Source organism: Phyllostomus hastatus, unplaced genomic scaffold, assembly GCF_019186645.2.
Source record: "Phyllostomus hastatus isolate PE091 unplaced genomic scaffold, TTU_PhHast_1.1 phas_contig_40, whole genome shotgun sequence".
NCBI classification, from domain to species: Eukaryota; Metazoa; Chordata; class Mammalia; order Chiroptera; family Phyllostomidae; genus Phyllostomus; species Phyllostomus hastatus.
In genome coordinates this window covers 45,294,942-45,439,120 of record NW_025333872.1, presented here as the reverse complement: position 1 = coordinate 45,439,120, position 144,179 = coordinate 45,294,942, and the positions used below count along the sequence as shown (strand labels likewise).

Below are 144,179 nucleotides of genomic sequence, written 5' to 3'. Positions count from 1 at the left end.
GAGCCTAGGTGGACAAGGTGAAGGGAGCCCTGGCTCAGTTGATTGGGTGTCATTCCGCAAACCAAAGGGCTGTGGAGTCATTCCCTTAGGTATGTGCCTGGGTTACGGGTTCAGTCCTTGGTTGGGGTACATTGAGGGAGGCAGCCAGTCAATGCTTCTCTCTCACATTGATGTTCCTCTCCCTCTCTTTCTTTTTCCTGTCCCCCTCTCTCTAAATGCTCTCTCTCTAAAAGCAATAAAAAATGTCTTTGAGTGAGGATTTTTTTTTTAAAGTAAAGGGATTAATTGAAAACAAAAAAGAAAACACAGACAACAGCATGGTGATTACCATGGGCAAGGAAGATGGGAGTAGGTAGAAGAGGGAAAAGGGGGCTGAATGGTGATGGAAGAAGGCTTAATGTGAGGTGGTGAACATGCAACATGATATATAGATGAAGTATTATGGTATACGGAAACTTATATAATTCTATTAACCAATGTCACCACAATAAATATAATTTTAAAAATCTGGAAAATTAAAAAAATAAAAATAGAAATAAAAATTAAAATAATTTAGTAATTTATGGATATAAAAAAGAGTATACATACCCTGAATTATTTACCATAGCCAAAATTTGTAAAGAAGTCACATGCCATGAATAGATGAGTGACTAAACAACCTCGATTACATATATACAGTGTAATATTACTTGACCATGAAAAGGAATGAAATCTTACTGTCTGTGTCAGTATGGAAGGACCTGGAGAGCATTATGCTAAGTGAAATAAGTCAGTCAGAGAAAGACAAATGCCATATGATTTCACTCATGTGTGAAATATAAAGAACAAAATAAACAAACAAACAAAAATAAAACACATTCAGACAGGTTGCCAAATGGGAGGGGTTTTAGAGAACGGGGGGGAGGTGAAGGGATTAAGAAGTATAAGTTGGTAGTTATAAAATAATCCCTAGATATAAATGACAGCATGGGGAATACATAGGGATTATATAAAATAATCCCTAGATATAAATGACAGCATGGGGAATACAGTCAATAATATTGTGACAGCTATGTGTGGTAACAGGTGGGTACTGGAAATATCAGGGGAAACACTTTGTAAAATATATGATTATCTAACAACCACGCTATCCACATGAAACTAATGCAAAATAATACTAAATGCAAACAGCAATTGGAATATAAAAATTTAAAGTATGCAAAAAACCCCCAGAAACTCCCAATAACTATAAAAAATAGACAACACAAATAACATCCTGATCTGTTTCTCAACAACGAGTCTGAATTACTTTCACATACATACAAAAGAAATAGAAAGAAGAAATGAAAATTAGTAAGTAAGTTTGAAGGAAAATGTATTTTTTGATCTTACTGTGGTAAAATTTCTTCAAAATTCTGCTCTTACTTCAGGATAATCAAAATCCTTGTAAATAGTATGACTATCTGACTAAAATGCAACACAATAAATTTAGTGAAAAAACTCAACTTTTCATACTCTATGTGAAATATGATTCCTCTAGTTTCTTTTTGTTTGTTGATTTATTCAAGGAAAAAAATAAATTGGGTTAACCAAATGGGCTACTTGCCCTGGCATTGTATAACAACGGCCAGAAATATTGAATAAATAATAAATCAATATGATGGAGCTGTACATTAGAAACAACAGCAGCATTTGTCCTAAACACTTGCCCCATGGCTAGGTTTACTTTGAGTCAGCATATGAAAGATTTTGTGATTAAGCCCCAAAGCACAAAAATACCAATTAATTATGATGATTAGATATGTCTTCATTAGTGGTCTATAAATAAATCATGGTCAACATTGTGCAGTCAGCTATCCTAGAAATGTATTCTTCTAGAGGGCTGTGAAAACAACTTAATTAATTATAAATGTTCTGCAACTTATCACATGTTATATTTTGAAATGTTAAAGCATATACATGTGTTATATGTGTGTGGAGATATTTGTAAAACTGTTCAGTGTTTCTTTATACTTCTTAGCACTAAAATGTGTTCCTCAATCAAGATGGAAATTTGTTAAAAATCTGTATTTATTGTTAAAAATAAAAATGTTACTTAGAGCACTCACATTTTCAGTTTCTTTCATGTTTTCAGATGACAGTTTCTCTTTGTTATTTAACCTCTGTGTTTCCAGAAATGTTTCTAAATGTTCTCCTCTCACCTTCCCACCTCACCCGCTCCCTGCAGTAAGTGTATTTTCTTCATTGATTCTAAAGAAATTTTTCCTGGATGTGATGCTGTTACTAAAAACATTTTAATCACATTTGCAATTATCCCATTTATGTGAGATTACCCCCATTCACTCCTTCAGATTCTCTGTTTTCCCCTCTCTACTGTGCTAGACCCCCAGGAGGCTGGCCTCTGTGAACTGCATCAAGCAGTTCTCTGGGCCTCTGGTTCCCAGTTGTGCTTGGCTAATGGAGATTCCTGGCAGGAGATCAGAGATAAGCAGAGGAATTTATTTTCCTACCTTCTTCTCTTCAGATCGACTGTGTATCTCAGCCTAAGGTCACATCTCATGACAGGTGATTCTTTTTTTTTTCTGTATTTTTTTTATTGTTATTCTATTACAGTCATCCCAATTTATTCCTGTTTGCCCTCCTCCACCCAGCCTATCCCCACCCCCTGAAGTCAATGCCCACATTATTGTCCATGCCCATGGGTCATTCATACATGTTCTTTAACTAGTCCTTCCCCTTCTTTCTGACAGATTTCTCTAAGGGTTTTAGTCCTTTCAGATCTAAGGGTGGAAACAGGTCTCTCCAAGTAACTCAGCCTGAGGTACTGCATTCTCTCCCTTGGTTTCTCTATACCCTGCCCTAGCTTTTGTAAACAGTTCTTTTATTAAATTCATTTTAAATTACCCAATTTGAATATGTAATCCATTTTCAGCAGGACCTTGATTGATACATGATTCTTCTTGTAAATTATTCAAACAATACAAAACTAGAGAATAAAACATGAACATCCTCATTAACTTTTTTGATTGTTAATACTGAAAATACAATTCAAATTGGCTTTAGCACTTGGAGTTTTCTAGGACTCTGAGTCAATATATCACATGCAGAAGCATAAGCAGATAAATGCACTTTTCAGGGCCTGGTAGGATTTCAAGTGGTCAGAGCAGTTCAGGGTACCATCGAGCACGCTTTTACATCTCCTACTATGGGAAAGAATTTGTCCCAGGCAGGCTCCAGTCAGGAAACTAAATCAATTCAATTATTTTAACAGAAACAATTTTATGTAAAAATTCTTAATTAGGTATTAGAGAATTTAAAAGGCAAAAGAAAAATTAAGTTGTTATAGGAGTGTCTACAGGCTGTAGCTCCCATTCTGGGTCTGAGGGTGCAATTGTACAAACTTGGAGGAGGAGCCCTGCTGGGGTGAAACTCAGACCTTGGAGAAGGGTGCTGCTGGACATAGGCTGGTGTCTCTTAGCTTGGAGGAGAAACTATGTGGAACTAGGACTCACAACTCTAGTGTGAGATACTGAGCCGTAGCAGCAGGTACTAGGGTTTCTGCAGGAGCACATTGATACTGGTTCTGCAAGAGCTGAAAAACTGAAAACCCAATTCAACATTTTACTGAAACAAATTTCTGCTGCCAAGGGGAAGAGGTGAGATGAGGCTAAGCGCAATGCTGGAGGAGGCAGTAAGCAAGCAGGAAGCCAAGAGCACACAAAGAAGATGGATGAAGTCCCTCTTCCTCCTCCATCCTTATGGCTCTTTCTAATGGTTTCTACTGGCTAAGACTCAGAGTGGAAACTGGCCAAGTAGACATGTAGTTTGCAGATTTCCAGCACCAGCATCATAGGGCAAACTCTAGAAGAGTTTGAGCTGAGAGGCGATGAGTTAATGACTGGCATAGGGTAATGGCCAGAAAATCAAGGACACTCATTTAATGGAAACAGAGTTTTGTAGTTCTTACCCTGCACTAGGCCCTGAGTGAGCCTAGACTGTCTTAACCACAGAAAGTTTTAATCCTGTTCCCAATAGGGAAGTTAATATGATAAAGAAAACAATTATAAATTAATGAGGTATACCATGACAGAGGGAATAATATAAACTTTTGGAGTGGCATATAAAGAGTTATGAGGAGTCGGAGAGAGTGTTCCATTGGAGGAAATTTTGATGTTGAAGTTGAATCAAATTGGGGAATCATATTTTTGGAAAACAGGATGGTTGTGCATCAGGAACCACAAGTAGGATTCATCAGAGGAATCCCTTATTGCCACTCACTCTGCTCTCCCTGGATACCTCTGTACTAGTCCTGCTGACACTGGGCACTGCTGCCATGGAAACAACGGCAGTCAATCGATTTTTAACAAATCTTAATTTGTTTCACGTCCTCAAAATTAAAAATTGGGCATCCAGATGGTGGAACTTAGGTCAGTAGCCTGCTCTAGGTGCCTAGGGATTCTGAGCCAATGCTAGTTTTACCTGTATACAGTCTCAGTCATTCAGAACTAGAAATGATTGTATGATTTTCCCCAGTAGGCAGTCGGGTACCCATCCTCTTTGATGCATTATCAACCCTCTTCTCTCTTGATTTCCAAGATCTATTATCTCATCCAATATGATACCCTCCTCCCTTTTTGATCTACTGATACATTGTTATGAGACTCTAAATTATCTTGATAGCATTGTTTATTTCCATATAACTATTGCTTAATCCCCTAGAACATTTTTTTTTGTTTATTACTAATTTCAAAACCAGTAGTTCTCATAATTTCAGTGGTGGGATTTTTTTAATGGCATGATTGATTAGGTCTAGGTGGGAGAAGTGCTAATTCCAATTCTATCCCTTAGTTTTTGGACACATGCATACTGACTATAAAAGAAATAGTACCATATACCAATCAATGTTTCAAATCACTAGTAGCATCTTAGGATCTGGTGCCACACTGATTCTTTAATAAGATATCTGTTAAAACTTAACTAACCTAAGGGCATTATCCCATTCTCTTGTATTTTTTCCCCATGGGAAGTTAAGTTTTTCACTTGGAAGAAGTTATGATAGATATCATGGTGTCAAATAAGGTATTCAGTTGTCTAAGACATTCATGGCAATGCTGACTTGAGGCATGCTGAATGGAAAAATCAAATATAAATCTAAGTCCAGAATAAGGATCTAATCCACATTACAGAAACTATCCCTGACAAAAGTAATAAAAAATAAAAGTAACGGGCATGTAAACATATAGTACAATATTGTAGTTCAGATATACTACTTCTGGAAATCCATTCTCATATACTGGCAAACGGAGTCCTGTGTCATTGTACTTGCAGATAGCACCCATCTTTATCACCATAGTCATGGCATCCATTACATAGATTCTGAAGCTGCTACAGAAGGGAGATAATTGATATGGAGAGATCAGGTTCTCTTGTCCACCTAATCATTATGAGTGAAAATGCTTTTGAGTCAACATGTAACAGGGGTATTCTTTATGTTTGAAATCCATTTCAAGAAATTCTTCCCTGCTTCTCCCCTCTCCCCCAACTCCTTGTTTGTAATCCCCAAGTTCAGTTTCTGTGAGATTCCTTATTATCTAGGAAAATTAATATCCACTTCCCATACATTCTGGTAGTTCTTTTTCTGAGACAATGTGAAACAATTGTCAAGCTTTACATAATACATGAGCATCAGAGAAAACTGGACTTCATATGACATTATTTTAGTTCATGAGCTTTACATGTGGCCTTGTAGGTCATAGAAAAAGAAAATCTTCCCAATAGGCACAATGGATTAATATACAATTGAAATCTGTGTATAAGCATCTCCCAACAGTTTGTACATATCTCTATAGCCAGAGAACCCTCAGCCTGCCAAGTGGTCACAGGTGCCTTTCGGGAGAAGCATAAGGAGATTCTCTGCATGTTCTTCAGTGACAATGGTCCACTGGCAGAAGTTAATGTTTAGGGTGCCATGCCAACATACTCTTTTCCTACCAATCTCTAATTTTCACAGAAGAATGACAAGAAAGCTCTGAATTCCACCCATAGTTTAATTTGACTGTCTCTAAGACCACGTTTTGTTTTTCACCCAGATCAGTCCCTCCAGTAACAAAAGATAAGAGATTCTTTTATCTTGATCCCAGAAACTCCCTGGATTTTGGTCAGTGCTCTGAGCCTAGAATTCAAGGATTTTAACTTGTCATTCTCTTTCTTTAAGCTGCCTATTGATGTTCAAAGCTGCTGCCCCTTTTCTAAGTTCATAAATTCCTTATGTGCATTCTACTGTTCTGGGGTTGGAGCAACTCAATTCCCAAAAGTGATGTCTGCAATGAGCACTTGATGCCAGGTGACCAGAGGCAATGATTTGATTAGCTTTTTTACTGCTGCTGAATTCCCGTCTTGGCATTTAAGCAAGATTTTGACTAGTTTCTGACCCAGCTATGCCAGATAAACAATTGATGATCCCCAAAATCCCTTGTGGTGAGCAAATGTACCTTGTTTCCTGGTAACAATTGCTCAGTTAGGGATCATAGTTGTGAGGAGCAAAAGCAGTTCTAGCTAATAAAAGGAGAAAATAAATGCATTGAAAGAATGTTGGGTAGCTCACAAAATTACTGGGCAGGATGAAGGATCTGCTAGAAAAATGATAGAAAACAATAGAAGTTTTGTAAGAAGACCCACAGCCAACATTATGTTGAAGAAATACACTTGTCTGCATGTTCCATTGGTACCTCTGGTGACAACAGACAGATCCTTTCCTGGGTACCACCACTGTTGCTCACACCAGAGAATGACAGGTGATAAGTCTAAAAGATATAGATCCAATTACAAATCACTGGTAAGCATGAGAAAGAATAAAAAGTAAACAGAAAAGAAGAAATATGTTAATATCTATCACAGATAAAGAGGAATATAACACAGACATTCATTCTCTGAGATTATATGGGAAGGGATATTAAGAGACAGTTGATTGATATACTGTTTTCATCCAGTATCTTCCATGACAGGCAACTATCAGTTGTATGGCCTTGAGAAAGTCACTTATCCTTCCTGTGACTGGTTCATTTTCTCTACAATGAAGATAGTAATAATATATATCTCATCAGAATGTCATAAGGCAAAAGTGAGTAATATATGCACTTAGAGTATTATCAAGCACATAGTGGTATATTTTATAGGTGTTCGTTAACTAGTAGTAATATTCAGGAAAGAGAAACATTAGAGCCACTTAAAACTTGAAGAAAATAATTACGAATATATAAATTCAAAAAGAAGGGAGCATTTGGGCAATTTTTACTGTAATTAATTTTAAAACTTCATTGGAAATTGTTCAATTAGGTGACTCCTTCTATTTATCAGAATATATTATGTACATATATTTATACTTATAAATATATATATTATACTTATAAATATGTATATTTATCCCTACTCCTCACATTCCACCCTTTTGGCAACCATCCACTTGTCCTCTATATCTATGGGTCTGTTTCTGTATTGTTTTATTAACTTGCTCCGTGTTTTAAGATTCACGTATAACTGAAATCATGCAGTATCTGTCTTTGTGACTTATTTCACTTGGCATAATACCTGCAATATCTATGTTGTTGCAAATCACATGATTTTATTTTTTGTTGCTGAATAAATATTCCATTGTATGCATGTACTACACATTCTTTATTCATCTATTGATGCACATCTCGGTTGCTCCATTATCATAATAATTCAATGAGTGTTTTTCTTAGAGCTGATATACTTGTTTTCAGATTGAAGATTCTTTGTAAAAATAGTTAACATGCTGGAAGTAGAGAGAAAACTTTGTTAAGCTTATATAAGAACGGTGCCATCAATATACTTTATGACAGAATATTAATGGCACTCCCATTGAACTGAGGAACAAAATGCTGCCCTCACTACTGCTTGGCTTCTTAGTTCATGTAATTATACAAAGTAATACATACATAAGATATTAGAATGGTAAAAATATTGCTCTTTAAAAATACATGGAAACAAGGAACAAACTGCCAGGGACCAGAGTGGGGAGGAGAAAGAAGGACAATCAGGGAGGAAAGAAGGGAAAGGGCCTAAAGAGCAATGGACAGGGACAACTGCGGTGGGGGGGGGGGGGAGACTGACTGTGGTGAGGGAGGGTCAGGGGAGAACAACTGTGATAAAACAATAAAATAAATAAATAAAATATGAAATAAATAAGCTAATAAAAAACATAATTGTTTATCTCAAAAAATCCAAGAAAATTAATGGAACAAACACAATTTTAAAATTAGGCCTAAAAAACAGTTCTAAAAAAGTGATTGAGTGCATCAGCAAAAACTTAACAGCCTTCCTATTCATATACACAAAAATATAACTACTAGAAAATAAAATGTAAATATATAATTAAAATAGTATGTAAAATAAAAGACAAATTCAATTCACAGTAGTAGCAAAACCTGCAAGATTCCTGCGGATTAACCTGACAATGATGTATAAATCTAAGTGGAGGAAAAATATAAAATTCCCCTTAGGAAATAAAATACATGAAGAATGTTTTTTCCTGCATGATCAGCTTCAATTTTAATTCTTCATTTTCCTTAATTGTCAAGTCTCCACTACATCAGTTAAAGAGGTTTACAAGAATTCCAAGCTATATCCAGTTTTTGAAATTGTACCCAACCAACTGATTGTAAACTGTTTTTTATTTGAGATTTTTTTTGTTTGAGGGGCATTTTTTGCTTTGTTTTTATTTTTGTTTTTCTTGAACAAGGTTTCTCAAATAGAGATATTGTTGACATTTTGGTTAAAATAATTTATTCTTAGGTGGCACTCTTATTGAAATATGAAAACATCTGGCCTTCATTTAGTAATTACTAGTGGCACATCCTCAGTCACTATGACACCCTAAATTACCCCCACATTTTCAAAATATTTCCTAATGATATGGAGCAACATAATATTGAAAATTAGTAGTCTGGAAAATATCAAGTCATACTACAAAGACAAACAAGCAAACAATTGTAGTGTATATAAAGAAATAGAAAAATAAGTAGGTAAACAGAATAGGAAGCATAAAATAGATTTATATATATACAAATTTTGCTTAAAGCAAGCATGATCTTTACAACCATTTAGGGAAAGATTGACCATATATTGAGTAGTGTCAAAAGCACTATCAAGTTAGAGACATTCCTCACACCAATCACACACTCACACACACACACACACCACTGTCCAGATAAGTTAATACAGTAAGCAATAAAAATAAGTAAATAAATTGTGGGAAAAAGTACTAGAAAATAGCTATATAATCTTGTCAGGGACAATATCTTTCCTAGGAAGAAAAAATTATAAAACAATAATAGTTTTGTGTACTAAAACATTTAAAACCTCTACATAATAACAAATATCATAAAACATTAAAAAGATAAGTGGCATGAAGATAAAGAAGAAAAAATTGGCAAGCAATTAATACCTATAACATAAATTGCTTTTGTACAATGATCAAAAAGAAGAGAAAGTCAATAGAAAAGATATAATAACCAACAAATCAATAAAGAAAATTTAGAGTCCATTGACAAATATTTATCATACATACAGTATACTAGGATTTAATTTAGATATATTTAAATAAGTTAATTTGATATGAAATGACATCTTTGCAATATTGAACTTTCAATTCCTTGTATAATTTTACCGAAAAATATTTTACATACATTAAAATCCACAATTTACCTCAACAAAAGGCTAATTCTAATTATTAAAAATGTTCCTTTGGTATTAGACAAAAAGTAATTAGAGAGAGAGGAACAGAGAAAGGGAGGGAAGAAGGAAGGGAGGAACAGAGGAAGGAAGGAAAAGTATTTAGTCATAATCTGGTGAAATATGTGAATTTCAATAATTAAAAAAATATTTGAAGCTATCAGAAATTAACAGATCTAGCAAACTACAAGTCAGTAAGGAAGAACACAGCTGATTTCAACACCATCAGTCTACTGGATATAATTGACTGCTTTGACCAAGAACAAGTAGAATACAAGTTTTTCTTAAGCTCACATGGAACATCAACAAGATAGATCACATTCTGGGCAATTAAACACACTTTAACAAATTTAAAAGAAATCATACATGGTCTGTTCTCAAACCATAATGGAATTAAAGTATAAATCAATAAAAAATGGGAAATTCCCAAAATATGTGGAGATTAAACAATAAATTCTCAGTATTAGATGGATCTAATTAAAAATCTCAAGAGGAATGTTAAAATATGTTTATCTAAATGAAAGCACAATGTAAAAATCTGGTAGAAGCTGTGAAAGACTACTTAAAGGGAAGTACACAGCGTGGGGCAAAAGTAGGTTTACAGTTGTGAATATGTAAGACAGTTTATTCTGGTATTATTATTTATTAATTAGTGTATTATTTTCTGTACAAACAACTGTAAACCTACTTTTGCTCCATCCTGTATATTATTGAATGAATATGTTAGAAAAGAGGAAGTTCTAAATCAATATTCTACATTTCCACTTCAAGAAAGTAGAACAACAAAAGAAATCCAAAGTAGGCAGAAGAAGTTGTAAGATCTAGAGTAGAACTCAAAAAAATTTTAAAGGAAATCAATAGAGAAAAGCAATGAAAACAAAAGCGGCTCCTTGGCAAAAAGACTAGTATAATTAATATGCCTCTAGAAGCTAAAGAAAAAGAAAGGACACAAATTACTAATACCGGAAATGAAAGTGAAAACATCACTAAAGATCTTATGTACATTAAAAAGATAATAAAGGAATACTATGAAACATTCTATGCCCACAAGTTTGATAACCTAGATTAAATTTATTAAAGATCCAATCTGACAAACTGACAGAAGAAATCTATAGTTTGGACTATATCTATTAACAGAATTGAATCAATAATTAATATCCTTTCAAAACAGAAAGCACCAGGCCAGTGAATTCTACCAAACATTTAAAGAAAAATTTATACCAATTCTCTATTTTTTTCCTGAGGATAGACCCAGAGACAATACAACCTAACTCGTTCTATAAGGCCAGAATTACCGTAACACCAAAACCAGTTAAACATATTACAAGAAAAGAAAACATAAAACCAACATTCCTTACAAACATAGATGCAAAAATGCTTAACAAATTATTGGCAAAATGAATCCCATAACATATAAAGAGCATTATATGTGAGATTTATCCCAGGTATGCAAGGCTGGTTCAACATTCAAAAATCAATTAATGTAGTCTATCACATCAGGAAGCTAAAAAAGAAAAAAATCACATGATTATATTAATAGGTGTGGAAAGATATTTGGCAGAATCCCGTAGTCATTCATGATAAAAACTCTGATATTAGAAACAGAAGATGATCTCAACTTGATAAAAAAAAATCTACAAAACTCTTAAGAGCTAACACCAAAGATTCCCAAGAAAAGATACAAGGCAAGGAGGTCCTCTTCCCACTCCTTTTAAACATCGTACTGAAAGTTTTTAGCAAATGCAAGATGAGAAGAAAAGGAAATAAAAAGAATACAGATGAGGAAAGAAGGAATAAAACTGACTTTGTTCAGAGACCACATGATTGCTTCTGCTCTGGCCTTTAGGAGTGGTTGGAATTATGCTGAAAACAGGCCTCTGTGAAATTTGGAATCCACTGTCCAGTGCAGCCTGGGTCCCTGTGAGCTGGCTGGATTCAGGGAGGGAGTCAGAAGCACAGGAGCTTTCCCAGTCATGAATGCTTACACAGACATATACTTTAAGAATATAAGAAATTCTGGAAGGGCTATTTCCATTAATTGACCAAAGAAGTTTATAAGAGTCATGGGTGGATCATTCCTGGACATTGATGGTTCACCTCAGAGACCATCTGGTTTTGTTCATGATCCCTGTGAGCACTCTAAACTGGTCCCCACATTCAAGGCAACCCCTTCACCTCATTTCTTACAGAACCTCTGACTGAGCTACTCCCGGTCTGGCCTTTTATGTGATTATTTCCAACCACTGAGAAGCACCCGACCTGTCTCTGTAGAGACTAAGATTTCATGGCCATGCTGGAATTCTGAAGAACAACTAAGGGCTTCATTTTATAGCTATTTATAAGCTTTCTTCACAGTGCATGAAGGTGAGAGTGAGGTTTGTTAAAGATCAATAGGATCTTACAAACAAGGCCCACGCTAATAGTAGCAGACGTGCTAGGAGCGCAGCTCGGGTTTCTTGTTTCCAAGGCCAGTCTGTGGTGTCATTTTCGAATCTTTTCCTCTTTGAAGCTAATATACAGGGTGGGGCAAAGGTAGATTTACAGTCATTTGTATGGAAAATAATACAATAATTAATAAATAAAAATACAAGAATAAACCCTTTTGCATTCTCAAAACCTAGTTTTTACAGAATAAAAGAATGAAGGGATTGTATTAAAAAATGTCAGTATAAAATTTTAAGGATTTTATAATGAATAAGCTTTTTCCTCTCTGGGTCGAATTTCAAAATGTAAACAAAATGTCTAGTGTTAATAAAACAACAAACACTGTGCTTAATGATTTTCCTGCCCTTTTAGCAGAACACTTTGGAGACGTAGTTGTGGTTCTTTTCAAGTAAAGTTAAGGAGAAGTCAGATAGAACTTCTTTATCAAAACAAAGAAAAACATCTTTTAGAGAAAAAAGTATTTTTTGTTTTATTTTGTTTTGTTTAAGAAAGGAATAGTGTCAACTTACTAATTATTGGTTTTTTCTCTTTTTTATTGTTGTTCAAATACAGTTGTCTCCATTTACCCCCACCACTTCCCCCTTCTCCAACCATCCCCATTTCCCACCCTAGATCCTAACTCCCTTTGGTTTTGTCCATGTGTCTTTTATAGTTGTTCCTGAAAACCCTTCCCCTTTTACCCTCCCATTATCCCCTCCCACCTCCCCTCTGGTTACTGACACTTTGTTTTTAATTTCAATGTCTCAGTTATATTTTGCTTGTTTGTTTGTTTTGTTGGTTAGGCTCCACTTATAGGTGAGATCATATGCTATTTGTCTTTCACCACCTGGCTTATTTCATTTAGCATAATGGTCTCTGGTTCCATCCACATTGTCGCAAAGGGTAGGCGTTCCTTCTTTCTTCTGCCACATAGTATTCCATTGTGTAAGATATACCATAGTTTTTTGATCCATTCATTTATTGATGGGCACCTAGGTTGCTTCCAGCACTTGGCTATTGTGAATTGTACTACTATGAACGTTGGGGTGCATAGGTTCTTTTGACTTGATGTTTCAGGATTCTTAGGATATAATCCCAGCCATGGTGAAAGGCAGTTCCATGTTTACTTTTCTGAGGAAATTCCACACTGTTTTCCACAGTGGCTGTACCAGTCTGCATTCCCACCAACAGTGTACCAGGGTTCCCTTTTCTCCACATCCTCTCCAACACTTGTTGTTTGTTTATTTGTTTATAATGGCCATTTTCACTGGTGTGAAATGATATTTCATTGTGGTTTTAATTTGTATCTCTTCGATGGCTACTGATGATGAGTATCTTTTCATATGTCTCAGGGCCCTTATATGTCCTCCTTGGAGGAGTGTCTGTTTAGGTCCTTTACCCATTTTTTAATTGGGTTGTTTGTCTTTCTGGAGTGGAATCATGTAAGTTCTTTATATATTTTGGATAACAAACCCTTGCCTGAGGTATCATTGGCAAATATGTTTTCCCATATGGTTGGTTCTCTTTTCATTAATGCTATTTTCTTTAGCCATGCAGAAGCTTTTTATTTTCTAAATTAAAACTAATGCTGAAACTAAGTTTGCTAGGACAAACTTTGGCTTGGGGAACTTGAATTATCTGCAGGCAGGGACTCAGTCTACTCCCAGCAGACCATCTATGGGAAGTATGGTTAATACCTAGTTTTAGCTTGCTTGCTGCTTTTAACCCAATGGAGAGTTTAGTCATAGTAAAGATTCAAACAATGCTTTAAATCTTGTATTAAATTCATGGATTTCATCCTATTTAAATTGAGTTTTTGGTTTCCTTTTTTAAGTAATAATAGAAAAGAGGTAAACTTGACACTTTTTCACTTACACAAAGTAATGTCCTCATAAAATCTTCTAACTAATTCAACCATTCAGGGTGGTCAGCTACAGTAAATCTTTTATTTCTTCAAAATGCTGCTTCTGTCAACATAACTTTAAATTCTCTTCTTTGCAAAAAGGAATGCCTTTATATTTCAATGGTAGTTTTGTTTGCACTGGAGTAGGCAAAAATATCAGTACAGCTGTTGCATAGTGTTCTTCCGACCAGCTCCTACAGCTCAATCTGTTTATTTGTTAAAAAATCTATTTATTCATTGGTGATGTTCTTGTCAAACATTTGTAATTTTATTCCCCTTTCAGCTTTTAATACAACATTCTGTACTATATATTTAGAACATTTTGTCATATCTTTCATAGTAAAGATGCTCTACAGCTGCCTCAAGCAGTCCTGCCATGTGCAGTGACACGGTGGGAATTCTTAAGCCCAATGCCACTAGAGATGAGGCTTGTAAGGTATTATTATTCAGTTTCCTTTTAACAGTCTGTTTCTGGGTTGCTATTGCTTTCATTGGTAAAGCATTCCCATTGTAAATTTTGTCTTAAGTGCCATCAGGAAATCTCCAAGGGCCTGCCTGACCTTCGTGATGCCTGTAGTTTTATATAAGATCGTTCAATATATCCCCATTTTTATTTTGTCTTTGGCTCTTATTACAGTCTGTGTCTTAAAGTCAATTTTGTCTAATATAACTATAGTTAACCCTGGACTATTTGGGTTTTCATTTGCATAGAATAACCTTTGCTTTTAGTCTGTGATGTCCTTAAAGTTGAAGTTAGCCTCCTCAGCATATAGTTGCTGTTTTTTTTTATTCATTCACCACTCTATATGTCTTAGAATTGGAAAATTTAGTCCATTTTCAGTTAAAGTAAGTATTGGTACATTTGGACTTACTATCACCATGTTGTTAGTGTTTTTGTGGATGTTTTGCAATTCCTTTGTATCTTTTTCCTTCTTTTGGTCTCCTCCTTTGTTATATGATAATTTTTTCTGTAGTGGTATGCTTAGATTCCCTTTTATTTATCTTTTGTGTATCTACTAGAGGTTTTTGCTTTGGGGTTATTATGAGACTTATAAAAACCATAACTATAACGGTCTATTTTAAGCTGATAACAACTTAACACATACTAAAGTTCTACATTTTTACTCTTCAACCCTCCACACACATATTTTATTTTTTAATTTTATAATTTACATATTTTACCATGTTAACAAATTATTATAGTTATAGTTATCTTTAATACTTTTGTCTTTTAGCTATCAGACAAAGTGTGATTAATTTATTTCAGTACACATTTAGTCAAAGTTCATTTTATTTTCACAAGAAAATAATCAAGCACAATTAGACAATATAATTGTTCGGTTTTTATCTGCATGTATATAGATAATTTAAACATTTTACTGAGTACAATTAAAAATCATTATTTCTCATCTATATATTGAATTCATATGTATGACTACTCTGTACTCAATGGCATACCTAAACATGAACTCTATAATTAACTTGAAATCTTTTTAAGGTATTTTGTTAATTTTTTTAATAAAAAACTATGGTTTAGCCCTGGCTGGTGTAGCTCAGTGGATTGAGCGCGGGCTGTGAACCAAAGCATCGCAGGTTCGATTCCCAGCCAGGGCACATTCCTAGGTTGCAGGCCATGACCCCCCAGCAACCGCACATTGATGTTTCCCTCTCTGTCTATCTCCCTCCCTTCCCTCTTTAAAAATAAATAAATAAACTCTTAAAAAAAAAACTATGGTTGAGATCCTCAGCTATAAGTTTGAGATATTGAAGTTACCACTGGAGTTACAATTAGGACTGAGTATGAGACTCAGAAAATGGTAATGCTCCGATATGAACCACCCACTATGATGCTAAGTCCCACTTGAAAGCAGAAGCATGTATTTACAGGGCACTCTTCCAGGATTTGCACTCAGTGACTCAGGGTTCTTAATAAAGATAACTTCCCAATATGGGAGAATATAAAAGAAAACATTTTTAAATAATACTTTCTAAAAAATTAAGTTAATTGAAGTACATGGTTCATCTTTATTTTTCTAATCAATTTTAGATTTATTTCTTTGCAGAATCCTAGATTGTATTTAGGTACCTCTATGCAAAGATTTTGATGAAGAACTTGACCTCTAAAGTCATAGAGAACTTGGCCTAAGTACTGATAACATATGAGTTTAGTAAAACTATGTAACCATCTAAACCTGGATTTTCTCATTTGTGTATAATAAAGATAATAAATAATAGTATCTGCCTCATAGAATTGTGGTTAGAATTAAAAAAAGAAATTGTATATAAATGTTTATTTTATGCTCAATTCATAGAAATAATATAATAGTATCTATTATATTATTTATTTAACAATGCAACATCCTTCAGTGGTTTCACTAGAAATGTAGAAATTAAAATAAAACTGAACCCATATTTTTAGAATTAAGTCAATTTCACCATATGCTTGTGTCTACACACACCTACTGATAGAACTGGATTCCTAAGTTGCAATTCAAAACATATCTGCTTTGTGCGTACATAACCATGTACACAAAAGTCTGTTCACAGACCTATCATTCAGATGTGTTTATCTTTAGTAATACAGATACAAATTACATTTCATTGCAAGAGAGACTGCACAGGCAGCATGATTAGAGGCAATTGCAGTAGGTGGCTTCTGAGATAGATAACCACACATGAAATGTATTTCATTATGGAATTATGCATGCAATGTAAAATACATTTGAGGAAGATTAAGTCTTGATGTATTAACTTTTCCATTTTCCCTTTTTAGTTCTCAGTTTCAAGGCAGACCTGGATAGAAATATTAGAAAAGAAGTACTCATCTTATGTGTACACCCTATGTAAAGCCCTTGACCATATGAACGCATTCATTCTTGAAAGAATAATTAAACTGGCCTTGTTCAATGTCTCTTGCACCTTGAAAGTGTATTTTTAAAAAAGAAAATCAAAACCTGACTGCAACGCATAATTGTAAGTAGCAATAGTTGCATTTCATATTTATGCAATAAATAAGTATCAAAACTAGAGTTTGGAACTTTTAGTGTATTTCCCTACTGTACAAATGTAATTTATTTTGCTCCTTTACTAATGAGACTGCAAAGATAGCTCTAGATAGCCATGAGTATCAGGCTCAAACAAAAATTAAAAATCAGTATTTACATTTCTTTTTCTGCTCCTTGTGCATATTGCATTGTTCCATAAGCTCACTGATGCTGGAATTCTATTTCTCCTTTGGCACAATTTTCCTCTGTGGTATGATGCTATGAATATTTATGGCACAATAAAAATAATATAATAATAGACATTCCTAAACTTGTGCTTCATATATCTTCACACGGGAGCTAGGAGGGCTTTATCTGTTACCTCTCACTAGAAAATATCTTTATGCCCTGTGAAGTACCAGGCTGTCCAAAAGACCTTATTTCCATGTGAGTTAAATAACTTCTGTACTGAAAAATTCTGAGAAATTTTCTCTTCCACATATAGTTTTCACTACCATCATCTCTGAAACATTGCCAGGTTTTTCTAACATTGAGTAGGCTTCAGTGGATCTCCTTATTCATCCATCCTATGTCAACTACTACAATTCATTCTTTTATAGCCCCCTTAAATCTTTAGTCTCTAAAATTCCAGGGTCCAGCATTCAGTGAGCGAACTTATTATCTTGCTCAGTGAAGCGGGACTTCTTTACCCTCACTCCTCCTCCATCACCTTAACTGACTGGATTTCTTTTCATTTAGAAATGTAACTCAAATTGTTTTCTTTTTCAAATGTTTGCCATACTTTCTCATTCTGGCCCATTTCCCCAGCCTGATATCTGCTTAGTGATGCACAATGTTCCTAATTTTGTGACTTTCAATATCATCACCACATGCCAGTCTCCCATTTGTTCTATATAGTTGTTCTTCTCAGTTCTTTTATTAATATGATTGGAATTCATTCTATTTCCCACTTAATAATTACTGAAAAGCTGAGATTATTTTTTATCCCAACAACTACTAAAGAAATGCTTAGGTTCACATGAAATGAACTTTCTGATATTTATCTTTCTGATATTTATTGTAAAACTTTTAGGATAGCTTTAAAGGTGTGAAGCATCCCCAAAACGTTTCTTCAACATTTGCTCTGTGTTTACGTGTGCACCCGCGAGAGAGAGAGGGAGAGGGAGAGGGAGAGGGAGAGGGAGAGGGAGAGGGAGAGGGAGAGGGAGAGGGAGAGGGAAAGAGACTGATAAGAGACTGATGATTTTGCTCATTGGAGCTTCTGGTAAGGGAGGCACCCTACATCTAGAGATGCCCCTTAAGGTTTTGGATTTGTTGTTTCCATGACACAGTTACTAGGTATACCCCTTAAAAAACAATAATCAGTTTTCTTTGAGACATTAATCGAAAATGAATACCTGACCCATGAAGGTTTTGAGACTTTCCAACTTAAAACCACCATCTGGGGCTCAATTGACTTAGATTCAGTGGCTAACAATAGCTGAAAAGAATGGGTTTAACAATCCTAGAGATCTTCACTTTTCAAGTCAAAATGGTGTATTTGGTAATGCTGCTGGTCTGAGCCACATAACATTTTTGCTTTATGTGAAAAGAAAAAAAATGTAATCATCTCATTGGAGAAATCTTTGGCCTCTGTTCTGCCAAGTGAAGCAAAGCTGCTGGCACAATAGGGTCCTTGATTCACAGAGGTTGCCCTAAATGCCCAGGGTTGATTCACTGATGACTCATCTGGACTGAAACCTGAGGTGTCCACTGGACCACACAACTGTTTAACCACAGCACCAACTATGCAGAACTGAGTACGGACATGGTTGTTCAACTCAGTAGAGCAATGCTTTCCTTGATGAGACTTATTTTATATTTACTGTCTCTTGAGCTGTTTCCAATAGCCTATCAGGGGTGTCCAACCTGTGGCCCACAGGCCACGTGCAGCCCAGGATGGCTGTGAATACAGTCCAATACAAAATCATAAATTTACTTAAACCATTATGAAATTTTAAGTGATTATGAGTCACAATATACTTAATGTGTGGCCCAAGACAACTCCCATTCTTCCAGTGTGGCACAGAGATACCAAAGGTTGGACACAGCACTCTAAACTATTTATTCTGCTACATTGTCAACTACCGACCAACAGATTAAAGACATCTCTCTTTAGGACCACAAACTGTGGAAACAAGCATGTTGATTGAACTATCCAGATCAATCATGTAGATGCACAACTAAAATTTTAAGGTAAGACCAGATTGTTTATGAGATTTGCTTAGCTGGTGGATGTTACGACTGTATAACTCCTCATGCTGCTGCTCAGAGTCCTGTTGATGGTGACTTTACTAAATGTAGTATGAGACAAATGGAACAGATTTAGTTCTAATCTCTACCAGTCAGTTTTATCAACATGGCTGACAAAGTGGTATATTCATAATAATATTTTCCAGAAGACAGCAGTGTTAAATTGAGGAATATGTATTGTTAGAAGACAGTTCTCCATAGGTCTTGCATGTTTATTGTTCAGTATGACAAAAATATTTCCCTTTGGGGCAAAAATTAGGTAGTTTACTGCACATTATAAAAGATCTAATTTTCCTAAATTTGGAATTCCACTCCTGAAATACAAATGATTGTGTGTAAACAGCCACTTGGCCAGTTAGAATTGCCCTGCAGAACACCAGCATAAATGCTGATGACTGCTAGTGATGAATAAAGTCTCTTGTTTCTGATTCAGACTTGTGTCTTCTCTGAGGCCCCGTGAAACTATGGCAAGCTAACTTGATACACAGGTAGAAGGAAGTTTCAGACCATTCTAAGTTTTTGGTGTGTGTAATATTACTAATACACACTAATTATGATTTCAGTTACATTAAGGAGAAATAGAGAAAAAATCTTGTAGCTATCATTTTTAAAGGATACTGGATTTAAAATAAGTAAATGAATGAATGTGATTATAGTGAAGGGAATTCTGTACTGTTCTGAAGAGAACTTCTGATTTCCATTAAGGGGTTTATTTTAAAGTGTTGGATAAACTAATGAAAGGTAGAGAAAATGCCCAAATGACACAAATCTTGCTTTAACATTTGCAGACAGTTTGAAGTCTATAAATTGTTTAATTGAAAACACTTGCTCTCAGTGAACTTGTTCCTCCTCTGGACTAGAGGGTGAGAATGTTGTTCCCAGGCCAAACTTCTAGCACTTCCTAGGAATTACCTAAATAGGTTACAATACCCTTTCACTGAATTCTACAAAATACAACATATTGGTAAGCAGAACACTAGAAGGAAATCTATTGCTGAGTAGGTGGGTATATTTTCATGCATGACTCAGATAAATTTCTAAACTAATTTTGACTTTATACATTAGAAATGGAAAGAAAAGCATATTCCAAAGTTTAAAAGTATGTACAATATCCAACTGACAGGTTTACTAGTAGTTGTTCTCTGTCTTTGGGCATTAATGCAACATTTTATATGTCATTCACATGAATTTCAAAATTCAGGTATCCAATAAATAGAAAAATCATTATCCATTTGGAGTTGGTTATATAGGCATTTCTTTAACATGAGTCATTTTAATGAAAAAAAGCAAAGAATGTTTGGCCAAATTTTTAACATCTTTCAACAATGCCTTGTTCTTACCTCAGAATGGATCAGCATGCAGTTCTAAAGTTCTTTTCAGAAATGTGTGTGGGGAAAATGTAGCTGGGAAAAATATTCAAAATTTTCTTCTTTGCTGGTATTAGAAAAAAGGTACTAGAGTAGAGAAAGGCTATCAGTTTGCTATTACTTGGTCCCTGCTGAGCACAATAGAACATAAAATAGGAATTAAATAGGAAGTCAGCTCTCTAATCCCAGCTGCAGGCTGATGAATCAGTTAGTGATTAATTGTTGCTACAAGTAATTCAAATAACCACATTTTGGTGAGAGGGAAGAAAAAGCATTTGGTCTCTAAAATGTTTTTGCTTAAAGTTGTAATTACTGCAATATTACAGACTTTTAAAAAGCAGATATAAAGATTTTAATGTAAAACTTAAATGAATATGATTTCCAAGGTTGATGGAACATCTAGCATTAGGTTTTGAAAACTTTGCTATGGCTTTCAAATTCAGTAGTGTTCACAAACTTCTTACTTTCTTATATACTTTTCTTTTTAAAATAAAGTTTGCTTTATACAGAATACAGCATAATGTAGAGTGCAAAATAACAAAACAACAACATAACTATTAAATATACTTTCCTTTATTTTCAATAAAGCCAGTAAGTTTACCTTTACACAACCTACATTGATATTTAAACTTTTTAATTCATGTTAATGTCAGTTAACCAACATACTTCATCAGGTTCTAGATTCTAAAAGTGTGAAAGCATATGGTCCTTTTCCAAGGATTTTGGGAATTAAGAGAAAAAATGTCTTGGGAAGAGAGATGAGTTAATTTGTTATATATTGTTTCTGAAGTGATACTAGGTCATATAAGAAGAAATGTCCATTAAACAAATAGACATAAAGATTTCAGTTAAAAAATAAAACAAAGCAGGATTATAGGTATGGGTATGGTACTCAGTGGTGTTCCAATGTAGACATAATGAGAAAAAATGAGCAACTACATTCTTGGTTCTACCCAACTATGTGATTCCAACAACTTCAAATTCTAGAAGATGTGATAGATAATATGGAAAGGGGGCTATAATATTTCCATCTGAGCCTGTATGTCCATGCAATTCCTCAAGTTAAAACAATGGAAATCTGTTGCTTCTCCCCTTGTACCTGTGTTGGTGTTAGAATGGATTGGACCACCAGATTTGGTAGAGGTGGTGTTGTACTAGTTCAGAGCCGTGCCTTTATGAGATGAGGTAGCTGCTGTTTTCCTTCTTTTGCTATCCTGAGGTTCCTAGTAGAGAGGTCCAGACTGTGCTTCTGGAGGGAGCATTCATGTGGACATAGGTGCCCCAGCCTAGAGCCGGGCACTAAGGTGCCTGAAATGTGAGTAAGGCCACTTTTGTTCCTGCAACCAGCCACCACCTGAATGAATGAGACCAGCTGCCCAACACAGATGATACAACACAAGATAAATCATCTGTGTGAGCCCTGCTCAAATTCCTGAACCACAGAACCATTATTAATAAACTCATTGCTAGGGTAGTATGTTGCACAGTACTGCTAAAAGAGAAGAGACTGACAATAAGTAATTAAAGAAATAGTTGTTATTTCTTTCTGGCAGTTAGTAAAACATTCAATTAAGAAATATTAAACGAGATTTAAAAATAGAGAGTTACAATGTGCTGATAGAGAAGTGTTTGTACTCAGGGATCAGAGAAGGCTCCCTGAGGAGGTGACATTTGCGCAGTAAAGGAAGCTAGAGAACTGAACAGGTAACAATGATGGGTCATGAACACCAAGGAAAAAAAGAATTGCCAAATATTTGCATGATGTGTGATAAGCAACATATCCGAAATCAAATTCACTATCTTCCTTCTATTGGCATCAATATAGACAGTCCTTCCCACCCACTCTTCTTTTATCTATATTACCATATATCTTTAAAAATCAATTCAAATGCCATCTTTTCCAAAAAGACCGACCTGACTTTTCTAATCTAAGCTCGTGGTCTCCTCTGTGTCACCATAGCCACCTGCATTTTCTTCTATGAGAGTATGGAACACATTATGCAGCTTTTTTTTAACCCAAACCTCACACCATTAAAATTAAAGCTTGTTTTGACTCTTTTAACCTTGCACTGTGTACATTGAGGTGGTATGGTAGTGCTTCCTTGCTTCTACTTGCATTGTGTTTACTATTTTCTCTTTCATTCTTCTATTTTGTCTCCCATTAGATCCCAGCTTAAGCAGTCACAGAAATTTAGATTAAACCAAGAAAATGTTTTTGACCAAAGGCTGCGTAATCTGCCACTGAAGAGTAGCAACAAAACAAAGTTTTTTTTATCAACCAGAAAACACACTGTGCTTCCTTTGGGAAAGAAACAGACAGCAGATCTAGAAGCCTCATTCAAAGGGAGGAAAAGAAGTGAGAGATTTCAAGAGTAACACCTGTCAAATGGAACAGTGATGTGGACTGTTTGACAAAATAGGCTGGTGACTGTCAAAATAAATAATAAACCTCCCAGCTCTGACTAATGACTGAACTACACAGAAGTACTTGAGGGAAGCATCCAACAAAATGCAAAATTGAAAGGAAAATTGGAATGATCCGCACAGCCTCCTACCAGGTAAATTTCAAGCAATTTTGGAAAAACTCAAACCATTCAGCAGGTTTCACAGCAGAGGGAAAGCTTCCAGAAACTCTTCTGATTGAGCATTTCACCTTTGTCAGGAAATCCCCTCTCTTCTGATGGAGTGCCACAAAGTCCGTGTCTGCCTTTTCAACACAGGGACAATCCTGCCATGACTGTGGCATTCTCCTTGCAGACACATAGCTGGCTGCCAACAACCTCATTGGGAAGGAAAGCCAGACCGGGACCCCTTGTGCTGCAGAATGGAGTGAATGGAAGAAAAATGCAGAGATCCAGAGGGGCTTATTTAGGAGACCTTATTACTTCCGTGTCTTCTCAGTTGAGACACCTGTTTTCCTTTTCCCATAGCTCCTTTGAGGATCATCTTATTTTCCCTCTCCAGCAAGCAAGGTTTTCTAACAAGATTACAAAGAAAATTACCCAAAGGTCTGCCAATAATGTTATGACCATTTCCAGGAGCAGTTTCATTTAAACAAATTTTTTTTTGGAGGCCCCAGAGCCCTGATAAACTCCCACTCTAAAATTTAATAATACATCTCAAGTGGAAGAATACATTGTCAGTGGAAGAAATTTCAGCATTTCAAAAACACAGTTCTGCAAAAGCCATCTTCAGGAGTTATCTACTTATATCTTTAGTTCTAAGTAGCAGAGATGCTACCAGGTTGTCCCTCTGCCTGACTCCTGTAATTGTGTTCTTGCTCCCAGGTGAAGCTATTTTCTGGACTTCCTCAGTCAAAGGGAAAGAGTGAGACAGAATATCTGCTCCTAAGGAGGAGCCACATCTAGATATTATTTAGCCTGCAGTAACAGAGCTTTCTTTCTCATTTAATTTATTTATTTATATTCTTCCATTATTTATTTCTCTGTTTTATGTATTAGATTAGGTTGACTCCAGTTCTAAATATGGTTTTCATACAGATTTGATTCTAAGTAAACAGTTTTGTGATGTGATATGAGCAAAATATCAAATCTAAAAACATATTTAATATTTGTTCCTTTCTAACAATAAGTATTTACTAAAAGCTGTCATTAAAAATATATCCTGATTCTTTTGTTTTAAGCATTACTTTAGAGGGTAATAAAAGTCTAAAAACTGCATTCTGTATTATTTTGGTAGCCATGTTTACTGAAGCAAAAATCAAGACATATTAATATTGCAGAATAAATACCTTAACTCAGTATCATCCCAGAATATGGATAACAAGCACCTTTCCATATTTGTCATGCATGAAGTGACAGGTTGGTTCCCTCAAATATCTACATCTCATGAATAGAAAGGAATCAAGGTGCCTTTGCTCCTGACTCAGTGATTTCAACATTCCAGGATGGTTTGATTCCCCAATGCATTTAGTTGATTGATCCTACTCTGATAGAGGGAGACCCAACCCAGTCATCATCACGTCCAAGGAATCCTGCATTTCCTGCAACAGTTACTCTGCTTGGCAAAACTCTCTTTCTAAAACCTTCTCTGCTCATTTTTCTTGCTGCCTCTGCAGGGTCAGTAATGTGTCTGCCAGTAAAGCGTTGTCTCCTTCCATTTCCTCTTCCCATAACCACAAGGAATAGAAGCCATCCCCTGGTTGAGGAAAGAGCATTTGTCCATTAATAACCCACTAGTCTAGCAGCCAAATCCCTTGTTGATGCTCTGGTCATTTTTAACGTGGACTATTATAACCACATTCTGTGCTGTCTCCAAGGCTTTATTCTTCTTTCCAGTTTCAAATGATCTGCATTCTGCAGATCAAATAATTTTCTAGATGGATTTAAGTTATGCCCATGGGAAGGAAGAGCCTGAGCTTGGCAATGTTGCAAATAGGGAGTGTGGTGTAGAATGGGGATATGTGTGTCTAAAAGAGTCTTTAAATGCAGCATATGATGAGAGAGACTGACCTTAGTAGTTTTTTTGCATTCCAGGAATCAGGATATCTCAAGATTGTGTTGTAATTATAAGGCAGCATTTGACAAATTGTGGGAATTTGCTCTGCCTCTGTCCTACCATATTACAATGTATTTAAAAAAAATACTTTGTGCAACCTTTGCAAACTGAAAAGGTCACCAAGAAGTAAGTCATGCCGTTGTTTACTAACTTCATTAATGCAGCCAAATCAGCAAAGATAATTTTTAGAAAGCTCCTTGAGCAGTAGGTATGTTGTCCACCAAAATCTGCAGATAAGAAAAAAGTAAAAGGAATGTGAGACAGTGATAGAAAAAGAGCAATTGTCTGCTACCCATGGAAACTCTGTTTAATTTCCTGGCATCTGAGACATTTTTTCTGGCTTCTATTTTGGAATTACTATAGCCCTCTGTAAAAGAGTTAAGTCATTACCAAAGGTGAGCCATTTCCTGTCTACTCAATTGTAGAATCAGGCTACGTACTGTTTTATCAAAATAACATTGGCTGTCACCCAGCGTTAATCATTTTCAGAACAATTATTATTTACTTCAGACATGGGCTGATGGATCCCTACTTCTAGATTCCGTTTTGGCAACTTTGAGCCTTACCTCATGAGTAAGATTATTGCTGAAAACAGTGCTTCTCCAAATTGTCTTCCTTTAATTCTTGTCTCTCCCTCAAAAAAAAAATTAATTACACTCAAGCTAGTGAGTCTATGTGACTGCCAATGCTAGCTCAAATATTGTTTGCATATAATCCTACACAGATGTGGAGCCAATAGGGAGCTCAGCGACTGTGTGCTTTTACACATCTTTTAGTTAAATTAAAAATTCAAAAGCAAAATCTTGTGTTCTGGGAGAGTATATGACCTTGACATTTCCTGGAGGCTATTAGACCCATAAACCAATGCATAGACTATGTTCATCCATTTAAGTGGTTTGTGACTGTGAAAGACTAAATATTTATAATGTCTTTTATCCTTGGATGCAATATAATGATTTCATCATTTTAATAGTTCTTCACTCAAATGCGGCTGCATCCCACTTAGATTTCAGAGACATGCATTTCAAATAGTTTGGGTCTCATTAACCATTTGACCAAGGCCCAAGAATGACAAAATGTATAGCAAGAGTTCAAGGCATTGAAATCAAGATTTTAGTTTTGATTTATGTCTTCCCTCCTGAATCTTGCACTATTTACCAAACTTTGCTTCAAATGTTCAGAGGAGAAGAGAGATGTGTACACACACACGTTGGTCAGAAGGTCATTTGCTTATAAATTAGGGCCATGCACACAAATGGTGACTGAGCGACTAAATGTGAACGAACCAGAACAAAACCGCGGCAGCCGCTACAGAAGCATTAGAACAATGTGCCCGTGGAAGGCTGACTGAAGGATATTGTTCTGTATCGGAAAGCATGGTGTTAGCCCATAAAACCCGATATCTAGTCACTTGCTTTCTTCTTATTAAGTCCTAAAAAATGCCTGAATTTCCTTCCTTTCATTTATTTTCCCTATCTCTGCTCTTAAATCTTGCTGTTTCTGAAAAATGAGTCAGTGTATTTGGCTAATATTATTCTTTTCCCGTCCCTCTCATGTAGGATGAAAACTAAAATCTGGTTTATATTCAATGCAGAAGTATAAGGACAACATTACCTAGTTCCTTCTTTATTTGGCTCTAATATTCACAGGTTTTCATTTATATTGTCTTTTGCATAAAATAAAAATAAATCATATTGACTGACAGACATTATTAAAATAAATTTATGGTTACCTCCCCTAAAATTCACGAAGGATCTGCTCTATTAGAACTGTTATATTATGACTGTTGGAATGTTCTGCTCATAGTACTTGACCTCAGTGCTTGTTTTATAAATCGTTATCCTAAAGCACCTACCTAGCATGTTTTTTAATACCTTTGTTGGATCATCTGTCAAGTCGTAATTTGTCATGATGAGGTTAAAGTCACAATGAAAGATATAAAGACTAAGGGATCTTTTGGTTTGTAATGTACTGATCCTTTGTGAATGTTCAAACAGAGTCATGTAAATACAGAGGGATAATTTTTCTTTCTACACACACATGCACACACACATGTGGGATTGAATATAGTGTTTATATAACAAAGTCTATGATATACTAGAAAGACATTAAGCTATAAACAAAACAAAGCTAATATTTAAACTAAAACTCTTAGTTATTTCTTGGCTTTAATATTCAATTTTCTTACCAGTATGTGGAAACAATATCAACTGTGTAATACTTTAAAACTTATTGTAAGTATAAAATGAAACTATATGCTTGAGAGAGCCATAAATCACAATCAACATGTAGTGAGTAGATGGTATTAATTCACTAACTTCACTGGTAAGGAGGGCTCTGTGAACAAGACTATGTGTCTACCTTTTAAGAGAACATGACGGGTGTGGCTCAGTGAATTGGGCCTTGTCCTGCAAACTAAAAGGTCACTGGTTCGATTCCCATTCAGGGCACATGCTTGGCTTGCCAGCCAATTGATGCTTCTCCAGCACATCGAGGTTTCTATCATCTTTTTCTCCCTCCCTTCTCCTCCCTCTAAAATATAAATAAATAAAATGGAGGTAAATTAAGGGCTGTTCAAATAAAGAAGGAAGAAAACCACATTCTGAACAGAGAAAAAATATAATAAGTGGTACCCCCAAAACTACAATTTACTTATAAAAATTGTGCACTTATTCTTACATGTTTAAACTTTAGTCACCTTCAAAATACTCTCCATTTTATGCAATTCACCTATTGAAATGTGTTTCAAATGTCTTTTTTTTTCGAAACAGTTTTTGAATTTGTCAGTTGTAATGGCTTTTAGTGCTCCTGCCTCTTTTGTTTCACCTCTTCCACATCAGCAAAGCATTTCCCTTTGAGAAATTTTTTCATCCATGGGAACAAACAAAAATGTCCCTGAAGGTGAGATGGGGTAAATAGGGATGGTGGGACATGGGGGTCATGCCAATTTTGGTCAAAAACTGCTGAACACTCAGTGTGGTATGGGCAGGTGCACTCATAAATCACCCATCATGAAATCATGGGCAAACATGTGGAAAGTCTTCAAAAACGTACTTCATTGAAACTGAATGGAGCCTCTCACAACAATGTCAGCTGGTACACTGATACAGATGGGTTCCTAGAACACTCACCTAGCAGGGGATGCCTGTGCTACAAGGGATTTGCCCTCAGGAAAATAATTCTGTTTTTGGGGGGTATCCCTCATATACATAAACAGATATGCATGAAAAATCATGGTAACTTCAGCAAACTTGTGGTTGAGATGGGGGAATAGTAAGGTAGCAAAAAAGAGGTGGCTAAAGAAAAATCTGATGAGTAGAGATTTCATTGCCTAATTGATGCAAAGCTCTTGGATTTTCAAAGTGAAAACGGCATGTTATGTATATTTTTTTAAAAATACCAAGTTAGCAGTGTGGACTTACTATGGATAAAGAGAATAGAGATCAAGGGGAAAAAATGGCTAGGAAGCTGTAACAGTTATCCAGAAAGAAAAAGATTAACAATCTATGTCAATTTCGTTTTCCTGAAAAAAGATGAAAAGATGAGTTTGAGAGGTTTGGTAGAATTAATAAGATCTGTTAACCACTTAAAGTTGGGAGTAAAGGAGAGGGAGTAATATGTCGCTCTACTAGAGATGTTTGATATATAAAATGGGTATAATTTTCTAAGCATGTACTTAAACCTCTATCAGTATGAAAGGCATCTTCTGCTTTTGTGCATTTCTCTGTGGTATTTGCCAATAGCTAGTTCATTTCTCATTTGACCCCTCATTCCCAAAGCACATAGAGCATTTTACTACTATGCAGAGAAGATGGAAGTTGGTAATCCCTTCTGTTTAGTAATTTCTGAGAGATTGAAGATTTAGAAAAAAAAATCCACCACTCCCACCCCTTCTTACCATGTTCTCATTTTAACAGCAGTAACTCAGGTGAAGATTTCTGCAGGAGTCCTTCCCACGTGATTGCTGGAGTGCTCGTGAATCACCATGACATGCATTTCACAAGGGTCTCCTTTTTCACCCACATTGCTGATATCCTTTGCACAAGGGTGCAAATGTTTATGGAAAAACTAATGCATAACCTTAAAATGCTTGCATCATTGCTCTGTAGACATGTCACACTTTGACCTCCAACCAGGCAGGAAGTGAGCCTAATTAATTCCCACTGATAATTCTCAACACTGCCTCCCCAAAATATGGACATTTAATAAATGTTTTGGTGATAACAAAATAATTTATCTTTTCTGTGGTTCATCCCTTTCAACTGAACCATGAACAGCGTATACTGTACTGATTTAAGGAGGATAAATGTAATCAGGACAATTAAAAATGATGGGAGGAGTAAAAACCCATCCATCTGCCTATGACTACACTTCAGTGGTGAAGATCTGATAATTCTAGTGGAATTTGTTAGTGGAAGAGCCTTTTATTTTAATGCATTTTAAAAATTCAGGGGCATCAGTGAACTCAAGAAAAGGACAAGATCTGTATTTTCACTTTAGAACAAAAGAAAACAAGATTTTTCTGGTTTAAATTTGTTCAAATTTTGTTTATGTTATTTCTAATATAGAACATAAGTTATAGAATTTAAGCCACACATACATAGTTACATATGTGTATATATGCATGTGTATATTAAATCATGTGTAGTATACATTTGACTATTATAAGACATATATGCATATCTTCCCCCTTGAAAAAAGAATTATTTTTCTTTATGACTTATTACTGGAAAGATTAGTATATTTGACTTTCTGAATCTAAAAGCTGCTTACTGACTGAAGTGGGTATATAGATCAATTAAAATAAGTACTTATTGAATACAAACTTAAAAAATGGATCATCTTTATTGATGTGGTAGTTTGTGTATGGGATAGTGTTCCTTTAATACCTATGCAAATTGAACCATGCAGGTCCTAGAAACTACTTGCTGAAAACTTGGCTGATTGGTTAAGACTTCTTTTGACAGTCACTTAATCAAAACTGCGAGCTTGGAATAAAGAAAAAAATCTCAAAGTGAAGCAAAAGGACATTTCTCATTCTTACTAGAATATACTTTAAAATCTGTTCTATTTAGGTTAATATACCTTGTCAAATAACAGGAAAATTAAAGGTACAGTAAAACTCTATGTTCTAAGCTATTGGATAATTTCTTGTTCAGTTCCCAGAGCAAGGAAGTTGCATTGGTTATTTCAATGACTTAAGAAAAGCCTTACTTGCATATTTTCAAATCAAGCCTTTTAAAAGCACATTATTTCAAGCCAAGTCTACTAAAGCTACTATTGTAATTGCACTATATTCATTACCAACATATAATCCAAATTCAATTTACTTCTTTTGCTGCAGCTATTGTTGTGGTAGATAGTGATTTCTAAGAAATAGTGAATATACTCAAGTGACTACTTTATAGTATATATCAGAAACAGGACATTTAGAATTTTATTTATAGGATTTTAAAACTTAGTGTTTATTTTTTAGATACTACTGAAATATTATTTAAGGGACACATTCTTATTTTAGATAATGTAGTTCTCATTTTATCATATATATTTATATTCCAGTAAACTTGATTTCCCCTTTGATTTAATTTTATCCACTGAAAAATTGCCTCTGATGTGTTTTGCATTTCCCTCATCCTTTCCGATCTGTCCTTACATGTTTCACAAGCAGCAGATTTACTCTGGTGCTGTTAGCAATTTCTGCCACCAGAGAAGGTTTATATATATCTTCCCCCTATGCTTCTATTGCTAAGGTTTGAGAGAAATTGAGCTATATTTCAGTTCAAATGGAACTTTCTGTCTAGTTTTTAAAATCTAATTTTTGTGCCTAAAAATAAATAACAATTGTTAGTCTACATTGACATTTTGAGACAAACTTTATTATTCCTACAGAATTTTACTGAACATTTTTAATTTGTGTGCTTGATTTTCAAGGGTTTTCTGTTTTCATAATTAGATTTATTATGTTTTCTAGCCAAATGATTTTGAAGATGCATGTATCTAGTTTTGTATTGCTAATCAATAGAAACATGCATTTACAGCATACAGTTTAACTTTCTCTGTCAGGGGACCTCTGTGGAAAAAAGTACGACCACTCTTCCATCTCTGACAGGACATTTGAATTACTTGGAATTTACTTTTCTTATTTGTTGAGGATGGATCAAAATATTTGCATTTGAATGCCTTAAATGAGACCCTATTACATGAGAAAGATAGTGAATCCCTATTATGTTTCTACATTGGCAATATAAATGCTACTATAATACAATTAATAATAATGATAATAAGAATTTACCAAATGCTTTACAGAAACACAGTGGGATGAGGCCTGCTTCAGTAAGTTAGGGTGGGCTATATGCTCTAGTAAAGCAACCCCCAAATCACAGCTGTCATCCAGCATGGGTCAACATGAGGGCTAACCTGAAGGAGCTCCTGTTCTATGAACATTTCCATAATAAGTCCAGCAGTGGAAAGGAGATGTGGTCATCCTTCACTGGCTCTTCTTAAAGCTTCTGGGTGCAATTCTCTTCTCTCCAGCTTTCAAGAGCCAAAGCAAGTCACTAGGCCATGGCTCACTACAGGAAAAACATTATGTGTGTACAGCCCTAAAAATCTGAGGGGCATCTTTAATCCTCAAATCAGCAACTATAATGAATTCAAAACTTTTGACCCAGTCAGTAAAATTCTATTCCCTTACCTTGCTTTATTTACCTTAAATTACCTATAAATATATAAACTCATTTCAATTGTTCGAGAGATAAGGGTATGGGTGATATGGATACATCCAGAGCAAGACTGTGCTCTCTGTCAGGGCAAGGACTTGGTCCACCTTACCCTTCCTTCTTCCCTCCTGCTCTCTCTGCTGTCCCGTTCTTTCTTATTTCTTTTATCTTAACTCTATAGCCAGTATGTACGTTAGATTAGTACCTGGTATGTAATAAACACATGAATAATTAATAAATACATGAATGAGTGAATTACAACCAGTCTACAAATAAGGAAACAATCATTGAGATATTAAGTAACTAAAGTAAGATAATATAGCTATGAAGGAGCAGGGCTGGGATTCAGAGTGGAAGGTTTAAGCACTGAGCTTTATAGCTACAGTGCTTGCTAGTTACATAGGCTCATGGAAAAGACATATAATTGTGAGTTAGCAGGAAAAATGCTATGAGAGAAGCATATATAAATTACTGTGGACATACACAGGGAGTAAAACCTAACTATCAGGTATAGCATGTTTGAAGGTAGTGAAAAATGGTAGGGAGGAAGGTCTCATGAATTGCTGCGCTAGATTTTGAGTCATATCTTGAAGATGTGTTTAAAACGTTGTTTGAAATGACTTCTTTCTCTTTCTACTATGAGCCAGACATGTGCTAACCACTAAGGATTCAAAAATTCTCAAGACAAGTCTTGGCCCTTCCAGTGCCCTGAATCTCATGAGATATGTGACAGTCAGACACAGACAGAGAAAATCACTCCTCAGTGTGAGGCTGACAGTCTTCTCCACAGCTTTTGGACAGATAGACATGAATGAGGCAGAGCAGTTTTCACTCTGGTCAAGTGAGCAGATGTTGACAGGACCACGACCTGCAGAAAGGTCTTTGGGAGCTATTGACTTCCAAGGCTGCCCAGCACGTGATCACAGAGCAAGATGAAACAGGGCACAGTCTCTGACCTACCCCTTATTCTCTCTCACTGCAGTATCCTCCAGTGGTATCATTCCACATCATTTTTCAGGCAGAGTCAGGAAATAAGAAAATCAGCTTGTCATAAGAGATACTAATGGCAAGAACTCAGAAAGGACATATTTTAGTCTTCTGTACCTAGAAGCCTATAAAATTTGACTCTTTCTAAATAAATGGGGAAAGTACCATTCTTATAAATACATTCAGTGCATATTTGATACAGCTTTGTTAAGGGATAGTGGATAGTACCAGAATGGTAGACAATGACACATTTAGATGTTCTCAACCTGAAGGAAGCGGTAAAAACACGAAGCCTATTGACATTCAGACAAGGAGAGATATCCAAGGCATACAGTGGAGGCTGGAATGAGGCCAATAAAACCACACTTTCCAGAGAGTGGGAGAAGGAGCTATCAAAGGGAGGAGTTATATCTTTAAAGATTGTGATTGGCTGCCTCTAATAGAAAACTCCAAAATAACAGCATCTATAAAAGACATAGTTTTATTTATTTCTTACTAAAAAGTCCATCAATATGCAGCCCAATATGGCCTGATGTTTTCCCAGGATCATCCTTTTGTTCTATCATTAAACTGGGGGTGGGAAGGGAATGATTGTATGTTCAAAGAAATCATGGTTGAGAGTTAAATAAAGGACCTATTTATAGAGAGAAGGTTAACAGCAAGAAAAGAAGATATTGAAGATCCCAAGGGCTAGCAATTGGGGAAAGTCCACCCTGTACTTAGGCTGTCCCAGGAAGTTAGAGCTAGGGTCATAGGAAACGGAACTGTGGCCTTAGAGAGGGTCACACAACTGAACATCAGTTTGGCAAAGAGGAGGTACAGGAGTGAATGAATAATTGATCTCCTACTGCCCTTCATTTCACTGCCTCCCGTTGGACGAAAACAGCTAGAAGCTATAGGGCATGGGAGCCCACAAGGTTATGTTAGCCTCTCAGAGAACAAAACTCAGAGAAGAGTGAAGAACTGAACTGGAAGAACAAACATAGAATAATCAGAGTTTACACCTCTGCATCATATCCCCTCAGCATCTGTTCTTTTCCTCCTTTTTTTCTTTTTTTCATATTGGGCAGCTTGAGTCAAAACATCATTTGGGGTCCATAGTTAAGCATTGAGAGTTTACCAAAACCCGCTTAAGTGATAGAAGCTACTTTGAAATGGATTATAGTTTTGGCAAAATAGAAGATGGATTTATTCATCTAAAACCCAAGTGATCTCTGCTGTTAGTCTCATGTTGGGATTTGCCAGAGACCTCACACAGTATCTCTGTGTACTACATTCCCTTTCAGGACCATTGCCTGCTGTGTCACATGGTCCATTTCAGGAAAACTTGCACTGTAGCTTTGACCTTCCGTGCAGCCTTCTCTTGCTTTGAGCCCCATTCAAAACTTCAGCCTTACAGGCTACCTGGTAAATATATCAAAACAACAGGCCAAACATTTTATGATTTGCTCCAAAATCTAAACTGGTTAATCAAGCATTATGCCTATTTCTTCTTGGAGGTTAGTGAAAAGTGCAACAACTTGTTTTTCACTTTGAGGGAGTATCCCCAAACATGTTTCACCTGAGGGGCCCCATTTCCTGCATTTCATGCAGGCCCAGCAAAGTCCAAAAACCTTATGGATTCTGCAGGGCCTGCATGTATCTTACTAAAAATCGTACCTGCTTCCATTAGTGTAATGCAATGGATCAACATGTAGGCCGTAGAATGCCACAAACAAATAAACAAAGATTGCTCCATACTTGATTATGACATAGCAAAAAATGCCATGGAAATGAAGAGAGGTGGTAAAGTGTGTCACTGTCTCTGATATGTGAAGATCCCCTGTTTCAGATTACATTGATTAGTAGACAGTCAAAGACAGTGTTTTTCAGGGTAATGGTGCACCAAGGTACAGGACATGTATTTGTTTTTTTCCAGTGATGTTTCCATGTGCAGAACAGCAGACACAATTGTGGCATCATCTGATTAAGGTTGTTATAATCCACAGTCACTCTCCAAGGTCCCAGTGACTTTGCAGTAGTCAAACAGAAAAGTTACATGGGGAAAAAAAAGAAATATCCATTCTGTTATCTCTTAAGTCCTTGAAGGTGACACATATCTGCAATACCCACCAGAAATGTGGAACTGCGTCTGATTTTGTATCTTTTGGTTTAGTATCTTGGGAGAAGACAACCATGAGAGGAAGATGTGTGACATATTTCTACAGAATATTCCTCATTCCACAGCAGAAAAACAGTGGGAGGACTATGCCAGTTTAGGGAAATTGGAGAAACCTGATAAATTTACTATAAGTCTGACTTTACCAAGACTTCATCTCTCACCTGATCCCCATTAGTCCCTAGTTAGACCACTGTAACAAATAGCTGTGTTCAGAACCAGTATTTAATGACCACGTAAGCCTGGTTATTTGCTTTTTTCTCAGTCACATTATCAAGGCATTGTTGTTTCCAGAGAAGACTTGGAGAATAATTCACTAACTAAAGAGTTGGGACCCATTTTGAGAGTCTTTCCCCAAATGGGTCTAGCCTCCCTGCCAATCAAGCTATTCTGTGTCTGTAAGATAATTTCAAGGGTGTCCCACCCACAGCCCACAGGCCGCATGTGGCCCAGGATGGCTATGAATGCAGCCAATGCAAACTTGTAAATTTACTTAAAGTATTATAGGACTTCTGTTTGTTTTTGTTAGTGTTTTTGTATTTAATGTGTGGCCCAAGACAACTCTTTTCCTTCAGGTGTGGCCCATAGACACCAAAAGTATGGATACCCTTGGTTAAGTTTTAGAATTGAGTAAGAGGCCATGAGCTTCACTACACTTCAGTTCTTCAAGTTTTGTTTATGCTCAGCAGATCTGGAATTTTTTTCTGCTTATATAAGTCAGATTATGATGCTGCCCAACGTTTTTTTTTTTTTTTAATCCCTAGAGCCCTGGGAATAATTAGCCACAGCTAAAGGTCTCTGTGGCTAATTACGGTAATTGTGCCCACTGTATCTCAAATGAATACATGCCAACACCTGACCTCTATCACTCAGGATCCCATTATTTCCACTACGGAACCTGAGTACATTGTTACCAGCTCATGTCTTCTCTAGCCTATGGAAAACAACCACTACAGCCTTTTGATGAATTCTGGTGATCCCCCCCAGCAATGTACCCCTTAATGCCCTGGATGTACTGGAAAAGTATGTGCTATAGCTTAAGAGATTTGAGGTCTAACCCTTCCTGTCAGAATTACTAGTTGGCTAACTATTTACTTAAACTCTCTGGATCTCATTTGTTTTGATGTTAAAATTCCAGCTCTGTTTTTGTGTTCATAGTACGTGTAAGGGGCTAATGAAAGGACATATGTTGTGTTCCTAGTGAAACATATTCTCACTATGAATTTCTGAACTCTCCCCTTTTCCATCTTTCCCTTTCATTTGCCTGTCCCAGTGTAATTTTACAGTACGTTATTGCTGTAGACCCCACTTCACCTCAGAATTGAAAATCTTCTACATCGCCTGCCTTTAAGAAAAATGCTGGATGCAACATTGTGTGTTCTTGTGATATTCCCAAACAGAGAAACAGTATTAATAAAGTGTTCTGAACATCTTGGGAAAACAATAATTCAAATATTTACACAAACTTTTGCAACATTAGCTACAGAAACAAAATAAAAACAACTTAGAGACTGTAAATATTGCATATTTCAATTTTGTTAATTTTATGGATTCTGTTCCCAAATATAAAATCAGATTTAAAAACTTCTTAGTGTTTTGACAATCAGGTTTCAGCTCTGTGCCCTTTGGGATCTAATGCTAATCTGATAGGTGGGTTATTTTTGACTTCCTGTTAATATTTCCCCATTAATCATTTGAAAAGAATTAATAGTGGCAGAAGAAAAGAGCTTTTTGCTTTTTCTTATTCTTATTTATTATAAAACAGACATTTGGATACTTGTTGAAACATCAGGAACTAATTCATATATTTGAGCTAAATAAATAAATTTAGTTGCATGTTTTTCCAGTCAAATTGATAACTGGCACTGTAGAGAGGTGCTTTGTATAAATTACCCTGGAAATGCCTGATAACCAAGTCTTCCTGATGCAAATAATATGTCAAAATGAGCCTAAATATCATGTGTTTTTGTCCACTATAAAGGGACTCTAAACCTGGCAACTCACATTCTGAAATTCTAGGGCAGCTCTGTTCGATCTGACAAGTCCCTATAATAGAGACCATTAGGGGCTTAGAGTCAAATCAGTCTTTTCCAAAGGGTTTCTTGTGTCTGAAGCACACCCACTCCCAATTCAAAAATTCTCTGAAGAGAAAGGATAGTTCTAGAATTTCACAAAATGATTCAATTGCCTTAATATAAAGAGGAGTTGAGGAAAATACTTAATGTTACCTTTGGAATAGACTGCCATAGGGCCTCTACTTCAAAGCTCATTTTGATTCCTTGGGGAACCCACACTTTTAGAAATTCATCTTTGAATTAGTTCCTAGGAAAAACATTTCTGAGAGTTTGCTCTTGGGAAATATGACCAGTATCTCATTTGGGATAAACTCATGTGACTCATACCCCAATACAGTCTTCTTGTCAGCTATTTATTTGCATGGGATCAGCAAAGTGTCTACATATTTACCCCACCAGGGTTTTGTATTGTAGCTTCATTTTATTATAGTTAGGAAAGTATGGAAAACCAAAAGTTAAGTTGCTTATCTTGATGTTTTACCAAATATCTCATAAGAAACACATTATGTAAATTAATTTTAATTATTAAAATTGGGTAGGGTATCCTTTAAAAATCAAGATTACAGCAGAGTCAAAACTAAAGGGAATAAGAAAGTGATATGTCACAAACCTCTTATGCAGAATTAAAAGAAAACTGAAGAAAGTGAAGACTATCTGTAAATAAGTTTAATGAGTCCAATAAAGACAGGGAATGATTCTCTGGGTTTCTGATTATTCTCTATTTACACTTGTCCAATAATCTCTTTATGTAACCCTCCTTCTTCAATATCCCTAATAGAGAGAACATATTTAAAGTGGATTTTTAAAAGTAGATTCTCATTTAATAATACTTTTGCCTAAATACTTTGTGTATTTGTTAAGGATAAAACAGTTCCTAATGTCAGAATGCAAACACAAAAACAGTAGAATAGAGTAAGAATACAAAACTGTACAGTACTCTTTTTAACATTATAAGAAATAAGTGCAAAGATTTTAAATTTGCAATATATATGTTGAAGAAAGCTGTAATATTCCTTTATTGCACATATGAATTTTCTAACATTACCAACAGTTTTTGCCTAAAATCTTGACTGAGCTTTTAAATTCCAATGGCCAATGTCAGCACTGTTATCACATTCCTGTGTTTATATGCAGAGTTAGTCCCAGTATCAGTTCATATGCAGAATGAGTCATTTGAAATGATGTGACTGGCCAGGTCATCCTGACCGCACTATGCAAATTCCCAGCTGGTGGACAATTAGTTACTAATTTGTTAAATATCTTTTAAGTTATTCAAATATAAAATGTTTCTTTAATATGTATTTGTGTGCAGAATCATTACCTTTTTTGGACATGATCTGAGAGGCTATCACACTATCTTTAATGTATGTCTTAACAATATGAATGATCCTGAAACAGTTGAATCAGAAAACATCAAAGTTTTTAAATGGAAAAGATGAATAAAAACAATATAAAAGTGTGTAAAAAGATAGAAAACCCTACAAGAAGAGGTTGAAATCTAAAATAAACATGTTTAAAAAGGATGACAGGTTACCGACTAGCAAATATATAGAGTTTCTGGTGTACACAGAGCACCATCTTAACATGGTCCTGACCATTTTGGGTAGATATGGCCAAGAGACAGCCATTTATCAATGCATCCACAGTTTATTGTTATTCTCTGAGGTTAGGAAGAGATGAAAATAAAACCACTTTTCACTTGATGTTCCAGATAATGAAAAGTTGGGAGAAAATGATCTCATCATGTGTCTTGTTGGTACAGCCCATGTCAGGACAGGACTCAGACAGACTCTGCATCACACGGTCTTTTTGCACTCACTGTGGGCTGAGAGCTGATCTGTGCTTTAAAATGGCTGCCATTAATTGAGAACCTACTATGTGAAGACACAGTGTTTAGTGCTCTATACATATATTAGCAATTCTAAAAGCCAGTTATAAATATCCCTATTTCACAACATATGACTCCAAAGTTCAGAAAATTAGCAAGTTACCTGAGCTCACACAGCTACTTAGGGGATAAGGCAAACAGGGACTCACCGTGGCCCCACAGTTAATACGTTTTCTGCCAAATTCCAAAGTCACCCTCAGAGGCCTTGTTGATGTTAGTAACTCACCAAAATTCACCATCCAGGTTTGGGTGAATCAATACTTGGAATCTCACCGTAATACTCAATAAACTCATCTACCTTTTCAGTTGACCAAGTACATTCCAACACATTGAAATGCTCTCCTTCTCATTTCTTCAAACATAAGTCATTATGTTAATGTAATAGGAAAACTGCTAATCCCTTTTTATCTGCAAAATACCTTTTCTATTTTTGAGGGATTTTAGAGCACCTCGAAAACGGTGATATGTGTCAGAGTAGAAATGGCTCTCACTTTGTTGTACTCCATAAATATTATTTCCTTCTTCTATTCCCATTTCAAAAAAGAGCTTATAAAAATTTAAAAATCTGGTTCACTCATGATACTTTAGGACAGGTTAAAATCATTTGGACTAAAGCTAGACAAGATAGTAGCAATGCTTCTGAAAATATAAATAAATAACTTCAAAGTGTTGACATTATACTTAAAAGGACATGATAGGCAGATATCAAATTGCTTTGAAAACAATATATGCTTACAGTTCATAAAAATAAGACCATACTTAACATTTTAATTCTCTGAAAATATGGAATGACTACTATGTGCCAAGCCCTGAGTAGATAGTAGTGAATAAATAAAATGAGTGTAGTCCCCAAACATAGAGCTTACAGACATGAAACAGATATACACATTTAAGTATATTCTTACAGAATATTATAATGCTAGGAAGATAAGGAGAGAATGCCAAAAATTATAACAATGAAGACGGTGAAGGGCTTTGCCAAAGAACATGTATGCATAACTCCTAGACACAGACAACAATGTGTGATGGCCAGAGGGAAGGGGGAGTTGGCGCAGGGGGAGAAAATGGGAACATCTGTAACAGTGTCAATGATAAAAGTAAAGAAACAATTACAATGATGAAGTCAGAACTGCTACAGATTGAGAATTATAAAAAATCTCATTGAATAGACAGTGAAAATGGGAAGGGGGTGCTCTAGGCAGCCCCTGTGTGGCAGTGTTTGGCACATTTAAAGAGCTGAAACATCTAGCAGAGCCTTGTGACCCAGGCAGGAACTGGAACAAGATGATATTGTTTACATAAGAAAAGGTCAGATTCTAGAGGCCTTAGACCAAGCATCTTAAAAGAGTTTGTATATTATACTAAGGGTTTGAAACATGGGGTTGAGATGATTTGATTTACATATAGCAAGATCACAGAATTTAATTAAAATGTCACAAATGTGCATACAAAAGCATGGATTATGTTGCTTGTCTGTAAGTTTTTCATATTTGTCTTTAACTTCCTCTTATTTCTAATCCATTGGTCAAAAGGAAAGGGAAATAATTCCTCATTCTGCATAAGGTTTCATCAGACCTGATAATTAAAGTTCTTTTGGTGATTAATCTCTCTTGAATAAAAACACTCTGCCTCTCATTAAACTTCCCTCCCCGCTGCCTGATTCTTTCCCTCAGGTGTCTTTTGAATATTTCCAAGGTACAGGCTAACTGGATAATCTCATAGGGATAGGAAATTTTCAGGGGGAGTGTGGTAGTTTTCTGATTCTTTTCTTCCTCTGGCTGTCTCCTCTCCCTGTTCCTCACACCCTACTCCCTATTCCTTAAATCAGGAAGGAGCAAGTTTTCAGGTTATGTCTGCTTTGTTATACCCTCCCAACTCCAGGAAGCATCACTCATTACCCCATGTGGAAGGAGGAGAACATTTGCAACAATAGGAAACATGGTGAAATCAATCTTAAGCCTGTGCCCCTTGTGAAGATGAAGGTATTCAGATCATTCTTTCTCCACAACATTCACCCCCATGCAGTCATCTCACTGCAAAACAACCTCATAAATATTGGAAGAGGAATATTATTTTCCACTTTTCTCAGTCTTCACTCTATAGCAGCTCCTAATTTACACAGCCACCTCCTAGATCCAAGAAAGGCTGGTGCTTCCAGAACACTAGGACAGAGTCAGGTAATCAGAAAGACAAAACAGGAAATCTAACAGTTCTTAAATTTTTAAATGAAGTTTGTATAATTTATAAAGACTGTCTAGAAAGAAGATGAGGGTGGGTTTCCCGATGTTGGTGGCAGAGAAGGTAACGAGAAAGAGTGGAATGAATGACAGTACACAGTAGTAACAAAAAGAGGAGACAGAGCAAGGAAGTTTCTTAATATTTCACCAAAAACCTTAATTACAAAGTTTAACATATTCCCCCAATTCTTCAAAATTTACATATATTTTAAATGTTGAAAAATACTTACATTCTAATCCACCATGTCAGGAAGAACAAACATCCTCTTACATTAAAGCATTTCTTATATATTTTGTAAGAGCTTTGAAAGAACCCTTTTCAATGCTTCTCTGGTTTTATTTTCTTAAACCTACGATATTTAGATTATACACTCTTCCATGGGCTGACAAGAATAAAAGAAATTGTCAATATCTGTGGCTCAATTACTACTAAGAACCAACATTTTAATGCTTACATTGTTGTATTTGTAATGTTTCCCCATTTCTGTTTATGTGGGCCATGTTATCAAAAATATACTTTTTGTCTTACATGTAGACTTCATCTGAGTTTGAAGAATTAAGCATGTTGCTTTCCATCACCTAATTATTCAGATTCTAAAAGAGAGAAATTATGTGAGTTATTTATATGAGGTCTGTCCAGAAGGTATCCAGCTATGTAATATGAAAAAATAGATACATTTATTGAAAAAGATTCAAGATGCAAAAAAGAAACATTGTATATAGGAAAATGATGCCTCAGTCCCTTTCAAAGTAGGTGCCTTGGGACCTCACACAGTTCTCCCAGTCACCATCAGCAATTGTATTTTTTTCTCAATCTCATCAATGGTATGAAATCTCTTCCCTCTCAAAGGTGATTTTAGTTTTGGGAAAAGCCGGAAGTCACAGGATACCAAATCTGGGCTATAGTGGGGCTGAGTCACCTGGGCAATTTGATGTTTTGCCTAAAAATTCTGCAGGAGAGATGATGCATGAAGAGGCAGGTTGTTGTGATGAAGCTGCCAATCACTGGCTGTCCACAGCTGTGGCCTACTGAATCATCCAAAGAGTTTCACAGAAGAATGTTCAAGCTTAATGCAAAATTTGATGCAGATTTGTTGCTCTACTCACTCAGTCATTTTGAATGTGACAGCCAAACAGTGCACATGCTCACTCAGTGATGTCTACTGCTCCCACTGACTAGTCCTGTGAAGTCATCATTTTCACACATGCACATTCCAGTCCTCTCTCCTGGCTGCCAGGTTACATTGATGTTGTGCAAACTGTTCTCATTATATTAACAATGGCTAGACTTTTTCTGGGCAGACTTCATCATATATATATTTAGATGAATTCAATAAGATGCCAAAACAGATAATGGAAGGTTAAAAATTTTCATATTAGGTTAGTCAGAAGTATTTATTGAGGTTTATGTGTTAAGTGTTATTGTAGACACAAACTATAAGCAGTGAAAAAAAACAACTAAAGCCCCTCTGTTACTGCATTTATGATCCAATTTTGGAATACATGTAATTAAATACACATATTATTGTTCGTGTTAGAAAGTAATAAGTGCTTTGGACAGAAATAAACCAAGGAAGATGAATAGAGAACTCTGGACAGGGATGTAGTAATTTTAAGCACATGAGCTTAAGAAAGTTCTGGTTAGGAAGTACAACATGAGCAAAGTTTGGCAGAGGTTAGAGAGCGAGCCTGTGAGTATCTAAGGGAGAAAACTCCAGGAAAACAGAGCAGCAAGTGCAAAAGTCCATAGTGGAGTGTGCCTTGTGTACGTGAGAGTGAGGCCTGTGGAGCTGGGCCTGAGTAGGAAAAGAGGAGGTCAGCACAGTGAGCAGGCACGTGTCATCAGAGAGAGCCATCTGCCCTGGACAGGGAGTCTGCCTGGCGATGCCTATCTGAGGTGCCACCTAAACCCGGTTGTTAAAACACCCTGAAACAGACATGCTAGAAGAGTAAATGGCAAAATCTAGCTATGCAATTTGTGATGAGTTTAGAAAAGGGACTTTCTTCCAGAAATTACAGAGGATTCCCCATCTAGCTTTTCCTTCAGATATCTTTGAGTGTCATTGATGCACCAGGCATTATATGAGTCTCCTTGTGAATGAAAAATGCCTAACCTGGCTTTCAAATGCAGGTACTCTCAAATTTCTGTAAAGTTTGCTAAGAATACATATTACATGGTTCCTTTCCCCAGAGATGCAGATTCAGAAGTTCTAAAGTGGGAATAAGTGTCTTCATTTTAATACACACTTTAGTTCACTTTGATTAAGGCAATCTAGGTGCAAAAGTTTACGAATCACTTACCCAGGTGGCGTGTTGTACCTTCAAAATAGTAACAGGTTACACATTCTCAAAATTGTGCTTCTGCCTGACAATACATGATTATAATTACGGAACATTTGGGCCTTTATTGTGTTAGTTTAGTACCTGTCCTCCCAACTAGCAGAAGTGAAAATGCTAGTGCTTACACCTGGTAGATACTTCTCTGTGATGAGGAAGGCAAAATGATTTGCTGAGAGTGAGAAGGAAAGAACTAAAAGACTGGAATGGTAAAACTTAGAAAATGTATGTGGCAATAATGCAAAAAGGAAAACTACAATAAAACCTTGTTGAACCAACCATCTGTGGTAGGTTCTGCTACACAGAATTCTGATAAAATTCTCTCTTATCTCACAAAGAAGAGTGTACAGTCCATTAATGAGTAACCAGAGTTTTAGACAAGGCAACATGTCACTAGTCATTCAGGTAGGACAAGGTATCATAAAGCTGAGCTTGAGCCCCACCTCCACCTCCTTCATGGCCATGTCCTATCCATGATACTTCTGGCTGGCCTCGGGATCAATAAAATAATTTTCAGATGAGAGAGTGACCCCAGCTATGTAAGAAAGTTTTTACAAGATTTTAAATTCTCCATCTTTCCTATATTGTCCTACTCTTTTCTAATCCCATTTTCACATGACAACACAGCAGTTACTTAAAGATAAGTTCCCTGGTCACTCACAGCTACAATGTCCAAGACCTGTTCTGACTCCAGCTGTCATTCAATCCTTGTAGAAACACCTAGGTCTTTAACATTGTTGGTACTCATTAGTGAGTGATCTTGGGCACATTAACTTCCTTGTGCCTTATTTTCCCCAACTGTAAAGTGAAAATATGCATGGTATTATTCATAATGCAGTGCATATATATGTGTGTGTGTGGTATGTAGTATGTGTGTGTACACATGTAAAGTGGGTTTTATATATACATTTATATGTGTGTGTGTATAGATTAAAATTGTGCATGATAAATAGTAAGTCCTGTGTAAGGTGTATGCTTTAGCTATCATCATAATCATCACCATCATCATCTGTAGTTATAATTATATTGTATTGACTCATCAGGATTTTTATTCTTATTTTTCAAATGACAATATACTGATATAAGAATTTATATATTCCTTAATTAAAATATAAACAAAGCCTATTTATACAACTCATACACTTACCAATTCATACACTTACCAAAAACAGCCAATTCCAAATATTCTTTATACTGGAATGAAAATGTTTCTACATGTCTAACTTAATATAGAAAAGTATTATTGTTTTTGTATTAATTTCTTTATAGAATGTAAAGTATAAAGAACTCAATAGGGACAAATTTTCTTTTTTAATAATGTATGGTGAGGCCTTTGAATCTGCCTTGCAAAGTTTTATAAAGATAAAATTTTACATTTAAAATAGAAATAAGCATAAGGACTTCTCTCAGGAATGCAGAGGAAAAGATTCCCTAGACCTAGGGAGCATCCCAGAGTGACAACCTTTCAGTTAGCCAAACAGTTCTAAGGATGTTTCCCAGCCAGGGCTAGTAAGTGAGGATTTCCTCCCTCTTGCATAGGTGACTGATCAAGTGGCCCATACAGGACAAAAAAATACTAATAGCTAGAGCTTACTCCAGTTAGAATAGGCTATTTGAAAAAGTAATGTGTTCAAGAACAGAGTGGATTTGTAAGAGTTCTGTGTAATAACAATTTTATATAAGAACTAAGCTCTAAAGCACAAGTGCAAGAAATATTTTCATAATAATTCAATAAAGAGGAAACATTACATGTTAATTTAATCTACATAACTATTTCTAGATTGACACTGATGCTGAACTTCTAGAATGTACACTAAACATTCAAATAATTTTTGAATTTTTAAATGCTTTCTAATGATAATGAATACTTTCAATCCAATGCAATATGTTTCTTTCCATGTTTAGAAGGTTATTATATGGCAAGGAAATCATATTCTACTATCTTTTCAGCTATTGAACTGAAGGGAATTAAGTTGTCTGAAAGTAATGGATTAAAATTTATATTCCCATAAATTATAAGGAGCAAAAATGAGCTACACTAGACTCTCTTTACTTCTAAGAAATTAAACCTGATTTACTTTCACATTTAGTTAATATATTGTACCAACTTATATTGGATTCAACTGGACAGACCTTGTACAAATCACATAATGATTCAATCAATTACTAGCTTTGTGGATGTAGGCAAGTCATTTCAATCTGTCTGAACAACAAATTCTGTGTCTATAAAGTAGGGATGGCAAAATTTCTTTCATCGGTGAATGTTTTAAGATTTAAATATGGTAATGCATATGATATGCTTATCATAACATTGAATATATATTTGTTAAAACATTAAACACTTTCTTACCATAGGTGGAAAATATTGAAAATATTATAATTAATAAAGCTAAAGTATATTTAGAACTATAACTTTAAACAGTAAAAATATCAGAATTAGTGTTTGATTTCTTTGAAAAACTTATAAAGAGTGATTTGAACAGTGATTGCCTTCTTCTCATTATATAATTTATTGTATGCAATAAGTATGCTTTGTATGTGTTGGTGAAATGTCATAGTCCTTTCTAAGTATGAGTCAACTTCCAACTCTTTAACCTTTGCACCATCAATATCATGAGATGTATCCAAGGGTTCCCCTAAAGTAAAGTGTTCCCCCAGTCTCCTCTTCTGGACATCTCCATCCAATTCATCACAACCACTGCCATCATTCACCTTCACTGAGCTCTTCAGAGTATATATCTAGAGGATAACCACACTGCAGCCCATGGGCTGCATGTTATGAATGAGGCCCAACACAAAATTATAAACTCACTTAAAGCCTTTTTTTGCTCATCAGTTTTCGTTAGTGTTTGCATGTTTTTATGTGTTGTATGTGTGGCCCAAGACAACTCTTCTTATTTCAGTGTGGCCCAGAGACACAAAAAGGTTGAACATTCCTAGACAACCATTTTGCCATTCTGTATCTTTCTTCATATAAGTTCTTATTAAGGGCTACTACATTCAAACAGTGACTTGTCTTATCAACATTAAACATGTGACAATCATAATAACCATATTAACCAATACTTGGACTCTGAGTGCAAATGTTATAGCTGCTTTTTCATTAGCTCTTTTAGCTTCACCAAATAGCTAATGTAAATCATTTATGCTACTTCTGAAACAATAAAACCAGCATTTATTGGCAGTAAAAATTATTGCCTCAATTGCTTTAATTTTTTTTCAAAGATGCAATTAATTCAATGCATTGGCTTGAATGCCAAACAAACTGATTGGAAGGTTTTTTTTTTAGTACAGTCTTTTATCCAAAATGGATATTAACACTCCATTCCTAGTATAATTTAACTAAAGATATTAAAACAATGATGCCTTTTTAAAATATGTTCATTGTACTTAAAAAAGTAAGTTGATGCAGGGAAAATCTTTTCCTAGTTTCACTTTTCTGTCCCATATTCAAATACTCTAGTCAAGTCCAATTTCAGTCCCAGTGTTTTCACTTTTCATCTCTTTGCTATACTTCTATCGTTCTTAGTGAATTTCTTCTATCAATTACCCATTTCTGTAAATTGCTACATGGTTTGTTTCAGGGAGGCAAGGAGACAGTACAACTCCCTGCTTTGCTATCTGTGCATGAAGAAAATGACAAATGTATTGTTAAATTACCAACAGACTTTGAAAGACTATCAGTGATTGGTCACTGATCATCATGTGTGCCTGTTATTTAAATAGTGATATGTAGACTGAAGACCTAGCAGCAAAATTTATATATTTTTTCAATTACTCACAGCTTATTTACAATGTTAACAGAAACTTGTATCATATAGTTGGGAGACTGGGGCTACTTACCTAAACCATGATAAATGGAATTTTTATACATATCAGAACTGGGCAAAGCAAAGACTGACTATATATTGTAACCTAATCATGAGTGACATTCCATTGCCACAGCCATGTTCTATTGGTTATACACAAGTGACAGATCCACTCTCATGCTCTAAGGCTCAAGGGAGGGAATTATACAAAACATAACCCAGCAAGAGGGTGCTGTGATCATGAGGGCCACCCTGCCTCGTTTTGCAGCCTTGTACACCCCCACTGGAAGAGGGTGAGGATTCCCGCCCACCACAGTTTCATGTATACTTGCTAGGAGGTATTTACTTTCGCTGATTCAATAGCTGAAACTACTGTCTTTGTCTGAAATTGCATTTCCTCAATATTAATTAAAATTTAGTTCATTCATGTCTTTAGGAAATCTGTTTCCTCATCTTAGAATTACCTATATTCATTACTTCTTATTGAATTGTTGATATCTTTTACATGTTTTGCTTCTTAGGAATAGTTGATATATTCTAGGTAGTAAATCTAAGTGTATAATATACACTAAAAATTTATCTTCTCAGTCTGTTCCCTATCTTTAATTAAATTAATAATATCTTTCCTTCCATGTAGTGTTTAATTTGAATGTAAAAATATTATCACTTTCCCTTTATGCTTTTTTAAAACTACTCCCCAAGCCCTAAACTAAGATCATTAATATTTTTCTTCCTGAAATTGCAGCAAACTATAGAATTAGGAGTTGATTGCTAAATCATGAAAATTATGAAAATTATTATATATCTGTTGCAATAACTAGTTTAGATTCTAAATAACCAAAGTTAAAAATTAATATCAAAGTAAACATAAAATTACAAAGAGTTAAAACAAATCATTGATGGTATATGAACAGCATCTCCAAAAGAACAAATAGTACATTCTGACAGCAATCTCTTCTAATAAGGTGATTTCAGATTAGAAAAAAAGAACTATGACTAAGATATCCTGGCAAATTTATATACAAAGTTCTATGAAAAGTGCTATTACTCACTTTTAAAATCTCAAATGCATTAAATTGGCAACATCATTATAAAAAGTGTCTATGCTACAAACTCAAAGCATCACCCTGAAGCTTCACCTCTTTTCTAGAATATGAGATCTGTTGTTTCTTCTTCTTTTCAGGTAGGTTAATCCAAAAGCACTTCAGTTAATAGGGAAGCCAAAGAACTGAGTCTTTTCATCAAAACATAAAATAGAAATGCTATGAAATTAAAGATAGAGATCTGTTTATTTGTATAGAGACAAATTAAAAATGCATCTGTAAAACAAATCTGTCAGCTTTTTTGTAGTTGGCTTTCATCTGAACTAATCTAATGCACACACAAAAACACACACACTAGAAAAATATGAAATCTTCCCATTAAAAAGTAATTAGAAATGACTTTTAAAAATAGTCTCCCAAGTGCCCATTATATAATTTCTGACAATTCCTTAATCTTATCGAGTTTTTGTTAAAACTCATTATACTGTGTTGTGATTCTTTTTTTGTTTTTACTAAGTGGTTTGTGAAAAAAATGTTTTCCTGTTTTTAAAAGGAGTTTAATTTTTTTAATACATAATGTTTCATGTGGAAAATATGCACAGCCTTGAAAATCATTTTGTTATCTATGTACTTAGTGTCAAAATGCAAAGAGAAAACTTGAATTCAGCAAGAATCTCCTCCAGGATCCTCTTAATAAATCCAAAGTCTAGATATCTGATCATGTAACCTGAGGCTGCAGAGTTCTGTAGTCAACCTACTGCCATGTGGATTGCAGTTTATTCCCTGTAGGCAATACATCAACTTCTGAAAACCTGAATGAAAGTTTTAAATGAAAAAGAGTTTTTAGACATACACACTTCTAAATCAGCCTCCAGATGGTTTCAATGCATTTTAAAATTTCAGCCTCAGAAATTCTGTTGGATTTTCTATCGTCCTAATTCTTTGGTCTGAGAATTGTTTACTAGAGTGTTTTTTTTTCTATTTTCTGTGTTGAATGTCTCTTATACTTTATACAAAGACAATCTATTTTTGAAATCTTATTAAATGTCATAAAAGTGAAGGTATAGGGTCTCTTTTCTAAGGCGTAGTCTTGCACAGCAGTGACAGACATAAATGCCTGAGGAGTGACAAATTGCCACAGAATTACAAGCTCATTGCACTTGGCCCTCCAAGTCCATTCCCCCTCTTATTCCGGGGGGCTAAACTAAACAAACTAAATAGGAGGACTTCTTTGCCCTTGGACTTCCAGTTTCGTTGGGCCAATGCAAATCCCAGTGGAAGATGTGAGGGAGAGGAAAATGTGTTTATGGCAAGGAAGCCAACTTATATTCTTTCCAGGCCCCAGGAACTGCCCTTCCCATCGCCATTCAGGCTGATGGGTGCTAACAGCTTGGCAGTTTCTACCTGGGTGTTACCCCACATTCCTTTATGGTTTCCCCACACACATACTTTTGAAGTAAAATGCTCTTTTGTAAATAAATTTGTTTCAAAGTATCCTACAATAATTATAGCATGTTTTTATTGGGACTCCTGGTGTACTTAACTATAACAAATTAATCATTAATTAAATTAATGAATGTGTAGACCAAATTACAAATACATTTTATACATACACATACATTTTCTAATTCAATCATTCAGTGGCCCCTAACATCGTGAAGCTATTCTCAGGCACTCTTGACATTTGTTTTCAGTGTCTGAAGAAAACTTGAAAGATTCGGATAGTGTCTATGCCAGGGTGTGCCAGGACCAGTCACATGAATTGAAGGGACTTGTGTTTTCTTATGCAGATTGTGGAGAGAAAATGGCATGCCACATGTTGGGAGTGAAATACAAGAGACCAGAAGAAATGTTTGAGATGTGCTTAAATCATTCACTAGAGAAGCCACGGGAAGGGGTAACCCTTTAAAAGAGCAACTGAGAGTATAGGAGGAGAAGGGAAAGGACAACTCTGAGACAGGAGGATTTTTATAGAGTCTTACTGGGATCCTGCTGGTGCAAAGCGCTAATGAGAGTTCCTTAAAAAGTCTGACCTGAGGGATTCAGATTGCTGTCTGAGAAATTTATGTGGGTTATGGATGTACTGCTCAAAAAATGTCCCAAAGGACTTACTGAGCTCTCCTAGTTCCGAGAGAACAAGGAGGAGGAAAATAAGGAGGTAACAAGCTTTCTACACAGAATAAGATCTGCTAGCTTGGCTGTGGTGGTGCAGACTTGGGGAACAAGAAGGGATGCTCACCCTTGAAGTTTGGTGTAGAATAAGTGGATACCTTCCCAACATTTGCTCATGGGCCTCATAATAGACTCAAGTCTTGTTGTAAAATGTGGACCCAGGTAGAAAGCTAATGACATTCCTCAGGCCCCATACTTCATTAATTCTATTTATAATATTCTTGTCCCAATAGAGCTGACCAAGAGAATCAAATGTACGCTGGTTCTTACTGAGGAAATAACTGGAAGGAGCAGGGAATGTGAACCCTCTCCAGGTAGAAACTGCTAACCCAAGAGAAAAACTGTCCCCCAAATGGCCTCATAGTTGGACTGGCCCACCCTCCTAGGGAAGGAAATTAGAGTTTGGATTAGGGGAAGAGCCTTTGCTTGTTGAGTTGCCAGAAAACTGGATACTACTGGTAAATACCATGTTAAGCTTCTGAACTCCTTTAAAAATGAACTCACTATGTAGCCACTCACTGAACAAATTAAAATATCACATAAAATGAACCACATGAACAAATTAAAATATCACATAAAATGAGCCAAGCACTGCTTTTGACACTGGGGTCCAGCACTGTGCAATACTGACCAAGAAAACCTGAGTCATGGCACTCACATTCTAGTATGGAAAGTTTGGACTCGCACATTCTGGCTATTATGTTGAAAACTGACTGAAGGAGAGCAAGAGCTGTAGCAGGAGACCAATTAGAAGCCCACTAAAAGAGCACAGACAGAGAGTCAGTGGCTTGGACAAGGGGACAGCACTGGAGGCGATGAGATCCAGACCAGTTCTGGCAGTTTGGGTTGTCGAGACCGCAGGCTGTGATGACTCGACCTCTCTTACACTTCCTCCTATGCCAGAGGGAGTCTCTCCACAATGTCTGACCCATATCTCATGGGAAAGCAGCCTGTGGAGATTTGCTGAGAGTAGCAAATGTTTACTGGTTGAGGAAGAGGTTTTTAATATGAGGCAAACCTTTTTTCTTAGAGGTAGCATCCTCTCATACATGAAAACAAAATGTATGTATATATGTGCAAGCATGTGTACACACACAAGTGTAGCTTTCAAAGGGGCTGGGGACTGCTGGTTAATAAGCTTTTGTTTTTCTGAGTACATCATGCTAGTTGAGGACCAGGTGTGGACATTATGTACACTAGCATAGCACTCAAAGTCATAATGCAGAGGCTCTGCAGATCTACAGGTCAGACCTGAGAGAAGCGTTGGCATAAAACACAGAAAAAAACTATAGAGAAAAATAAGTATTTAAATTGATATTTAATCACATTTTTACTTCAATGTCCACAAATTCATAACCTTATATAAAATTCATAATTTTTAAAATTTCAATTCTAAAAAAAAAAACATGATATACAAGAACAATTTTTGGTTACATTTCCTCCCTTTGCCAGAATCCATGTGTTATCATGATTTATACAGTGCAATTAGAACCAATTGTAACTTTATTGTAAGTCACTTCTAGATAAATAACTTCAAAAGCAAAGCTATAACAATTCTTTCAAAATCGTTTACTGCAAAAAAAGTCATTTGATGTGTTATTTGGGCACCCCATTATGTCTGAGAAAGGGAAGATAAAGTGTCTAATATAAATCACAGGAGATCTTTTGGGGAAACAAAGACATTGACAGGGGACTTTATTAAATGTCTTCATGCCCTATGGAGTCCTCAGTGACATCTAATATTTTGTGGAGTTGGGATCTACCAAAATGCTGATCCTGCTTCAAGGTAGGATTGCAGCAAGATCAGTGGCTGAATCGGAGGAGAAAATGAAGTCTGGATAGCACTGAAATATGATAACTGTTGATTCTAACCATGTTTTCAATTTAAAAATTTAAAAGAATAAACATAGAGAACACCCTTCAAAAGTATTATAAACTGAAGTTTTGGGTTCAATTTGTGAAAGGTATGGATTCATTATATTTTGTGGTATGTTTATAATTTGAAGATCATCTGGCAGAAAAGAAAATAAAGCTTACTGCTTTAAAAATGAACATAAACTCTTGGAAAGGGAATGATAAAAATGAATTATCCCCCAATTTTTCTCTGATCTTAAACAAAAGGAAAGCTACAAACCACAGCAGCATGTAACAATTCCATAACAAGGAAATGGCTGAATAAGGAGTATTTCCAACAGTTAACAAGAGGGGGAAAAAGAAGTAAAAATAGCTTAAACAAAATTACTTCTAGCAATAAATTTTCATCTTAAAATGTAAGCTGCTGGGTGCTGCATATATTCAATCTCTACACTAAATGAGAAGATTTGCACCAAGATTTGCAGCTATTATGAGATAATGATTAGAAATTTTGCCCTTTTCCAAGTTTAATAGCTTGGAATGTCAAACATAAAACACCTCCCTTTTATATTTTCATCTGAAATAAACCACCCTCCCAACCCAAAGAAAACATATTAAGCATGTAGATCCTTTCTTTGTTCTCCAATTTGTTGATTCTTATTCACAAATCCCAAAAGGATATCATTTTTTTATCATTTATGAATAACTCAGAGGAGAAATAGGTTTAAGCAAGTTCTCATGTTATCTTTCTTTTTATCCATGATTTCAGAATAGAGTGGCTTAGCAGAAGTCCTATTCACAAACCAAATGCAAGAAGCTAAAATCTTGTTTAAATTACTGGACAGAGAGAGCAATGGAGCCTTCAAAAACACTAGCTTGGGATTCAAAGAGCTCTGGGTTTGAATCGTACCTTTAGTTTCCACTGACAAGCTTTCTTAAAAACTTCCTTAAGACTCAATTTTTTAATAGAGGTTTTGTAAGCATTATAGTATTAGGTATATGTAAAATATCCCCAAGCGTATGCTATTAGAATTCTAGAGTGAACCACATTAAGCTCAGTTCCTTGGCTTGTATGTTCATGAAGAGAAACTACAAAAGGCAAACTTTCAAATCACTTATATTTATTTTTGAAATATTTTCCATAAAATTTTCCATTATGAAATTATGCAATCTATTCAGAATAAACTCTCTAATCAATAAACACAACATGCACCCATGCTTTAGGGTTGGTATTAAAGGTGACAATAACTGAACCTGTGGGTGGGATGCATTTGATGTCCCATTAGTTACGTTATCATTAGGGATGCTTTCTTCATCCTCAGGCCTATGATATCAGTCCTGTGCCAGGCCTCATCAGGGATAGGTCTTACAGCTCCAGCCAAAGATTTGATCTTCAAGAGTTAGGAGAGTAGAGAGACAAAATGCAGCCTGGCTATGGGAGCAAGGGTCTTTGAGCTATGGGTTGTTAATTGTTGCATCTTTCAAGGTTGTTATAGTCTGACATTCCCTGACTGGGCTCTGTTGCCTGGGGTATTCCATTTCACCCCTTATTACAATTGGTTATATTCAAACTGATTAACGTGCTGATCCTAGATATGATTATTGAACAAATGTTGGCTCTGTTACCCTTACCCCTCACCTCACATCTTGCTACAGGATATTTTGGTTATGCAAAGTAGATATTCCTCATTTGTTGATACTGCAAAGATGTTGTGGTCATCACTGGGGCCTAGAATCTCAATTCACAGATTAAATGAGTTCATGTATCTTAAAAACTTAGATTTGTCCTTGGTACATTGTTAATATCATATTAGTGTTTGCTTTTTTTTAAGATTTTATTTATTTATTTTTTAGAGAGGGAAGGGAGGGAGAAACAGAGAGAGAAACATCAGTGTGCGGTTGCTGGGGGTCATGGCCTGCAACCCAGGCATGTACCCTGACTGGGACTTGAACCTGCAACACTTTGGTTCACAGCCCACGCTCAATCCACTGAATTACACCAGCCAGGGCAGTGTTTGCTTTTAAGAGAAAAAAAATGAAAGCCACCAGCCACCAATTTATGTAGCCACATGGCACATGGGTAGGGGTAAGAATCTATTTTGGCTTGAAAAGTAAGAGTTTGACTCAAATGTCAAGCAAATAGAACAAAAGACAATGTTCTTCCTTAAGTCCCAGTAATAGGCCATGAATAAGCCCTAGAGTTTCCACTTGTGCACAGATACAGGTCCAGTCAAGCATAAGCACTGTCTTCTCTTCCCTAGGGAACTTCAGCAAAGTAAGTCGGTAACCCCAGAATTGTGTGGAATGATAAACTGCTTTTTGGTGAATATCTTCCGACCTGAGAAAGAGTTAGACTTCAGTATAAGAATGTTTGAGACAATCCACCTCATAACTTCTATATACTTGAGGTAAAGATTTCATACATCTTTGATATTTTATGTGCTCTAAAGGCTGAAAGAATTTAACCCATAAGAATAAATTTAAATGTCTAACTCAGTACTAGTTTAAGGCTTATAATTTTATTTGAAATCTTGTCATTTACATATAATGTTGGGACATGTAATACTCTCTGGGATTCAACATATTTATAAGTTTAATTTATTGGAAATAGAATATATTATCTTTATTAATCCTGTTTATAATGTTTGTAGTTGTTTAATGAAATTGAAAATGTGATAAAATTTCATGCAAATAATGTTTTAAGGTGAGTGTTAAAATGTGCTATTATATATATATATATACATATGTATGTGTATGTATATATAAAGATTTGCAAGAACTGTTTATTGATTTTATGACTATAATGAGTGAATACTGATTTTTAAAAGCAACCAGAGTTGCTATTATTATTGATATTATCACCATCACCATTGGTGCTTTTATTAAGTACTGCCATAACAAAATACTGCCAACTGAGTGACTTAGATGACAGAAATTAATTGTCTCACAGTTCTGGAGGTCAGAAGTCCAAGTCCAGGGTGTCAGCAGGGTTGTTTCCTTCTAAGGACTATGATAAAGGATCTGTTCCATACCTCTGCTCTGGTTTCTGGTGATTTGCTGGCAATCTTGTGTACCTTGGTTTGTAAGAACAGCATCCCAATCTCTACCTTCATCTTCACATGGTGTTCTCCCTGTGTTCAGATCTGTCTCTGCAGCCAAATGTACCTTTTGATAAGAACACAAGTCATGTTGAATTAGGACCCACCCTAACCAACCTCATATTAACTTGATTAACTTTGTAAAATTCTATCTCTAAATAAGATTACAATCTGAAGGACTTGGGCTTAGGGCTTGGACTTTCTTTCTTTTTTTATTTTTTTTGAGAGTTACTGTTCAATCTATAAGATGGCCTATTGCATGTTTCCAACATTTCTTTATTTCTTGATGTTTAAATTCTTCTAGTGTTTTGCTTATACAATGTAACAATTTTTAATTGATTTCACACAGTCCTGTGTTCAAATCCTAGTTCTGCCACTCATTCAGTAGGAAAATTGTTTTCTGTGGTTTTGTTTCTGTAAAATGGGGCATAATATACTCCTTACAATGCTATTATAAAAATTAAATTAAGTGAATAAATCACTCAGAATAATTTCTTATAGATAATAAAATCTCAGTATAATGGAAGCTACCACTACTACTGCTTTTATTACTGCTGCCTTGTCAATGCTTACTATTATTCTTGGAGAGAATGTTCTTATGTATATCTCAATTGCCTATTGAATTAGTGGGTTTTAGTTATAATAATCTTACCACAAACTTAGTGCCTTAAACAATACAAAACCATAATCTTACAGTTCTAGCTTTCAGGAGTCTGAAATGAAGATTATGGGGATGAAGTCAAGGCGTTAGCAGGGCTGGTTCCTTCTGGAGACTGCAGGGAGAATCTCTTGCTTCCTCCAGCTTCCAGATGGTATTGGTGTTCCTTTCCTTGTGGCCGCATCACTCCAAACTCAGCTTCTAGTGTTCATCCCATTGCCTTCCTTCTGGCTGTGTTTCTACTGCCTTCTGCTATTAAAGACACTTATGATTACATTGGGATATTCAGGATAATCTCTTTATCTTCATATACTTAATTTAATTACATCTGCAAAGTTCTGATTTTTACCATAAAAGATGATGTACATTCACAGGGTCCAGGTTGTAAGGCATGGATATATTTGGGGGCCATTATTCAGTCTATCACACAAATTTGGGGGGTTAAAATATTTCTCTCATCACTTGAAAACTAGAATTCTTGCTAAGTCATAGCAAACCCAGAAACTGGCAATACTGTGTGATTGTGTGTGTGTTTTTGATGGTAGCATTGGTCAAACTTACTATTATCTAGAATGGAAATAGGGAGTATTTTACTGAGGCAGAAAAGGGGCAAGAAAATTGGGGCATTAGTGCTGTTATTCAGAAAATGTCTCATAGATAGAGAGCAGATGACAGCAAATGGGAGAGGAGGTTAGGGGGTGGAGGGATTGAGCAAAAAGGAAAAAGGATTTATGGACACGGACAGCAGTGTGCTGATTGCTGGGGGGAGGGGGGTATAATGGGACTAAATGGTCATGGAAAAAAATACGATAAATGAAATTTTAAAAAAAGAAAGAAAGAGAAAATGTTACAGTACTGCCCAAATGAAATACTTGAGTTTCAGAATCCAAGAAGAAAATTATACTTCCTGGAAAGGCAATTTAACCTATCTGCACCCTGCCTCCACATGGTAAGATGGTGCATTGCAAACTCAGCAGAAAGAGTTTGTGGGACTGCTAAGCTTGGAGCTGAGAGTGAGAAGAACCTAGGAAAACAAGCAGTCTGATCAGAAATGGAAGTGTGCATCCCACAGAGACCAACACAAAAGACTTGAGATTCGGAAGTTCAGAGTAGTTCTTCCTCCTGCCTCTTCCAAATTTCCTGCTCATCTCAATTCTGACTGGGATGTTTTCATGGTGAAATTAAATTCCAGAAGAGTTTAGAGATAGGAGAATTCACAGGATGCTAGTAAAGAAGAAATACTTCTAAAATTAGAAGCAAGAGACTAAGATTTTTAATTTCTAGTAATATGACACATATCAGTAATATCCATCTTCAAAATACTGAGAAGCTCTGGATAATACATAACATATTTCTAAATGTATAGTTTAGCTTTTGAGAAATCAAGGGAATTTTTCCCAGTGGTCAAAAATAAAGAGGAAGCTGAAAGGCAGAGAATTCAGCTGATGCTTTAGCTACCTCTGAGGCAATTGGTTTTAAATATTTTCCTTGACTTTGAACATGTTAATTCAATTATGCATGCAAGCATTTTGAGGATGAAATAATCACTAAAAAGTAGAACATCTCAATCAGGAGTATAAAAATTATATACATAAAAACAAGAGAAAAATAGGGAACTACTTGAGAGGGACAGACGAAATCCTTTTTCATCTTGGTCCTAAGATATCCTTTTTGAGCAGTTGACAATAAACATCAAGCAAAATGTAACTTTGAAGTGAAATGAAAACAAAATTTCAAAGCTCTGTTCATTCTGAATCTGTACTCTGAAGAGTTACTCCAAGCTTATGATATATCAGAATCTGTCACTTTATTAGCAAGTCTTTGGTAATAGTTTTCCTTCACCTCCTTCTCTACATTTTCCTTTGCCCACATAAAGGGACATTAGTATGCATCCCTTCTCCCTCCCTCCTTCTTGTCTTCCCCAACATCTTTAGTTAATGACAGTATCATTTAATGAATATTTGACAAGTCTATCTATACTAATACTTATCTATGAATCTCTTACTTCCTCCCCATAGAAATTAACATTATAAAAAAGCTATAAAAATACCAGCAAGGTAGAGAAAACAGTAGATGGTTAATAAAAACTACTAAAGTTGTTTAAGAAAAATGCTCAGAAAATATTGACTGGTGATGAATACTAAAAAAAAAAATTGGGAATTCTATAACATTCACAAAACTGTGGCAAGTTAACAATCATTAGTAGACTCAACTTTGAAATTATGCGTGGCAAAAACACTTAAGTTTTTTCTCTTTCATTCTTCCACTGTTATTTTTATTGTCCTAAAGCTCTTACCTGAGAATGTCTCCATCCCCTGTTCCTGATACCAGAATAATAAGAGTTAGCTGAGGAGCATCTTTTATTATTCATAACAAGCTCCTTTCAACACACCCCAGTTTATGCTAATAAAGTGACCGTTGCCAGAGAAACCAACCAGGTGATTAGAGTGTTAGAACTTTCACTCCTACCCTCCCAGTCTCCAGGGACAGGCAGTGACTGAGGGTCGAGTTAATCACCAACAACCAATGATTTCCTTATTCATACCTACAAAATGGAAGATGCATAAAAACCGGAAGTAAAAGGGTTTGGAGAGATTCCAGGTTGGTGAACTGAACATATCTACAACCCGGGAGGGGGTGCAGACCCCACTTCTGAGAGGAAGGAAGCTACTGTTCTCAGGACCCTTCCAGGGCTCACTTCATGCACTTTCCCTGGTGGCCTTTTATCTATACCCTTTATAATAAATTAATAAGCGTAAATAGCAATTGTAACAAGTTATTGAACTGAGGGCAGGGTCGGGGCAGGGCAGGGTTGAGGTTGGACCCCTGACTTTGTAACCAAGTTGAACAGAAGTGGGTGCTTTGGACATCCATTACCTGCCTTTGAAGTGAGGACGGCCTTGTGTCCTTCAACCTGGAGTCTGACTAAATCTAGGTAGCTAAGATATTTCAAGTTCAGAGCAATTCTTTAACAAAGCAGGTTTGAAGTCATAATGTATGGGACAGAAATGTGCACAGGAACCTGATGTTCTGCTATGTTTACATGGACCTTCTGAGTTTCTTAAATTTCAGCTCAATTCAACAGAGTCCTGAGTCAAATTGTGTGAGAAACATGGTCAGTGCCAGGCCCATGAGTGTTGATGCTCCAACATGAAAAGGTAATGTTCACTGAGGTACAGTTTACTAAGGCTCTCTGTTTATCTATGGAGGTATCTCTTGCTAACACCATATTTAAATCAAACCATGAAACTAGCGGCAAACTATGCCCTAGTTAAACCTTATACTGTGTACGCTGAACTGTGTATTGGTGCTTACTAAAAAAATTGAAGGAAACAACATCCAGACCCTAGGGTTTTTCTAGATTGATTCCGGGATACATAAATTATTTTTGTAAATACAAAAATATCTTAATCCCTTGCTGCTACAGATAATTTCAATTTCTTTTGTTTTGCTTGACACAGAGCTTTAATTAGGCATAGTGAGGATGGTGGGAGTGAACTTGGTGGAATATTTCACCACAAAGGGATGGCTTGAAGGGTTGTGAAATGATTCAGCTAAGGTGCATAAATAAAGCTCTCTTTTTACCTGTACTCTATAAAACTGATGGAATTACCCCAATGAGCTTAACCAATGCCTCACAGTAAATACATACACTTTACCTCTTATATAAACCTATTAAAACCTGAATAATCCTATCGCTCTTAGAAATCATCTTTGATGACTCTAAGGTCTCATGGAAATGCATAGTAAGTCTCTCAAGAACCAACTTTAAAAATTCTCACAAGCTGACTCTATTTCAAGTGTCAGCTAAAGCCAGAATGCAAACTAAGCACTGCCAAGTTGCTTTAAAAAATTAGAGAAGACATGAGAATGAGAAAGAACTGAATGAGCTAGTTGATGGAAACATTCTTTGGTCCAAATAGAAGGTATCTTTGTTCCCTTTCTAGGTGAATACAAAATTGAGATATTCCACATCAGAACCCCAGCTGGAAAATAGAACCCTATATTAAATGGTAAAGAATGAATTAGTATATATACATCACATGCCTACTGCTCCATAATGATAGAGAATTGATGAGGATACAAAGCCATTTTACATGCAATTGACCTCAAGGGTATTACAATTTAGTACTGGAAAAGTAACATACATGTGTGCCTGACTATAACACAACTGTCAGTGAAGTGTTATCATGGAAGGGCAAGCAAATTACTTTGGCAAAACAGAAAGAAACTCAAAAATACCTTTTGAATGAAGCATAAAAAGTTTAGTAAGATTTCACAGGAACATGAGTTGCTAAGATGAGAAACTGCAATGAGCAAAGCATAAAGTCTTCAAGTGCCTCTGGCACACAGGGGTCAGCACAGTATGAGTTTGAATCTGGCCATTAAATGTGCAAAGGGAAATGTCAAAGTCAGGGAAATGCATACCAAAGCAGTTAGGACTATTTTCTATTGAAAATTGAGAGCCATTTAAGAATTTTTAGGTTAAACATGATATAAACTGAGCAAATATTACATTTTAGGAAAAAAATAACTGTGATAGTTATATAAAGAAAGACATACCATGTACACTAAATAATATTCATTAAACAAACACACTGGAGAAGAAAATTTTGAGACATAACAACAATCCTAAAATCTAGGTAAGAAAAAATCAGCACACCCTTGGTCAGGTGGCTCAGTTGGTTGGAGCATAATCCTGTACACCAAAAGGCTGCAGGTTCCATTCCAGGTTAGGGCACCGTACCTGGGCTGTGGGTTCAATCCCCAGTGGGTGCATGTGATAGACAATCAATCGATGATCAATGTCTCTTTCCCTCTCTCTCTCTCTCTCTGTCTCTCTCCACCACTACTTCTCCCTCCCTTTTACTTTGCCTGTCTTTCTAAAACCAATAAACATATCCTTGGGTGAGGATAAAAATAAAATCAGCGCTAATGCTAAGGCACAATGCAGAGGTCATACAAAGTGCACAACAGTTATACGTGAGGAGCTTTGTTAGTGAGTGACTGACTACAGATAACACATCTGGAGAACTTCTACAATCCAAATTTCATTTAGCACGCTGTACCTTTACAGAAATTGTAATATAAAAGAACATCCAGTGTAATAGCTGGAAAGCATATCCCCAAACAAAGCTTTCAATCAACACTGTTATAGTGTAATGGGGAGAGGGAAGCTGGATCTTGCCAGATAGGTGGAGAGTGGAGGAGGGATCCCTGAAGCGGTGCAAAAGGCTACACTCCCCAAACTGAGGAAGGAGTTTCAGGAAACACTTAGGCAGCAGATTGAAGCTGCAGCAGGCTTGTGACTCTGTACCGCCAGGTGAGGTAAACAAACCGGAGTCTGACGCCCCACCCCGGGGGTGCCCCACTACCCACTTCTGGACTATGGCGGCAGGAGGAGGAGCAGAGACACTGCACAAGCTGATGCTAGTGATGGATGCCAGCCAGGACTGTCAGGCAAGGTGGATGCTCCCCCAGCAGCAAGATTTGGGGGCAGAAGATTTAAGCAAAGGGCACGGAGTCTTGGCCCCTTGGCCCTTTCTGTGCTCCCTTGCTCACTTGGATAGTGACTGGGCCGTGCCTCATCAGTAGCAGCCTGCAGGAGGCAGTAGCTGCGTGCTGTCCAGGGTGGGTGCTGCTGGACCACTCCCATTTTCTCACTCTGAGAGCCACAGGCAGATGTGTGGGCCTTAGAACGTTCACCACCTCTGGGAAGAAAAGCAGCCTTGGATGCTGAGGCCCGGCAGACCTCCCTGCACGACCAGCTGCCATGACCTGGCAGCGCACTCTGGCTATGGAAGAAGGAGAAAGCTGTGACAAGGTTAATGGTGATGCCAACCCCACAGCACACACTCTAGGGAGAGAGAGCTGAAGAGTCAGAGACCCATTCTTGTAACAGCCTCGGGTCCTAGAACAGATAAGATTGGAGTGGGGTGTATGCACACTGACTCTGGTACTGGGGGTGGTGGGCTTCCTTCTGTCTTTTGGAGAAGAGATTGGCTTAGAGCTGGGAAGTCACCAGATCCCCCAAATTGGGCAACTTTTTAATAACCTTTTTCCTTCCCTACCAATTTTTGTGTTATGCTTATATTCAAAGGCAGGCAACTGAATTCCACCTTGTTCAGTAACCATAGCTATTATGAATAAAAATACAAGGTAAACAGCTAAACAGTTCATTTTAATCCTTCTGTTTAAATCTCTGTAGCCCAATCTAGGGGATAGGATATTCATGCAGAAACACAACTTTAAGTGAAGCAGGACACAGGCAGAGTGCCCAATGAGTGGCATGGGCAATAGGTGGGAAAGGAGCTAAGACATGGTAGCACATCCATGAGAGCCCTGTGCAGCGCGCGGGCTTGAGGTAAGCCCTGAGAACAAAATGACACTCAAGGGACTGCAAGAAAGGGAGGGAGGGCACTTTAGACAACAGAAACAAACAAACCAAAAACCATGTGAACAACTGCAAATGTGATTAAGATGGCAGGGGAGAAAAATGAGCATCTGACATGAGCAGCACACATAGGGTAGCTTGATTGCTCTGCATGTGGAGTGGGCATCATGATTTTGGAAGCATCATTTTTTGGTATCTGGACAGCTGGTGATCCCTGGTGTTGGCCTGCACACACTCACACACACACACACACACACACACACACACAATTGATGAACACAAAGATAATTGTGAGGAGACTATAGACAAGGACATATTTAGAGAGACAAGAAATGGCCAAAGTGCTAATACCCAAAGCAGACTAAATAATGAGATATCATTATTTAAGGAAACAGATGTATGGACGCAGTTTTTCAGAAGGATGCATGCATATTTCTAATGGTGCTGCCTGCTGCTGTGATAAGGTGTGGTGGGAAAGAAAAGGAGAACAGGAGTAAAGAGAGAAAGGGCGTGGTGATTTAATGTCTGTAGAGAGAGCAGTGGAGAGTGAAGTTGGGCATGGCTCCAAGGTTTCAAGCTGGGATCTTGAGAGAATTATTATGTCAATGGTAAAAATAAAGTGATCTGAGATGTGAACTGTATTTGGATAATGATAGGGATTTTTTATTTTGGATAATTGAAAATTAGGTAATGGTGAGAGATCCCTGGAGATCCCAGCTAGCAGTGTTATAGGTAGAATATGGCCCAGGGGCCATATTAGGGCTCCATGTGAATATATGTAACATACCACAGTGTTCAAAATAAAATAACTACTAATATTTAAAAGTTTTGTAAAAATAAAGCTGAGAAATGTACAAGAGAATAGTAAATGATATACGTTATTTACACAAGAAAGTCCAATATGCTTTGAAGTAGAACTAAAAGTATTATTTCAATATTAGTATTAATTAAAATTTAATTAATATTTTTCTTGCTTTCTTGAGCTATAAAATGTTTTATTTTAGGATTATAGTAAAGGAGAATAGATTTATATCTGCATATCTATTAAAATTAAAAAGGATGTTTGATTTTTTATTCTTTTACCCTATTATGTATGTGGCAATCATTCAACAGACATTTGGATTGAATTCAGAAACAGGATCAGTTATTTGCAAAATAGCTAAGAGCATGTGTAAATACAGAAGAATTCACTGGAGAACTTGAGGTTGTTTATTTGTGACAAAAAGTGTCACACTTTCTGAAATATATTTCTATTGCTTCATTTTTCTCTAATGCTCACAAATTAGCAAAGAGACCTCAGGCAACTGCTTGTGATTTGGTTTCCTCATCTACAAAATGGACATAAAATATTACTTGCTTCATAAATCATTGAGATTAAAGAAGCTAGAACATGTAAAGTCTCTACAACAGTGCTTGGCACAAAGGGAGATCTCAGTAATTTTTCGCTGTTATGGCAGAGAAGTTATGCATGTATGCATTGTTTGAACGGGAACCTCACAACTTCGCAGTGTTAGCTAGAAGAGCAATTTAGTTTTCCTGCCATCTCAAAAATTGTTAGCAGAATGGCCCTTAGATGCATGTGCTTGAACAAGTAGATTCAAAGCTCAGGATAGATAACCTGTACAATAATGAAATGTAAGTAGTTCAGTCAAAAACAGAGATATGCAGAGAAAAATACAGTTCACTTGACTCGAGTATTTGAGAAAATAAGATGTCTTCTGTGCTATTTTTTTTTAAAAAGCAAGCAAATGGACTCAAATACACAGATTACCTTAACTGTTATTTTAATTCCTTTTCTATCATCGAGTATTTCTTTCATAGTACCCCCAAGAACACCCTTAGCAGTTTAAAATAAATACAGTACAGAATCATACTGTTCTATTTGCAAACATTCTATTTTCTTATTGTTTATTTGGTGATCTCCCTAACATGTAATACCTAAGGAAATATTCCTCCATTATTCATTCATTTATTCAACAAGAATGAATTAGATCATAATGCTGACACAAAGGATAAATATCTAAAGTGAGTCAGACAAGATTTCCCCAAATCATAACATGCTGACAAACTCTCTAAGGTGAATAGAAGTCCTCTTGATACACTTGGAGGTAAAGAGCATTTCAAACATGGGACAGAGCATGTGCAAAGCTTCAGAGGCTGCTAACACTGACTTAAGTGGTTAAATTAAGGTGTGAGAATAGGGTATATTTGGGAAGTGGTGAGTGCTTAAAGAAGTAAAGAGTTGAATGCAGGAAGTTAAATATGTTATGTCTAGGAAATTAAAAAGACATTGAAAGCTTAAAAAGCAGCGTAGCAATTGTCAAATATTCCTCTCTAAATTCATGACAGGAACTTCCATTCTGTCCTCTCCCGCATATCTGTGTATCTCTGGTTCCTTATTCAGGCCACACGGGTTCTACACAAATATCTGCTCTCTGACATTGCTCAAAACTTTGACTTTAAAGCCTTGAAACAGCATGTCTCATATATTAGTTGATCTGTATTATAAATGCTATTGTTTTCTGTTTGTCTTTTTATGGCACAAACCAATTCCACATAATAACTTTAGGAGATGGGACTATTCTTCAATGTGAATATACTCCCGAAATACCCTTCATGAAGATTGTATGCAAAATGTCTACTGATGACTTTTTTGTGGACTAGTATGAGAAAGGAGTATTTGAAGAGTTCACTTAGGAGATTCTCCTTCATTTAAAAAAAAAGCCCAAATGCTTTTGTATCCCTCAAATATAGCCTGCCTTCAAACCTGGTGTTAAAATACTTAGTGTGCCTCTGGGATGTTTATTTAACAGCCCCGTTTGCTTGCATCAACCCTCCTTTAAAGTAAAACAGAAATAGTCAGTACCCCTTCAGTCAAAGTGTAATGGGGATGATTATACAACAAAACTACAACTTAAAAATCAAATAATTTACAAGTAAGAAAAGAAAAGGATGTAAAAACTAGTGCTTTTATAAACAGAAATGTGATTCCTTAAAAATACCTAAAATTTAGGGGACTCAATAAATTTATCAGCAATTTTATATGAGAATATATTAAGTATAAAAACGATATAGGATTCCAATTACCAAGCCACAAGATTTGTTTTTGTGTAATAAATATATTGTTTTTAAAATAAAATTTTCTTGCATAATGGAAAAGGGGTTAGTTAAAAAAAAAATACACTCTGTATTATGTTCATTGTTGACTTTACGTATCATGTTTCTTTAATTATTCCATAGCATTGGTATTAGGATTTTAAAATTCCCAAATTACCTTCCAGAAAAGTTGATTTATACATCTTTATTACTGATGGAATAGTGTGAAATGTCACAGGCTCTAAAACCACTTTCCCTTTTATATTTCACTTCACTACTTCAGGCTAATATTAAAATATTTAGTAGATTCTGATTGTTTCCTGCTGGTTGGATTGTATTAAAAATATATAGCTTTTATGAGCATAGAAATTAAATATGTGAACAATCAGGCTTTGTAAAAATATACCACATGTTAACTCAAGTAAAAGCAATAAAATATAAACAAAATGTGAAAATTTAGAACATTCTCATAATGTGTGTTCTTTTTATGACCTACCTGTTCTGTTGTGGCTTGTATTGCATAGACCAGAAAAATATATATAATTTAAAAGATCTTTTCATGTAGTTTTAAAAATGTAATACTAAACTAATTTTTAGTTGGGCTTTTAAATTCATAAATCACTTTAAAGCTAGTGGCTACCTGATATAGTATCGGACATCTTAACAATAAGGAAGAGCTTCTGCCAGTCCTGGGGGTGTTGATTAAAAGTGTTTTCATACAGTTAAGCAGTAAATCAATGATTGACAGGATTTCTAACGTGCCACATTTTACCATGGTTACAATATAAAATGTAGCTTCCCCCAACCCCAGTTGAAGTAAAGTAACTCTTAGAAATCTGCATTTAAAAATTCTGGATGAAACCTGTTTGCACGTAACCATGTAATTTCTAAGGGAATGCAGCAATTATTTTAATAATTGCTTGCTGAAGGACCAGGAAGTGTTATTCCAGAAAAAGAAATGCAGGGTTATTTTTTTTCCTCTTTTAATGGATGTATTTGTTCATTTGCCCATACTTTTGGCAATGAATAAATTTAATAAGTCAAACAAAATAATGAAATTATTATACTAATTTTGAAAGAAAATATGATATACTACCTTTAAACATGTTAACTTTAACTATGTGTATTATAGGATAATATAATAAAGAGTGTAAGAGAATATGGGGGCTTTATTTAGTACATCAAAATAACCTGATTTATCTGCAGATTCATTACAACCTACCTGTTAAACTGAATTTTTTGTAGAAACACTGTGACCAATTTCAAAGGAAACTGAATTATACTCAATATTCGCAAATGTCACTCACGTAACAGCAATGTCATATAGACTTTCCTGGAAAGTTTTACTTGTAATAGAGCAAGAGTTTCTTTAACATTAAAAAAAAGATTTAATGAAAAAGAAAAAGGAAATTCAGGCATGTACTCTCACCTTGAAGAACTACAAAAAGACAGAGAAAGTGACAATGTCCTCATAATTCCATATTCTATAATGTCGACACATGTCCATGACATGTGGGCTAATCTTTGGAAGCGTAGGGTTCAGGAGCTTTCATTTCCATTTCAGTTCATTTACAAAGTTACTTTACAGTAAGGTGGTCTGCTAGATTACCTTTATTTTTCAAATCCTCACCTGAGGATATGATTTTATTGATTTGGGGGAAAGAAAAACATCTATGTGAGAGAGAAACATCAATTGATTGCCTTTTGTACGCACCCTGACTGGGAATCAAACCCACAACCTAGGTATTTACCTTAACTGAGGATAGAACCCACAACCTTTTGGCATATGCACCAATGCCCCAGCCAACTGAGCCACCTGGCCAGCACTAATCAGATTACTCTTTAAACAGCATTGCATGTACTCAGTTGCTATCAATACAAAATAAAAATAATTGAAATGTATCAGTCGATGGATTGGATTTGATATAATTTGGATTAAGATCTTCCAAACACAGAGCAGTTTTAGAACCTGATTTAGAATTATGCTGGATGAGATATTCTAGCAGAAGCCTTCACTAGTTGGTGTCTTCATTTTTTGGTCCCAGGGCTTCAATCAGGTCAAAAATCTCTTAGGATCACAGGTCCTACAGTTTTTCTTGGTCAGGTCTGCTATTGGCAGGTGCTATCAAAGAGACATTTAAAATTAAATTTGTTTTAATTTCGAAATTTAATTTGCTTCTGAAATCAGTATCAAAGTGGTATCTGAGAGATATTTATCATGTGGGAGAAGGTGAGTGCTTTGAGAAGCCACAGGTTTATTTACCCTGCATGGTTGCTTAAATCCCAATCTCCACCTGCATGATGGAACAGTAACATTATGGGATCTCATCATTCCTTTTTTTATTTTTTAATGTGATTCATTTATAAGAATTATTAATAAATGTACCCAACTCATCTGGTTCATCTTGGAGAAATGAATAACCAATTGGTGTTTGGGGGGTCGATGTACCATGAAAAATGCAAATGGGATTCCTGAATGGGAGATATCCAGCATGGATCAAGACCTTGCCCATATGTGGAGTTTTTGTCTAAGCAATCTTTTTATAAGCTTTTTAATGCTTGAACAGCTACCATAGCAAACAGAGACATATTATTTATTAATTGCGCACCATTAATGGTGAGGTCTCGCCAACTGCCAATCCATATGGACATAAAGCCTTCAGTCCTAAATCCACTCAGATTAATTTCTTTCAATGGCGTCCAACAGCGTGAGGGTGAAATGAGAACCTGGTTTTGCTCCTGTCTTTTTATGCCATGCTTGGCAGATTAGTTCACTAGGACTTCTTTACAAGTAAGAAAAGCTACAGTACTTCTTGGTCCTATCCAGGCTAGAGATTCACAAAGATGTAGATGAAAAGATTTTAGATCTGTTGTATTTTTCCCAGATTCTCTCAAAAGTCCGTATAATCCTTTTGTCTGCACCACCCCCAAAAAGGGTTATGAAAAAGATAAGAGGATGGGGAGAGTTGCAGGGGATAAATGTAGACAACTGTACTTGAACAACGATAAAATAATTTTTAAAAGATAAGAAACATGCTTTAACAGAATCAAACAGCTATAATATCCAATTATATTAAGGGGAGCTCTTAAAAAAGTTCAAACATTAAAAAAATAGGTTTAGTTGCAATTTCAAGATGTTTGTATTGGTGATTACTGGTTACTTTCAATAATCCAGTTCTTTGTGTAAGAGGTAAAAACTGCATAATCTAATTATCAACCTCTTAGAGCAGAGTGTATGCCAAATTTCATTATGCTATTTTTTTTTTAATTTGGAACACATTCTGGCCTCTCCTAAATTTGCAAGCTAGCTCATTATTCCTGAATGAATATCAGTTCAGAGAAAGGACCCAAATTTAGCTTCTTGCAGAACTACTTTCTGCTGGGTGCCCATTCCCATTCTTAAAAAGCTGAGATGGTCATTTTGAGGAGTTTGATTTTCCTTGGTTACTCTAAGAATTCAGCACAATGTGACTTTTTTCTCTCCTTCCTCATGTCCTCTTGCTTCAATTGCTCTAAATGACATAAACACTTGTGTGGTGCGTTTCCTCGTAGCAAATGATAGAAATTAAACAAGAGTTTTGTTTAACCAATTACAAAATAAAGCGTGGAGGTCTTGAGTGCATATCTCTGTGTGTGCTTTCATGGCGAATTTAACCACAGTGAAACTATAAGCATTGCATTTACCCTTTATGGCCATAGCTTTACCATATTAACCAGTTGTTCTATAAACTGTTAGAAAAGCAAAACTACTGAATTTGTGGGACTGCACTGTTTAAACAGCAAATATGAATTCTAACCTCCACTCTTTGTCAGGAAAGAACTAAAACAGACTTCCCAGAAGAAGGCCAACTTCAGAGAAGCTGCGACGTAGCAGCGGCAACTATAGATTTCCTTATTTTTTAATCCAGAAGAATAGCTATTTTAATCTTCCCTATCCAGTGCTTAAAGTAGTTAAGTAGGCACATATCCTATAAGAAATATCCTTGAAGAAGCCTATTTTTCACAGGTAAGAAGCAAGCCAATGTGCTGGCAGTCACCGTAGCTGCCAATGGTAAGCACTCAGCCAGGGCAATTGGCCCAGTTTCTGCATGGGGCCCCAGGGCAGGGAAGGTCATTTTCCCTAAGAAACAGCTGGACTCTTCAAGCACAGGCTAGAATGGAGGCCAACAGAAGTCACTATTTTCCACAGAAACAATATTTTTTTTAACTGTTTACTCTTAGCAATGGTAACACTCCCTTTGTACTACTTTTTGTTTGTTTTCAAACAAGGTGTTTTAGAAGCGAGGACTTCCCAAGGACTGCTTTTGTATTTAAAGTTGAGGCACTTTTAGTGACTTTCCAGGCTTTGAGTCTTCCTTCCACACGGGAGCAATATTTAATTGGTCCAGGAAGCTCACCACAGAAACTGGCTGCAGATATTTTCTTTTCCTGTTCTTTTCTTATCTTTTCTTTCATCTTTAAATCTTAAATCCAGAGGGTTTGACTAACATTTTATTAATCTTAAAGATTTCTTCTAAACCATTTGAGAAGGCTCTATCCTTTGACTTTTGGATTTCGGGCAGGAGCTCGCTGTAGATCTAATGAAACTCTGCATATTCACAAATTGACTAAAGGGAGTACATCAAATGTTAATTCATAGATGCAGAAGGAATATGCAAATAGAGATTCTAAACTTACTGCACCATCATTTTTAATGAAATAAGTTATTCAGCCCTTACATTTAAGGAAATAATAAAGTAAAGCCTTGGCTCAGTGCACTGGAATATAGAGTCTCTTCCTCTTAATTCTCTGATTGCCAATTCACTTCTCTTCGCCACCAGATGGATTTAAACTGACTGAACAGAAATGAATTTTTTTTCCTTTATCTTAGTTTAGGTAAGCTTGACAGTAAAGATGCTTAGTTGTGTACAAATTAGGTACCAATATGTTTTAGTCATATGTACAATAAGCATATAAATGTATATTCATGAGACAGATTGCTAGTTTGATACAATATTGATACAAATTCAATAAATGTATTACTGCCTCTCTAAGATGAAAGGTATAAAACATGAACCTCACTAATACCTATAACATTTTGAAATTTTAATATTTATAAAACATCATTAAATTATATCTGAATTAAAATGCAATTATAAATTCACTGTTATAATCAGCTAAAATTTTATTGTAGAGAAAATAACTTATTAAATAATTCTATCATAATTGAGGATATTAACTATAGATGGAAAACATTTATTAGCACTGATCTTATGATTGATGGTCCTACCAGAAATTTTTGAAGTCATTGGGAATCTCCATTGGGCAGCAGGACATTCTTAAATAATTCTACCAAAGAGATATTTCTTCCCCATAAAATATGTAGATACTTCATCATTAAAATAGTTCTTATAAAAACAATTTTTTGCCTTCAAGAAAGAAAGTGTATTTGTATTTTTTAAAAAAAAACAAGCCCTGAATAATGATTGTAGGGTCAGCTAGTACAGATCTTGTATCAGTTTACCCACATCCTGCCCGTCCTCTCCATGTACAAGTTGACATGAATAGATTTGCTTCAGTATAGTCTGCCTAATGATCATAGCATAGGGGTAGAAGAGGTGAAATATCAAGGATAATATGATGTGATTATAAGAAAAATAAAAGAGAAGCCAGATAGATAATAGATAGATAGATGATAGATAGATAGATAGATAGATAGATAGACGATAGATGATAAATATACTTCAGACAAGAATACTGGAAATTTTAGACATTTCATAACAAAATATTGATGGGAGTCATTGAGAGGAAAAATATACCTTTATTTTGCCATCTAGCTATATAAAGCTAACCAAGCTGCTCTTGGCATCGGGGGAATGTGGCCTCGTTTTGCTTGTACTACGCACATACTAGTTATAGTATACAGTGCCCAATAGTTGGAAGATGCACTAATTTATCTATGTTATTTATCCATACATCCATTTATTCTTTAAACATTGAGGCTTAAGAGCTTTATATTATCAGACACTCTCCTGGATAATGTATTTTCATGTATTACCTATTAATTATTGATTATCTAGAATAAGATCATTATTAAGAATGGCATATAATAAAACTATATATATACATGAGAGTTACTAATAATCCTGAGGTGGTAATATAAACTTTCTTTCTAAATGATTTATCTGAGAATCATAATATAGATTTAATCTCAATGATTTAGCCAATAAGTAAAATCTATAGAAATCTTATCATTAGATATTCAAAGTATTCATTTCTGTGAGAAAAAAATAACAACAAGGGGTTGCATAAAAGTTTTAGAAGGAATGAAGACATTAAATTAATTACATTTTGTCATTTAATACTGGGAGAATTTCAAAGCCTTAGTTATTGTACCCTTTTAAAATGTTTCCATTTATGAATAAGTTGCTTGTATATTTAGATACATTAAAGCATAAGATATTATTGTAATAAAAGTATGAATTCTAAAGTCATGCCCTATTTTTAGGTGCTAACTTCAATTCTGCAGTGAGTTTTCAGCCTGTCACATTTTAAAACAATTGAAATACGACCAATAAATGAACAGTACAAATGAGCAGAATTTACTGAAAATTAAAAAGTGGGAATTTTTGGTCAATGGAAATTAAAAAATAATAAGACTCTTTTCAGAAGAATAAATAGATCACAAATAGTTATTAATAACATGTTTATAGGGTGTAGCAATGTGTCTATACCCAGAGAGCCCTCTACGCAGTTGCAGTGGTTGCTACAAAAAGGGGATGCACTGTTGTTATTGTAAACACAGAGATAGAATGTGTGCCTTATCAATGCAATATTTTGTAAAGGAGTAACAACTTTATTAAAAATTATAAAGTATTTCCACTCAGTCCAAATACCTACCAGATATAATTCCAGATTCCATAGTGTATGTGTGTGTTTGTGTGTGGATGAGAGGAGAGAGGGAGAGAGAGGAAGGGTAAGAGAGAGAGAGAATGAGAATGAGAGGAAAGAGAGAGAGAAACATGCCTGAACCTACCAGTAACTAGGATTATATTGACTGTAGAGCTAACCTGGGCATGATTAGATTCAGCAACTCTTAAGTATTTACATGTTCTAGTGTCCATTTCTACTCTGAAATAAGTGTTGAAACTGCACAAAATTCTTCTTAACTTAATTTGGGAAACATTTTACTGATGTGGAAGTGGTGAAACAAAAAACAGCAGAAGCCTTAAAAAGCATCAAAATGGACAAATTCAGAAAGTGCTTTGAGCAGTGGGAAAAAGGTCTCAATGGGTGTTTTACATTAAATGGAGAGTACTTTGAGAGTGGTGGAAGTTTAAATATGTAAGAAAAACTAAACTGTTTTTATAAATAAATTCCAGGTTTTGTGTCCCTGTTTTTAAGTTAGTTATGCTCTCTAACCTGAGAGATCCCTGCTTATTTTGTTTATGCTTGATTCCCTCTCAACCTTCAATAAGGGATTTTGAAGTATCTCTAGGACAAAGAGTTGGGGCATTTGGTGGAGGAAGTAATTGCCTAATTAAATTCTACAGCATACATATTCTTCCTTCCTGACTAAATTCTGTTTTTTTTAGATTTCACCTATGTCCTTCATATTTTCCATGGGGGATGGTTACTGTTTTCAGGTCCCAAAATGGATCATTATTTGCCTACATGGGTCACAGTAGTCTATTTCCTTTTCCAGTGATCATTTTAAACCTGCCATGCAACAGAGCTCTGCCAGTGTTACATGAGGGGAACTCTGCTGGATATCACTTGGGGAAGTTTTTCCACACTGATAGAACATTTTTCTGATCTGAGGTTCTGTCATGAAACTGAAATACATAGCATCTTGCAACCAAGAGAAATGCTGATCTAATGTTAGTGGAGCAAAAACATGGAAAAAAGTTATATCCATGTATAACTATCTTATGGTGGCCCAATGTCCCAAATTTCACAGAAGACAGAGATTAGTAGAAACACATACAGGGTGTGGCAAAAGTAGATTTACAGTAATTCCTATGGAAAAATGTTGCGCGTGGGTAACCGGCCAGCAGTGACCATGGAACGCTGTGGATGGCTCGACGATAAACACGCGAGAAAAAACACCACATGCACAGAGACAGACTAGTTTCTGTGGGGAAGTAGGGACAGAATGGCCACCCCCCCTAGTGGGGAGCGCCCTGATTTACCATCCATACCTGCTTTTATTGGGCTCATTTTGCATAATAATTCAGGTAAAGTACAGTACTCATTCGGGGAAGTAAGGAACTATAGAAAACAAAGAACTCTGCCGGTCTATTGAGTTGGGGTCAAAGAGCTATAAGACTGAGGAACAAACTAACTTCCTCCTAAGACCCTTCTCATTCAACTGAGAGCATTCTAAACAAAGAAGGTTTCACAGTAATTTACATGTTCTTTCTTAGGCCTGATCACCCCGGGAAATCCGCACTTCTCAGTACCGAGCAGTACTACCCTGTCATTGTTTTAGGCTTAGGTGGAGCAAGGGAACTAAGGCCACCGAGAGATAAGGAGATTTTCTTCCAGACGCTGAGAACTCAGACTTTGTCAAAGCCGAGGAGTGAGGGTCCATCACCCCCTTTTGCTGCAGCCCCCCAAGTCCTTCTTTTGGGGGGGGCCTCCCAAAGTGATCGTGCCTGGCTTAGGTCGTTCCCCCCGTCTTTGGCTAACCGACCAAGCTTTTGGGGGTTCAGTTATGAATAAAGCAGCAGAAGCAGCATTCCTGCCAGGAAGATAAGCTTTTATCTCCTTGCTGGCTTACAGTTCCAAGGGCGTTCCCTTAGCCTTAGCTAGGCGGGGGTTTCAGCCTCTGATACCAGTCAGGGCGGTTCCCAACAGAAAAAAGATATAATAATAAAATAATAATAAAGAATAAACTCTGTTTCAAGTACTCACAACTGTAAACCTATTTTTGCCCCACCCTGTACTATTATTCCATTAAGAAGTACATCTCAGTTTTCAGAAATGATGTAAGGGAGAGTGGAAGGAGAAAGGAAGAAAGTCTCTTTCAGGTGTATTGTTGAAGGCATTACCACTTGTATTAAATGTGGCTGACCTCTCTAGTCTCTTCCAAGAATTCAAATAAAGGACTACTCAACCAGGTCTGGAATTTGTTCTTGTCACATACACCAAGAAGGAAATAAGAACAATTTATGCAGAGTCTTCTCCCTCCATGAGGTCATTTGGTGTTCTTGGAGGAGAAGAAAGAGGTAAGACAAAAGGATCTAAAGTGGTACAGAGTGATATATAGTTGTAAATATACATATACCTTCATTTTTGCTTCATGTAAAGTGCATTCCTCATGTATTTTATTTCTTTGTGTAGACAGAAGTGTTTCTGGTGTAATATTTGTTCTGTATGATGAATATATCTTACAGTGTAGGTCTCCCAGAAAAGAATTTGTATCTCTCTCTTTCTATGGAGATAATCAGTAAGCTGTTACTATTTTTTAAAGAACTTTTAACTGAATATAGAATTATTGGTTGATATTTCTTTCAGTTCTAATAAAATATCACTTTATTGTCATTTAGCTTATGTATTTTCTGACAGGAAGTCTGCTGTAATTCTTATCTTTTTTTCCTATGTTCATTATATGTTATTTTTCTCTGGTTCTTTCAAGATATTCTCTGCCCCTTTGCTTTTATTTTTGATAGCTTTATCCTTAAATGTCTAGATGTTACTTTTTGGAGTGATGCTATTTATCTTAAATGGGTTTCTCTGAGCTTCTTGGATCTGTGGTGTCATGTTTTTTTCATATTTGGAGAATTCTTAGCCATTATTACCTCATGTATTTTATCTGCCATATTATCTATTTCTCCTCTTTCTGAAAAAAAACAAATTATATATGTATTAGGCTATCTGGTACCATCCTACAGCTTTTGGGTTTTCTGTTTTATTTCTTTCATTCTTTTATTTTTCTCTTTGTGTTTCAGATTTGGTTATCTCTACTGAGCTATCTGCAAGTGCATTGACTATTCAACTAGGTCAAGGCTACTAATAAGCACATTAAAATAATTTCTTTCTCTGAGACTGTGCTGTGTTTTTTCCCTACTACTTCCTTTAGGATCCTTCCTGTATTTGCCATCTCTCTGATGAAATTTCCCATTTGTGCATACATACTGTATTCATTTCCCACTAGATACCTAAACAAGTTGATCATAGTTCTATTAAAGTCCTAATATTATAATCATCTCTGAGTTACAACTTTTAGTCACATGTGAATCTAGTCCTGTTGATTACTTTTCACTTAACAATAGGGTGATTTTTCTTATGTTTTCATGGTCTTGTAATTATCCATTGAATTCTTTACGTTGTCTTTTGATCTTTTAGAGCATAGGTAAATGGTATTTAATCTGAATGTGAACATTTCTTTTATTCCTTCAGGCTATTAGCTTGGAGAGCTGAGTCAGTCTAATCAGAAATTGAGCTAAGTTTTGGTTTTCTTGCTTCTATAGTTAATGTCAGTACATCACAAGCTTCAGTTCCTCCAGCTGTCAACTTTCATTGAGTTATGCCTGTAGGAGGAAAGATTAGGGGGCCCAGTTTTTTTAAGTGTTTGTGCTCCACCCTCAACTTTCCCCACCTATGTATGTCTGCCACAGAAAGGGTCTCTCTCCCCATTCTTGACTCTCCCTCAACGGTTGATTGATATTTGTTCTTAATACGTGATAATTTGCTTTTGCATGGGCAGGTTCTGTGATATTCTGGTCTCACTTCAGTCCTAGGGAGGGGATATATGCCTGTACCTTCAGTTGGGATGTACTTAGCATTGGAACCCCACCTTCTCATGATAGCGAAACTTGGCCTTATATCTTTGGTTATTATTAGATGGGATTTTCCTAAAACTGCTCCAATATTAGGAAACTTCTGCTTGGTGTCCCCATAAGACATAGAACTAAGAACATCTGCCCTTTTCCCAGAAGCTGCTGCTTCATCATACAGGAGATCTCTGGAGAGAGGACAAAGTGTTGCATCCTTCCCCTGTGCTATGCTTATCCCTCCATGTATGCCCTGAAGATAAGAGTGTTTGCAGCCTCTCCCCAAGCAGCTAAAATTGTGTTTCATGTGACAGATGGTTTCACAGAGGTGTGCAGTGATTTGTGCCTGTCCATCGATTTCCACCAATCACCTCTTGTATACTAACATCATGGATAACCTCTCTCTGGTCTCCTCGCCTACTCCCACATTGCTACGATGATGGTACTCCAGGTATCTATTGCTGCAAACAAAATGTCCCAGCACTCATTGGTGTAAAGCATTAATTTGCTAGATGTTTAATATTCCTCCACTAACCTTGGCAATCTTTACCTAAAGTATTTCATAGAATTGCAGTCAAATGAAGGCTGATTCTAAAGTTATCCAAAGGCTCAGTGTCCAAGATAGAACATTCCCAATGTCAATAGTTGATTTTGACTCTCCACTAAAACTCAGATGCTTTTTTCAGTGCAGAGGCTATACTTTGTGCTTCTCAAAGTATGTTGGGTGCTTTCTAAGGGGTGAATTCCAAGAATCAGCTTTTCAAGACACTCAAGTGGACTGCAAGGCTTTTAACTCAGTCCCCAGAATGCTACCTTTACCATATTATGTTAGTCAAATAAGTCACTTAATGCAGCCCAGATTTAGAAAAGAGGGAATCTGACATCTTGATGGAAGGAGCTACAGGCATGTATATCAAGGGCAGGAACTGCTGATGAGCATCTCCGAGACTCTCCTCCACAGGCTGTCCTGTGGGAACCATAGCTCATGTCCCTTCCATGTGCAACAGGCACTTATTCTCCAGTCAAGAGCTTGAAACTCACCTCGTTCCAGTACTGGTTCTAAAGTCAGGACACACACATCTAAATTGGGTGCAAGTCCAAGTCATCAGATATGACTCCTCTCAGTCTGAAATCCTGTGAACTAGAAAGATTCATTTCTCTGCTCCTTCCACTTCCCTTCTAACCCCAATATAAAATGATGATGCAGGAGTAAGTTAATTGCAACAGACACTCCCATTTCAAAAGTGAAAGAGATGACAGGTGGCACATAGACATCAGCAGTCATTAGCAATTCTGAAATCCAGCTCAGCACATACCACTAGTTACCTGGCTAGCTTAAACTCTACTTCCTGGGAATGATTTCCTGTGTCTCTTGAATCCATTCTATGGACTCTTGGTTCTGAAATCTAAGACATCCCTGAGAAAGGGCCTCTATGTGGGGATAAATAGGCTCATCTTACTTTCTAGAAAGCATAGAAGATTGCGGTCCTTGAAGGCTTTCACTTTTTGAACTGCTTCTGCCTTTTTTTAAAGCAAATATTTCTAAAATGTCAGGTATTTCTTATAAATCTGATTGGTGTTCAATTTACTTTACTGAAGACATAGACAAGAATTTCTTTGAGAAAACTCCATTCTGGTTTGGGCTAAAAAGAATGGTGCTATGGCACAATTAAGACTTTTGGTATCTTTTTGTCTACTACAGAGAGTCTAAAAGACACATCATTAGTGGACTTACAGGCTGAACATGTCTAGGAGGTATACATTTAAGATTCTTAGAAGTCTTTTTATCCAGCTGAGATGATACACAAAGCACTGCCTTACATATTTCTTATTTAACAAAATAAGGTCTTAACAAAAATTCTTATAACTATACCCTATAGGAATATCACTACCCTGAAGCCTAATTTTCTGGCAACATCTTTTATTTGATCTTTGCCTTGAGCTCATTTGTTATTTTGAAAAGTTTTTCATTATAGTAAAGTCTGATAATGAGAGAAACAGTTTAATTTTTGACCCAACGTTTCCAGGCTCCTTTATGTTTTCTCAAAATTCTTATTGAAACTGAACAAATCATTTTTATACTCCCACCCCCCGCTGATTTCCCTAACTGTACCTAATTATACATGACTTTCAGAAAAACAGTTTTAGTTTTATGGCTCTGGAAATCTTAATCAAGATTTATTACATTTGTTTTCTAGTTCATACTTAATCTCAAGCAACAATGTTGCCACATATCTTGCTACTATGTAAAATGGGTCATTTTTCTCCATCCTGTAATAGAATTACTTCAGTGCCTTCAAGTCTGCCACAGTCTCCTTCAGATCCTTCCAGAGTATGCCAGACTCTCAGTTTCAAAGAACAACTGATGTTTTCAGTTTTTGTGATGGCAGTAACCAACTACTGGTATTAAATTTTGTAAGTTGTTTATTACTGTGAGAAAAATAACCCCAAACTCAGTGGTTTAAAATGACAATTTATTGTGGTTTTCCATGGTTTTGTAGGTTGACTGATGTCGATTGATTGATTGTTACCTTAGATACCCCAGGATATTGAAATAGGTTGGAATCTGGGGCTGGAGTGATCCGAAGCCTCTACTGTGTCCAATACCTGAGATGGCTTCCTTGTACTCTTGTCAGTGGTGCCAACTGTTGCCAAGAAGCTCACCTTTTCTGTGGACAAGAGCAGATACAGATGTTCTTTCCATGGGGCTTCCATGACTTCTCACAGCGTGGAAATTGATTTCCAGGTGGCAACATCCTAAGAGACCTAAGTAGAAGCTGCAAGACTTCTTTTAACCTAATCTTGTAATATCAAGAATGTTACTTCTACTGAAGTCTGTTGAGGAAACAACTTATTAGGGCTAGATCAGGAGCAAATGAGAAGAAGCTTAGGCAGGCAGGATGGGAAGGAGTTGACGGCAGTCATTTTGAAAACTATCTACAACAAAAGGTGTGTGCAAAGTCAGTGGAAAGAACGGTGCCCAGAATGGGCAGGCTTGGGAAATAGATGGGTAATAAGTTTTCTCCCTGTACATATGCACAGTGCATTCAACAGCCACCTCACTTTGGTCCTGTTATTAATGTCCTTCCCTATCATGTTAGAGAAAGAAAACCTATGTCAATTGCTAAATTATTTTGTTTTTATTGTTTAAACAAAACTAAAACTCATCTATGAGCTTCATTTGATGAATATGCATGTACATCATGAAGACATAGATTAATACTATGACAGATAAACTCCCTAATAACTCCCCATGTAACAAAATATAACATTTTGCTTTTATTTAGTTTTGTTAGATAAATTTTCAGAGATTAATCTGCTGTAGAGTTTTGATTTTTAAAGACTGTTTTAACTAACCCAACGTTTACTGATCCTTATACTGTGCTGATTTCTAATTAGCCTCCATTACTCAGTTTATCTAAAGAATGACTACAACTTATATCACTAGGCCATTTTTGAAACCTGAGTTTCTAATTGTTGTAGGTGATTATTTTTACCACAAATTTGTTGGCTCTTTGCCTTCTGAATCATCAGGTTGCTAACTTTTGAACCACATGTACATTCATAAAATTTTTAGGAGTAAATTGCACAGTTAATTTAAGATGCTTAATTAAAAATACAGTATGTAAATGTTCTGCTTTCAAGAAAATTACTTAACCTCTATGTGCCATTTTTAAAAATAGAACAAAATAATTATCCTGTATTATTTCGTTGACATGTTTTAAGGGACTGCTTGGGGAATTTTTAGTGTGCTTAAAGCCTTCATTATGCTGTAGCTCAAATTAAAAGAACAGAAGCAAATGTATTAATAACTCTTACCTTCATAAAAAAAACTTACTTTCAAAATGCACACATACAAATATGCACATTCTTATCAAAGTTGGGCAAACCCAAATATTTATCAGCCACTATTCATTCAAGACACCAATAAATAAGCACTGTATTAAAAATCTGTGAGGTTTATATGAAAAAGTAGTTATAACCACAAGAGCTGATTGTAAGGATGAAAAACATATAGAAAATAAGAATTTAAATAGTCAGTATAAGAAAATATATCACAGACTTCAGCTAGATACATCTTGTAAAGAATCATTGAGTAAGGTAGCACTGAAGGGGTAGCTGGACTTACAAATATTTTTCTGTGAGCCATGAAAGAAATACCTATTCAATGTAATTTTTTAAAGATTTTATTTATTTATTTTTAGAGAGGGAAGGGAGGGAGATAGAGAGAGAAACATCAATGTGCGGTTGCTTGGGGTCATGGCCTGCAACCCAGGCATGTACCCTGACTGGGAATCGAACCTGTGACACTTTGGTTCGCAGCCCGTGCTCAATCCACTGAGCTATGCCAGCCAGGGCTAAATTTTTGAAAAATAGAAAGCAATATAAATAAGAAAATGACCACTAATCTTCAATCCTCCAATTATTAATTTTGGAAGTTTGGCATGTTTCCTAATTTGTAAAGTAAGAACATAATACCTATATTGTAGGCTTGTTTTTAGGATTAAATGTGTTATGTGTATAACAAATGTACAAAAGTACTTAGCACATAGAAATATTGAAAGTGTTAGCTATTATTATGGAAATTAATTTATTTTTTAAATTTATTTAAAGGCTACTGGGTGTCAGGCATTAGTTTAGTCATTGATCATATACAAAAAAGCTTAAGAGAGTTAAATGCTTGCCTAATGAAGCTCACAATCTTATGGAAAGTGACAAAAGTACATATTATTGAGTATACTACATTTTTAAAAGTGATATTATGGTGTATTGCTGGATCTGGTTTGCTAATATTTTGTTGGGGATTTTATTGTCTATGTTCATTGGGGATATTGGCCTATAATTTTCTTTCTTTGTTGTGTCTTTTTCTGGTTTGGGAATTAGGGTAATACTGTCAGTGTAAAAAGAGTTTGGAAGTCTTCCCTACTCTTGAATTTTTTGGAATAGTTTGAGAAGGATTGGTGTTAGTTCTTCTCTGAATGATTGCTAAAATTCACCTGTGAAGCCATCTGGTCCAGGACTTTTGTGAGCTGTTAGTTTTTTTATTACTGCTTCAAATTTTCATTAGCTGTTATTGGTCTATTCAGGTTTTCTGATTCTTCCTGATTCAGTTTTGGGAGATTGTATGTTGCTAAAAATTTTTCTATTTACTCAGTTTGTCCACTTTCTTGGCAAATAATTGTTCATAGGAACTTCTTACAATCCTCTGTATTTCTGTGATATCAGTTACTATTTCACCTCTTTCATTTCTGATTTCATTTATTTGGGTTCTCTCTCTCTCTCTCTCTCTCTCTCTCTCTCTCTCTCTCTCTCTTTCTGATCGTTTAATGGACCTGATTAAAGTTTTATCAATCTTGTTTCTCTTTTCAAATAATTAGCTCCTGGTTTCATTGATCTTCTGTATTGGTTTTTAGTCTAGATGTCATTGATTTCCACTCATATCTTATTTACTTCCTTCTCCTTGCTCTGGGCTTTGTTTGTTGTTGTTACTCTAGTTCTTTTAGTTATAGTGTTATATTGTTTGGTTGAGATTTTCTTGGATCAATGGAACAGAACAGACAGCCCAGAAAAAAAATCCATGCCCTTATAATCAATTGATATTTGACAAAGGTTGTAAGAACATACAATAGAGCAAAGACAGCCTCTTTGATAAATGATGCTGGGAAAACTGGACAAATACATGCAAAAAAAAAAAGAAATTAGACCACCAACTTACACCATACACAAAAATAAAATCAAAATAGATAAAAGACTTAAATGTAAGTTGCAAAACCATAAAAATTCTAGAAGAAAACCTAGGCAGTAAAATCTCAGATACCTCTTGCAACAATATTTTTGCTAATACATCTCCTATGGTATTGGAAACAAAGGAGAGAATAAACAAATAGAACTACATCAAAATAAAAACATTTTGGACAGCTAAAGAACCCACCAGGAGAACAAATATGGAATACATTGTATGGGACAACATTTTTGCCAATGATACATCTGATAAGGGGTTAACCTCTAAAATATATAAAGAGCTAATACAACTCAACACCAGGAAGACAAACAATCCAATTAAGAAATGGGCAAAGGACCTGAATAGATACTTTTCCAAAGATGATATACAGATGATCTATAGATATATAGAAAATGCTGAACAACATTAATCATTAGAGAGATGCAAATTAAAACCACAATAAGATATCACATCACACCTGTCAGAATGGTTACCATCAATAAAATTTTGGTTACTAAAAATAAATGGTGATCAACAATCAACAAGTATTGGCAAGGATGTAGAGAAAAGGGAACTCTAGTACACTGTTGGTGGAAATGAAATGTGGTACAGCCACTGAGGAAAAAAAAAACAAAATATCCTCAAAAAATTAAAAATGGAGCTGCCTTTTGACCCAGCAATTCCACTCCTAGAAATATATCCTAAGAATCCCAAAACACCAAAACAAATATATTCATATATAATACATATAATATATCTAAGGACACACACACACACACACACACACACACACACTTATATTCATAGCAGTGCTATTTACAATAACCCAGATCTGAAAACAGCCTAACTGCCCATCAGTAGATGAGTAGATAAAAAAAGTTGTGATACCCTTGCACAATGGAATACTACACAGTGGTAAAAAAAAAGGTAAAAGTTTTATGACAAAACTTTATCTTTTGTAACAATATGGATAGACCTTGAGTATATTTTACTAAGTGAAATAAGCCAGTAAATGAAAGAAAAATATGATATGATCTCACTTATTTGTTGAATATAATGAACATAACATATTAACAAACAGAATAGAAACAGAAACATGGATACATAGAAAGACTGACAGTGTCTAGAGAGAAGGGCAGTGCTGGATGAAAGAGGTGAAGGGTTTAGCCAAAGAACTTGCATAACCCAAGGAGGTGACTATGATAAGGGGACTGGCTTGTAGAGGGCAAAGGGTGGGGCTGAGTTTAGATGAGGAAGGGGAAAGCAGGGAAAACTGCAATTGCGTAAACAATAAAAAAATAAATTTAAGAAAGTAATAAGTAGTATGGGTATAAGGTAGGCAAATTAAGTGGACAGTAACTGCCTGATGAGCACATAGTCATAATTTTAAGTAATATGTCAGAAGAGTCCTTACTGAGAAAGTTAATTTGAGCAAAGACCTGAAGTTAATTTGAGCAAAGATCAGAGTGAGCCATTCAAAATGAGCAGTGCAAAGGTCCTGAAACAGCAGTGCACTTGGGTGTTGAAGGAACAGCATGAATGAAGGAAAGGGTAATGGAGATGTGGTTGGAGAGCAAAAGGAGAAGCCTATCATGAAGGTACTTGTACCCTCTGTGAGTTTTAATCTGTGAAAATAAGTAGTTATTAGAAGATTTTGAGTAGACATGATCCAACAGAGGTTTTTAAAAGACACCAATTTGCAAGTTCGTTGAGACTAGGCCACAAGACAAAGGTAGAATTAGGGAAGCCAGTTGGGAGTCAATTGTAGTCATCCAGGAGAGAGATGATAATGACTTGGACAAAGATGGTAGCAAGAAATGACAGTGCTGAGGAAAAAGCTGTGATGCAGGAAAGAGAGAACACATTTCTCATTTATCAAATAAAATAATTGAATAGACAAGATAAATAGATTTGCTTTAGATGGGAACCCAAACTCTTCACCCAATAACAAGAGAGATGGCAGGAAGGTGTAGCATTGAGAATTTGTGAAATTCTCTTCCAATATACTGTTGTTGTTTCTAACTGCAGAGACAAGTGCCATTAATATTTGATGTATTCACATCCAGTCTCTCCTTCCTATATCATATGAAAAGATTAAGGCAGAGATTGGGGTGATGCATCTATAAGCCAAAAAATGCCAAAGATTCCCAACAAACCACCAACAGCTAAAGGATAGGCATAAAACATTTTCCTGCACTGCCCTTAGAAGAAACTAAACTGGTTGGCACCCTGATCTTGTACTTCAAGCCTCCAGAATGAAGGGACAATAAATTTCTCTTGTTTAAGGCACCCAGTGTGTAGTAGTTTGTTGGGGCCACATAGCAAACTAGTAGCTCGCCTTAGCTAAATGGCCATGGTCAACATCCACAGTAATAAGTCATGTTGATACCCTTGGTAGTATGTCATGAAAATCATACTATCTCTGTGGTCCTCCTCCCAAACACCACAACCCTGGTTAAATCATGAGAAAAACATTAGATAAGTCCCAACTGTTGGATATTCTATTTAAAAAAATATTTGACTAGTATGTATTGCAACTGACAAAGTCATCAAAAACAAGAAAAAATGTAACAAACCATCACAGCCAGCAGCATGTAAGGACATATAATTGTTAAATGCAATATGGTAGAGTTGGTAGATTGTGCCCTGGAACAACAATAACAACCAAAAAATTAATTAAAAACTAAAGAAATCTAAATGAAATATAAAATTTATCAATATCAGTTCACTAATTATAATCTACCATATTAATAAGCATGAAAAATTGGAGAAAATAAGTGTAGGGCACATGGTAACTCTGCAATATCTCTCATATATTTACAACTTTAATTTTTTTTCAAATTTTAATATTTTTGCAATTTTTCTGTAAATCTAAAACTATTCTAAAAATAAAATTTATTTTTAAAATCTTGGACATTTGTTTACTGATCACTAAGCTAATTTATCTAGAACTGGCTCCTTCATGACTCTGTCGTGTTTACCCTCATCTAACCTAGACACTCTCCACGGCTAGGTTAGAACAGTCACTTCCTTAATCTTAGTTCACAGTGACGCTGACGACAAGATGGCAGTCCGTAGGTATGATCACGGCCGTACTTGTTTTCCTTCTCTCATTAGGGGTTTTAGAAAAGCAGAGGAAAAAAGTTGCTTAACAGTGATAGAATAAAAAGAAAGTTTGAAAGTATTTTGTCTAAGAGAGGTTGGAATAAAGCAGTAAAATGGTAAAGAGAAAGAATATACTTGATAAACAAGTATTTCTTCATGAAAATCAAAGAATAATCTTATAAGTCAATTGCATAACAAATATGATACTCGTAAGTATATTGATTGCAGAAGAGAAAAACAAAAATATATTACATATTAGCCTCTTCACTGTATTTTTAAAGCAACGAAGTAAATTAAAAGGGTAATGTTGAATTTTTTTATATTCTAAAATGATTGGTTAGAATAAAGAGCAATACAAAATATACCAACATTGAAGTATGCAGAGAAATACAGAAAAATATTAATATAAAGCAAAAAAAAATCCATGAGGGTGATGGCTTCCACAAAAAATAAAACAAACTCATAATAATTCCAAGTAGAAATATAATATATAATATTTTAGGGGGGCTAAGATGGCATCAGAGTAGGAAGGAGCAGATTCGGCTTCCCTCTGCTCAGGGGAGAAAATCCTGACCGATCTATGGAGTAGAGAAGCAAGCAACCAACATACTTCAGCATTTTTGAAAACAGGGGACCAAGGATTGTGGCGGAACCGAAAAACCAGACCCTAAGAAGAGTGCTGCAACAAGGTAGGGTCCCGGGGACCAGTGTGTGGTCCGGGGGCTGCAACCCCAGGCCCAGGGGCCACTGCTGGGTTTGCCACAGAGTCCTTGGGAGAGAGCCGGGACAACTGCTCCCTCCCCAGCCAAACAAGGTCTGAGCGGCACTGGGGGGAATCCAGGTGCTAGCAAACACACAAGGACTGTGAGCACCTTTGGAGGCTGTGGACACGGGAGAGGCTGGGTCTCACAGCAGGACCCCACCCCCACAGTCACCAGTCTGGCTGGAGAGTTTGGCGGCTGGAGAAGCCAGGCTACTGTGGGGAACGGCAGGCCTGAACAGGAGGAATTACTCAAGAGGAAGAAGTGAATAGACAGACACTGTTTGGGGAATTCTCCTAAAGTGATCAGTCACTCCAGCCTCCCTGCCACCCAGCCATGGGTGCACATGTGTGCAGGGAGAGCATCCCCGCACCTCAGTCCACAACAGTAACCCTGGGGAAAGACCTGATTCCCATACCCAGGGCGCAAGGCTGAGGAGCCAGTGCGAGCTCTGCTAGCCGAGGAAGAAAAGCCATACCAATCACCCCTCAGCCTGCCGCAGCCAGCAAGAGCAGAAAAACCAGTATGGCCACTTTGAAACCAAGAGACTTTTTAATTTGATTCTATTTTTTAACAAGTTTTGTTTTTTTAATTTTTATTGTTTTTATTCTCTTTTGATTTCTTTTTCCTCTCTTTCCTGATTTCTTGTTTTATTCCTTCCTTCTTCCTTTCCTCCAAATTTATCTCTTCCTCCTTTGTCTGCCTTTTCTATTTTTACTTTGTTAAATTTTTCTAAATACCTACAAGTGAGACAAAATCCTGGATCTGTGAAAAGACCAAAGTTGAACCCAAAGAAGGGGCATCACAACAGCTGGGACAGTGAGATAAATTTCACTCTGCTATTACAGAGAACCTGCAAGTTATTGCATATTTGTATTATCATTATTTTTCCAGTATTCTTACATCTTTTTAATAGTATTTTTGTATCCCTCTTCTTTTTGTATAGTCTGCTTTACTAGGCTGGATATATTGTATGACCTGACAGCTTTCCCCTGATATCTTTTTCCATACTGTATTGCTAATCTACTGTCCTTTAACTCACCTGTGTCCCATTAGCACACTACTTGAGGTTCTGTACTCCCTACTCTTGTTACCTAGATCTCATAGATTCTGTCATATGACTGTTCCCATAATATTATTGTAAATAACTGCTGTTCCATACAATTGTAATTACTTCACAACACCCCCCCACCAGATCTTAGCCCATTTCAAAGTTTTCTGAACTCTATTACTGTAGTGGTTAAGTATTCTCTCACACACTACACCTATTTACTATCCTTTACTCTCACCTTACCTCAGAATCTGACCTCCCACAACCTCCCTGCTTTATAGATCCAACTCATAATCCTTCCTTCCCCAACAAGAGTCTTATCTTCTTCCCATCCTTTCTAAACATCAGCTAGCTGGGTGAAAGATCATGGTTAACACTATACATAGTCAAAGGATCTCCTATCTCTTCCCTACTTGCTGCTACTGTAAATAGCATAGAATTCTCTGTTGCTGTCTTAAACCATTTTGCCTTCCCCCTCCAACTGATGACAAAAAAGAATAGGTGGAGGCGGTGAACACCAGGATACCCACTGGAAGAGGAAACCCAACAACAAAGGAACCACTAACTGATAACAACAGAAGAAGGTGAAGGAGGGAGTAGTGTCCACAAACCTCAATGCAGGACCTATCTGGAAATACAACTAAACAGTAGAGACAGTACCCAATACAAACAACTGAACAAGAGCAAGAGAGAATTCTTTAAACCTTATACAGATGGAAGAACCAGCTTCAACACAACCTGCCCTCACCAGCACAACAAAATACAGGAGGTGGTGGACAGAGTGACCCTCATTTAACCAGGTGGTGGGAAGGAACCACCAAAGAAAGACCCAACAACAATCAAAACCCAAAGGCAAACACAAAGCCAACTTAAATGACAGCCCAAGACCAGTGAGCTTGAGAGATCAAGGAAACTGCACCACTGAAACTCACTGATATTCTACAAAAGAAGTTCACACCACAAACCCAGGGAGCCAGAACAGATCAATTTAAGAATCTGAGGCTAAAAAGAAGAGTCTCACAAACAATGGGAAGACAAAGAAACAGTCCCCAAATGAAAGGAAAGGAGGAAGCTGCAGAAAGAATGCTAAATGAAATAGAGGCAACTCAACTATCAGATATTGAGTTCAAAGCAATGATCGTCAGGAAGCTCAATGAGCTCACAATGAGCTACCAGAAACTACAGGGAAGCTGCAATGAACTTGCTGAAAACTACATCAACATGAAAAAGGAAATAGAAACTCTCAACAAGGGCCAAGAGGAAATGAAGAATACAATTTCTGAACTGAAGAACACAGTAGAAGGAATGAAAAGCAGGATTGATGAAGCAGAAGATCAGATCAGCGAGCTAGAGGACAAAGTAGAAGAAAACACCCAGAAAGAGCAAGAAAAGGAAAAGAGTCTCAGAAAGAATGAAGAGGGATTAAGAGAAATGCAAGACAACATGAAACATATTATCCGTGTAATAGGGATACCAGAAGGAGAAGAAGAAGAACAAGGGATAGAAAACCTATTTGAAAAACTAATGATGGAAAACTTCCCTAATTTGATGAGAGAAAAAGTCACACAAATCCAGGAAACACAGAGAGTCCCAATCAAGAGGAACCCAAAGAGACTCATCTCAAGACACATCATAATTAAAATGGCAAAATTTCAAGACAAAGAGAGAATCTTAAAGGCAGCAAGGGAGAAACAGGAAGTAACATACAAGGGAGCCCCAATAAGGCTAACAGCTGACTTCTCAATGGAAACACTCCAAGCCAGAAGAGAACGGCAAGAAATATTCCAAGTAATGAGAACCAGAGGTCTGCAATCAAGGCTACTTTACCCAGCAAGGCTCTCACTCAAGATAGAAGGCCAAATAAGAAGGTTCTCAGACAAAAGAAGTCTAAAAGACTACACCTCCACTCATCCAGCTCTGCAAGAGATGCTAAAGGGACTGCTTTAAGGAAAGAAAGGAAAAGAGAGAGTGAGAGAGGAACACACGTACATAAAAGGCAATGAATAAGTACCAATCAATAATAACCTTAAACGTAAATGGATTAAATGCTCCAATCAAAAGACATAGAATAGCTGATTGGATAAGAAAACATGACCCACACATATGCTGCCTACAAGAGACCCACCTCAGGATAAAAGAACTGCACAGGCTGAAAGTGAAGGGCTGGAAACAAATTTTCCAAGCAAATGGACAGGAAAAAAAAGCCAGGGTAGCAATACTCATATCTGACAAAATAGACTTCCAAAAAAGGACCATAAAGAGAGACCCAGAAGGTCATTTCATAATACTCAAGGGAAGAATCCACCAAGAAGACATAAATATTGTAAATATATATGCACCCAACATAGGAGCACCCAAATACATAAAGAAAATCTTAGAGGACTTCAAGAAAGATATGGACAGCAACACAATTATTGTGGGGGATTTTAACACTCCACTATCAAAAAAGGACAGATCTTCCAAACAAAATATCAACAAAGATATTGTGGCATTGAACTGACCATTCCACCTAGATGAAATGGGCTTTACTGATATATACAGAACCCTCCATCCCAAGGAAGCTAAATACACATTCTTTTCAAATGTACATGGAAAATTTTCAAAGATTGACCACATGAAAGGACACAAAACAAGCCTCAACAATTTCAAAAAAATTTAAATCATACCGAGCATTTTCTCAGATCACAAGGGACTGATGCTAGAAACCAACTCCAAAGAAAAAAAACCCAAACACTCAAAATCATGGAGATTAAATAGCATTCTATTAAACAATGAATGAGTCAAGAATTATATTAGGGAAGAAATCAAAAGGTTTCTGGAAACAAATGAAAATGAACTCACAACAACCCAAAACTTATGGGACACAGCCAAGGCAGTCCTGAGAGGGAAGTGCATAGCAATACAGGCCCACCTAAAAAAAGTTAGAAACATTCTAAACAAACAACCTAACCCTACGTCTACAAGAACTCGAGGAACAACAACAAAGACAGCCCAGAGCAAGCAGAAGGAAGGAAATAACCAAGATCAGAGCAGAATTAAATGACATAGAGACTAAAAGCACAATTCTAAGGATCAATGAATCCAAGAGCTGGTTCTTTGAAAAGATAAACAAAATCAACAAGCCTTTAAGCAGACTCATCAAGAAAAAAAGAGAGAAAACTCAAATAAACACAATCAGAAATGAAAGAGGAGAGATTACAACAGATACCACAGAAATACAAAGGATTGTAAGAAGTTACTACAAAGAACTGTATGCCAAGAAATTTGAAAACCTAGATGAAATGGACAAATTTCTAGAAAAACATAATCATCCAAAACTCAATGGAAAAGAAGCAGAAAGCCTGAACAAACCAATAACAGCAAAAGAAATTGAAGCAGTAATCAAAAAACTCCCGACACACAAAAGCCCTGGACCAGATGGTTTCACAGGAGAATTCTACACAGCATTTAAGGAAGAACTAACCCCTATCATTCACAGACTATTTCAAAAAATCCAAAAAGATGGAAGACTCCCAAACTCTTTTTATGAAGCCAACATCATCCTAATTCCAAAACCAGATAAAGACACAACAAAGAAAGAAAACTTCAGGCCAATATCGCTGATGAACATTGACGCTAAAATCCTCAACAAAATACTGGCAAACCGCATCCAACAATACATTAAAAAGATTATACACCATGACCAAGTGGGATTCATTCCAGGGATGCAAGGATGGTACAATATTCTCAAATCAGTAAATGTAATACATCACATAAACAAAAGCAAAGACAAAAACCACATAATCATATCAATAGATGCAGAAAAAGCACTTGATAAGGTACAGCACCCATTTATGATGAAAACACTCAGCAAAGTGGGAATAGAGGGAGCATTCCTCAACATAATAAAGGCCATATATGAGAGACCTACAGCCAACATCATACTCAATGGGCAAAAATTAAAATCTTTTCCACTAAGATCAGGAACAAGACAAGGCTCTCCACTTTCACCACTTCTATTCAATATAGTACTGGAAGTTTTAGCCACAGCGATCAGGCAAGAAAAAGAAATAAAAGGCATCCAAATAGGAAAGGAGGAAACAAAACTGTCACTATTTGCAGATGACATGATAGTGTACATAGAAAATCCTATAGACTCCACCAAAAAACTGCTTGACCTAATAAATGAATTTGGCAACACAGCGGGATACAAAGTCAATATCCAGAAATCAAAGGCATTTCTGTACATCAACAATGAAACAGTAGAAGCAGAAATCAAGAAAAAAATCCCATTTGAAATGGCAAAAAGAAAAATAAAATACCTAGGAATAAACCTAACCAAAGAGGTAAAAGACTTGTATTCAGAAAACTACATAACACTGAGGAAAGAAATCAAGGAAAACACAAACAAATGGAAACATATACCGTGTTCATGGATTGGAAGAATTAATATCATCAAAATGTCCATACTACCCAAAGCAATTTACACATTCAATGAAATACCTATTAAAGTACCAATGGCTTATTTCACAGACATAGAACAAACACTTCAAAAATTTATATGAAACCATAAAAGACCCCGAATAGCTGCTGCAATTTTAAGAAAGATGAGCAAAGTAGGAGGGATCACAATACCTGACACTAAAATATACTACAAGGCCACTGTCATCAAAACAGCCTGGTACTGGCATAAAAACAGGCACATGGACCAATGGAACAGAACAGAGAGCCCAGAAATAAACCCAAGTCTCTATGGTCAATTAATATTTGACAAAGGAAGCAGCAACATAAAATGGAGTAAAAATAGCCTCTTCAACAAATGGTGTTGGGAGAACTGGACAGCTACGTGCAAAAAAATGAAACTCAAGCACCAACTTACACCTTATACAAAAATAAATTCAAGGTGGATAAAAGACTTAAATATAAACCGTGACACCAGTAAAGTCCTAGAAGAGAACGTAGGTAGGAAAATCTCAGATACTTCATGCAGAAACTTTTTTACTGAAATGTCTCCTAGAGCAAGGGACATAAAGGAAAGAATAAACAAATGGGACCTCATCAAAATAAAAAGCTTCTGCACAGCTAAAGAAAACAGTATCAAAATAAAAAGAGAACCAACTGTATGGGAAAACATATTTGCCAACGATACCTCAGACAAGGGTTTAATCTCCAAAATATATAAAGAACTTACACGACTCCACTCTAAGAAGACAAGTAACCTAATTGAAAAATGGGCAAAGGACTTGAACAGACACTTCTCCAAGGAGGACATACAGAAGATCCAAAGACACATGAAACAATGTTCAATATCGCTAGCTATCAGAGAGATGCAAATTAAAACCACAATGAGATACCACTTCACACCAGTCAGAATGGCCATCATAAACAAAGCAACAAACATCAAGTGTTGGAGAGGTTGTGGAGAAAATTGGACCCTAGTGCACTGTTGGTGGGACTGCAGACTGGTACAACCACTATGGAAAGCAATATGGAACTTGCTCAGAAAACTAAAAATGGATCTGCCTTTTGACCCTGCAATTCCACTGCTGGGACTATATCCTAAGAACACTAAAACACCAATACAAAAGAACCTTTGCATCCCGATGTTCATAGCAGCACAATTTACAATAGTTAGGTGCTGGAAGCAACCTAGATGCCCATAAGTAAATGAATGGATCAAAAAACTATGGTACATTTACACAGTGGAATTCTATGCAGCAAAAAGAAAGAAGGAGCTCCTACCCTTTGCAAGAGCATGGATGGAGCTGGAAAGCATTATGCTAAGCGAAACAAGCCAGGCAGTGAACGACAAATACCATATGATCTCACCTTTAACAGGAACCTAAACAACAAAACAAACAAGCAAAATATAACCAAAGACACTGAAATAGGGGACAGACTGACAGTGACTAGAGGGGAGAGAAGAGGGAATTTCAGGGGAGAATGGGAAGGGTTTACAGGAACAAATTTAAAGTACACATGGACAAAAGCTGGGGGAGGGTGGTAATGGGAGGGAAGTGGGGAGGGTTGGGTGGATGGGCTGGAATGGGAGTAAAAGAGAGAAAACTGTACTTGAACAATAATTAAAATAAAATAAAAAATAATAATATTTTAAAAACTCATTTTACTTGATTTTTAAGCATGAAAATAATTTTTAAATAACCCCAATTTACTTTAGAATATTATATTTTCAGTTTCTTTGAGAAATGCTCGTGACTTTGTGAATCTAAATAAAAAGAAAATAAGTGAAATCTGATAAAAAATGAGGTAAAGACCTAACTCTAATTTCTATATCAGAAAATCACACTAACCTTCTAGAAAAAGTTTACAATATAAACTGTTGTCTTATTTATTGTAATGACTAGTTATAATATTTAATTATAGATATTCTAATAATGTTACATGGTAGAAAATATGACTTTTGCTATAATTTTTAATCTTTAAATGCCTTCCTTCAGTTAGTTAATTTAGAAGAATTCAATTTAACATCACACTTTATAGCAAGTTTCACGTTTTTGTTTCTAAGAATACATAATGCAAATCAGGAGTCCAAATTGCATCTTTTATAGATAAATGTGGCATTACTGATTCCTGTCTGTCGAGAGTGTTTTGGGGTTGTTGTTCTCACAGCACTAGGCTTTCATCTGGTCCCCTCTTCTGAACAAAGACAAGTGGTCAAGGTTTGAGGTATGAGCCGTGACTATAGGTTGGAGCTAAAGTTAATTATTCTGTAGATGTAGCAAATCCAAGACTTTGACCTCAAGAATGTGATGCTTGAAGGAGTTGGACTAACTCAGCTACAAATACATTAGTTAAAAACTAAAACAAATGCAGGTAAGCTATCATTTGAACCAGTGGTGGCAGGGAGGGGTGGGAGCTCATTTTTCCTCAGTGTTTTGTTTTCATCTTTGAGTAAATTAAGTCATTCTAGAGAGTTTGTTACATTTTCTCTTTCCTTCTTCTTTGTTTATTTTTGTTCTTCCGTGCCCACAAATCTCCAAACTCCCCACAAAATCCTAAAAGAGTTAAGAGTTGAAATAATCCAGTCTTTTATCTCCCTTGACTCTCAGTATCAACAGGGAAGTTTTTCTACCAATTGGGATAGTTTTCATACTTTACATAATTTCTGGTTTAAAAAAATAGTGTTATTTTCAAGCTTGGAACATTTAAATGTATATTAATCCTAATCTTTTCATCTTCTCATTTTGTAAGGGAGATTACTCAAGATGCTATGCTTATTTTTTCTTATAATTATCACTTGGTTTTACCCTTCTCTGCCTTGATACAGCTACCTCTGTAGTATATGCTCTCCATGGCTGATCCCTAACATAATGGACATTCTTAATGACTGACCTCTCTGACTTGGTTCCAAATCCTCTCTAAAGTATTCCACTCATAATCATAATATTCTCCCTCAGATCCCTATACAATTGCTTACTCTGCATTACCAAACATATACTCAAACTCTTCCCACTAACCTCAAGGGCACACACATCTATTTCTTATCAGTGTCTAAATTAATTTCTCATTACCATCCAATGTGCCACTATTTTCAGCCCAAGGGTCAATTAGCTCTAAGTCACAGAGAAAATTAACCTCTGTTACTCTGTTTTCAAGTCACTAGATCCCCAGTGGCTCTCCTTTTGACCTTCATGTCCTTGTGTAGTTGACTACCCCTCTGTGTGCCAGTCCATAACCATAATGTGTACAAGAGCCAACCCAAACACGGATGAGGTGCCCTGACTCCTGCTCATACTCATACTCTCATTTGGCTTTTTCCGATATGCAAGTACTTACTCTAGACAACCTTGTTTTTCAATCTTTTCAAAGTTAGATCCCATGAATTAGAGCTACATACAAAGCACTAACAAGTCACAAATGATTGGTTGAGAAGAAATGTAGAAGAATGTATAGTTTGACATTATCTCATAGAAATTTTAATGCAGAAACTATGTTATAAATATACATGCAAATATAAATTTTCCTAAATCTATTAAGGTCTGATAAATGTAAAAAAATGTAGAAAAGTGGTAAACCTGTAATACAGGGGTAGAGGTAAGTTCTGTGCAGAAGCAGGAGGAAGAAGGATCTTCAAACACATAGGAAATGCTTTATTTCTTAGGGTGAATGTTGAATATATTAACATATGTTATATTATTTCTTTTTCTGTATAGTTTGTGCTTTTTATAATACATTAAAAAAGTAGACAATATCCTTAATATTAGGCTCCAAATTCATAATGCACACATGCACTATTCTCTCCACTGATCTGTAATATTAGACAATCACAGAAGCAACTGACAAGGTTATCTAGTCAAACTTCCCTCAAATTAAGAATTCACCACTTAATATTCCAGTCATTCATTTATTTGGTTATTCATTAAAAATCATTTAAATGTTTCTCTTTGTGGTAAGCATTAGGATGTCAGTGGAAGACACAGGAGGGAATAAAAATCTACCTATTTACTATGGGAATATGGACTCCAGAAGAAGAGACAGATCTGTAAAAACTGCAGTGGAATGACTTGTTGTAGATGCTCTGATAGAAGGACCAGGCAGAAGACAAAGGCTGAGGATATAAACTGAAGGTTGCCTGGGGTGTGGGGTAGGAGTGGAAGCCCAGAACCAACCCACCCCACCTCTTAAATATTAAGGCAATCTCTCAAATGTTAAGATTTGATTTTCCACCCTGTACTCTCCCACACTATGATGCTCTGTACATGTGATATTTATAATATAAATGTATATGAAATGTGTACATAAAAATTAATAATATTCCCCAAATGTTCCAATCGGTAAGATCTATAGCATGAAGTGCATAGCCTACATCTATGAACTCCATCTTAAATTAAGTGAGGAAATGATCTGAAATAAAAGGAAGAATCAGCAGTAATGCCAAAATTTAAATTCTAGAGAAAATGTTGAAAACTTTTCCTTCTGCTGTTTAGATTGATTTTTATCACTATTGCAAATATTGTTTTGTTCGCCTGAGTGGTTACTTTCACTTTTATTTAAGGTAGTGGTTAGAAGTACGGATGTTGGCATCAGAAAGACTCTTACAGAATAGCTATGTGTCCTTAAGAAAATTTCTTAACCTGAGAACTGATTTTCCTTTACGTGAAATAAGAATGATAGGAATATTATTGCCATATTGTTATGAGAAATAAAATAAGTAATTCACATAATATTCTTAACACATTGCCTGGCACACCAAAAACACTCAAAATGTTCATTGGCTTATTATCATTATTTTAAATTGCTAGTAAGGAACATCTAAATGGCCATATGCTATCTTTTATCTGACATTTGAAATTCAATTGTACATAATCCCTTCCTGATCCCCTCTGAGTTCTTTGAATATACATTTTCTAAGACAAGGCACTTTCAACTCTGTAAATTTGAGTCTAGCTACAAACCAGAGACTCATACATGCTGACTACTGCTCCAATCAGGAATTGTCTGTGTGCTTTTCCAGCAAGCATCATCATCATCATGCACTCCCTTTTTTCTATTTTCTTTAGAAAGGAACCATTGATTTCAATTTGTGACATGGAACGGGTGTGTGAAATTAGGGAAATTACTGCAAAAAAACAAAAAACATGGCATCAAATTACACAACACAAAGCGCAACGCAACATCTAATGCCGACTGAAATCTCTGTTTCCCCACCCCCTGCCCTGAATGTTACAATAATTGGTTGCTCAAGAATTCAACATAATTTGTATTTTAAATATGTCTTTGCTAACTCTGATACTACCTTAGGTTGTTTTATTTTGTGAAGTTTATCTTTCTGTACTTTGCAACTGTGATATCACGAGCTAATTATTAGAAAGTCGAAAGTTTTATCTGGTAGGTTTTATTCCTTAGGAAGATTTGGAACTTTGAAAGAATGATAATAATGATTACTCTCTTTATTTTTATGTATTTCTTCCTTCAGAATGTATTCCTCATAAATGTTTCTTAATTGTACTTTTAGAGTCTACACAATCAGTTTCTACTGAGGAAGAAATCAAAAGCATTTTAATAATTTGCACAGATTCATATCAAAGTTTTTCATTCCCAAGCTCTTGGGAAATGAAAATTAGGGAGGATGTACTTTTGTGAAAAATGAGATAGTAAATGAAAAATGTTACATGTACATTTGTGTAAAAATATATGTATGTGTTTTATTTGAAGAAATACTGTCAATATTTTGAAAGAGATTAATTTATAAACAATAGAAAAAGTTCATTTTAAAAAGTGTTTTATAGATTCTTTAAGCTAATAACAACACCATTTCCACATGGACACAATAGGACTGTTTTAGAAACACTACACGTGAACTTCCACAACAATTTACCACCAATTATGGCAATTTTTTAAAATGTATAAAATCATTAGTTTTAAATTAATGGCATATTTTGAAAAAATGTATTATCTAGGGTATTATTTTTTGTAAGTGATTGGTATATATTAACCTTCCCTGGGAATCAAAATATATGACATAATCTAGTATTCTAAAGTGACAGTACCTGAAATTATGGCCAAGGGACAGTGCATGGTAGGGAACAGGTGTAAGCCATCGATCTTCATTTCCCTGTCTTTTGCTAGTTAATATCTATTCAAGGTTTAAGGCAGTGGTGAAAGCCATCCTCCAAGAAAGCTTCCTTTTTCTGTCAATAAGTAAACCTTTGATTTTTAAGATGACAGGATTAATGACCCTTTTTTAAAAAATGGCACTAACAGGAAATCACATGAACTGCATCTTGGAAAGTCAGCAGAGGTGAGTGGTGGGCATTCAGGAGCCCTTTTGTGTGATGGACAGATCAGTGGAGGGAGCAGGAGGACTTGTGCGTATCAGAGCCCAACAGCTTCCAGAAAGGAGGAGACCTCTGCCAGCCCTCTCTCCAACACTTGACTTGTAGTTAGACACAGTACGATGATCACAGCATTGGATGCAGTCAGAATTTAATACCCTGGCAGCTGTGGAAACAGTAAGACGATCCACCTCACTCTAGTGGGATTGAGTAACATTCACAGGCTTCACTGGGGGTTCGAAAAGCACAGCAGTGCCGGCTCCACCAAGCTTACAATTCTCTAGACGTTTAAAATTTTTCTTTTTCAAAAGGGACATTAGCTGAAGGTCATTTCTCCTGACTGAGGTTTCAGTGATTGATTTCATTTCCCTGTTCAAGTGGCCTGTGACTTGTAATCCCTGTGACTTGTATACCTTACAAAACTGCATCAACAAATTGGGTTAGTAGCCTATTAGGCTAAGAAAAATAAAATTATCGCTCCCTCGTCTTTTCCTTGTACTAGCCACTGCAGCACAAGTGGGTCTCCCTAGGTCCTGGATGTCTTCACATTATAAGATGAACTTTAATAGAAAAATCATAAGTAAGCAGAAGAATACTTGCTAACCCAATTTTTCTTGAGTGTAAAAGGATTAGAAATCAGGGAAATAGGCAGTATTTCATTTTCTGTATTTATATATGATAGTTTATGAATCCAGCAATGTACTTTGTTTGGGATTTCTTTATTGTAATACACTTTATATATAATGTTGTATTAGTTTTAGATGTACACTATAATGATTTAATATATATGACAAAATTATCAAAATAAATTTAGTTAACAGCCATCACCACAGTTACAAGTTGTGTTTTTTGTTTGTTTGTTTGTTTTTGTAGAACTTCTAAGCTCTATTCTCTTAACTCTCAAATATGAAATGAGTATTGTTAACTACAGTCACCATACTGTATGTTACATCCCTGGGACATGTTATAAATCAATAGCAACAACTTCTGATTATAGTTTTGGTCAGTTTAGTGGGATACTGAATCTCTTTGGACACTTGGTTTTTCTTTGAATGAATGCAACCATTTGGAGCAGTGACATTTTCATCTTTTCTGCTCTGTTACAACTTAAATATTGAGAAATATTTTAAATATTTCTCAAAGTAATTAACACCTTTATTTTGTTCAAAACTCCAGAAAATATTTTAAAGATACTACTCACAGAAATAGGCAGTTCTCAGAAGAGCAGAATAAATGCTTTTTGCACAAAAGAATAAAACAACCCCCAAATGGATCCCTTGGGTCGGGTAGGAAGGAAACAAAAGGCATGCCAACAGGAGGAATGTGTGGAGTGGGGCAGGGCGTGCTGGTGCTCCCGCATGTCAGCATCTCGTGCTCTGTAGCTGTCGGTACCCACACGCCTCCCTCAGGAGGAGAAAACAAAAGGAGCAGGTGAGAAATTGTTCAGAGAAATAGATGAAGTAAAACAGAGCTATGTGAAAGTAAGAAACTATTAAAAGAAACAACAATCAGCTTTTATAAATAAGCAAAAAAAAATCCTAGGCTCTCATTTCAAAGAACGTTTGTCTTTCCATCAGAAAAAAATCACAATTCATTTTCCTTCAAATTCCCCCCAAATTAAAAGTACAAAATATGTTGATTTTTAAAAAACATGTATTTGGTATGTTGGGTGTCCTGGAATTTTGGATAGTGATGTATTAACCATAAACCAGCATTGTGTTTTCATAGCAGAGGCTTCACGTAGGAGCTGAGGCCCTTTCAGAGGCCAGCGATACACTTATGACAAATGGGGGCATGTAGTGCCTGTTTCACTATGAGGGTCTTAGATGGTCTTAGCATTCGGAGCTTCTGCTTAAGGTGGAAATCAGTGCTCCCCAATGGGCTCCTTTTCCAAAGGAGATGTTGTGAGCAAAAAAGAAAAAACATACTAATTAGAAATTCATGTCACTTTAGGTAAAGGGTTTTTTTGAGGGGTGGTCAGCTGTTTTATTGTTTGGGGATTATGCTAATTTGATTTTTTGCTCTCAGAGTTTGTATCATTTGCACTTATAGTCTCCATGCAGGTGTCAGCAATCTTTTTCTCTAGAGATTGTGTGTGCGCACACACACACACACACACACACACATATGTTTTCTAACTGCCTCTTAGACATCATTTTCTGGAGTTAGCAACATGTGTCAAAAACAATGCATGCCCAAAATATAACTAATTTTATATATTTACATATGTATATAATTTTATACATATATATATAATTTGCATATGGTTTTATGGGCCACCTACAGCCTCTTGTTTCTCCTGCTGCTTCTCCTTTATCCTCCCCTCCCCTCTTTCTTCCTCCTCTCATTCTCCCCTACCCTTTCCTCTCTTCCTCCCTTCTTCTCCTCTTAAAATGCCCCAGTTGTTGCTCCCATAGGATAAAATAATGCAGCACTGAGGAACCCTGCATTTAAGAACATTAGAATACAAACCATAGAACTATAGACCATTATTAAAGGAAATGGTCTTAATGTCACTCCATTTAACATTGGTTTGTTTCTAAAGTTATTTTATTTTCTAGTGAGCAAGCAGAATATGAGTAACTATATGTTTTTGTCTTTTATAATTCTGTATTAAGATACCAGGTAGGTTTTAAGTCATCAATCTTAAATCAATGCCAGTTCTCTTTGTCTTAGATTTCTAAAGTGTTACCATCTCACCAAAACACTGATTCTATAGATGTAATTAATGATAAGTTTGAAAAACAAATATAAGTGTGTCAAAGCAGTATAAAACCACATGTTTATGTAGTATAAATCATAACTAGTGTTTACATTTACTTATGTTATCTTTCAAGGAACATCTTAGAAAGTGCCATTTGCTCTAATCCTAACTCCACAGATATCATTAACCAGCAAACAGGGGATCCATTTTATGTGAGCCATTGAGGGTTCTGTCTCTGTTATCTTCCTTTTATTACTTTTTGCAGATTTTTTGAATGGTCTCATTGATAACAGTAATTTCTATATCTAGCTTCCAAAATAGCCCAACCTTTGTAACTATAGCCCTGACTACTAATTTCTCTCTTGATCCCTGTATCTCATTGTCCGTTAGACATCCTTTTCTGGAGTTAGCAACATGTGTCAAAAACAATACATGCCCAAAATATAACTAATTTTCATGTTCCCAAGCCTCCTCTGCCATCTGCATAACACTATCAATTCCATCCAGAGGCACAAGCCTGGATGCTGAACACTCTGCTTAGTCTATCTAACGCCCCTTTCCCTGTGCCAACACACTTACTGCATTCTGTTGATTTTATCTCTTATGTATCCTTTATATCCACCTCGTTTCCATTTCCACCACTGCTGACTTGCTGCAGGACTTCATTATCCTGGTTTATACTAGTTCAGTAATCTCCCTGCCAGCAGCCTTGACCCTCTCTAATCCATACCTGACATTGCAGCTGGAGTAATCTTTTAAAATGCAAATTTAATCATCTTATTTCCCTGTTTAAATCCTTCAAATGGCTTCTAATTTCCTATAGGGTAACGTCCAAAAGCTTTTATACAGCACACAAGGCATTTCCATAATCTAACCCTTAAACTCATCTCTTGCCTCTATCCTTTCTTCCACCCATCTTAACCCCCACTCTTGATAGCCCAAAGGGAACTTCTTGGAGTGTCTGTTCAATCCAGTTCTAGTTTATCCCAATCTGCTTTCTCTACTTATAGAGTCCTTTACATCTTCATCTACTTTTCAAACTCCCACACATACTTTAATATTCAGCACGAGTGCCACACTCTGTATTAGCCAGAATTCTCAAGCAAAAGAGAACCAATTACAATTATGTATATTCATAAATACATGGATTCATATATAATACACACACACATATGTGATTTGGTATAAAGAATTGGCTCATGCAATTAATTATACAGGAGGCTTCTAAGTCCAAAATCTGCAGAGTAGGCCAGTGATACAGGAGTCTGGGGGAGAGCTGATGTTTCAGTTTGAAGATCATTATTCAGAGAGTGTTAATGATGCAGATGAAAGCCAAAGGCAGTCAACTGGAGAATTCTCTCTTACTCAAGGAAGGGTTCATCTTTTCGTTCCAGTCAGGACTTCTCTACTGACTGGATGAGTCCCACCCACAATGGGAAGGGCAGTCTGCTTTGCTCAAATTCACAGATATAAATAGTGATCTAATTCAGAAACACCCCAAATAATGTTTGATCAACTATCTAGAACTCTGTAGCCCAGCCAAATTGGCATATAATAAATATTAACTATCACATTCTCAATGAAGAAAATCTTCACTTCTCTGGAGAGTTAGTTGAATATTCTCTATTTGTGCATAAACATACCTATTGCATGCCTCCATTTTTATTTACAACATTTTAACAAATATTTATGTCAAGGTTTCCAGTCAGATGTAAGGTCCATGAGGAAAGTTACCATAGTTGGCATTGTATGTGACGAATTCAGAGTTTGATAAATGAATTAATGATTTGGTAAAGTAAAAGACAGAGCTGAGAAATGTATGTGAAAATATTTATGTAAATAATTATTTTAATGAAACCACATTGCACTAGCCAACAATAGTAGTTACAAATGTAATAATAAGATAAGGCATTGTAGAGATCTCTTCCATTTAGGAACTCTGTTATTACATTTGATTCTCATGTTAATTAACGTTATTACAAATGACTGGTATGTTTCCCATCTAAGAGATGTGTCAGCTGAGGCTTAGAGAAGACATGGATCCAACCAATGTCAGCTAGTTAGCAGTTCTCGCTGCCAGGACTTCTGGAATCAATTGATTTAGTAATTTTCCCCACAACAGTCAGGTTTTAATAAAATGTATGCTAATCTCTTATTTTGGGATTTTTTGAGCTGAGTGTCTCTTACTTGGTTATTAATTTTCAGACTCTTACTGTACATGGTGAAGAGATATGCTGTTACTTGGAGCAGTATGTTGGAACATGCTGCTGCTTGACTCATTTCCAATTTTCAATATCTGCAAAAAATGGAAGTGGTTCAAATAGCTGCAAATTAAAATACAATTTAAAACCACTGTATCATATCAAACCTATCTGTGCTTTGGTTTATAAGTGCATACTGCCTGTACATGGATAATCCATCAAAGCTTAAATTAGAAAAAGACTCACAGCAGGTCACTGATTTTTCTGACAACATGACCTTCTAAATACTTCTTAAATTAAGTAGATGTGTTCTCTTCTCAATGTTTTCAAATCAACTTTCAATGGAGACTTGTTTCTGTCTGGGAAGCCCATTCGAGCCCATCATTTAATTAAACTGGTATTTGCATTTATAAAGCAGGAGTACCCGAGGGCAAGGGCATCTGGTCATACGTGGCCCTAGTTCTGGCCCTAGTTCTATAACGGAGATGTGCACATCTGTCAAGGTTGTTGGAACTGAAGCCGTGCATCCTCTGATGTTGGATGGTATTCTGGACACACTGCTTTAACTCGCCTGCGAAGCAGTGTCTGCTTTCACAGACCCTCCAGGGACAACAGAACGGGTACTGAGATGTGGTCATATTGAATTTGGTATTTTTCATCTTCCTTTTTAAAATCCATTTTATTGTGTTTATTTTTCATAAATGCTTAGAAAGTCTAGGACAACTATAGCTGTCACTGTTCACAATACCTACCCTATATCAAATTTCTACCTAATATCAAATATCTGGCTATCTAGAAACATGTGGATGAATAACTAAAGTTTTGCTCTTTACAGACATTTAGAATTGTGTGAATACAATCTATGTTACTCTGTTAAACCACTTTTCCTTCCTTTGTTTATGTGAATGGCATTCAAGATGATATTCTCCTCAGCATGAATTATTTTCTAGAGCCACTTTCCCAAATTAGTATTTCCTTTGCCCCCATACTCACAATTCTAAGTTTTTACAACATTAAATTAAAGGCATAGAGGGTGATATTTTGTAAGTCATTGTGGGCTTCTTGCAAGATAAGGGTTGTGATATTTATTTCAGCCAGGATCCCCATATTCTTAATTAATGAATGGAAGAATGTTTCTTTAGAAGAAAAGTGAGGTGTCCAGGTCAACCTGTGGTAGTGAAGATTTAAAACTGTGCAGCTGAAGAGGGTATCATTAGGTTTTTTAATTGGGAACTGTCCCGCATATCAGTGGGCTTCCCTCGCAGGGAGGTAGTGTAAAAAGGAGAGAGTTGAGGATAGAGTGGGGGTGGGGGCAGCCTGCCACAGCTTTGGGGAATTGCAGACTAATGAGAGGAATCTAGAAGAAGCAGCTGGCAGAAGGGGATGGCTATGCTTTAGCATAGATAAAAGGATATAGTAGATGGAATACATGCACTTTTGTAAAGCATTTGATACAGTGTGTGGTGAAAGTGCACTTTAAAAAATACTTCTGGTAGGTATTACTACCCAAACAAATGAGAAACACCTGAGAAACTAGGTATAAAGGAAAGGATATCATAGCCAGGCAGGCTGGGCATCAGGCTGCCAGGAGCAATCTGAGCCTGCTCTGCGGAGTCTGGTGGGCAATGGAGGTGGGCCGGCCTGGTTCATCACCTGCTCCAATGATGGGAAGGGGTGACTGGAGAGTGTTTGCTCATAACTCATGGATGATGCTGAGTGGGGACATGATATGTGCACATATAAATCCTACAACAGGGTTTAAGGGATAAATATGTGGAGTCCAGAGGTCATGGGAAGGAGAATTTGGGTTCTTCCTATGTTTCAAGCAGCACCTGGTTCACTTTTGTGATTCAGCAATCATTCATTTAGGCCGAAGTGTCAAAGTCCTCCCTGAATAAAGACCGATTTTTGTTAATGTACCTTGACAAAAATAGCAAGAGTCAATAACAGCACTTGGAAACTGCTCCTTTAATATGAAAACCAAAAGAAACCAAAATAAATAAAAATATAGTAAACAGAAACATAAAAACCACAGGCATGCAAAGTTCTACATAGAATGCAATAAAAAGTCATCACTGTATCACTGAATAAAAGTTATTTGTTATATTTTTAAACTGTTAGCGTGAAAAGTATATTCCTAAACTTAGTAACTAGAATATCTCCTACTTAACAAAGGAAAAGACACAAACTGAACTTAAGTCACAGAAATTACATTTTTAGGTTTTGTTACAGTAACAAGTATTAGAAATGCAAGGGCAATTGTAACCTTGAATTACTGCAGAGTATTTTTATAACAAAGAGTAAGTTGGTGTACGGTAATGGAAGAGGCAAGATGTGATATTTTGATAGCTTCACAGTTAGGACAAAGGCCACATAGTAAGGTCAATGTATATCTCAGTTTCTAACTCTTGTTATGTTTAAAAGTGGTTTTAAAAACCATGTGTCTTAAAAAGGACACTTGTTCTTTTAATGGAAGGCAGTGTGCATATGAGCACAATTTGTGACTTTAATCTGATTGCCAATAAGAAGAAAACTTTATATAAATAAATATAAGGCAAATAATTGATGAGAGAGAAAAAAGGAGTAAATATAACACAAATTTCCTTCCCTTTGGCCCTGGAAAAGGAAAGATGCAGAAGTTTGCAAGATGCAGGAGAACGTTGCAAAGGCAGAGCGGGGCTTTATCTCTAATTTACAGAAAGCTGTCATGGGTGAGACTCGCACTCAACCGAAAGAGCAGAGCAGTTGATGGATATTGGCCTAAAGCTGTGGAGCAGTGCATGCACTTTGAAAACATTTTAACTTTAATTTAAAATATTCAAAATGGTTGAAAGAGTCATCTTCCTAAAACAGAGTGTAAGCTACTACTAGAAGATTTAGCCATTATTAACAACTAAGGATCAAAATCAAAATGGAATAAAATTGGAAGTATTGGTTTGGGAATATAAAAGATAAATCTTTTCCAAGACCATATTTTCATAGTTAAGCTTACATTTTAAAGCAAATAGTGGCTATTCCCCTCCCACCACAATCTCAAAAAGTATTCTTTATCAGTTAATTATGTCTTTAGAAAGGCTTGTGTCCCAATGAATCATTCCTCTCAACATAAGATAAATTAGTAATTTTAGTATTGAGTATAGAATGTTAAACCTGTAAATGGCAATACATAGAACCTGTCTAGATAGAGAGTGTTTAAATTTTAACCATAGAGGAGAAATTCATGATTAAAATTATAATTGACCTTAAAATGATATACTTTTATCTTTTTAAACTTTTATCTCTTTTACCTTTCATTCTTTATTATTATCATTTATTATTATCATTATTGTCCTTGTTGTTGTTGTTGTTGTTTTTCACTTTAATCAATCCTTAATTTGTTCTTTTATTTCTGCTATCTCTGCATGGAGCCTAAGCAGAGTGAGCAAGTCAAGGTTTGGAGTTAGTGAGGGCTGACTTTAGCCTCATGGAGCCTGGCCTTCTGCCCACTCAACATGGTGTCTGTCAGGGCTCCTCTGCTCCACCCGTATGCCTCCCCTGTCCAGGACACTTCCGTGAGTCAGGATGTCACACACCCAAAGGTGCTGCCTGTTGCCTTCTTCCTGCAATGACAAGGTCACATGTATTACATTCTCTTGGGGGGATATTGTTTTAATCTACTATTTAATAGTTCCTAAGGATGCAAGATTTTAACAGTGTGTGGTATGAGGTGAGAGATCATTGATACGGAAAGAGCTACTAAGGTCTTGTGGCTGTTGTCTAATCAAAAACTCTTTCTCGAGCCAGACAGGACGCAGGTCATCCATGAATGAGTGTTCTCAGTGATACTGCTCTGGCCCAGTGATGCTCAGTCAGTGAGGACTTCTTCCCCACATCATCCCCATCTCTTCTGGTCGGGAACATTTCACATCCCTTTTGCAAGTGATTAATTACATTCTAAAAGAAAACCTGCAAACTAATTTTTAAAGAACTGATATTATCAATTCAATATTATTATAGAACAATAGCCCTTATAATATTATAATTATATATGATATATAATAAAGATATACATAATCTTTACAATTTAAATATCACTATACTGTTGATAGATCATAGATTAATGATACATACTTGAAAAAAAGTTCTTGAAAAGAACAGGAAAATGAATAACATTTTCTTCTCAGGATCTATGAACCATAGAGCATAATCTACATTTTAATTGTTTTTTTTTAAACAAAACACTACATTATCAGAAAGTGAATATATATAATATTCAATTTTATCAATTAGTAAATAATAATGTTGCTGACAAAATAAAATTTAAGCCTAGAATGTTAACCTGGGAAATAAATTTAATTTTATTTTACTACTTTATTCTTGAATAAATAAAACCATTACATTCAGTGCAATTATATTCTATTTATTCAAGACATTTGAATGACAATTGTTAATTGCTTTGGCAATAATCTTCATAATTTTCACAATGTCAAGTTGTTTTTGAAACATACTCATTGCAAAATAAAAAAATCCATTAAGACCAAAAGACAAAGTTATCTGGGATTTGAAAGACAAAATGATTCATCCATTAACTCAATAAATACTTCCTGGTATCTATCATATACTCAACAACTAAGCAAAGTGCCAGAAATCAAAGATAAGACATAATATCTGTAGTCAATAGTCTAGCCAAATACAGTGTGTTTTAATCACCATAGTTTACTGAGTACTAAGAAAAAGACAACTTCAGTGCTCTTTGCCAGATTAAGGTCCTGTTTGGCCACTATTGTTCTTCTTTGCTTTTTACTCCCAATCTCTCCCTTTTTTCTGTCTTTTAGACTTGAACTATTTTAATTTATTGATTTTAGTTTATCCTAACCTTGGGCCTTAACTAACTGTGGATTCTTCCAGACAATAATTCAAGTTCTTCTTTTTGTACTGTTTCATGTTCAGCTATCAAAAGAAAACAAATGCTCCATTTAGTTTATTGGGTTCCAGCCCTGAAATTCCCTTTCTAAAGACTGCACTTCTCCAAGCTTTCTTTCATCAGACCCTTGAGCAAGATCTGAAAGTTAAACAAAAGAAACCAACATATAAACATATATGTTAGGAAACATGTGATATCACTCAGTAGAAGTCTACAAAGTACATTATGGCACAGAGAGAATAAGAATATATAAAATTATTAAATGGTATAAACTAAGATAATTTTTGCCACAATTTAAAAAGTGTTTCCTCTATCTTCTGAGAGTTCTTCTTTATTTACTAAGGACATATTTATTTATCTATTGTGATATGCTCTGGGTATGCAATAGTGAGACAGGCCCTACCCTTATAGACATTACAGTATAGCAGTAAAAACAGACAATTAATAGGAATCATAAGGATGTTATATGCTATATAAGAAGGGCTAAGATCTTTGGGACTTAAATAGATGGCCTTACCTAGCCAAGCTTCTGGGAAAAAAATGAGGATCAGTGACTTCACATAATAATATGCCAATTTCTTGCATGCAGTAAACCATTTCTGTTAGCTACCTGTAATTCATCAGAGAGGAAATATCAACATTTTACCCATTTTAATTCTCTTTTAGGATAAAGCCCTATGTTATTCAGAAATAAATATACTTATTATTTTATTCTTTGATTAATGTGTAAAACATTTCTTTTGCTGATTGTTTTTATTAACGTAAGTCCTTATGGCAAAAAAAAAAAAAAAGAACCAAAAAGTTAATAGAAGTACTCTCAGTTCTTTACACAATACATGTGCTGAATTACAACAGTGCACCAGGAGAAATTCACAGATAGTTTTTTGTTTCATATAGATAGACTTAGGAAAAAGTAGATGCATAAATTTATTCAAATGTCCAATCATTATATGCATATTTGCAACAAACTAATGAATTGCTCAAATCCCACCTTTGCCATTAATTGAGAACTCTACATGTAAATGTGGAGAAAGTTATCTTCTATTATGTTTAGCATTTATTGCCTATCATATTATTTTCTCTGTATCAGAGTTTTTTCTTGAATGTAAATCAATCTACACCATTGGAGGACTCTCTGCTACTGCAGGTTTGTTTATTTCCCTGTTTACATTTTCCACAGGATCCCTACCATGGTGTCTGTTGTATAGTCAATGTTTAACCAATTCTTCATGGGTTAAATGGAACACAATGGAATTAAGTGAAATATCTATAAAATCAGTCATACTAACAGTTTTGAAGTAATTGATCTCAGAAAACCATGTCTGGATACTGAACAGAAGGTCCATAACTGTATAAACATCCTAACCATAATTATAATTATTTGTCTAAGGAGCAAGGGGACATGAAAAATTGAATCACTATATTATTTATTTCAGTCGCTTTTTTTCAACCAATCTTTTCATAACTAATTGTCTGAATTTAAGAATTTCTTTCCTCCAACTAATTTATGTCTAAAGGGAAAAACATCAATGTAATAATTAAATACTGAAAAATTAAAAGATCTAGGCAGCCCATAAATGACATGCCCCAAATTACCAAAGTTCTCTTGCTAATTGCAGGCCAATTCCAAAAGATTGGGGTGTTACTTGTCAGAAGGAGGAGAGTCAAAAACCAAAGATCTCAATACTAAATGGACATAGAGAATGCACACAGCCCACAGGGAAGATTGTTGTCAGTACATTTCCCTTGTGGAAGACATTTTGTTAACTAGCATTAGTTTATAGGCAGTAACTTTTCTAGAAGGAATAGAGATTCAAAAAATACCTCAGTCTGAGAACACTAAATGTGATGAAGAAGTCATTGAGCAGAGATCAAAGGAAGTCTGCAGCTGTTCTACTCTGGTTGTCCTGGGGTGTTCTTTGATGTATATGTAACTGTTTGGGCTAAAAATCAGAGTCTTGTGGAGAAAGATCCACTCCCATTTCTCCCGCAACTTTTACAGGTTTTACCCAGAAGTTGACAATTAGGTAAATCCTCAGGTCTATTGGCTATTTAAGCATTTAGAGTTACAGAATCATTTGTTACTTTTGAGGAAAAGCATGTTAGATGGTTAAATAGAAATTGTACAACAGTTTTAAAATTTTTAATCCCTCTATATTAGTATAGTATTTCATGAATAAGAACTCCCGATTTTCAGTGGTGAATCTGGTTCCTCTTTCAAGTTGCATACATAGTATCTTATTACTCAGAAAATTATCTAATTTTTAATATCTTTAAACATATTTCTAGAAATTGTGAGATTAATATTGAACTAGACAAATATATTAGTTACAATTAATGCTATGTGGTATGATGACATTATGCTTTGTCTTGCTAATATTTATATATTTTTAATACTCAGCAATTTTTCATTTAGATGTGTTGTTCTTGGTAATAGTCCCTAAAATATAAAAGGTTTAATTGTGAAAGTAAAGGAGTGTCTACATGTGTTCAGAGATTTCAGGATAAATTAAAAATCCCCTGTTTTCATAAACTAGTTGAGTGCATATTTTCTAAATCTTTACTATAGCAACAGTGCCAGCAGATTCATTCAGACCAAAATGTCACAAATCTGGTGTCTACTGGCACATTTTTATAGCCAAAATGAAATTGAAAGTAATTATTCAATAACTCAAGCAAAAAGCCCCTATCCCACAATTCTTCTCACTATTTGGCTAATAGGTTTCTTTCTGAAACATCCCAATTAATTACAGCACTTCACACTTCACTCTGACTGTGGAGACTTGCCAATTCAATGACTTTAATTTGTCCTCTGTGCATGCAAATGTCTCCATAGCAAGGGAGGGCTTTCTGAAGAGTGACTATGCCAGGTACCGTAGCATATAAGTGAGGCAATCCAAACAACAGCATTGCAAAGTGGGTCTGTTTTGTTTCTGTTTGAAAGCCAGAGAGACAGCCCCAAGAAGCCAATCTTTGTTCTCTACTGGGAAATTTCACATAATCTCTCTGACACTAAAGGAGCACAGTATTTAGAAAGAGTCTGATTAATGGAAGCAATGAAGACCTCCGACGTAGACCATATATGATAAAGCTGGCCCAGCTGACCAGTTTGTAGTTTATACTGAAACCCATTCCACTTTTATGTGCACTTCGTGAACAAAATCTGACTGACTGATAGACAATACACTAGCCAGTAGGCGGATGACAGAAACCAAAATTTGATTTTTTGATTGAAGACTTAGAAGATAAATAAATAAATATTTTAAATAAGGCTTTTTCCATCTTTATTGTAATTCAGGCATCCTTCATCTGTTAACTGTGAATTATACATACCTATTTTATGACAATTTCTGGACAGACTTTTGGTACTAAAATAAAAAAAAAAGTTCATTTCATCTGCTTTTTGTTTTACTTTGTTTTCCTCACAAAGAAAGCAAGAAACTGTAAGGTTAAACTTTTCATGTTTTTTAAAAAGCTTTGATTCATTCTATTTGCTTTCAAAGTTTTATTTAAGCAGTTATTTTAGGGATAGGGAAATTAATTGCAATTAAAGTGATTATAGAATGGAAGGGAAAAAAGAGACTGTGTTATATACAAAGTACAGGGCCTGGTTTATGTAAGAATTTTGTGCAATATTTCTGCATTACCAATCACACTGGGTACAAGTGGCTGTAGCCAGTAGAGGAGATTAAGGGATCAAGGGCATATTCCATTCTGTGAGGTTCACCATGGGTAATGCAGTTGCAATGCTGCTTTTGCTCTTGGTTTCAAAGGGAACCTTGACTCTGAGTTGGCCCTGGAGATTATATTTTGGTGGCGATTTACTGAACACTCTGGCTCGTGTATTCAGTATCTCCAGTGGGAACTGAGTCACTGTACCATGGCATTCTCTTGTCCCGCCCATTTAATCTGTGTCACCAGGGATGAAAGGTGAGGATGTGGGGGTTGAATTCTGGGAAAGTTAAGAGATGCCTAAAGAGCAAAGGGGCAAAGCAGCGCTGCAGTCAGGCATAAAAATTTCCCCAGCTGTCAATCTAGACACTTCACACTAATTTTAAAGCAGAAAGATAAGCCTTAGAAATTTGCATGCTTTCCCCAAGTGAATGTTTTTCAAAGTTCTCACTTCACTCTTACAATAACAAATAAAAGCGTACGTTTATTATTCACATCTAATAAATTAAAAATTAGAAAATTGATGTACTACCCTTCTACTGTTTTACGGTTAATTCAATCCTTTCACACTTTTATGTGTAGATTTCTCCAAGTATAATTTTTTTAACAATCATTGCTATTTTTCTGTTTTTAAAGTTAAGTACCATAGTAATAGATTCATCTCAGTTTCTAATTCTTTTCAAAGGTGACTTTTTTGCTTTTGTGTGCACTTTTGTTTCAAACATCCTAAACATAAAACAACATTTCTCCAGATGGATGGAAATTAAAATATAATGCTTCAGGGAAAGGAAATCACTACCCCACCCCCAGTCACTCGGGGTGTATGTGGTGACAAGTTAAAGAGCCCACCATTTTGCAGAGCCAGGAAACATGTCTGTTCACAAACCTTATTTGAATCTCTGCTTTTAACCATTGCCACTTTTGAACCTCTGGTAGAGGCCACAGTAGTTGCTACAGTTCAGTACAGTGGTGTTACTGTTTCTCTCTCCTAAGTTGGCAATACAGACAGTGCGTTGATCACTGGGACACTCATTCAGCAGACCTTCATTCAGCAAAAATTTATTGAGTGTCTCTTATGTGCTCGGCATTTTATGTTCCAATCAGACCAAACTACTTGCCATTCCTCCCACACGCCACCCTTTCTAGTCTTCATTCCTTTGATTGTAACAACGCCTCTGCCCAGATTACTCTCCCTCATTACTTTATCATTTACATCTCTGTTTAAATCTTGCTCATTTATCAAGGCATAGCTCCAATGCTTCTTCCTTTTCAAAACTGTTATTTTTTATTTCTTTCAGCAGGAGGTGATTTCCCCCTTGTTCATTCCCAATAAGATCTTATCTGTACCCAGCTGTGTAGTTTATGAAGTCCAATGCAAAATGAAAATGAAATGCCTCTTGTTCAAAACATATGGATTTGAAGACAGTGGCAGGAGAACAGGAAGACAAGCATAGGCTTTTTAAAACCCAGACTCTGTGTGAAGTGACTGCACAGGTCTCACGCCCTTGAAGCCGGCCCTGTTTGTACCCTGCTCCAAGGCCCTAACTGCTATCGTCAATTTTGCTAATGCACAAGCTATTTTTACACGTGGACTGACCTTTTGAATATACCATAGGCTCCTTGAAAATAGTGTCTGCATACATTCTTAGAGTAACTAAGAGTTAGAGAGTCTTGTAAAATATCATATTCTAATTCTTGCTACTAAAATGTAGACCATGGAATGACATCTCTAGGAAGCTTTATAAAAATGTAGAATCTCTGACCCCACCCAGACCAACATTTCTCAAGATTTCCATGTGGTTTGTAGGCATATCCACATTTGAGAAATACTGTTGAATGAGTAAAGGAATGGTTCTCTAGAAGAGAAGGCACACATGAAGTGGGAAAATTATCTGTTAATGGCTGAAAGGAGATTTCTGCCATTCCCAACAAGAGGGAAATATTGCATTAACAGTTTCTATTCCTCCTTTCAACCTTCCCAATTTCTCTTCTTTTGAGAGAAGTGGTTAATTTTCTCATTGGCAATGTATGGAGGAACCTGCTCACTCCTGGGCCCATTTAACACAGGTATAGAAATGCAAGTATGGAAATTCCTATCTCTCTCTCTCTCATTGCTCTTGGCCCTGTGATTTCTTATATTTTCATCTGTCAATGATCATATTATTAAATAAATAAACAAACAATTTCCTCATTATGGCAAAAGCCAAAGGAACCAAACAAGCATATGGACTGATACAACTCAGATTTTACCAGAAAACTCAGAAGGTCTCATGTCTATTACAGTGTTCTGCCTTTGATTGTCTCTTTAATTCCTGTCTGAAATTTCCATGTTAAGACCCTTTCAGAGCAGTCAACATAATATCTGTGTAGCGAGATGGAATATTTTGGAAATTTTCTAAAACTTTCAGGTCTCCATTTACGAGATACTGGGATGTACATCCCTGATACTGGAATATACGCTGTAGGAAGACTTGAGCAGTTTATGTAGATCACTCTTTCACACTAAACAGTCTTGTGATTTAGATTTTAAAGAAAACAGGAAATAAATCAATAAATGAATACAATGTGGTAGAAAATAATCAATTTAACCATATTAAAAATTACTAAATAATCTAGACACACCAATTTAGGAAAAATCTATTTAGTAATTGTTTCAATGATGCAAAAACAACTGATTTGATCCCGTGTATATACTGGCATCTTCTCACCATTGCTGCTTGCTTACTTGTTCCCAGGATAGTTAGCAGGATGAGTTTTAGGACTCTAAACTCTCTGAAATCAAATCAAAGTTTAGAAGCTCAATACATGTGGACTTCAAAAAATTTCACATGACCTTTATAAAATTTTAACTCCCAAAGTGAGATCCTGTACTAGACCACATTTGTGCATAAAAGCCCTCAAGAGAAAAATTTTAGCAACTTTTTTTTTACCTGGACATCTTCATTTTTTTTCAATTTCATTTTACTTGTTCATGTTCACAAAAATGAAGTTTCTTTGCAATTACTTTTCAGAATCTGTATTTTAAAGGTAGTAATTGCAGATACCACCTTAGTGAATTCTGCTGCCCAAGTTCTAAAATGCTGACTTTTGGAGAATAAATAAATAGAATGAAACAGTAGCAGACAAGTAGTACAAGGGGGAAAGCCTAAAATGTGTGAGTATGTTGAGTTTCTCAGCAGAGACAAATGTATTCAAGTCCTTCATGGTAATAATAATGGCTGGTAGATTCAGATGAAATGGAAAGGAGCCCAATTTCCCTTGACTGGTTTCTTTTTGCTAATTGGTGGCAGAATATCGCTACAGTTTTACAATAGAAACTTTGATTTTATTGTATTCGCACTGATCTAGATTCCACTCCTACATATTGTTATCTATGTCTGTTTTAATATGCTACAAAACTTAGCAACAAAATAATGCGTGTTTATTATTTTGCATTTCTATGATTGGAGAATCTGCCTGTGGTTTATCTTGGTGTCTATGCCTCAAGTTCCTGTATAAGATTGCAGGCAACCAATGATCTGGAACCACAGCCTAACCTAGAGACCTGACTGGGTGGGGCCAGAGGAAGGTGGGAGGTAATCTGATTCTTTCTCATGCACATAAACCCCTCCACGGGACAGTTTTATGACATGGTGAGAAATCCAACGGAAAGCAAGAGATCTTCAAGAGGATCTCTTGGGCCACTGTCTCTTTATAACCCAACTGTAGAAGTGACATTACATCACTCCTGCCAGTTTCTATTGATTTAGAAGTGAGTCACTAAATCCAGCCCACATTCTGGGGGAGGAGATTATACAAAGGCATAATACTAGGAGTGAATCATTGGAGGTCATCTTTAAAACCACCTATTACATCCTCCCATTTAAGAGGAAATAAGAGCTCGAAAAATTTAATTTCTTCTGTTTTAGCCTTCTACAGATATTTTCTAAGGCATTTTTATTTGATCTGCTCAAAGAAATCTGTGCACGATTCTCCTAGCCCATCCTAGGAATGTGACATATATTTGGCACATTTTTTCAAGAATAGTACACACTATTTGGGGGAAAATATGAAACAATTTAAAATGTATTAATCAGAATTGTTTCATTTGCAAGTAACCATACCAAATTCAGATAAATATAAGTCAACATTTTTTTGATTAAGTGCCTAAAAAGTATAGAAGTTTGTTTGGCTTTAGGCATGGCAGAATACAAGAATTCAGCCAATGTTATCAAGTCTCTCACTCTTACATGAACTCTCATTCTCTCTTTCTGTATTTTTTTTTCCTATTTTGAACTCATTTTCACACAGACATAGTTGATGGGAAACAACCTGACATTTCTAGACTCTTGTCATTTTTACAGCCAGAATTTCTATCAGATTGCAAATTATTTTTTTATTTCCAAAATTCCAACTGACATCCTAGAATTAAATGTTTATCATCCTGTGTTAAGCTGCATATTTGTTTGGGCCAGGGGAAGATGTATGTGAAGTGTGTGAAGAGCCATGCCTGGGTAATATGTCTATGGTTCAGGGTGGGGCGTAGGGTAAGTCTCCCTCCAATAATATGTCCTAAGTCTGGAGAGGGCGTAAATCCCTAAAGAAATATTGTGTTCTAAAAATTGGAGTGGGAGCTGGTCCAGCGAAAACTAAATATGCCAACTACAAATATTTATTCAATGCCTATAATATGCCAGGTACGATGTTGATGTTAGGTACAATTCTGCCAACTTGTATAGTTTTCTTCAACTCATGAGAGAATGAGAGAGAGGCTCACAAAGCTGAATAAATGGTAATAAGGACCTCTAGTTCCTTTAGCCAGTTCTGAAGGGTGGAAAAAATCAGTCTAAAGGAATATTTTGCATCATAGGAATTTCTATAGGTATATATGGTTTTAAAGTTACATTAACATAACTAAATAGCTTATAATAGAGATAAAGTATTTTTGAAGCAATGTTTTAAGGTAAAAATTAGAGTCCTATGCTACTGGCCTCATACAGGTATAAACTCTGTGACCACCTCCTGCTTTGGCTACATTGTCTCAGAAAGAGCAGAGTCGCTCCTTCCAGTCCTGATTTGTCTTTCTCCCTTTGTGATAACTCAGAGCTTCTTTCAAGGGAACCCTACTGAGGCCAGGTTAGGCTTAAAATAATCACATGATCAAATACTATGGTGATTATTTTTCTTAAGGAATATGATCCTTAGGTAAGTCTTACAAATTTCTAAATCTGGTTTTTCAAGGATGACACATTGATTCATGTAATAGAATAGATGGAGCCTTTATGTAACATGCTGTAAGGCAGTCACTTTACCCACATTTATTCTTTTACATTTGTTAGGAGATAAAGATCTAAAGGAATACTGGAAGAATACTAAAACTTACCAGAATAGGCATGTTACTTTTCTGGTTTTAACCCAAAAGATCACTCTGGAGAAGAGCAGCAGGTCAGTGTGTGTGTGCAGTTGTCCAGGGAAAAGACACATGTTCAGTTTTATTTGCTTAAGATTATGAGCCGCCGGATCACTGCAGCCCTTGTGAATGATTTATGGAATGAGACACATTCCTGTTCAGCCTACAAAGACTATCAACTGTGTGAGCAATTACAGACACAGGGTGCTATTTTTAGTGCTGCAGTTACACAGGGACCATATTAGTATTATATGAAATATCATGAAATATAAACTAAGCTTCTACACAATGGAGTTCTTATGAAGTTATGCCTAATAGAAAAGGAGTGAGAGAATGGTTATATTTCTTTACAGTCTGTCTACACATGCAAAATGAAGTAATTAACGGACATCATATATAAGTTTAGTTATAGCACTTGATTCTGGATGGGACCTTAATGTTCATGTGTTACATGTAACCCAAGTGTGGGTCTCACATCCCCCTTCAAGGGTCCACATCCTCTAATATATTTGGACAAGATAGGTGTGCTTCATCTCCACTTCCCAGCCATGCATTTGCCAACTGCTTCACTACTTACTGTTTTCTGGGCCTGGTGCTCATTTCTATACCATCATACCTCCAGGTGTAATCCTGGCCATTTTATTCTCTAAGGCACCACCAATTCATAAATGTATATGTGGCAAATATTGTGTGGATTTTGGAAATGGAGGGGATAATTTTCAGAGTATCAGAGCCAAGTAAAAATTTTACATCAATTATAAGATATTCTTTTTTCTTTAATATTTTCAGCATTGTTTCAATGGAATCTTCACACTTGTCTCTTACTTTCAAGATTCATCTTTGCTCCTGGATTGCAGACCTCTCCTTCTTCCCTTGACCTCCTCTCCACTGTTCTCAAGCATTCTTTCCTCAACTCCAGATCTCTGTTAATTAGTAGGCTCTGCATATGAAGTTATCATTTTTTTCTAACCCTAATCCATGGGGATAGAGACCCATTAAAGTGTTTTCCTTGAAACATAAATAATTGGTTACATAGATGCATAAAACTAATACACACAGATAGGAAGCAAGATTAAGTGGCAAGGAAGCACACATGGAAAACACGATACAGAAATGTATGTAGAGATAAGCATAATGTATACATATTGCAACCCACACTAACTCAACATATGCATAAAAAGCTAAGACTGGAAAAGAAAATGGTGCTTTTATTTTGGTTGTTACCACTTACTTATTTGAATCAAACTTCTTGAAGTATAATTTATGAGTTTATTGTAATCAGGAGATTAAAAAATGAGTGTTGTAGATACCTACAACATGGATGCTAAATAGATTCAACTGTAGCATACTAAAGTAAAAATATACAATGAACACACACACACAGCTTATAAGTGCTGATTAAGCATTCATATGATAAGCATAATAGGATTACCATAATTTAAGTAGCTGTTGTTTTGTCCTTACTCTTTTTGATGACTTTGTATTGTCATTTTTAACCTGTCATCTGAAAACCATCAAATTTTTTGTGAGTAGAGAAAGGACACTCTGAGCAAGGGAGGTTTTAATTATTACTATTATTCTAATGTTTTTCTCTTCTTGTTGCATATGTTAATGCTTACTGTTCCTCTATTTTTACCCCTTCCACTGCATCTTTGTCCCTTATATTTTCTCTTTGTGACAGCCTGCCTGAAATGAACAACTCAGAGCTGACAGGGTCCTGGCTGCTTCTCTCTGATCCCTATCTGTGCTCTCTCTGTCTTTCTCACACCCTTCACATACCCTTATCATGCCTTAACACAAAAGGACTTCCTACCCTCTCCCTGCTAATAATGCTACTCAATCTATGCTCCCAAGGCTGTTGGATCAATGATGCCCTCCCTTAAAATGCAGCTCCTTCTCTGATTTATTTTGATTATATATGGTTTGAATGAGTATTTTTTCCTTCAGAAAAATCCATTCCTTGACGGCAAAAATTCCTTTGAGGTTTTTGTTGTTGATGATGCTGTTTTGTTTCATTTTTAAACAATGTTCCCAGAGAAACCAATACTCCGAAATTCCTTTCCGTTTACTTGAAAGAATCTTCTCCACCTAAAAGAAATTCATATGTCAAAACTTGTCAGCTCTTTATGAATAGTTAAAGTATCACTTGAAGACTAACCACATAAGATTTGATTGACCAGCCTATGTATGTAGGACTCTACTAGAGTCTAAGGAAATAGTGATCCTTTGAACACACAAAGAGACTGGGCAATGTACCTAATTTTACAATGGCCACTCCCAGCACAACTAGTTTGGAGGCTTATTTTGAAACAACAAAGTGCATTTAAAATATTATATGACTTATTTAATCCAGATATCAGCTAAGAATTATTCCCTTAGATCTTAAAAAAATGTTTAAAACCTCTAGTCAATATGCTATGAAGAATCAAATTCTTTCTCGATTTCTGTGAATTTCTGAAGATCATTTTGGTTTTCAACTGTTTCCTTACATTTGGGGATCAGCTTAGTGTTTAAATTGCATTAATGTGTTTTTAAATGCTAATATTGAGGAGCAACCCAGTATAGTTTGTATACAAAGTTTTATTAGGTGTTAGAGGGATAGGAGTGCATAGTATGGCCCACAACTTAAAATTGTTCTTTGGGTGGTTAGAGGAAGGGGAGGGATTAATATTCAGAGCACTGAGGATACTTAGGGCATTGAAACTACTCTGTTTGAGCCTTGGACAGGTAGCTCAGCTGGTTGAAGCATCATCTGAAGCACAGGGTTGTGTGGGTGGGTTTGATTCCTGTTTTGGGCAAATTTGAGGTGCAAGCAATGAATGTATCAATAAATAGGACAACAAATCTCTCTCTCTCTCTCTCTCTCAATGTAAAACTGCTCTAAAATTAGTGACTTTAAAAAATATTCCACATTGGAAATATTTCTGTTTTTAAAACACACCCCTAACATTTTTGTTTATACCTGGTGAAAGGCAGTGTTGCACTCACCTTTCCCAGCAGACCTTCTATAGAACCATGCTGTCAGAGTCTCATCTATAGCCTCCAAGTGGCTTAAACAGGTATGTTCACCAAACAGAGTCTCTTCCTATTTACAACTTTGGAGCTAGCTGTTAAGGTAGTTAAATTCTCTATACAAACTGTGACCGAGGCTCAGATTGCTTGAAAGCAGCCCAGTGTTCTTACAAGATTTTGAATATTTTAATGCCTAAAATAATGATAATAAGCATATCCTGGTTCTACCTCCTCAGCACATGGGAAAGTATATTTCCCAAACCTCCTTTTGAATGATTGTTAAGAAAGGATGAGCCATTTGAAATCCTGAGACATTCCCAACCATTTGATTTGTGAGCTTGTCTCTGTTAGAGTCCAAGTTCAATATTTCTGATTATGACCTCAAAGTTTATTACTTCCCTTAGTTTCTTCTTTGCCTCTCAAAGTTCCAAGTATTCAATGTTCATTTATGCAATTTGAATCAAGAATTCTAACACCATATTTTCTATTCAATATACATATCAAATAAGGGAAGTTATACTATAGGTCAAGTTTCCTATTCACCTTTACTATCCTCATATGAATGATGTGGACTTTTGATCCATGGTGTTATCCAGATATTTACTAAATTAGCTTTAATAGTGGTCCTACTGACTTTTGTCATTGACATTTGTACTTAATAGGGACTTATTTAATACTGAAAATGTAAGTAAAATAATTTTCAGTTGAATTGGTACATTTAGGAATCTACTTATGGCCTGTACTCATTTTGTTTGTTAGACCTAGTGGCCAGTAGTACATGAATTTAAAATATACTAAAATTACTATTGTCATGATCATCTTTACAGAGGCTTTAAAGATGTTTTTCCAATTATTAATACTCACATACTTTGAGAAAAAGAAATTACTGTAAATTGAAAGCCAAGATTAAACTGTTATTCTTTCTGTTGCTACTTGCTAATTAATTGTACTTAATTATAATTCACTTTTAAACATAGACATTATGAAACAGTAGTTAGTTATTCCACATTATGGCAGATATAGTTTTAAAATAATATATTCAAAGAGCATCAGAAGATTCTGTTGAATTAAATATTTTCCAATGTTTGGGTAATTATTACCCTCTACTGTTGAAATTTTATAAAATTACTCATTGTTAATATATATTATTAGAAGTCCAAATTTAAAATCATTGAAATAAATATTATGATTTATTATTACATTTTATATACAGGTCTCAATTTTTCTGCTAACTGTATACATATGCATTTATTTAAAATAATGATTGAAAAGTAATTGAGCTATCCCATTGTGCAAGCTGAATAAAAATGAGAAAATAATGCAACAAAATATGACTTTTTAATGACTTTAATTAAACTAGAAAAAGAGATATTGGTAAAATGCTTTTATAGGAACTGAGATCACACATAGAAAGGTTAAAAGCTAGTGCAAAAGGCTCTGTCCTGTATTATAACTTACATCGCTGTTTTAGTTATATATTGTTGCATAACAAACCACCCCAAAACTTAGTGACTTACAACAACTACAACCATTTTTTACTTGTCATTTTTCTACATCTTGGAAGCATTTTGTCTCTGCCCTACATTTCTCTGCCGTCTTGGGTGGCTTGACTGGGGTTTGAGGATCAGACGTGGCTTTGCTCACATTCCGATACCTCTGACAGAGTAGCTGAAAGAGGGGTAGGGCTGGCCTGGACTCTCTCTGTACTCATAGTCTCTCATCACTCAGAAGTCTTGCACACACTTCTTTATAGGAAAGTTGAATGCCTAGAGAGCAAAGACTAAAGCAGCCAGGTTTCTTAAGGCCTAGATCAGGATCAGGCACAGTGTCAGCTCTGCCACATGTTATTGGTCCTGATCAAAAGGTCAACCCAGATTCTAGGAGAGGGGAAATGAATTCCACCTTGCGGAGAGGGTTAGACATGCATTTAGGGGAATGCGATGAATTGTTGGCAGCCATCTTTGCAGCCAGCTCCCACATTCCCTATCAAGCTGAGCATTTAAAGAAAGAGAAGTGATGGTTAACAGGAATTTAGATATGTGACAGTTCAGACATCAAATGAAAAACCAATATATGTAAGACAAGGCTGCTGCTTTTTAATAATTCTGAGACTTAAAAATAATATTTAAGATGATAACGAACATACTGAGATATTGGCAAAGTTAGATGCCAACTAAAAACTCCTAGTAAGCACCAGTTCAATCAAATACCACTGATTCTCGCCAGTTCAGTTTTGTTAGTAATCTATTTTAGGCACCAGTATTTCAATCAGAAGGACATACAAATATTGTAAACAGTGAGTGATGTACTAATAACCAACATTATACATCAATTATCACATTTTCAATCACCTACTACATTTAGCAATTAATATTTTGTTAATCATCTACTCTTCAATTTGATATCACTTTCTAAAGTAATAGTTTACTTCCTGCCTCTGAAAAAATTACTGTTTAACATTGGTGAATATATAATCAGCTCCTAAACTTTATATTTGATTTAGAACTGTCTTGTGGTAATGAATCACCTCAAGCAGGATATGTTTTGAGGAGTATACACATGTGAGAGTAGACATCCCAAGTGACAGTTCTGTGCTTTGGAACTTCTCCATATACACATAGTATGCCAAAAATGTATTCACAGATATTAAGAAAGGTTTTTTAATGATGTTCTTTTGACAACAAGAGTGCTTTTTATAGAAGTGTTCTTGTAGCATTGTAAGGAAAATAGAATATATTTTGATTAATATGAAATCATATGAGCTGAGATTTTGAATAACACTCTAAATGTAGTCCTTCTTGCTGCATTTTGGCAAGAAGTGTGGTATAGTAGAAAGTACATGGATTTTGACAGCTCAAAGTCTTAGCTCATCCATTTTTTAGTGAATTTTTCAGCTATTGCGATGTTAATACTACCTACAAAGCACTCCCAAATCTATAACAGAAAACATTTGACTTTCTACCTCATAGGTCTAAAGGTCAAGGCTGTTTGGCTGGACAGCTCTTTTTCACACTGTAACTACAAATGGGCTTGAGTCATCACTATAGGTTAGGTTTCAGTACATCCTCCATGGATCGGCTCCTACCCAGGATATAGTCATCAAGGTAAATATCATGAAGGCAAAAGACAAGCTAAGCTACACAACATAATTGAAGCCTCTGCTCACATAACATCCAATTATGAATATTTCATCCTCAAAGTCACATAAGCAAACCAAAATGAGGTATAAGCTGTACTGCTTGCAAGTAAGGGAACAGAGATATGAGTTAATATTTATTAATATTTCTCTGATCTATTACAATAGTTGTCCATACTAGGACACTTTTCTGTCTCTGAGTTTTTGTGTTATCATATTTAAAGTAAGAATAATAATAACAAAATGCTCAGAACTATACTGAGAGTAGTATGCTCCTGACACAAATTTGATTGGATAAAAATAAGCTGGTGATGTTATTCCTTTCAACAAAGATCTGTGTGATTCAACAGATTTAGCTAAAATTGAAAGTGAAAACTTGGCTCTTTTGAATTTACTGTCACCAACTAGTGAATTACATTTACTCCTGTTAAAATCTATACTGAACTCAGGCTGCTCATGAAAGTTCACATAAAAATATTAAGTTACATTTAATTTAGTTGTGAAGCTATATTCCTTAGATGTATGGTATTTTCTTGGTAACATATCAGTAGATAAATTAACCAACAATTCTTTATTAAATGCCCTGCAAAATTGAGAAATTGTCATTGTAGCAATGAACTGACAGATATAACCTAAGGAATTTCTCTTCTAGCAGCTTTTAATCTTGATATGAGTATAAAACAGAGTTTAAAACACAAATTAATGATGTAGATAATTAGACTATAGAACTTGGGAGGGAAAATCACACTAAGTGGATAATAAACATGAAAAACTCATAAGACAAGAAGGACTACTGTTGTAACTTAAATGAATGATTGAACTTAAGTAATGAGAATGATGGGAAGTTAGTAACTGGGAGAATTAGACACCACTATTACTACTACTGCCAGCTGCCTTTATAGGGTATCTCTCATGCCTCAAGCTCTGTGCAGACACTTTACCTTCATTGGTTCATTATCCAGCAAAGATGGTGGTTGTTCACATTAAAGAAGAAGCTCATAAGTTAATTTTCAGAAATGTATCCTAAGAGGTAAAATTAGTGTTAGGTCTACAGACTTTTTCAACTCTACACCATAAATTTTGACTATACAACACTCTGTCATGTGGGTGACTTAGCTGACTAAAGAACATATACGTAGCATAGCAGAAAGATATAATTAGAAGGAAGGATGAGTTCATATCACAAAGAGCTTTGGATATTAAGTTAAAGAATTTGAATTCTTTGTGTCAATTGTGGGGTCATTGATGGATTCTGAGCCAGAGGTTGATGAGAAGAAAAAAATGCTCTAGACCAGCCAATGAAATACAGACATATCAGCCCACATTAGAGATATAGAGATTAGATAAAAGGGTATGTGTTTTAGCACTGAAATGAAGGGTACACCACAGAACATGAGAGGAGTGAAAGAGAAAAGAGTTGTTATGAAGGTAGAATAAACAGGATCTCAAGAAAGGCCATTCTACTTTTAAAAATTCCTCATTCAGTTATATTTTATATCATACAAAGAAAAAAATTTCTTGGGATGATCATATAATGCACAGCCATTAATATTTTTATGTGTATATGTGCAAACATGCCTATAAAGCAGGGTAAATAAATTTGTTACCTCTCCCCTGTCAAGGCAGTCCACTGGTTCACATACATTATTGTTGAGAGACAGAAGCAGATGTTAATAGAAGTGATGTTTAATGATCTGTGACCCTATATACAAAGAATACAGGCATCATAGTCATCTGCTAACCACATCCATGAAAACTGCCAGTGCAATAGAATTTGTGACCTTCAGATCTCAAGTACCAACCTCTTTCCAGTGAGTTGAAAGGGCTCAGCTGGAAGAAGAATAAAAAAAGAAAGTAAACATTTGAACAAGTGTGACATCCCCTCTTATTGGGGGTAAGTGATATATACACAGCTTTCCCTCTACCTCCCGTTTCCCCTGCAATTAGGGCAAATCTTGCTCTCAAGGTGCAGAGCAGCTGTGGTTCATGAAAGGGCATCACCACAGTTGGGTGCCAATCTTTAATGACGCAGCAATGCCTGTGTACACAGACTTCAAGGTCATCAGTTAATATGTGAAAATAATCATGTTTCTATTAAAAGCATCAATAATGATTCCATGACCAAAGAAAGAGATTCACTTTCTAATCAAATAGAATCACAAACAGCTTATCATATGATTTTATGTATGAGAAAAGCAATACATATATCAGCTGGAGGGTAAATCTCCCCAAATTAGGTTTATAGGCTTTGTTAATTATTACTAAATGAAAGTTTCATTTTGACACTGAGAATCGTCAAGAGAGAAGCAGTTCCAAATTCTTAGGCATCCTGCCATGTTATGATTAATTTTACAGTGCATGCATGGATGTTTAGTTAGAGAAGGGAACTGTAGATATCTTGTACAATCAAAATAGTAGGAATAAACTGTCACTCCCAACCTGAGCCGTGAACATGTTTATTTATGAGCCACTCGGTTGAAATTGAAAAAAGGGAAATCAAGACAGCAGTGCAAACCAAGGCATCTGAAATGTTCTGTTAAGCAGCAGCTAATGGAAAGCATGCAACAAAGAAAACCTGGCTTATTTCCACTTTTCAAAAGGGTTGGGCACATTGGTTCAAATGGTTTCAGTTTCTTTTTTAACTCACCTTAAGACCTTAAAATCTAATGTTATTGTCTTCAGAATTTGGCTTGTTATGTTTAAAAGGGGAATAAAATATCTTTCCCAAATATTTAATTTTAAATACAAGTGAGAAAAACTGAAAATAAATACACCAACATGGTTAAGTGGAATAGTACTGTGGATGATTTTGTAACTTTTTAGTTATGTGTACTTTTCTCATTATACATTATATTTCTAGTATTATATTACATTTATAATGCTACATAAAGCCAATATTTTCTCTTGTATAGTAATTCTTGGACAGTAATTTTTTTAGGCAAACATTAATACAAGTTAGTGGCTCAAAAATACTTGTTAAATGAACAAATAAATTAATGAACCAATATTATATCAAGCTGATAGCTAATAAGAGAATTCTATTTAATTTTCACTAATGTATTTATAGATATAAATAAAAGAATGCAGATTTTCATAAAATTTGAAAACTTAAGCTAAAAAAATCTTATTATTAGCACCTGGGAGAATTTTCTACAAACTCCAAGGCCAGTCAAACTAGAAACAAATAAAAGTTAATTGGTGACTTCAATGTGTTAAGCAAAAATAAAAACTATGTAAACAAAAATATTTGATCCTCTTATTAAATAATAATGAGTCAAAGGAAAAATAAAACTTTGCTGCAAATTAGACATCAAAACTTATGGGATGTTGTCAAAGAGACTTTTTGATGGAGAAGGCAATTATTCAGTAAAAAATTTGATCTTAGATGTTAAAGAATGACAAGGCAAAAGTATTCGAAGAAATAAGTTAAAGAATTTAAAAGCAAAAAGAAAGAGAAGAGCTGATGATTCATGTTTGGTCCAATATTTTGTAAAAAGATGAAAACTAAAAACAACAACAACAACAACAACAACAACAACAACAACAAACACCACCAAGGCAACTGGAAACACTTTGAGGAGAAATGAAGAATATTTATTTATTTATTTATTTATTTATTTATTTATTTATTTATTTTTAGAGAAAGAAGGGAGAGAGAAAGAGAGAGAGAGAGAAACATCAATGTGTGGTTGCTGGGGGTCATGGCCTGCAACCTAGGCATGTGCCCTGACTGGGAATCAAACCTGCGATGCCTGGTTCCCAGCCCGAGCTCAATCCACTGAGCTATGCCAGCCAGGGCGAAGAATATTTCTTGACAAAAGTAATTACAAAGAGGCTAGCAATCACATGGGGTACATTAAAAATCACAAGAGAATACTCCATACATAATGAAAATAAACTTGAAAACAAATATTTGTTTAAAAATATTGAAATGGTTTTCTAAAGTATTAGAAAACTTCAGAGTTAACAAATAGCAACAACAACAAAAAAACATGAAACAGAAAAAGTAATAAAATACTAAATCAGTTAAAGCCAGATCCTAATGATTTCCTATCATACCTTTAGCAAGTAAGTAATGTCTATGCCACTGAAACATATTCCATAAAACAGAAAATTCTAAACTTTTTTCAATAATTTTATGGTGTTAGCATTACCAATCTAAAAATTTACTTTAAAAAACTAACAACACTGTTTTGGGACTTTTTTGCTTTTTCCCTGGAGCATTCTTCCTTAAGGTATGAATTTGAATCAGGCATTCTTATTTTTTTTATCTGATCATTTTGTCTTTTTTTCCATCACCACTTAGTCCCCTTTTACCTGCTCCCTACCCCCCAGCAATCAACACACTGTTGCCCATGTCCATGAGTCCTTTTTCCTTTTGGCAACTCCTCAAAGCTCAAAGTCCTTCCCTGAATATTCCCTTGAAGATTGTGCTGTCCAGCCTTTCTATCCAATTTGACCAATTTTATTTTACTTACTTTATCACAATGTGAATTTATTTTACCTTTTAAAAAGCATGTTTTTGTACATTTCCGGCCACTAACGGGTAAACTCCATAAATACACAGCTGAAACCTCAGTACCTTGAAAGCTGTTGACCATACAGTAGGCACTTGATTGATGTTCACAAGTGTTCTATCTTATTTATAAGTAGATGTGCAAATATCTTAAACAAGTATTAGTTATTTATAAGTAAAATTCAACTTTTGGAAATGTATATAAATTAAATAACTTGATAAGTGCAAAGACTTGTGTGTAGGTATTTATACCAGTGTTGATTTTAATAGGTAAAATGAGCTACAGTTGAAATGTCCATCAATATTGAACCATTTATAGAAATTCTGTATATCTTTGCATGAAAATTCCATGCAGTCATGGTACACAGACCAATGGATGCGTGCCTTTTTTGCTGTGCCTTAAAACATACCAAAAATGGAAACTATAGACAAAATATGACCCAAGATTTTGTGCATGGTAAAGTAATACATCAATCTTCATTTTCTTCTATTTTATATATATGGAATGATATGTAATGACAAGCACATAAATATCTTTAATCAGAAAAAGTGAGTAGTAATAAAATGGTTAATAAAATAAGACTTGTCTTCCAGATATTAAATCATAGCACAAAGTTTTAAGAATTTATATAATGTAGTACTAATATAAGAATCAAAAGATAAGTCTAGCAGAATTGATATTGTTGGTATTTAAATATAGATAGTTGATAGAATATGCCCAAAGACATATCACAGATAATTTAGGGGAAGAGGTTGATTATTCACCAAATGGTATAAGGAAATGTATATAATTAGAGGAAAAATTCAACACAGATTCAAATCTTATACTACGTACCATATTTTAGAATAACAAATTAAATCTGAAAATAAAACAAGAAACTGAAGTCACTTTTGATGTGTTCAAGAATGTAAAAGTATTTGCTAACCATGAGAGCAGTGGAAGATATTTAAAGGAAAATGTTCATTTATTTAAATACATCTAATTTTAAAGCATTGTATGATGAACAAACACAATTTTAGAATAGAATTCTTTATTCATTCAATTGTATATGAGGGCAGAACAAAGGCATTTCACATGTGAAGACTCTCACTTTCTAGTCATCTTTTGTAGGAATATTCTGAGGATATACTTAAATAAGTACAGAAGTACAATAGACAAGACGCTGTTAAGAGATCCAAGGTTAAGTTGATCTAACCCTTCAGACCTACAGTAGGCCAAAAGATCAGGGTTAGTGAGAAAGATGCCCTATTGAATAATCATTATGATAGAAACATTAGAAGAAATAAGAGATGAAAAAGGTATAAAATATCAGAGGGAAAAATAGGTGATTAGAAACTTCAGGAGAAACAAACTGTAATGAAAGCCACAAATAAATTGTACAGAAGCTAGGCCAAGACAAAACAAGAAGGCTTTGGTACTGAAGAAAAAGAATGGAATGAATTGGGTATAGTAAAAATAAAAATAAAATGGCATCAGTACAAACATGAACATTATTAGAGTGATGGAGGAAAAAACATTTATTAATTTTCCCCCAAAACAAAAGAAAGACAATTAACAACTCCAAGAGAAACCTACAATTCAAAAACAAAAGCATGATGCAAGTATGAAGGAGTGCCAAAACAGTATCATTTTAGGCATCCACTAGGCTTTACAAAAGAAGAAAATTCTTTGAGTGGCACTGGACTTGTGATGTTGAAAACATGGAGAAGGAAGTGTAATGTAGGAGACCATAGGATGCAACAGTGAATTCTATCTCTCTAGCCTGAATCACATAAATAATGTCTCTTTATTTCAACTTTTAAGCCAACCTATAGACAAAACAAGAAACACTTATTAAAGTGAAAAATATAAAAGAAAAAGAGAATGAAATGGCAGAGTCTTTGATAAGTTTGTTCACAAGTGACAAGGGAATCAATAAGTATTTATTATTCATAAGCTTAAAGATATGACTTAAAGATCAAATAAGAATCGATAGAGGAATTAAAGATGGGCTTACAGAATTAATTGGAGTTGGAGACAGAGGTGGGAGGGGATATAAGTTAGCAAACTCTTCATTTGTCAAGGATTCAATTGATGAAATTTATTATGAGCAAACTATTTATACATCCACATATAGATGCCTGATGAAATAAAAATAAAAGTGGCAAAAGGAGGTAATTTTTAAAAAGTGGCTCTGAAATCTGGGAGTAATGAGCATTAAACTGTTGCTACCTACTCATGTTAAAAATGTAAACATCCATTTTATGATAGCCCTCTAAATGAAGTAAGAAAGGAGAATGCATACTTGGAAAATATTTGAAACACACATTGTATTTTCAGGGTTAAAACATTAAAATCTAAATAAATGAAAAAAAAATACATGAATCTACCAATTTTTAAAAAAGCAAAGAAATCTAAACTGGTAACTAACAAAAGCAAAAATCTAGTGAATAAGTATAAAAATTATTTCATCACACCAAATAAAACATTACAATAATTAAACAAAAATATGGTGTTTCTTTAAAGCAATTAAGGTCTAACACTATTTTAAAATATTATATTACCAATGCTGTGGTGGGAATGGTAATGTAGCTATTCTACACATTTCAGTTGGGAGTGTTCAGTGGTGAAAAATTATGTCAATGAAGAGTGTATTTATTTAGTAGTTTTACCTAATAAGTTTAGTTTTAAAAACTCATCTTAAAGATACCATTAATCCATTCAAAACTTCGTAAATGAACATATTTATAGCAATGTTATTTATTATAATCAATAATTGAAAATAAGCAATATCCAAGTAAATGATTAACTATGGACAAAGATCTAATTAACATTTTCTTAAACCATATAAAACATGAGAAAAGCAGACATAATATAAGATTATTAAGCCCTGGCTGGTGTAGCTCAGTGGATTCAGCACTCAGTGGATTGAGCGACCCAAGTGTCGCAGGTTCGATTCCCAGCCAGGGTACATGCCTGGGTTGCAGGCCATAACCCCCAGCAACTGCACATTGATGTTTCTCTCTCTCTCTCTCTCTCTCTCTCTCTCTCTCTCTATCTCCCTCCCTTCCCTCTCTAAAAATAAATAAATTAAAAATATTTTTAAAAAGATTATTGAAAAACAGGCTGCTTACAATCTCAATTTAATTTTATTTTATTATCCATATAACTTTACATAGTTTATTTATAATATTATATGCCTTTATATGTGATTAAATTTACATGTATGCATGTATATATGAACTTAGAAAAATGAGCAAAGTGTGACTGTGTCTGAGTTTATGGTTAATACTTATCATGTTCTTCATATTTCTATAATTTTAAATGTACTCTTTCATGTTAAACCAGACAGAATATAGATTATTTATGACATACAAACTAAAATTAACTCAAATAAAAATAGTTACCTTTATTTCTCAAAGTCAAATGTGAATTACATAGTAACTTTATACTTAGCTCAAATTATATTACTTGAACTAAGTTGCAAAGTATTTTCAAGGGCTATGAGAATTACTGATGAATGGATATAACTAATTCATTATTTATGTATCAAATCCCTTATTTATAAACAGACTTGAGAGGTCTCTGAAAACACGATAAAAAATTAGTCAGGCTTTGCTCTGGCAAGGTGACTCAGCTGACTGAAGCATTGTCCAGTGCACGAGAAGGTTGTGGGTTTAATTCCTGGTCAGGGCACATACCTAGGTTGCAGGTTCAATCTCAGGTCGGAAATAAGAATAGAAGACTTTACATTATGCATCATTTTATGGTTTACCAAGGGGATTTATTTATAGAAATTTTCTACATTAGGTTTCCCTTTTGGTCTAAGTTTGTCTTTTTGTGTAAAAAATTAGTAAGCCTGATTATTAAGTATATAAAAAATATATTCCAATATATTGAGATATATCTAAAGGTAAAAAAAAATTCTTTCAAAATAGTAGTTATTTTCTTTATGACATTTGCTATAGTCTATTAATTCTCTTAAAGGAGTTAATAAATCTTAAAAATCAAAGCCCAAAGAGATTTTTTTATTTTAGTGTTACCATGCACATAAGTCCACAGGAATTATTTTCAGACCTTAAATCAAACCCTATAATCTGCACTTTCTCCTCTCAAAAAACTCATAACCACCAAAACCACAGATTTTATCCAAACTAAAACTATAGTTTAGGATTTATGAAGGATTTAATTCATACTTTTTTACGCAGAATAGGTATTGTGAGAATAAAAGTCTATTTTACCAAATCATGTACTCTGAGCAGAGCATTGTTCACACAGGCAGGATCAGAAAGCAAGAAATATTAACATCTTTGAATATGATGTTTGCAATGAATCTTAGACTATTGACAATTCTGCCTGACAGAACTTTCTGACCACCTCATGAATTAAGAGAATGGACATAGACTGGAAAAGTTAGCCTCATTTGGAAAAGTCATATTCAGAACAACTTGTCATCTCCCATTGTAAACCTCCCTCTCCATGCAAGTTCTCTGGGGTCTTTATTTTCACTATTAGAAGAGACCAAACTCATTATGCTATTTAACACCTTGAACTAGACAGCAACTTGGCACAGGAAAGGAGCAGCCAGTGTTACATTCACCTTTAAATGCAGACACCTTTTAAATTATTCTGAGTGCAATTTTATTAAGCAAAAGGCATATTATTGGCTTAGGGCCATTCCTGGTCAAGATCAATTGATATAGAATTTCTTGAATAGCACTAAAGGAAATATAAAAGAAGGCCTAGATGTCAGATGATATAAAGGATTATATAAATGTCAGAAGTTAAAGTTAAATTGTATCTAAATTATCCTTTGTATACAATCTGGATATTGAAATAAGGTACAAAGAATCCAATACAAGATATGATGAAAAAGTTTAGTTTATGCAATATGTAAGATATGCAAAATTCTCTCTTCTCCAAGTGGTCTCAAAGTAGAATCCATAAAAAGCAAATCAATTTTTGGCTCAAGAGAGATTGTGCCTTTCTCTTCAAATCTGGGAGCATTAATGAATCAATATTATTTTGGATGTCCTTTTTTATCTTTGTTACTCTAAACCAACAGTCCCCAAAGTTAGGCTATGTTAAAGGAAAAAAACTGAACAAACTATAATGAAATCTTACTGAAGCCCAAGTCTTATTTCAGTGGCTATTAAATGGTTAAGATTAATTTATTGAAAGACAGTAACTTAGTTCTTCTTGCCATGTTTCCAAAAGGATACAGAGCAACATTAGGACTTCATGAAAATTTGAACAAAAAAGAGGAGTAACTATTTTGGAATGAATAAGAAAGTAATAGTTCTTATTTATAAGAATCCATAGCAAATTTCTTATGTACCACTTATAACTTTGATAAAAGACATTTTGTGCTAGGTATTGTCTGTTCTTTGCCAATGAAGTTTTAGCATTGGTGTATAAAGAAAGAGAGACAAGTATACTTTGGGTTTATAAGGCATATAAGTATGTTTTCAATGCAACAGATTTATCTGAACAGATATTTGCTGTATTTGCCCCTAATTTAGGTTTAAAAAATTGTTTAATGACTTTTGCTCAATAAAGAAAATAATTTTGAGCCCTGGATGGCATAGCTCAGTGGATTGAGCGTGGGCTGCAAACCAAAGCATCACAGGTTCGATTCCCAGTCAGGGCACATGCCTGGGTTGCAGGCCACGGCCCCCAGCAACCGCCCATTGATGTTTCTCTCTCTCTCTTTCTCCCTCCCTACCCTCTCTAAAAATAAATAAATAAAATCTTTAAAACAAGAATATATTTAAAAGAAAGTAATTTTGTTATTTGATGTCTCTAAGACCAGAAATCAGCTCCATGTAAGCATAATAACTTTTTTTTGTTGTTGCCCTGGCTGGTGTAGCTCAGTAGATCGAGCACTGGCTTGTGAACCAGAAGATCACCAGTTTGACTTCCAGTCAGGGCACATGCCTGGTTTGCAGGACAGGTCCCTAGTGGGGGCAAACAAGAGGCAACCACACATTGATGTTTCTCTCCCTTCCTTCCCCTCTCTTTAAAATAAAGTAAAATAAATAAAATATTTAAAACTTGTTTCTTAATGCAGAAAGTAAGCAATGTATAAGAGCAAAATGTCCTAGGGAAAGAGCAATATGAAGTATAGGTACCTTCCTCCTCACATAACCCCCTCACTAAGAATATTAACATGCATACGTGTGATTTCCTAAACAGTATACCAATTCCTTAAGAACACAGCGATAATCCTTCTACACAGTTAGTTGTATTCTGACAAACCAGCAAACTGTGAGTACTAAGAATAATGTAATGAACTACTGGTTAAATTAAAGGTAAAATAAAGTCTAATAATGATTTCTAACTATTATGTCCCCCAAATTTCAGCTTCATTAATTAAGGACATAACCCAGGATAGAGTATAAAGATCAGTGTTGAAGCTGTTTCTTTCCACTTTCCAAGTGTAGTCATCCTGGGGACCTTGAGGAAGTTATCTCACCCCTCTATAACTCAGCTCTGTCTAAATTAAAATGACTATAAAATAATACCTACTACAAGGTTTTTATAAGACTATAATCAGATGTAGGCCAAAGTTCTCTGTCCATTAAAATCACTATATAAATGAAAGTGTGCATTATTACTTACACAAAAAAATTAATGGCAAATCAGCCCTATACCTATGTACTCTTCAATAAAGCTTAGGGCAACTAATGTTTATCGCTACCTCTACTTTAAGAAGAAAATGGAGTTTATTTTTTAATTTTTTAAACATTTTTTTTATTGTTGCTCCCTGGTAGTCTAGCAGCTAGGATTTGGTAGAAATGGAGTTTAGGTTGACAACCCTTGAACATAAGAGACTAGGTTAGAAAATTATACTTAAATTTAGGAAAGTATATGTGCTATGTCACATATTTCTGAACAAAGAATTGATAAAGCACACACACCTAAATAATTTAAAAAGAAACAACTAAAAATAAAAATGGAAAAAATAACTCCCAAGAAACAGGGAAACAGTCATGTTTTCAGAACCTGTTATGATTTATTTAGTGGAATTGATATTCAAATTTCACCTGAGCTCTAACAAAGTTGTTACTATGAACAGGCTGAGTGAGATGCATTTCCCCCAGCTGGTTTGAACTTCCTCATGAAGCAAATACAGCTGGAAACCCTTGGGCATGATTTTGCAGTCTTGTACACCCCCAGTGAGTCTTCTCTATTGTACAGATACTCTTCTGCTTCCAGCCACAATTACAGTTGCTTCATGACCAGAAAACCAGTTCACCTGGACTTTATTTTGATCTAGGTTTAACTCTCTTTCCTTCAAATTTATGCTATGTTATCTGAAATATCTCTACATTTCCTCCCATTCTCTCCTTCCTTCACTGATTTAGAGAAAAATATAAAATTCCTCCTGTTTTCCAAGACTAACTGTCCACGCAGGACTTTGACCATCACCTAGCCCCGCTGTGCCATCAATCTTCTCTATTTTCATTGTATTTCAGACTCTCCCTCTCCCCTGATGCCTTCTTTTCAACCCAGTAAAATATTGATTTACCTTATTACCAAAATTACATTTCCCAATTTCCACATCATCCTAAAGTAGAGAAAATACAACCCAGAATATAAACTGAATGGATCTTGGATACCAGTAACTTATTGCTACCCAGATTTTTCATCTCACCTCAAGTATCCAGCTTAAGTCATATTTTTGTTTAAATTTATCTCTTCTTCCAATTATATTTGAATCTAACACATTGTGCTATTATGTAAGTTTTCTCTTAATGCTTTTGCTTTGATATCTTCCTGCTTGTTTCTTCTGTAATCATATATATACATATATATGATTATGGAAGTATATATATATATAATATATATATATTATATATATATACTTTGATTGTTTTCTTATTATTGACATCGCCTACTAATCAGGTTTCCCACCCTAACTTCTCTGTCTGATTTATATCTCACATTATTACAAGAATAGTTCCCCAAATCACACCTTTCACCTAATTCTTATTGTAATAAAATATCATTTCCTGAGAACTAAATTAATATCTCCTATGCAAGGCATTTGAAGGATTCTAAAATATACCCCAAATGATTTTCCAACACTCTTCTTACAACTGAGCTTCACATATAGTCAGTCACTTTACAATTACAACTCAATAAAATTGATCTGTGTTTTCTTGCCTCTGTGCCTAAAATTATATATTTTGATACCAAGTTCACCATTTTAAACTTCTCAAAAACCAGAGTGTCTTTGATGCATATTTAAAGACTCTCTTCAAAGACTTTCTCTTCCATCAAGTCTTCTAGGTTCCTCAGCCAGAACTTTTCCCAATCCTTTAATTTTCCAGAAGACCTTATGTTTTTCCTTCAACATTTATCTTTTCTCTCACACTTCCTTATACTTCTTTATGCACATATATTTTCTTGGTTGGCAAATTCAAGCTTGTTAACATCAGCCATCATGCCAATTTTGTATCTGCCCCACTCCTTATCAAATCCTTCACTTTGAAGATACTGAGGTTCAATTTAAAGTAAATGAGCACTGACTTTGTATATATTTGCCAAGTAAAGAATAAAGAACCAATTTTCCTTTCGTCTCACATTAAAACAGAAGTTCACATTTTGCAGCATGTTTGTGCACACCTATAGACACAAAGAGCCCAGGAGACCTCATCAAATTCAGAAGTGAAATCTTGTGCCAAAGTGATGTTTACATGGCGGGTGAAAAGAGAGTACTGGATGACAGGAAGGATGACAAGGCAAGTGAACCAAATCTGAAGTGGTAATTTTTACAACCTGAATAATCTGCTCTCCATATGTTTCCTGCAAATCCTAGGAAAGGTACTATAACCATGATCTTTGCATTAGAGTAGAGCACATAAAGATTCACCTCTTAGCAGGAATAAATTTAGAAATAGAGAAAGAAGAGGAAAGCTTTTTGGCAACTTTTCCTGTAAGTGTGTGCAAGGCTGAAACACCAAATGGAGAGAGGAGTCTGTTAACCTTTATCACACACCACATGCAAAGTAATCACACATCATAATGCTTTCATATCAGATGTTCATTTCACGTTCTTGGACATGGTACCACATAGTTAAGCTTCCAGCAGCTGGAGAAATTATAAAGCTGAAGTAGTCTTCTCACAGAGTTCAATACTTCCTTTAGAGGTCTTGGCTTCAATGGCTTCAGACAAACAGAAAGCTTTATGCTCATAAATCAAATCCAGACTGTGATGTAAATTAATTTTCATACATAATTTTGTTAAAAAAGTCCTACTTTAAATCAAAGGAACCTGTACAGTCTAAATTGGAGAAAGTAAGGTGGGTTTACCTACTTATGGAGGTGTTAATGCAAATTATTGTATTTCTAGTATGTAACTTTATCTTTCCCTCTTGTCCTTTTGTTCCTCATTGTCTCTCATTTGTCCCAGCAGGGGAATATAGGCTGCCATTTGTGGAAAAAGTATTCTAAAGTATTTGTTCACATTTCAAGAAATGATTTTACCATCATTTTCCAAATATATACTCTTTTGGTAATTTTCTTGAGACAGTGTCCCCATCATTAAAAATATGACATTTCTTTCTTCTAAACTTGTATGGCACACTTATATGGTCAGAAAATGCATATTATCATGAAGATGGCACATCAAAGTTGTTGATATTGGGAAGTCTATGTTAATGAGAACCTATCCTCTTTGGGAATTTGATGCTAAAGCAGACAAAAGCCTTTGTTCTTGCCCCCGAACAGAATAAGCAAATTGCTGATATATGTCTGTGTGCCTTTTACTAGTTGTGTTGGCTGGTGGCATGACTGGTGGAGCACGTTTTGGGTGTGCTGGTTTGGTCTGATTGATTCCCAGCTTCTCCTCTTCATTTGCTGTGTGATATTGAACAAGTTACTTAGAAAACTTATTTTGCATCTATTTAATCTCCTGTGAAATGAGGATAATAAAACTTACTGCCAAGTTGTCTTACAGATTTAATAACATGACATGAGTAAAGCTGTCTAATACCCTCACTAAATAGTAAGCCTTTTTTTCTTCATCTTCTTTTCCCCACCCTGAGCATAAATCTAATTGAACCACCTGTTTTGCCTTTCAGATGGATTCCACGTGAGGGCATAATTTTTAATTTTATCTCAGTATGGTCCCTGTACTAATCACTGTGCATATCTATTTCTAAAGCACCCTTCGCCTTTGGCCATTGTAAAAAGAAATGCTCATTTTCTTAAATAAAAAATAGTGCTAGTATACAAGCTACTTTAACCTATAATACTTCAATTATCCTAACAGTTACTCAAAACAGATATTATTTATCTTTAATGTACAAATGAGGAAACTAAAATTAAAAAGGCTAAGTGACTTTTGTAATGAAACAAAGGCTAAGCAAGGTTAAGTGGCTTTTGTAATACTGCAACATGAGGAAGTAGCAATTCTGGGAATTGAACCCAGGTTTTCCAGTTTCAAGTGGAGTGACCTCTCTCCTCTTCCATCCTGGCAGAGCTTTACTTCATATAGGTTTCCTCTTCTCTCTTTAATATACTTCTGTAATTTCCATATTACACCCAATATTTTGCCCTACTCAGCTTCATCTTTGTGCTCACTTCTAGGAACCTGGAGAAAACTCTGCCTATTATTATAAATAGGAATCTTTAGTCACAGTTATATTGAGGCATTTAACAGACTCTTAACTGGGGAAAATATTTTAAGCCATGGTTTTTGAGCCAAACCAAAAGGAAAAAAAGTGCTTCTCAATTATATGAAATAATTTTTTGGGAACATGGCAGAATATCCTATTTTTTAAAACATTTTAGGGTGTTATGCAATCATTATCTACAGAGGAAATACATTAAATAAATGGCAGTAGAGGAATGTAACTGTTTGCACAATTAATGCTTAACATTAGCAAATTTGGAAATAAGGTTGTGATAAATATTATAGGTAAGGAACCAGGGATAGTCTTCAGGGAAGAAAGGAGGAATGTGCAGTATGGAATTAGAACTTCTCGGTAATGACTTGATTTCACCTCTACAGGGCATTTGGGTAGCATTTTGTTAAAGAAATATAACTTATTTCTGTAGTTGTTTAGAGCTAAAATGAAACAGGGGAAGAAAAAAAGGGAATGATGAGAAAGAAATAAGGAAAAAAGAGAGGGAAGAAGGGATGGAGGTAGATACAGAGAAAGGAAGGAGAAAGAGAAGAAACTGAGCTATGGAAGGATCATCCTCATCATAAATGGCATGACAGAAATAGACTGCTGATTATGTTAGTATCTATAACTCTTTGAGTGTGTACCATACACTAGGAAAATTTATATAAATAGATATAATAATAAATAATATATCACTGAACTTCCTAAAAATTCTGAAAAATAGATTTTATCTCCATTTCCAAATCCCTACAAAATAGGCTTCATTATTTTATAAAATAAAACAGTTTCAGTGAAGTTAAATAATTTTCCTAAAATCGCACCACAAATTGGCAATGTGATGATTGAAAGCCTTCCTGTATATTGATGTAAAATGAATATTTTTATATGATACCTAGCAGTCTTTCCACAAAAATAAATAACCTATCCCCTTAATAAATAGTAAAACATGAAAAAGTTTTCTTAAGCTAACAAGGCTCCTTAAATATTAAAGCACATTTTTCTAAGTATATGTATTAGATATATTCATTTTTAAAAATAATACCCTAATAAAACTAGTATCAAGAAATTATAAAAGACTATGATGTCACCTGAAAGAAAGATACATATCTAATTCTTTTTGAAATGAGGACTACCAAATCACACATAAAATATAATGTTATATTTTACATTATATTTGTCTATAACATAGACAAAAAGCAGAAAGTCTAAATGATTTCAGCAAATAGAACAGATAATGAAAAGAAAATGAGCAAGTCTCTCCACTTTTCAACAAAATGTTTACAGCTTCCAACAGTCATATTCTAAACCCTGATAAATAAATTGATTTTCATAAATATGACTCACAAATAAACTCTGGGGCATCCTCAAGTTGAGTTGCCATAACCATGAAGATGATCATAGAGAAGGATCTTTACAACAGTGGGGATTTGTTAGTAATATATTTAGTTTAAAAAAATGGCAATGTACCCAAAATACAGGCTATGACCCCATCTGTGTCTGACATTCTTAAAAATAGACATGTGATTGACAAATTGATAATCATTTGAAATCATATGAACAAAATATTAATAGAGGTTATGGCTGGAAAATATGGCTATGTATAATTTTAAATTTTATTTTGTGCTAGTTTGAATTTTCTAAAATGAACACGTATTAACTTTGTATAACAACAGGCTATAAAACTTACATCAAAATTCAAAGTTTACATAGTTTTATTTTAGATGCTAATCATTCAGCTATGGCTCATACATTTTCTTCATTCAGGGAGATGCAACTACCAACTGACTAACATAGGAAAATTTAAAAAAAACAACTTTTTCAAAGAAAAAAAATAAAGTCACCCCTTTTGGTTGTCAGTATGATCACATCAAATTCTAAGACCCATAGAGGGAGACCTTTCACTTAGACACTGTGCTGTGCACCGAGGCACTGGTGCTGTGCACACAATTATGACCATTGACAGTCACTCAATCTCTTTTCCTCTGTCCTGTGCCATTGCTGCTCTGGTGCTGCCTCTGCAGTTTATTTAGGTTTTAAGTTGTCAATCATGATTCTTTCTCTAGTCCCTCAAAATGACAAAAATTCATAATACAAAAGACGCCTAATGCGACAAAGTTTTGCTGAACAGTTGCACCCGTTTCTCATGTGACTGATTCTGCCAATATCTAATACACCAAATGTGCCATCATCCAATCAAAGCAAGTTTCCTTGTCTTAATTTCCATAAAACATATTTCAAAAATTCAGCTCATTTTTAAAGAGTATTCAACCATTGCTGTACCACTTCCTGAGACAGTATGAGATTAAGCAGGAAAATCAATCAGAACAAAACAAGATTCCCTTTGCCCACCTATATCAAAACACCTCCAATTTATTCTCTAAATGTCCCCAGGAGTAAAATCTTCATTAAGCTAAAATACACACATTGCTATAAATCAAAGTAAATATCTATCTCTGCTTTGTGCTTTCTGTTTTAGGCTGAGTGATCAATCCCATTTACCATTTTACTAAAGAAAATAGGTATATTTTTTATTTTCAGTGTTTCAAATGGAATTTCCAGAAAATCTGAAAGTTGAAGAACAACTAAACCCTCACTAGATTAGCATTAGAATGAACAGACTTTCAGTGAACTTAAAATTAAATTCTAAGTACAGTGTATGTGTTTGTGTGTTTCTTTCATGAACCAAAATAACTAAGGTGACATTTACTATACAAGAGATAAGCTTTGAAAGACCTGGAAGATTACCACAAGGAGGTGGTAATCTTGGAATTTCAGGAATACCTACTTAGGGTATAAACACTAGATTGTTTCATGAAATTCCCATCCTACTGCCAAGGCCAGTTGACCAGATATGTGGCTGGCCATTCTGAATAGTAAAGCTTGGGACCAGATTGTCCCCTGAAATGTATGAACTGCTTGACATTCAATTTCATTACCAGAGCTATTTATGCACAAACTTCTCAGGAACCTTGAACAATACACTATACCTAGCATTGTGTGAAAAATTTACCTTAATTGACAATGGGAAATATTTCACTTTGTACTGGAGTTTCATTTCTTTTATTTTTCACAAAATTAATCATATATACATAAAACAACAACAAAAAAAAAACCTTGTCAATTATCACTGCATAATTTGAAGGTTTTTGTATCTGGTTAGTCTTATATTTATAGATTCAAATGTAGAACTTTAATAGAATTTTGCCCCTGAAAAAATAAGCCAAAGAGTCATAGTAATATGTATTTATTGTTTAATATAAATTTTTCAAATGTCTGATGCTTTTAAGTTCAAAACTATTAGTGTACAATGTATTAGAATAAGTGCGGTGAACAGCAGTTAGGACTTTGATTATATGTCTCATCTCAGTAAATCACCTTCAGAAACCTAGAGTGCCCTAACTTGAGTATAGGGCACTACTGAATTACATTAAAAATGGCAGGAAAAATGTAGTTACAAGGTAAAAATGTAAGAGTAGTAATTACTTGGTATGTGCTAGGGCAAAGTCATGAGACAGAGTCACAGAATGAAACTCGATTGGCAGAGGTTATAAAAAGAAATAAGGAAACACTTATTGTAAGTGCTTGAGAATCGAAAGAATGTCACTGAAGAGTATAAGTCCACTACTTAATAGGAAAAAGGAAAATTGTAGACTACCAGAAGGGCAACACATCTAATTGCTGCTTGGGTTATTATTTTCTAAATACTAATAATTGTAAAAGGTTGCTTAATGTGATAATAGTTACCAAGGTTGAAGAGATCAAAAGACAATGTCAGAAAGTAATAGACTGAGGTGAGTAAACATTATTGTGAATGTATTAATGGTATCCTGAGAGGTACCAAAGAATAAGATGCATCTGATGCTGAGATGACTGTGAGAGTGACAATAGGATGAAAGATAAATAGAAAATATTCATTTCTATTTCAGTGGTCAAAAGACAAGAATTACCAGTAAAAACTTTAGAATTCAATAAAAAATTCAAGCAATTAAAAATGTTTTTCAAATGTCTATTATATATCTAGGATAGGCTATGAACTGCAGTGAACTGTTGTATATATGTGATTTATCTTAACTCAAGAGATTTCACTGCAGTTTTTGTGAGTGGTTAGTGTGTGTATGTAGTAATTAAACAAGAGTGGTGATAAATATGTAAAGTAGTAATGAATATATTGTAATCCATACATTATCAATAATCAAACTCACTGTGACAATAATAATAATAATTCTATCCACATCAACATTCAGGGAGTAAAATAATCGTATTATGCATTCTAATAACATTGCAAAACTTTTCTTTGCAAGACAGTTTTTTACAGGGATCAATTCCCTTTGAAAAATATGTCGGATAAATAAATATTGATGGAGCAGAATATAGTAAAATATACATTCTGACTTCCTTAGATAACAAAATACTCAGCTTTATTAAAGTAATAACAAAAAGATGGTTTGTCACTTCATTTACCTACATTCTTCTAAACTGTTCCAAGAATCAGGAATCTGAAAAGGAACTTCAAAAAATATGACACAACTATTAAACCTTATAGGGATTTTATGTTTAGTTTGCCTTTAAAATAGTCCTGTTTAATTACTTGCAGAACTTTGAACCAATAATTAGTAATTGTGTATATATTGTATTTCTAAAACTCAACTTCTTCAACTTACTATTTGCACCCTGTGATTGAGCGCAAAGTAGACCATGATAATAAGTAACAGTATACTGGTATCTTATGATTATAGTGAAATTATATTAAATAAATCATAAATTCTATGGTAAAATTAATTGAAGTCTCTATAATCTATTTTGGGATAGCCTGTAAATAAAGAGAAATAAATTTAAAAATAAAGATAGTACTATTTTTTACTGAAGGAGTGTCACTATTGATTTAAAAATTACACAAGACTTTAAAGAGTAAAATATTTAAGAATACATAATAGAACAGAAGAAAATCCAGAAAACAACTGGGTCAGAAAAGACTTCTAGATGAGATAGTTTTATAGGTGAGTTGCTTTATGCTTCTAGTGACAGCAATGAATAGCATTTATTCAAAAGTAAATAAGTGATTTAATTTAATAAATTTAATAAAATACTTTTTATTTCTTTCTCAAATTAAATAAAAGCACATTTGCATATTTGCAAAATAAATGCGTATTTATTAGCTCATAAAAGTTAATTTTAAAAATATCTTTTAAATCCAAAAATCCCTCTACAAAATATTGACAAACCAAATTTTCGTGACAGCATGGATGGACCTAGAGATAATTATGCTAAGTGAAACAAACCAGTCAGTGAAAGACAAATATCAGATGATCTCATCTATATTTGGAATCTAATAAACAAAATCAACTTCCAAACAAAATAGAAAGAAAGGCATGGATACATGGAACAAACTTGCAGCTGTCAGAGGAAAGCAGGAAGGTAGGGGCTGAATGAAAGGTGGTGAGGGGGTTAGCCAAAGAATTTACATGCGTGACCCATAGACATAGACAATAGAGTGGTGATGGCCAGAGGGAAGGGGAGGTGGAGGTGTGCAAAGGGGGGAACAATGAGATCATATGTAATAGTGTGAACAATAATATTAAGTTAAAAAAATAAAGATCATGATCTTTATTGATCAAGTGGAATTTAATCCAGGGATGCAAGGATGGCTCAACATCTGCAAATCAGTCAATGTGATTTACCACATTAACAAAATGAAAGATAAAATCATGTGATTATCTCAATAGATGCACAAAAGCCATTCATTAAAAATCAATATCAATTTATGACAAAAACTCTCAACAAAGCAGATATAGATGTAACATTTGCAACATAATGAAGGCCATAAATTATAAATTCACAGCTATCATATTCAATGGTGAAAAGCTGAAAGCCTTTTCTATAATAACAAGTAAAAAAATGATGCCCATTCTCACCATTTCTTTTTTTATGTTATGTGTTTTTTTGTTATGTGTTTATTAAGAGTTATACACCATGACCAACTGGATTTTATTCCATGGATACAAGGCTTGTTCAGTTTTCTAAAATCAATCAATATAACCTACCATATTCACAGGCCAAAGAAGAAAAATGTCATAATCACATTAATACAAACA

General features: G+C 35.4%; 1 long non-coding RNA gene across 1 annotated transcript; it reads right to left on the bottom strand.

The window, feature by feature from the left end:
- Positions 1-55,343: 55,343 nt before the first annotated feature.
- Positions 55,344-101,298, bottom strand: LOC123822220. The gene is made up of 3 exons (XR_006786240.1): positions 101,221-101,298; positions 56,313-56,528; positions 55,344-55,685 (listed from the first exon to the last, which is right to left on the bottom strand). It is a non-coding gene; the product is annotated as an uncharacterized LOC123822220 (long non-coding RNA).
- Between the last annotated feature and the right edge of the window lie 42,881 nt (positions 101,299-144,179).